The sequence below is a fragment of the Narcine bancroftii genome, chromosome 8 (assembly GCF_036971445.1).
Source record: "Narcine bancroftii isolate sNarBan1 chromosome 8, sNarBan1.hap1, whole genome shotgun sequence".
In the NCBI taxonomy this organism is placed as follows: Eukaryota; Metazoa; Chordata; class Chondrichthyes; order Torpediniformes; family Narcinidae; genus Narcine; species Narcine bancroftii.
Window position 1 is genome coordinate 87,876,491 of NC_091476.1, and position 130,595 is coordinate 88,007,085.

General features: G+C 44.6%; 1 protein-coding gene across 6 annotated transcripts; it reads right to left on the reverse strand.

The window, feature by feature from the left end:
• Positions 1-33,851: 33,851 nt before the first annotated feature.
• On the reverse strand, positions 33,852-115,091 carry LOC138740998 (uncharacterized). Of its 6 annotated transcripts, none has more exons than XM_069894419.1 (4): positions 79,362-79,433; positions 78,184-78,283; positions 44,659-44,852; positions 33,852-34,083 (listed from the first exon to the last, which is right to left on the reverse strand). In XM_069894419.1, the coding sequence occupies exons 2-4, from the start codon at positions 78,273-78,275 to the stop codon at positions 33,902-33,904; spliced, it is 468 nt and encodes a 155-aa protein (XP_069750520.1). In that variant the 5' UTR covers positions 78,276-78,283; positions 79,362-79,433; the 3' UTR covers positions 33,852-33,901. The 6 variants fall into 6 exon arrangements, 3 of the variants coding, with proteins under 3 accessions (XP_069750520.1, XP_069750522.1, XP_069750521.1); XM_069894421.1 differs by having other exon boundaries at positions 79,329-79,409; XM_069894420.1 differs by lacking the exon at positions 79,362-79,433 and adding an exon at positions 79,259-79,339.
• Between the last annotated feature and the right edge of the window lie 15,504 nt (positions 115,092-130,595).

Sequence of the window (130,595 nt, forward strand, 5' to 3'; positions counted from 1 at the left end):
CACATATGCAGGCACATGAATAAGGTTGGAATCCCTGAAAGCATGATTACTACTTGGAGACTGATGTGTTGAACAATAAGAGAAGGCAAGGTGGGAGGCATTATAATTACACGCTAGCAAATGGAGGGGAAAAGAGGAGAGGCAAGGTGGAGATCTCAAATTCATTTTAGTTAATGGTGACTATTGCAAAGAGTTTACAGTGGGCTTTCCATGCGATCTTGGCTGTGTTAGTGGTGATGAAAGGGAAAAAGGCAGATCAGTGGATGAGTGACCGGATCAGGCTCGCAAGATCTCCAACAGCTGCTCTCTTCCTCCAGCAATAATACTTCCTCTAATCCACTAATCCCTGTCTCTAATCCACTAATCCCTGCAATCTGCTTCTCTCAGATTCACAGTGCCTCATCCCACTGCAGACTTGCCTTGCCTTGGGCTAAAACTTGTTCCTCCAGAGGATCCCACACTATTTTACATGTCAGTTTGAATTAGTCCGAGACCTCGTAATGAAATATTTATAACTGTCTCATCAGAATCCACACAAATTTTAATCAAATCTTCTGCAATGTTCCATAAAAGCGATTTGAGGCATGTCATCATGAGAATATAAAAGTAAAACTATACCATTATAAAATAGTAGACGTATTAAGGACAATTTTGAATTTTAATCAAATCTATAATACATGGGACATGTTTATATTCATTGATAAAGAATTACAAAGAATTCTCTGCCCTCTTTGAGCTGTCTTCTTTTATAGCCCCTCGAGTGTCATAATATTAGATAGAGTAATGAATAAAACTTGCTCTCTGTTACCTCATTCTTCTAATCGTCTTTCAATAAAACAAAATGCAGGAAGTGAATGAACATCATGGGCCATTGTCTAACACAATGGTTTTCAAACTGCCCCCCTAAACTGACATCCCACCTTAAGCAATCCCTATGCCTTAAGTGCTCTGTGATTAGTAAGGGGTTGCTTAAGGTGGGATGTGAGTGGGAAGGGAAGGTTGAGAATCATTGCTCTAGACCCAATTGTTACTGAAATATTTTGCTTAAGAAAAATTGTCATTGGTCCATTTCCTTTGGAGTTGTGAAACCATGCACATAACGAGTTAATGAGGTATGATTAAAACAGTGGTTTTCAAACTTTTTATTTCCACTCACATGCCCCCTCAAGCAATCCCTTATGAATCACAGAGCAGCCATGGCATTGCTTAATGTGGAATGTGAGTTTCGGGGGCAGTTTGAAAACCATTGGTCTCATGTGAGGAGAATTGAGTTCTTCAGCAAATTTTTGGAGATTTTGTTTTGAAAATCATTGATATTTAATTTCCTGCAGTTCTCTCCAATCCAATCAAATATTCTTGACGTTTCTCACCCGCAGAATGCCATGATCGCCGTTTTATTACCAGCACATCTTAAAGGGCGAGTTGATGAGAACTCGTTCAGAATACAGAGTTGACACTCCCTTCAGGTTACAAAGATTAGAATGAATGAACTTATTCAAGGGTTTTAAGTTGCATAAAATAGATATAGAAAGATTGTATGTCTACTGAAGGAATCTAGGACAAGAGAAGCACATTTTCAATCAGACCATTTAGAAATCAAACAAAACTAAGATATTTTTTTCCCCAATGGAAATATGGAATACACAAAACAAACAGTTGTTGAGTCGATTGAAATTTTCAGATTGATTTGAAGGGATTGTTGTTAAGTAAGAGGACTGAAAGATAATGGAGTCACATGGTTAAGCACAGAAGGTGCATGGAGCAGCCACAATCTAATTTAAAAAAAAGTCTGCATAGCTTTCTCTATTCCTGATAAGCCCATCAATAAGCTCCATCCACCTCCATGGTTCTGTCAAGGGTTGATGATCTTCCTCATAGAATACCACGGTTTGTGACAGATACAGTAAGGAGGTATTTGCTGAGGGACATGCCAATTATCAATTCGTCCTCACTTCAGTGAGGTAGCACTGCATTTGAAGGTTTATTATTTCCCTTGCTGGTTACCCTACAAATGATGTGGAGTAGTGTGTACTTTTTTTATGTGCTCATCGGACATGGACTAATGTTATTCTGATCGTACACAAACTACTCTATTCTGTTACCTTCTTTTTTTTAAAGTTTTAATGTAAATGCAACGATATACAGTGCCTTAATTTCATTCTCTGCAAATTAATTTCAGGTCTCATTAAAGTGTGCTAATCATAAATTGATTTGAGTTTTGAAGATTGTAGAATGATAAAGCTTAATTGAGTTTGACTTAGCAGTTCACTTGAGTACATGTTTCTAAACTGATTTATATCAAAAAGAGATGACAGCTTGATCCAATGTGCTAGAAAAATGTACTTAAAAGGTGACACATCAAATGGGCAACAAATCTGAAAATGCAACTGATCCATTCATTTTTTTTGGAGCATATTCATTGACTTTCTGCAGGCAGAAATTATAGCACAGTGCAAGTCTCATGAATCAGCAAGTATGATCAGATATTCTGGCTGAGGTCATTTTTTGCTCAGGACCCTGCTCTGATGTTCACCTGAGCAGCAGGGAAAAAAAAACAGATGTCAGATCTAGTGATCCCTCACTCCCTCTCAAGTCTGGAGGTAGGGTTTTGTAGGGCTTAAGTCCCTAGTGGATGGCTTCAAGCTCCAGAAAGAAGTGAGTGCAGCTCAGAACATAACACAAACTTCCCTCTCCCTCCGTGGACTCGTAATTACGTCTCTCACTGCCCAGGAAAGGCAGCCAGCATGCTGATGGGCCAATCACCCCCTGGACACACTCTCTTCTCTCTCCTCCCATCGCTGGCTCAAGAATGTGAAAGGCTTAAAGATGGTTTATTCCCCACAGTCAACAAATGATCCCCACAACAGTGTTCTCCTGCTGCCCTTGACTGGTGCTCATTTCTTTTCATTGTAACTATTCTCTGTAAATAGTGTCCTTTACACCGCTGAATGTATGTTACAGGCAATCTGTTTGGCAGCTCGCAGAAGGTCCCTTCTCACTCTGTTGACTATAAAGTAAACTCTAACATGGGTGCAAAAATGACAACAAGTCTTGTCACAGAGACAAGAAAAATATTAACGGGCAGAAACATCCAGGAAGTGTATTTGGAGAGAGAGACACACACAGACAGTTAAAATTTCACCAAAACTAGCGTTAGGAATGAAACATACTTTACATTGGAAAGAAGAGTGAGAGGTGGAAAGGGGTAGGAGCAGTAGTTTATTTATATAGCGCATTTAACACAACACATGTTGATCCAAAATGCTGAACGTTCAATTAGGAATAAATTGGTCACTATCTAAATGATGGCAGGCAGCCAAAATACACCAGTGCTGCCATCCTTTCACAGAGACTATCCCACTTGGAACATTAATTATTTAAACCCTAGTCCATTCCTCCCGATCACAGCAATGAACCACTTCCCAATTTCAAATGAACAACAGTACTACTAACACCAGACTTCAAAGAACAAGCGGTGGACACAAATTAGCTTGGTTGCAATTCCATGTGGATGCTACAAACAGTCCACCTGTGCTACAGGGAAAACCAAGGGAAACTGTATGGTATGGCTGGTGGTGACGGCTTGTTAATGTGTAGCTGATCTAGCTGGCCATTAAAGGAGATGAACAAGAGCAGAGGTGGGAGCAAAGCTAATTGCAACTAGGAACCAGGATTGACAACACAATAGTCCTCAGTCACAAGCATAAATGATGGAATTATGCCTGGATCCAGGATCTCTATGAGTTTGAAGTCAGGTGAGGTTTAAGATTCATCTGTAACACTCACTCTTTTGAATGGCACGCCAACATTCAATGTCCAAGTTCACTTGAAAACAAAGGTCTGGAGTATCACGAGTGAGTGTTATATATCTATCTATGTATTTGTGAAAGGCTTGATGGAGTCTAGAGCCGCTGAAATGTACTGGTCATATTTTATAGGTTTCTGACAGGAAAGGAAACCAACCTTCCTTCAAATGAGAAGGGGAAAAGACAGACAATAAAACAGGTATTCAAACACTGCCAATTCCTTCTGGAGAGTGAGCCAGATAGTCACACTAAGACAAGCACAAACCATTTCGATTCACCAAAAAAACATCTATTCTAAGATATCTGTCAGTGACCTCCTTCAGCAATGACAATACAGGATCTGAACCTCATTTTTTTTTTAATCTCTGGAGGAAATAATATTGAATTCTCTGACTTCTGGCAACTCTGTGCGTCTGCATCAGAAATGGCCATTTCTTCCTGTCATTGTATTGTGATTTATTTATTTGTGTGCTCCTTGTGGAATCGCCCATCTATCCCTGTCTGCCCTTGAGAAGGTGGTGGGGAGGTTCCTTCAAGAACAGCATGGGTGACCCCACAATGCTGTTAGGGAGGGAGTTCCAGGAATTTTACCCAGTGATGGTGAAGGAATGGTGCACCTTGTAGGGAAATTTTTGGGTAGTGGTATTCCCCATGGAGTTAAATGTTTAAAATTTTAATTTGGGAAACTGCATGGTAATAGATCATTCCTGCCCACAAGCTCACACCCGGGTGTCCAATTAATCTACTAATCCCATACATCTTTGCAACATGGAACTTGAGCACCCACACAGGCACGAAAAGAATGTGCAAACTCCTCACAGACAGGTTCGAACCGGGGCCGCCGGTGTGTTTTTCTTTATTTACAACATGGCAACTCCAGCTATTTAAGCCCGTGCCGCCCAATTTCACCCAAATTAACCAACAACCCTGTGTGTTTTTTTGGACAGTGGGAGGAAACTGGAGCACTCAGAGGAAACCCAGGCAGACATGGGGAGATTGTACTAACTCAACTTCAGGTTGCTGGCGCTGCAATAGCATTGTTGCACTAACCGCTATGCTAACCATGCCCCCCCCCCCCAATCTGATGTTAGTAATTCTGTCATTTTGTATGGTTCATATACAGAGACGCACGGATCTAGAACATCACAACCCTTGCCTCATCAACTCTTCACCCACAAACATAAGGACATTTCCTTCTAACTAAGGAAAATAGATCAAGCAGTTAAGACCGTTCTGGCATTAACTGAGGCAGACAGTCACCTAACTGCATATACTTTCCTCTACCTTTGGTAATCAAATTTCTATTCAGCCCAGCTTTATAATTAATAACTGGCCTTTCATCAATTACTATTTGCAGGTGGAATTATGCAAAATTTCTATATTCTTGTGTTTCTTTTCCTCACTCCCTAAACATCTGGTTCTACTTTAATCCTAAACTCATCAAGCAACATAAAACATTATTTCCATTCACCACTTCAATTTTTAAATTCCACATTCTTGAATACAAGTCTAATCTCCCCTAATATTCTTCTGGTAAGTGTATGCTGCATTGCCTCACATCACTTCTGCAATTAAGTCCTAAACAGAGTTCATTCTAGCCACAGCAGAACTTACAACCTTTTTTTATTCTAGTTCTCAGGATAGAAGAGTGTAGCGGTGCTATCGCGACACTAAACTCCCAGGAGGCATCAAACCACCAGGTCACGTCGGTGCATGATGCTGTCAGCACGTGTCGAGCGTATGATCCTACCTTTTAGAAAGTTGCACAGGTGATGAAGAGTAAATGGTTTGTTTCACTTGGGAAATGCCTTATGTGGTTATTTCATTGTGTCCATGCGATTCCAGTGGCTACAATTAGTGTCCTATTTTTGAACAAACATGGATTGGGAAGTCACTATTGACAGGCTTAAACCAGCTCATGTGGACGTCTTCCCCACTGCAGCAGCCAACAGTCCATCGCAGAGGTCGACAGCCTCAAAGACAGACAAACCCTTCTGCCAGTTCTGGAGTGGGGTGGGATGCAGCGGCACTACGGCGGCACTACAACCCCCAGGAACCATCGAACCGGCCAGGTGATGTCAGTGCGTGATGACATCAGTGTGTGTCGAGTGAGTGATTTTGGCTTTTAAAAGGTGATGACGAGTAAATCCGTTTGATTCAGTCTAAAAACATCTTGTGTGGTTATTTCATCATGTCCATTGCAATTCCAGTGACCACAAGGGACCCTCATTATGTACTTTCTATGCCTGCCCTTCCTACATTAATGATGTATGGATATGCGCCCAAATATCTTTTGGGAACTCCAGCGTCAACATTTGAAAGTTTCCTTCCTCAGCTTCTAGTTTTAAATTAGCTGACCTCCTTTGTCTATTTGAAATCCATTTGTCATCATTTTGCCCTTTCACCCAATTTGCAAACACACTGTCGAACTATTTCTCTTTTCTTCTTTTCTTCTTTGGCTTGGCTTCGCGGACGAAGACTTATGGAGGGGGTAAAAAGTCCACGTCAGCTGCAGGCTCGTTTGTGGCTGACAAGTCCGATGCGGGACAGGCAGACACGATTGCAGCGGTTGCAGGGGAAAATTGGTTGGTTGGGGTTGGGTGTTGGGTTTTTCCTCCTTTGCCTTTTGTCAGTGAGGTGGGCTCTGCGGTCTTCTTCAAAGGAGGTTGCTGCCCGCCAAACTGTGAGGCGCCAAGATACACGGTGCATTTCTCTTTTATGCTGCTGTTAAATTGCCTACATCTTTCAAACCATCATCAAAACCATTTATAGCAAGCTGCAGCCCCAACACAGATTCTTGCAGGACCCTCCAGTTGCACATCTTGCCAATTTGAGGATTATCATGTTCATTCACACACCCAGCAAGAATTGGCAGAATATCCTTGTTAATGCCAGTTGAAGATTGATGTTTGATTACCACCAAGTAACCTCTGGACTGAGGATCAGAATAAAAGACAGAATGTATCGTCATGAACATGAGTCATGACATTTGTTGTTTTGTGGCAGCGTTACAGGTGCCACATTGCTATAAATTACATTTGGATAAATAAATAAATTAGTGCCGAAGAAGAGTGATGTGAGGTAGTGTCTGTGGTTCATTGTCAATGGAGAGATCTGATTACAGAGGGCAAGAAGTTGTTTTTTTAACCATTGGGTGCTTGTCTTCAGGCTCCTCTATCTCCTTACTGATAGTAGCAGTGAGAAGAGGGCATGGCCTGGGTGGGGAGGATTGAGGCTACTTCTTTGAGACACTGTCTCTTTGTAATGGACAGGCAGCATCCACCATTGGTGGGCGCTGCTGCGCTCCTGTTCAGAGGACACGTTGCCTGCCAATCAAGATCAAAAACTCACCCCGAGCCATCCAGTTGACTCTTGCGATTGGCCCACCTAAATTACCAGGTGCTGCAGTCTAGGAAGCCGTGCCCAGACTCAGCCCTGACCCAATTGGCCCAGGTGAATTACCTCGGCTGACCCGAGCTGAGCCCCTGCACTTCACTTCGAGCCATTGGGCACAGCAGCCAACGGGGCCCAGACTGCCCCGAGGGATTGGCCCTCCCAGCACTGCCTGTAGAACTATAAAGGACCATGTGCCCCTTTGTTCTGCTTCTTTGGATTGGTCGTGGCACATAAGTAATACCTTTCACACTGGGTTGGGGGTGAGTCTCGAGGTTAGGTAGCAAGAGCCATGTCCGTACCAGTCAAGAGGTGGGGGCATGTAATTTCCCCCCAGTCTTCGGTCAGTTCCTCCCTCGTTATCTGGTGTACATTTAACCCCTTGCGTATTGTGTGTGTATGTGTGTAAAGGCTTGCCTAGCATATTGACCCTGTTGTCCTGTTTGCATCCCCAAAATAAACCTGTGCTTTGTATCTTAACTTTGGTCTGGTTCTTAACCTGTGGGATCCACACGAACCTGAACATCTTAAAGATGTCTTCAATGAAGTGAAGGCTAATGTCCATGATGGTGCTGGTCTGATGACCTTTCCAAGTCCTGTGCATTGGCACCTCTGTACCAGACAGTGATGCAGCCAGTCAGAATGCTCTCCACATATAAAAATTTGCAAGGGTCCTTGGTGACATGCCAAATGTCCTCAAACTCCTCATGAAGTATAGCCCGACTGACTAAGTGTGTTGTTTTGGTACCCCCATGATCTGCATATCCATGGAGGAATTTGCAATGTGACGTATTGATTGAACTTCATCACCATTGCAGGTTGACAAATCTGTGTTGCCTTTTTTGTTCCAAAACCACGTCGATCTTGTCCCATGCAAATGTGATTTGGTGCAGTCTAATAGATAAATTCAGGCAGAAACTGAGAAAGATAATGGTTGGATTTTTGTAAAAAACCTTAGCAGGGGACATGGTTTCACAATACTGGCTCTCAGCATTTCAATTATTTGGCAAAAAGTGGAGAGGGCATCTTGCTGGAAAGCTTTCCTTACTTCTAAGTTGAGTTGGTGAAGAGGTTGCTGAATGTAAGGCACAGTGTTCAAGAGTTCAGGGTCAGCGATAATCTACTAGTATTCCATTCCCCTGTGTCTTCTGCCCTCAGCCTCTTTCCCAGCCAGACCCTCTACAAACTAGCATTTTTCGCATTTAAAAATATTTTATTAATTTTAATAAAGAACTTATACAAACAAAAAGGGTACAATTCAATAAGATAGAATGGACAGTAACATAAACTAAATAAGATAACTCTAATATACATAACTAACATTTTTAGCTGTCTATCATGAAAGAGTTAATCGGGTGCCTTTTAGAAGTTCATGTAGGTAACTTCTGGAAACAATAGATTTCTCTCTCAAATCTCATATCACAGTTGTTTTACAAACCCTGCTAGCCCTCTTAAGTTAAAAAATTCAAGGTGTTTAATCATTCTATCCCCAACTGTAGACCATGAGTTTCCAAATTGCCGAACAGGTTTATAATCCTTTGCCTTGCCTCTCTCTCTTTCTCCATTCTTGAATGAACGTGCACCCTTTCCAAATGAAGGGAGATCGTTTCTAAATTAGAAGACTTTGGAAACAGTTTCTTTGTTTACATTTCCCTCTTTTGTATATGTATCTTTCTTCTCATGTACACTTTGTACTTGCTGATAAGTGGAAATTTTGCCTGGCCCACAGGAAAACAGAATCTCAGCGGTGTATGTCATGTCCTATGTCTACTCCAACAATAAATTTGCATTTTGACGTATGGGCCTCTTGCATTGTTCTCGATTGCTTCCTGTAATTCAAGGGACAAAGCTAAATGATTGATGGGGGTTTATTTTAAATCCTGTCCCGGCAGGGTCTAGGCCCAAGAAGGCGACGCCTATGTTCGGCAGCAGCCTTGAGGAGTTGGAGATTCTAGAGAAGCAAAGTACTGGCTCAGGGCACCACAAAACGGGGAGACTACACCCAACCCCCCCAACCCATTTAAGCAGGCAGAAGAGATGACCCACGGGACAGTGACCATGGTGGCAGACCAGCAAGGGGCTCTAAGGCTGAAGACCACAATGGCGATGGACTATTATAGCAAGCAACACAAAACAAATTGAGTGCATAAAGACAAAACCTACTGCAGTCGTCGTGAGTCTGACAGAGACAATTCACAGAGAAAGTGGTAGATTGAAGAGTACCAAAAGAGAAGAAACCACTGAGCCTATGATGGATCTCAGCAGAACAACCCCACCACTCCAATTCTTCCTCTCTGTTACGTCTCTGTGTTACTTGGGAGGCTTCTTCAATAATTTAGAGATACAAGATTCAAATAACAAAAGAGACTTTACTTACTGATGTCTTCGACCATGTCAGGAAACTGTTCACACACACTCATTTACACTTACATATGCCACACAGTGGTGCACTACAGTTACTACAGTGAGAAGGGTGTATTCTTTCACAGTTACAAAATAGTTCACATTTATCCTGACTATATAATATCCCTCCTTCTCATGATGAAGAAAAACTTAGTGTTCTTTATCACTTTCTTTCCGGTGCAACTTGAGTAACTGAACTTGTACACTAGTTTATTTACATAACTATTTTTAAATAGATCTCATCGATATCACACTGGCGGCAGTATGTCCCTTCGCCATCTTGTGGATTTGACTGTGACCGTTGGGCTCTGTGTTGCTGGTCCACGTGTAGGTGATGTAGCTTGTTGTGCTTCACCTGACAACTGCTGTGTTGATGTTTCGGGATTAGTGATTGTGGTCTCTTCACCTGATACCTCACTTGATATTGGTGTTTCGGGCTTTGCTGGTATTAAAGCTTTCTACTTCATCACATCTTGTGTCGCCCGGATGTGAATTCTGTTCCTCCTCAGCTGATTGCCAGAGTCTGTCTCAACAATGTATGATCTTGGTGTCTCAGCTTCTCTGATGACCTTTGTTGGGATCCATGTTTTCAACATCGGCTCTTGAATATGCACATGCTGTCCTCTGAAGAGTTCTGGCAATGTTTGTTATAATGCTGGCATCCTTCTTCTTGTGTGTCAGCCAGTCTTCTTCCTGGTCTTCTGGAGGGTGTATTTTGCTTGGCAGAGTTGTTTTATATCTCTTGCCATTTAGATGTTCTGCCGGGGACTTCATGTCAGCCCTTAAAGGTGTTGCTCGTAGTGATAGAAGAGCGAGGGATGGGTCTTCTTTTGTTTCACGACACTTAACTAGTGTGCGTTTCACAGCTTGCACTTATCTTTCAATGAACTGATGACCTTTGGGGTAGTATGGGGATGATGTAGTGATAACAAACCCATACTCTGCAGCCAGCTTTCTGAATTCTTGTGACATGAACTGTGTTCCATTGTCACATATTACTTGCTCGGGTATACCTTGTTCAACAAAGAGTGCTCTCATTTTTGAGGTGATAGTTGACACTCTCAGGTCTTTCACCCTTTTGATGAATGGAAACTTAGAGTAGTAACAGGCTACTATTAAATACCACTCTAGATTCTCAGTCAACAAATCTGCTTCCACTGTGGGCCATGGCCTGGCAGGTACTTCTTTGGAAATCATTTCCTCTTTTTGTTGCGTGTTCCTGTACTTTTGGCATATTTTCTTTGTCTGGATCTCATAATTGATAGAGATCAACTACAACTCCTGGCAGCTCTCCAGACCTAGAATTGTTGGTCTATCTGCATCTACCACGTAGAACATACAGAGGATGTTCTTTCTCTTCTGGCAGCCATTGATCTCAGCTCTCCCTCTCCCCCTTATAGCTCCACCATAAGCCATTAATGTGACATTTGTTATTTCCAATGCCCCGTCATTTGGATTCCCTTTTATTATGTTCTCTGGAACATTTGGATCTTTGTTTGCAACTCACTTCCTTCTTTCATCTCACCCAACATCTCGTGAAGGTGTATGGATTCTATTGTCTGGGTGTCGGAGTCCTCACTGTTGTTTCCTTTTATGTGGTGAATCTTCTCTTTGTCTTTTTTCTTCACTGGTATTACAGTTTTCTTCATACCAGACTTGCACATCTTCATCCAGTGGTTTGCTTTATCATAGGCTCTACATTTGGAACTCTATGCAGAGCATTTGTTTCGGTCATCGAAGGGGTGTTGTCTGCCACACTTCCTGCAGGTCTTGGGGGTTTGCACTTTTCTGATTGGGTTCTTTATAGAATCAACCCTTCCTTCCCTTTGCTGTGGGTGGGTCTGCATAAATAGGGATTTCATTTGCATCCTGTGGCTTTAAAGGCTCTGGCTGTGTCTATATCTTCAGCCAGCTTCAAACTATCCTTCCCTATAAGAGACTTTTGGGGGATGGGCACTCCCTCACATTAGTTGATCAACTAATCTTTCCTCTATATCCTTAAATCAGCATTTTGCAGCAACAATTTTTAGTCTAGTGAGGAAGTGATCAACAGTTTCTTCAGTCTCTTGCATTAAGCCTTGAAATTCATAGCATTTAATTCTATGATTAGGAGAGAAGCAAACTTTGCAAATATCTGCTCTGGATCATTTTTCTCCAGCTCTGTAAGCTCCCAGCTATTAAATAAGTCAAGACCTCACTCTCCTGTCCAGAGAAGTATGCAACTGACCTTCCCCTCTGCTGTTGGATTTTTAAAAGAGCTTTTGAATGCTAAATTGCACTTCTACTGAAACTTTTTAACCGATTCAACAATGTCTTCAGCCTCCCCGTCGATCACTGCTGTTACTCCAGCCATTTTTTTCCAGTAATCTTTTTTCTCTTCTTCCCCTTCATATTTCAGTGACTTGCATTCAATTGTATTGCTTTATTCTTGCTCTCTTATACAGCTGCCACCATATTATGTCTCTGTGTTACTTGGGAGGCTTCTTAAATAACTTAGAGATGCAAGATTCAAATAACAAAAGAGACTTTACTTACTGATGTCTTCCACCATCTCAGGAAACTGTTCACACATGCACACATATACATATACATACGCCCCACAGTGGTGCACTACAGTGAGAAGGGTGTATTCTTACACAGTTACAAAATAGTTCACATTATCGTGACTATATAACACTCTCTCTATTTATTTGTCTTACTTGCCACCCCATCCCTCCTGCAGGCTCATCATCTCCCCTCCAGTTCTTTTGTCATCTACCTATGCCAGCAGCCTACCAGGAATGCAGCGGGAAACTGGACCCCCACACATTCACGGAGAGAACATGCAAACTCCACACAAAATGTGTTTGAGGTGAGGGTTAATCCCAGGCTCCTGGGTCTGTGACACAGTGTCATTACCTGCTGCAACGCTGAGGAATCTGACAGAGAGGGGCAATGAATATCAAAATCAAGCCAAAAGAGATTACAATAATGTAAGGAGCAAGAGTCACTACAAGCTTTGTCAGTCCCAAAACAAAGAACATGAATAATGTAAATTAAAATAAGAAATTGGCAGACCTGGCTTCACATTTCAATTTGCTGAAGTACACTGATACTAAGTCAGAGACCTAAAATTACTAGTTTGACATCAACAAAAATAATAGGAGTGAAAAATGACAAGGACCAAGATTCAAGATTCTTTTATCATCATGTAATAAAACAGAAAATGCAATATTACATGAAATTTTCTTTAGTCCACCACAAGGCAAAGATTCGCCATCAGCAAAAATTCCCCAGTGCCCCTTAGAGTCAGAGAAAGAGAAGTAAAGGAGTCTCCCCGGAGTCACTGAGTCTTCGTGGATTTGCCTCCGGCGCTCCTGCAGCCTCCACAACCACACTGAGTCCTGCTCAAACCATCGGCAACCTGGGTGCCAGATCCAAATGATCAGGGAGCCCTCAGCGCCTCTCGTATCCCGATTCCGTTACCTGGTGCTCCTTCAGCCAGTCTCCAGCCCGTCCGCAGCCTGGAGCGAGTCCCCTTGTCCAGCCGTCACCAGCAGCCCACGGCCTGCATTCCTGGCAGGTTGCTGCCGTTGGTAGATGACAGGGACTGGAGGGGAGCCTGCGGGAGAGATGGAGTGACAAGTAAGAGAAACAACTAGAGAGAGGAGGAATGGGACTGGTGGGGTTGCTCTCCTGAGTCCAGTAGGCTCAGTGGCTTCTTTTCAGTCTTTTCTCTGTGAATTTACTTTGTCAGATTCACCACACTGCAGTAGATTTTATCTTGATGTACTTGATTTGTTTTGTGTTGCTCCTTTATCTCTTTAATTGTCCTCAGCTCTTTATTTTCACAAGTAACACTCTTGCTTCTTGTAGGAAGTGATTGCGTGGCCCTGCGTACTGAACACCCTCCAGTATTCACTGCAGTTTTACCTGTTGCCATATTTAGCCCTTGTATTCGGGGCAGGCTGCCTCATTTTGGAGAAAGGAGCTTCAGCCAAATCTAGAAGCCATTCAATGTTTTCCCTTTCAAACGCAACATTAAACTCAATTATGATTATTATCTGATAAATGTTCATGCATCATTTGACTGTTAAGTGAAATCTGCTCATTACTCAACACCCAGACTAATATGAGCTGTTCTTTTGTGAGTTCATGGGCAGAAAGCTACAGAGTGCACTCTCCAGAAATGCAGCTAGCCTGCTTATCCCTATAGATATGAAAATTAAAATTCCCTATTAAAGCCACACAATCCTCACAATGTGCTTATCTAAATTCTACATTTCTGCAATCTTGCATTTTGCACCTGTTACCAGGGGTCAGGAGGGAGCTTACCCACAACCCCAATAGATTTGTACATTATGGCTTTTTCCACTGAAGTTAGGTGAAACAAGAACCAGAGGACAGGGGTTAAGGGTGGATGATTAAATGTTTAAATGGAACAATCATGGAGAGCGTCTTCAGGTAGAGAGTGGTGGATTGAGCTGCCCACTTAAGTGTTGAATGTTGGCTCGACTTTGATACTTAGTAAAAATTTGGAGAGGTACATAGATGGGAGTGGTATGGAGGATGATGGTCCAGGTGCATGCAATGGGACTAGGCGGAATAATAGTTCAGCACAGGCTAGATGGGCCAAAAGACCTGGTTCTCCACTGTAGAGTTCTTTGATTCCATAGAGGGTACAGATACATATATTCAGGCATATGTTTATTTCTTAATTTGGCTCATGAAGTTTCTTTTTTTTTAAGAGTCGCAGCACGATAACAGATCTTTCAGGCCATAAGCCTGCACTGCCCAAATGCACCCATGTGGCCAATTGACCTACCAAACCTTTTGGAACGCGAGAGGAAGCCAGAGCACCAGAAGATATCCCATGCTTTCTTTCGCCTACTTTCCGCTCCCAGTGATTGTCCAGTTGAATCTCCCAGCTCCATTTTGTCCAGACCATGCAGCAGCCACGTCTCCAAACTGACTGCCAGGACACAACTTGCTTCTGCCATCCATTCAGTTCCTTTCTCGCATTGAATATGCTTTCATAAAGGAACTTTATTTTGGAGTGCATACTGGCCTTGCTCTTGTGTCCCTTATTAAATTGCTGTTCACTTTCCCTTCATTGTAATGCAGCAGCGCAAATTTTGGCTGAGCACATTCTCCTCCCCTTCGTTTGTTTGACAACCAAAACATGTCCTCTCTTCTACACCTTCTCAAAGCCTGACATTTTAGCCGCTTTTAGGTGTTCCCAGGAAGTTGTGGCTAGGGGAGTTCAGCTGGCACCTTTAGGTGCCCACGGAGTGGACGCCTTTCTGGCACTTGGATGTGCCAGCTGACTGATAGCCATCTAGCAGCGAAAGCCGTCTACTCGGGTCAGTGGCCTAGTTCCGCCCATGCTGCCTTGATGTTATTTACAGTGCATCAAGGCATGACTAACAAACAACTCAGGCATGACTCCCGCTGCCAGTCTCCCGCCTGCCTGACTCCTGCTGCCAGTCTCTCCCCCCTCGCTCACCCAACTCCCGCTGCCGGTGCCTTCCCCTCGCTCCCGTTGCTGGTGCCTCCCCCCTCGCTCACCCGACTCCCGCTACTGGTGCCTCCTCCTCGCTCGCCCGACTCCCGCTGCCAGTGCCTCCCCCCTCGCTCGCCTGACTGCCACTGCCGGTGCCTCCCTGATGCACTATTCGAACCAAGAGTCAATGGTTGACGACATCGCCATGACGTCATCAGCCCACCCCCTGGCAGACCGGCTGCTTTCAGTTGCAACAGAGCAGGATATTATACCTCCTGGAGAAGGGTTAGGCGAGTAGACCTCCTGACCGGCTTCTCCCATTTCAAATGCAGCACAGGAGTATAATGTGCGGCCTTACAGTCGAGTATTGTGGCCATCTGAAAGTACCTTTTCTAACAATGAGAGGTCAAGTCACTTCTCCTTGACATGAAAAGGGTTGTAATCTTGTGACCAGCAGCATCCTAGAGATCATCACAGGCGAGAAACTGACCTGGGTAGATGTTTAATTAGTATGGTAGTAAGAACCCACCATGGGCTACAACACAAGACTAAACTCCTGACCACCTAAGAATGTTCCTTAGTTTACATCAGTGGTTCTTGACCTTTTTCTTCCCACTCCCAAACCATTTTAAGTAATCCCTATGCCATCGGTGCTATGTGATTAGTAAGGGATTGCTTAAGGTGGGATATGAGTGGCAAGGAATGGTTGAGAATCACTGCTCTAGACTGCTCTGAAATATTTTGCTTGAGAATAATTGTCTTTGGTCCATTTCCTTTGGAAACTATGCACATAACGAGTCAATTAGGGACGATTAAAACAGTGGTTTTCAACCTTTTTCTTTCCACCCACAGACCACCAATGGCATAAGGATTACTTAAGGTGGTCTATGAGTAGAAAGAAAAAGGTTAAAAACCACTGATTTAAACAAAACCAACGAAGGTTTAGGCAACAGGGATACAGGGTAGAAAGGGGGGAAAAGATGTACAAACTACAGCTGTCAGTTCAAGAATAGGAAGTCATAGAATTTTGGTTCAAAGGCTGGTTTAGAATGTCAACTCACCAAGTGTAGTAAATGAGGATGGTGACTGCAGCCTCAAACAGCAGTGTGGGAATATGATGGGGTGTTACAGTTAGTATATGGATAGTGCAACATTATTACAGCACCAGAGACCCAGGTTCGAATCTAGTGATGCCTGTAAGGAGTTTGCACATTCTCTCTGTGACCGCATGGGTTATCTCTGGTTGTTTGACTTTCCTGCCACGTTCAAAAGACCTAGAGTTATCTCTGGTTGTTTGACTTTCCTGCCACGTTCAAAAGACCTAGCTGGTTGCTAGGTTAATTAGTCACAAGGGTGTATTTCGGCAGCGCAGGCTCAGGACCAGTTACTGTGCCATATCTCAAGTAGGGATCAGGCGCTTCCTTAGTCTTTAATTTGTGCAATCGTTCGGGCCGCTGACACGCCTGGTTTTGTTGTGAGTCGGCCAAGTAAATTTCCGAAGCTTTTAAAAACAAAATGCATGGAAAGCTATGTGAGACAATGCTGGCTTTGGGTCAGATGTGTGGAGGATAGCTGTCCCTATTAGTAGATGGTTCAAGCATCAGGGATGCAGATGAGAAGCAGGTCCACAAACAAGATGGCGCAGGTGGTTGAAGGAGATTCAACATCGATTTATTCAAGGGTTTATCTATTTGGTGAAGATTGAGAAAAGGTTTTATTTATTTTGAAAGCGGTGGAAGCCAATTCCATTCATTGGAATCCGTGCCACTCAATTACACCAAAATAACCTACCAACCCTGTACATTTTTGGAAGGTGGGATGAAACAAGAGTACCCTCACAGGACATGGGTAGATGGTACAAACTCCTTATATACAGTGGTGGATTCGAACCTGGGTCTCTAGCGCCGTAATAGTTTTGTGTTAACAGCCACACTAACCATGTCACCCCAATGAATAGAATATAGTGTACTGCATCTTTTATTAGCTTTTCAGAACCTGCTTGACACCATCCCATATAATAGGCTGCTTGAAAAATTGAGGCTCCCACAATAATGAGATCAATGGACAAAAATATGGCTTCACCGTGGGAAGCAGTTTGAATTGAAATGCCTTGAATTTGAATTGAATTATTTCTTGTCCCATGTGCCATGATGCAGTGCAAAATGTTGATTTGCACGCCGTCCAGGCAAGTCAACCTGCCCTGAAGTACAGCAGATAGTGTGAAGAATAAAATAATAGTGCAGAATCTAGCATTACAGGGATAAATAGATAAAAAGCAGTCAAGGGCCACGATGAGATAGGTTTGCAGATCAAGAACTCATCCTTTGGATAGGTAAGGTGTGCTCAAGTGCCTGATAACAGCTGGAAAGAAACAGTGAAACACAAAAGTGTGCAGACACTGTGATTGTACTAAAATGGCACCAAAAAGATGGAGGAACTTAGTCGATCTTTTCAACCTCTATAGGATTTGTCAAAGATATATTGCCGATGTTGTGGGCCTGAGTCCTTTTTCAAGGAATAAGCAGAGTGAGGCAGAAGCAGAAAGTCTCAGAATTCGGACGGTGCCGGCTGGGGGAGGAATCCAGACCAACAAAAGGAGTTAATTGGATGTGATAAGGGGAGAGGTGAGAATTTATCACGTCTGTGTGAACGGAGATGGGGAAGGGAGAGACAGACCGAGGGGGAAGGTGATGGAGAAGAAAGGGAGAGAGAGTTAACAAAAGTTGATATTAGTACCATCTAGTTGGAGGGGGGTGCCCAGTCAGAAGATGAGGTGCTGTTCCTCCAGTCGGGTAGTGTGTGAGACCATGGACAGACATGTCAACAAGGGAATAGGGTGGAGAAAGATACAGCCCTTGAATCTGCTGGGGTGTGTCTTCATACTCATGTATCTTCTGCCTGGTGGAAGAGGGGAGTGTGACCAGGGTGGGAGGGGTCCTTTCATATATTGGCTTTCTCAAAGCAGCTGGAAGTTGGGGGAGATCTGTTTGGGCAATGCCCTGCAATGCTATTCCTCAGGGACAGTTGCTGGGGCTTCTCTTATATTGATATATCAATAAAAGATCATTTTCAATTAAAAATTAAAATATTACAGATGATGCAAAGTCTGGAGGATGGCATATAGTCAGGGATCCAACAAGGCCCAACCTCAAAGGATGTGAAGAGGAGGAAGTGCGGTATGGTACATTTTGGTGAAAGAGGAGGGAGAAGGCTAGCAAAATGTCACAGGCCTATGGGCCTGGCTGGGCATGGGCATAAATCCTTCTCATTACCAGGGCATGGATTATAGAAACAGAGAGGCCCTTGATAAAACTCTGGTTGTTGCCATTTCATTTTCTGGCCAATTCTGGATATTCCACTCTGGGAAGAAATAGAGAGGAGGTAGATAGGCAATGGAAAAGATGGCAAAGGGATAGACATGATGGTTGGATGACCTGCACTATACTGCAACAGCTCCAATGTTTCTACGGTTACAGTTTAGGAGATGGACCCATCATGTGTTTCAGGACAGGTCAGTTTCACTGATGAATGGGGCTTCTGAAAATGCCTACAGCTGCTCCACACTGAGGTGAGGAAGGCCACTCTTTGTACATCTTATCTGCACAAATCCTTTCATTTGGCAGTGAGCACAAACCATCTGTGTGTGAGAGGGAATGGAAAAGCCCTACTGCAGCACCCTGAACAGGAATATTTGAGCAAAAGCTTTTGTCAGTGAATGAACCAAGGCCAATAGCTTCAACGATTGATGTTCTTCGCCTCTCTTGAAGAATTCCTTTACTTAAATCCATTAATTCTCCACCTTAGCCATGTCAGCCATTACTTAGTTGGACGCAGCCTTCTGAGTGAAAGGGTTATAGATTTAAACCTCTCTCCAAAGAGATGAACACAAAGATCTCGCCTCCTATGCGAAAAGAGTGTGACGTTTTCTTACCTAATTTAGGGCTCAGGCCCAAAATGTTGGTTACCCATTACTCCCCATAGATACTGTGAGACCTGGTGACATTCTCCGGCACTCGACCCAAGCATCTGCAGACTTTCTTGTTAACTTGATATTTTCAAAACCGCCATCTTTTTGATGTGGTCTTTGTGGTGAAACCACTATTGTACATATTTGTCATATGTAAATGTCATGACCTTTCCTGGTTGACCCTGCCCTCACTGGCTGGCTCGTGACTCCTCCCCTTTCTCTCCCATAAAGGCTCTTATGCACAAGTCTGCCCCCAGTTCAAGTCCAGGTCAATGTGAGGGGCCAACACGTCTCTTACAAATAAAAGCCTTCAGTTTCGGCAACCCCAGTCTTTGTACAATTGATCATGCATCAGTCTTTCAATTTTAAATTAAATTTTTTAGAATTTACGCATACAGCATGATAACAGGCCATTTTGGGCCAAAAGACAATGCCATCTAATTTACACCCCATTAAACTACAACCACCTTGGTACATTTTGAAGGGTGGGAGGAAACCAGAGCCCCCGGGGGAAAACCAATGCAGACACAGGGAGAACGTACACACTCCTTACAGACAGCACGGGATTTGAACCGCAATCCCTGACCCTGTAGAGGTGTTGCCCTAACCACTATGCCAACTGTGCAGCCCTCGATGAGGCCCTCTGAAGTGTTTTTAAAAAATTACGATATTAAAGTAGAGCTGTCCCTGATGTCTGGGCCAGAATGGGTCATTCAGTTTTCTTTCATGGACAGATGATGGGCCTCCTGCTGCATGTTGGATAGCATCTGGCATCTGTGTGTGGATTGGTAGCTACAGTATGCCTTCCTCATTATAACCCTGGCTATAATACAAGAAAAGAAGAATGTTATCGCAGATGTTACTGCTTTAACATCAAACCTACAGAACACCCCAGGAGTCAGAAAATGAGTGCAAGAACCGGCCTCCATCTATTTTACACATGAGTGGCCAAGAAACTGATTTACTGATGAAGGGCCCTCGCCCCATTTACATGCAATCAATGAGCTGGAAACACTTACTGACCTTTGTAGGCAGCTCATCAACAAAGAGGATTGAATATTGGGCACCTGCTTTGTTGCCTTCACACCTGGGTGAGGGTTGGGGTGAACTAGAAGGCTGGAAAGGGACACTTCTTCCTGACAGCATGCATGGGAAAATAAATGTTTAAAATCGATGTTTTTTTGCAGCCTTCAATGCAAGTGCAAGATTGCTGGTCAGGCCAAATTGGATGCGATTTTGTGAACATTACTTGATATATTTACGAAAATAATTTTTTGTAATGAGCCTCAAAAAACACTTTATTTGCATGATCAATTTGTTTCTTGTTTCAGAACACCAGCTTTCGTAAGCAAGGCAGTAACTGCAGACATTACCAAACTGTTCTCCGTGTAATCTTTAGTGCCTGTTTTCTCACAGAATAGAAGCAATGCATTTCTAATTTCTGCGAAGCCTAGCAGTATTCCTTATGGAAAAGATACATAACCAATATTTCAGGCCTGAGCCTTTATCAAGGTACAAGCAAAAAGCAGGCAGGTGCCTGAATTAAATGGTGGGGGTTGGGCAGATGGAGGAGCACTGGCCCACAGGCAAGAGGTGGATATGAGGTGGGAGGGTAGAAGAGATCAAAACTGGGAAGTGATGGGGAGGGAAATTCTCTCTGAATGGTAACAGGCCCTTACGGCCCACAAGCCTGTGCCGCCCAATTAACCTACACCCCCAGTATGTTTTGAACGGTGGGAGGAAACCGGAGCCCTTGGGGAAAACCAACCCAGGTACAGGGAGAACTCCTTATAGAAGGTGCAGGATTTGAACCCAGGTCCCGATCGCTGGTGCTGTAAAGGCATTGCACTAGCCCGCTGACCATGCCACCCTGAGGGATGGGGAAAGAGAGAGACTCGAAGGAGGGCAAAACAAAAACTGGAGAAGTCAACCTTAGTGTCATTTACTTGGAGAGTGCCCTGAAAGAATATTAGGTGTTCTTTCTCCAATCTGCGGGTGGCCTCATCTGGCCTTTTGAGTTTCTCCAGCACTTTTGTGTATTGAACGGAAATCACAGGCATCTGCAGAATTTCTTATTTAACTCTTAATGTCCAGGCGTTTTGTTACAATACAGAAACATTTGAAGCAGTGAAGGGGCATCGATCCAGAAATTCCATGACAAACTTTAATATTTTTAAATGCTTCACAAAACAATTCAGTAAATTAATCTGAAACACATGTGTTAAGTGGTTCATAGGCTGCCAATCTAGTTCCTGTTCCTCTCTGCATATGAAAGGAGGAAGGAACATCCAAATGTCCATTACACAAATGAGCTGGAGAAACTCAGCAGGTCACGCAGCATTTCAATATATTATTCTGAGTATCTGGTTGTGGCAGAGGGGTCAAAGGCAATGGACTAAAAGGCTTCCATCTCTAGGGATGTGGGTTTAATTCCTGCTGCTGCCATCATTGTTCAACCTTTACTTCCAATGGATGATGTGGGATATCTGGTTATTCATTCAGTGATATTATTCATATAGAATTTATTTGCACAGACATGGCCCTCAAATGATATGGGGACTTGCGGAGAAGGAAGAGGTTGGTGAGCAAACAGGGCATGGAGTTGGAGGTGATGTACTTGTGTGTGTTTCTGAATGAAAGGCTTTTAATTTATTTGTCACGATATACTTGCCACACTGAGGTGGTGTCTTCAGCAAGCCAGTCTAACAAGTTAACTCTAACATGCACACAACTGGAGAAAGTCAAAGGGAAAGAGTACAATTACAGAGTATAGCATTGCAATGGATCAAAAATCAAAAGAGAATTACCAAGGACAGCATGAGAGCACTGTTGTGGGGCTCATTCAAGAGCCTGATGGCTGTGGGAAAGCCATGATTTCACTCTTTTGAGCCTTCTCCCCATTGAGGAGAGGGAGAGGGTGTGATGGGCCTTCTGGTATGTCCGAGGCAGCGGGAGATGTGGATGGAGTCCATGGAGGAGATATTCTGAGCTGCATCACTTTCTGCAGTTCCTTTCGAATTTGAGCAGGGCAATATCCCTGTTAAACTTTGATGCATCCAGCCTGTATTCTTTTAGTGGGCTACCTGGATAAAAGCTTTAAAAACTTTTGAAATCAAAAATTCAGATGGAAATCCAAAAGTAGAAATAATGGATCCTCCAGTTTATTTAACCAAAATCAACAACACCTTATTTTTCCACATTGTGCCCTATTGTAGCCCACTTCCGAGCTGGTTGAAATCTCCTTGTAGCCTCTTTCCATCCTCATTAACACTCCCCCTCGCATTGAGTTTAACAAAAACCCTTTACACAAGGTTCATTGATCGTCATCGCGGCCATCCCTCGAGTTGAGGATGATGGCCCACCGAGCGACGACGCCTGTGCATGTATTTGTTTAATGCGTACTTGATGTTGCTCTCCATGAAGTACACAATACTCCACAAATCAGCCAACTGGTTCTAATGGCACGAAAACCATAACGATTGGAGCTGATGGATTTGATGCAGGTTTCATCCGCCGTAACAGCCGTTGAGTTCAGAGTGACTTTGTCTGCCTACTCCACTGCTGAGGCCTGGGTTGGATTTTTCTTTGTTAGGGTCCTCACCTTTGATCTTACCGCCATTGGTGGCCCTACGGGGACCATAGCTCCGGATGGCATCACTCTCGAGATCTCAGGACCACACGAGCTTCTCCACCACGACAAGGTGGCAACTCACAGAGAAGGCAAGGTACATTAATCATAACATAAATCAAATCATATCATACCTCATGTATAAATTGTAAATTAAAAGCATAACCATCATTATTACATAGCTTATTTCGTTCAGGACATTCATTTCTATAATTATAGTAATTAACCAATTAAATCACAACTTGTACTATATCCAAAATAATACTGAATATAAAAATTACACAAATATTACACACAAAATTCTCTTATATAAGATATTTTATAATTTGATGTGATTGGTGGTCTGTGATGCGACCCATAATCTTTCCTTAATAATAAAAATGAAAAAAAATATCCACACTAATCTACCCCTCCCTCATTTGTAACATTATTAAACAAATATAACATTTTCAAGTTTAATGTGTAACATTATTAAACTTGAAAATGTTACATTTGTCCCTTTCAGTCGAATCATTGATATAGATTGTTGTAAATTGTTAACAGGCTCTGATTAATGAGACACTGGACAGGGATTGGTTACCGGACCCAACTATTTACCACGATCTATAGCAACGATTTGGCTGAGGGGAACAAATGTAATGGTTTCAAGTTTACCTCATGATACAAATCCAAGTTAGAAGGAGTGTCAAGAAGGCTGGAGACATGGACCAGCTGAAGAAGTGGCCAGATTCTGTTCAAAATGGAAACGTGAAGTTATTGACTTTGGTCGAAAAAAAAATTTTTGATTTTCCTTTAAATGATGAGAGATTTGAAAATGTTAATGTTTGAAGGCACCCTGTGTTTCTCTGTAAATGCATCTCTGAAATCCAGCATGCTCATTAAGTTTTAGTAGTTAAGAGGCATTGTGACCAAGAGTGCTACATCGAACTTTGGTGCGAATATGTTTTAAATATGGTACAATTTTGGACTCCTTACCGACTTATATTTGGAGAATTTCAATGACGATTTATCAGACTGGCATCTGGGATGATGAGTCTAAGATCGCAATGAGTAGATGCGACCTCCTTAGAAGAATGAGAAATAACCCCGCTGAGAAATAACACAAACTCCTTGGAGCAATCGTTAGAGTAGCCACAGGGAGAGCATTTCTCTGGCTGACGAGTCTCAAGTTAGGAGTCACAATCTCAAAATAAGGGGGATGTTGGGTAAAAATGCTGAGAAATGCCGTGATTCAGCGAAGAATAGATCCTTGGAATTCTGTCACTTGGAGGGAGTGGAAAGGTTTGTTCACTGCTTTGGAAACACAGATGGATAGATTTCTGAATGTTGCAGGGATCAGCAACAATGGGAGAGCATGAAAAAATGGCAGAAGAACCCATTGAATAGGGTTGAGTGACAAACAACCTCGTCTTTTTCACATTTCTAATTTACCCATGCTGGTGGGTGACTCAGGCGGATAGCAAGAGACATTTGCATCTTCTTTGTACACAAGGTTGAATCCATCGTACACAGCAGGAGATTGCGTGGAAGCCTGCGGAAGAGATTATTGCAGAAGAAGGCTTGCACACAAAATGGGCTCTGGCACTCTGTACATTTCGGATTTGAGGCACAGAGCATCTCTCAGCCATGACATTTGAAAGCGCATCAATATGAGTGCCTGCATCTCCATTATTGACAGGTGTCTCATTAATAAATGTTCCTGTCGACTGCTCTTATTAGCAGGCAAGAAAAAACTCACATCTAAGTGTGAAAGGAACACTGCAATCTTTCAGATAACAAGAACAACCCTCTATCTATTTTGCAGGCAAATGATATCCAACGAGTGAATTACAGATTGCAATGAATCAAGATGAAATGTAATCACTATTTTTTTTAAATATTTTGAGATAAAGCGCCAGCAGTGAGAGAGATAACCCCCATGACATTGAACTGTCTCATTCCGTTTACCAAGAACTGTGAAAGAATGTTGATGAGGCTGAGATCCACTTACTGCAGAGGGGTGGATTGCAACACTTTTGTTCTTTTGAGTAGATCTGAGAGTGAGAACTTTTCTGAAGCTGAGTTCCTGAGTTCTCATTATATCTGTGTTAAGTTGTTCCAGTCCTTTGCTGAGGGAATACTTCAGAAGAAACAAAGAAGAATACAGCAGCTTACTATTCTTTAGCTTTTTCGACTAATAGGACCATATAACATGGGGGTACCTAGTGTCGCTGAGAATATTCTCCCAGAATCACAGTGCGGCTTTCGCGCAAACAGAGGAACCACTGACATGGTCTTTGCCCTCAGACAGCTCCAAGAAAAGTGCAGAGAACAAAACAAAGGACTCTACATCACCTTTGTTGACCTCACCAAAGCCTTCGACACCGTGAGCAGGAAAGGGCTTTGGCAAATACTAGAGCGCATCGGATGTCCCCCAAAGTTCCTCAACATGATTATCCAACTGCACGAAAACCAACAAGGTCGGGTCAGATACAGCAATGAGCTCTCTGAACCCTTCTCCATTAACAATGGCGTGAAGCAAGGCTGTGTTCTCGCACCAACCCTCTTTTCAATCTTCTTCAGCATGATGCTGAACCAAGCCATGAAAGACCCCAACAATGAAGACGCTGTTTACATCCGGTACCGCACGGATGGCAGTCTCTTCAATCTGAGGCGCCTGCAAGCTCACACCAAGACACAAGAGAAACTTGTCCGTGAACTACTCTTTGCAGATGATGCCGCTTTAGTTGCCCATTCAGAGCCAGCTCTTCAGCGCTTGACGTCCTGCTTTGCGGAAACTGCCAAAATGTTTGGCCTGGAAGTCAGCCTGAAGAAAACTGAGGTCCTCCATCAGCCAGCTCCCCACCATGACTACCAGCCCCCCCACATCTCCATCGGGCACACAAAACTCAAAACGGTCAACCAGTTTACCTATCTCGGCTGCACCATTTCAACAGATGCAAGGATCGACAATGAGATAGACAACAGACTCGCCAAGGCAAATAGCGCCTTTGGAAGACTACACAAAAGAGTCTGGAAAAACAACCAACTGAAAAACCTCACAAAGATAAGCGTATACAGAGCCGTTGTCATACCCACACTCCTGTTCGGCTCCGAATCATGGGTCCTCTACCGGCACCACCTACGGCTCCTAGAACGCTTCCACCAGCGTTGTCTCCGCTCCATCCTCAACATCCATTGGAGCGCTCACACCCCTAACGTCGAGGTACTCGAGATGGCAGAGGTCGACAGCATCGAGTCCACGCTGCTGAAGATCCAGCTGCGCTGGATGGGTCACGTCTCCAGAATGGAGGACCATCGCCTTCCCAAGATCGTATTATATGGCGAGCTCTCCACTGGCCACCGTGACAGAGGTGCACCAAAGAAAAGGTACAAGGACTGCCTAAAGAAATCTCTTGGTGCCTGCCACATTGACCACCGCCAGTGGGCTGATAACGCCTCAAACCGTGCATCTTGGCGCCTCACAGTTTGGCGGGCAGCAGCCTCCTTTGAAGAAGACCGCAGAGCCCACCTCTCTGACAAAAGGCAAAGGAGGAAAAACCCAACACCCAACCCCAACCAACCAATTTTCCCTTGCAACCGCTGCAATCGTGTCTGCCTGTCCCGCATCGGACTGGTCAGCCACAAACGAGCCTGCAGCTGACGTGGACTTTTTACCCCCTCCATAAATCTTCGTCCGCGAAGCCAAGCCAAAGAAAAGAATTGGACCTCTCTCCATTTCATCACGGCCGATTTACTATCTATTTCCTCCCCATCTTCTCCTCTTAATCCTTGATTCCCTTCAAGAACCTATCCACCTCTCTCTTAAATATACCAACGACTTGGTCTCCGGAGCCATCCATGACAACGAATTCTATAGATTTATCACCCTCTGGGTAAAGAAATTTCTTTTTATCTCAGCTCTATATTTTGAGATTGTATCCTCTGGTCCCACACACCACAGGAATACTACTTTCCACATCTTTCTTTATTCAATAGGTTTCAGTGCAACTCCCCTCTTTCTTCCAAACTCCAGCAAGTACAGTCCCACAGCCATCAAAGGCTCCTCATATGATAACCCTTTTATTCCAGGGATCATCCAGTGAACCTCTCCTTTCTTCGATAGAGAGCCAAAAACTGCTCACAATACTCCCAGTGCCATCTTAACAACTCCTCATGAAGCCTTAACATTATATCCCTCTTTATAAATTCCACCCTTCTCGAAACAAATGCTAGCGTTGCATTTGCATTCGCTACTACTGGCTCTACCTGCAAGCTAACATTTAGGGAATCTTGTATAGGAACTTCAAAGTTCCTCTGCACCTCTGACCTCTGCACTCATAGCCTGTTTAGAAAAGAGTATACTCTATGCATGGTTGACGTAGTGCTCAGCGCAAAGCTGTTACTGCACCAGTGATCGGGATTGGGGCTTGAGTCCCACACTCTCTGTAAGGAGTTTGTATGTTATCCTTGTGCCTGTGTTGGTTTTCCCTGGGGGGCTCTGGTTTCCTCCCACCCTTCAAAGCATACAGGGGGTTGCAGATCAATCAGGTATAATTGGGTGGCACGGGCTCGTGGTCCATGCTATATGACTAAATTGAAATTTAAAAATTATTCCTTCTTCAAAAGTGCAGGACCAGACACTACTCCGTACTCCATCTAACAAAAATCATGTCCCTTCATTGGTGAGCAAGAAGGCTGGAGCTGCTAAGGGTGCAGCAGTGCCGGAGCAGCCCAACAGGTTACGCAGCCTCCAATGCATGATGCTTCCTGACCTGTTAAGTTTTTCCAGCACCTTTATATACCTCATACATCCCTGTTGCCGATGTCTATCAGAGCGCCTTCTTCCTTTCCCCACGCCTCACCTTGTGGCCATTCTAAGAGGCTGTAGATTTGAGAGTAAGGCTAACTAAACTTTGGCAGCTTGTCGGTGTTAAACAAGAAAGTCGGCAGATGCCGGGGTGGATGCAAAAAAAATAATTATATTGCTGGGGAAGAGATGAGGAGTCTCGTCTGTGCAGGCTTGTAGCATGGATTGCTCCACATAGCCAACAAAAAGACAGGCATAGCTGGGGGCCCACGTGGGCATCTTTGATGGAGAAAATGGGATGAGCTAAAGAGATGTGATTGAGGGTGAGAACAAGTTCTGCCAGGTGGAGAAAGACTGGTTAGGTCTGTTATTAAGGAAGAAATGGAAAACTTTGAGGCCATCTTTATGGGTGATGGAGGTGTGTAGGGATTGGATGTCCATAGTGAGGTAATCAAGCCTAGGAAACTGGACATTGTCAAAGTGATGACGGGCGATGAGTTATCAGGGATATATGTGGGAAGGGACTAGTTGGGGGGGGGGGAATAAAATGGAGTCAAGGTAAGTTGATACCAGTTCAGTGGGGCAGGAGCACACAGAGGCAATGGGTCCACTGGGACAACTGAGTTTGTGTGTCTTGGGTGGGAGGAAGAACTAGGCACTGCAGGGTGGGGATGACCAGAAGGGACAAGGTCAGTGATGGTGTGGGTGATTGCTGACCTGATGTTTCTTAATGGGGTCCTGTTCAATTAGAGGAGACACCCAAGACCTGTCATCTGGCCTTGGCAAGGTAGAGGTTATGCACCAAACCACAACAGCTTGCCACAATTCACCTCTTGGATTGTTCACACTGCATGGCAGGTGGAGAGAGGGAATATCTAAAACATTGATTGGTGTGGAATAGGGTCACTGCTCTGATTTTCACAGCAACCATTCATCTAGACATGGAGAGAGAAGATGTGGTGCACTCATGACATATTTCTCGCAATTGATTAATATCTGCTCCAAAGGTGACATTTCTAATATGGTGGTTATGTTGGGGTCAGTGATGAGGCTATCAGGGATACTTAGTGACAAACATTTGGATAGCACGAACATTACTCACAACTTGTTCACCTAAGTTTGGATATGGTCCAGATTTTGCTGCATGCATGCAAGTAATCATGGCAATTATTAATGGAGCTAACCTTTGCACAAACACATTGACATGCTTCCATGTCTACAACCAGTTTACCCCAAACATGAGCCAAGCCCCTCAACAGTAGAGAACCAACCCAAGTGGATGTCTAACTGCATTCCTTACTTTTCAAACAACTTAGAAAACCACTGGCTTCAGGAAATGGGAGCAACATATCACAGCCTTGACTCGTGCATTGTATTCACTCATTAGCAAACAATTCAACCTTTCAAAGGGGTAGATATTGGCAAAATAACTGAAGCCACGTGGACCTCAGAAGATTTCCTGCAGTAAACTCCTGGGGGTCAGGTGAGGAGATATTCATTAATGCAACCACTGCCACTACCCTGAGGAACTCCTACAGCAATGTCTGGCTTCTAGATTGGCCTCCTGTAATCAAAATGATTGTTTCAGTAAAGGAAGAATATTCCTGCTCTTCTGGATTGCCTATACACTTCGTTCCATGCCTCTATCTACATTTACCCAATGAGCAAAATCCAGTTTTCTTTTGACAGAAGCTCATCACCATTGTGTATAAAATTATTCTTGATTGTTTTTTTCCGTCATTTGTGTGAATTCTAATGTGTGAACTTGTACCTCTTCTTTGGTGCACCTCTGTCACGGTGGCCAGTGGAGAGCTCGCCATATAACACGATCTTGGGAAGGCGATGGTCCTCCATTCTGGAGACGTGATCCACCCAGCGCAGCTGGATCTTCAGCAGCGTGGACTCGATGCTGTCGGCCTCTGCCATCTCGAGTACTTCGATGTTAGGGATGAAGGTGCTCCAATGAATGTTGAGGATGGAGCGGAGACAACGCTGGTGGAAGCGTTCTAGGAGCCGTAGGTGATGCCGGTAGAGGACCCATGATTCATTCCCTTGCAACCGCTGCAACCATGCCTGCCTGTCCCGCATCGGACTTGTCAGCCACAAACGAGCCTGCAGCTGACGTGGACATTTACCCCCTCCATAAATCTTCATCCGCGAAGCCAAGCAAAGAATGTGTGAACTGTTGATAACAGTACAGGGAATGCGAGGGTTGTTTCATTGGGATGGGTTCTGCTTAAATCGGAATAGGGCAACTTTTCTCTTAGAGAATGGAACAACCAGATCAATCTCAAAACTAACAGCTATTTATGGGGAGGTTCATGTGAAGAGAAAGTTCCAAAGCGAAGTCAAAGGTGTGCAAAATCATTGAGGACCCCTGCACACAGCATCTTTCAGCTGCTCCTGTCGGGGGAGATATACAGGAGAATCAGTACCAGGCTGAGGAACAGCTTCTTCCCACGGGCAGTGAGAATGCTGAACGACCAAAGGAACAGCTCATGCTAACCATCTGAGACTCTCGTATTCATGAATCAATATTTATTTATGTGTAAAAATGAAATACTTGCCCTGCTCTGTTAGTGCAGCACCTTTACAGCTCCAGCAATCAGGAGCGGGGTTTGAATTCTATGCTGTCTGTAAGGAGTTTGTACGTTCTTGCCATGTCTGTGTGGGTTTTCCCCGGGGGTGGGGGGGGGTGCTCTGGTTTCCTCCCACCATTCAAAAACATACCGGGTGTTGTAGGTCGATTGGGTGTGATAGGGCAGCACGGGTTTATGGGCCAAAAGGACTTGTTAATGTACTGTATGTCTAAATATAAAATTTAAATTTATGTATTGTTTATTTGTATCTGTGTTATATCTGGTTGTGTGTCTTCATGTTTTGCCCCGAGGGCGAGAGAACATTATTTCGTCAGGATGACAGTAAACTTGACTTGATATTTATTAAATCAAAGTTGCAATCTGCACACTTGTAACCCAGCCTTGAAAAGCTGGAAAGATTGACAAGAATCAACCTTTCTCTGATAGGCTAAATAGATGGGCTTTTCTCCCTGGAGCACGAGTGGCTGAGGGGGCCATTATAAAAGTTTACAAAATCATGAAGGACATAAATAAATAAATAATCATTGTCTTTTTCCCAGGGTCTAAGACTAGAAAGCATAAATTATAGCTGACAGAGCAAGGATTTAAAAGGGAACCTCAGGAGTCCATTTTTAATTCAGAGGATGGTGGGTGAGCTAACCAGAGGCGGTAGCAGAGGAAATTGCAAATGTAATATAGAGAAGACATTTAAATCATGGGTCGGAAAGGTTTAGAGAAAAATGGGTGAACGGAGGCAAATGGGGCCAGCTGGAGTCAACTCTTAGTTTGCTGATTGATTTCTGAGCTGTAACACTCCTTGTCTTTACTGATAATCAGCCAAGGGATTCCATGTTTCACAGTATTTGTCCATCACTAAATAAAGGTCAGATCAATTTTAAAAATGGTTAACATGAAACCTACTTTATTTGAGCTACATTTTGTTCTGAAATGGTGAGATTAAACCCATTTATTAAATCGAGATAAATGGGTTTGGTCTCATGGCCACTACGGAAATATTGTCGTGCCTTGACTAAGATTGAAAATGGAAGATTCATGTGTTTTTGATGTTTAGAAAGGGAGGCAAATGGAAGAAGGGGAACCCTGGTGATAATCTGCTCCAATAAGGGATGTCTTTTGTTGAAAGATCAAGAAGTAAAATCAGTCCAGAGGTATTGCACGTAGATTGGAACAGCAGCTGTGCTACTGGGGAAACAAAAATAAAAATAAATATAAGAAAAGCTTGGCTCAAAGGTAAAATCAAATTGTAAGGGAGTTTAGTCTTCATTGAGACTGGAAAATTAAATATATTAATGGAGTTTGGAGAAATTCATTAAATGAGTTGAGTGCAAAATGTTATCAAACCAAATAGGGAACAAGCTTTTACCGATTTTAAATTAAGCACTGAGGGTTGGGTCATAACGTGATAGGATTTCATATTGACCTGGAGAGTGATTTACTTAAAATGGAAACAAGAGATTTGAACTTAAATGAAACTAATTAACTAGGTACGAACGAGTTGGTCCATTTTCTGAGGTAGATTGGAATCTGGTCGATGAATAGCGACTGTTTCCTGATATATTTAATAAATTTAATAAGCTTCCATGAACGTACATTGTATTTGGTCACATATTAGAGTAAGGGCTTACAGATGAAATAGTAAAATTGTGGATTGAAAGAGTTACAGAAAACAGCCATGACCAAGTCAATTAACAATGAGGGAAGAAGAAAATATTCTATGAAAGTCAATTACCAGATGTACGAATTTCTCCAAGTATATATAAAAAAATAAATATACATCACCTGGAGGCAGAGGCAGGAAAAATGACAATTAGAAAATGGGAAATGGCCGAGGCATTAAACGGATAGGCTGTGTTCGGCTTCAGTAAGAGGCATAAAGAATTTTTTTTTAAAAACAAGGGTTCCAGAGAAAGTGTGAAACGCGAGGTAAGTTATGATAAATGGAAATAAATAACATTTCAACCATCCATGCATCCTCCAGATTCTGCAACTATCCCAGTAGACTTGGAGGCAGCAAATGTAACACACTTTTCAAAAGAAGCCAAGAAAAAAAGCAATTTAACCGCCTTTCGAGAACCCAGAGTGTTGTATTATTAAGGGGGCTGCAGTAAGAAACTTTGGTATGGTAGTTTCTATGCAATTGAAATCCTTCCTGCAAATCAGATGGTCTTTTTGTTTTCCTTGATGTAACTGGTAGAGTGGATGCGGAGAAGCAGAGGACGTGCCACATATGGGCGATCTGTTAGCACTACACTATTACAGCGCCATCGACCCGGGTTCGAATCCTGTGCTGTCTATGAGGTGTTTATACCTTTTCCCATGACTTGCGTGGTTTTTCCCCATGTGCTCCCCTCCTCCAAAATGTGTAGGGGTTGGTAGGTTAATTGGATGTAATTGGGCATAAAACATTTCAATGGACAGAATCGGCTTTCTACCATGTTGTCAATAAAATTTCATTTAATTTGATATGGATTTTCTAAGTGATTTTGAAGTGGTAAGGATTTGCAGGGCCAAGAAGCTTGTTAACCTGGCTTGAAGATGGGTTTATCAGAGAAAGGGGTGGAAGGAATAAATATGTTTATTTTCAGGTTGACAGGAATGCTACAAAGACCAGTTTTGGGACCAATTGCAGCCAAATTTCAAAAATTACTTCTTGATCTTTCAACAAAAGACATTCCTAATTGGAGCAGATTATCACCAGGGTTGTCCATCTTCCATTTGCCTCCCTTTCTAAACGTCAAAAACACAGGAATCTTCCATTTTCAATCTTAGTCAATGTGCAACAATGTTTCTGTAATGGCCATGAGGTGAAACCCATTTTATCTCGATGTGATAAATGGGTTTGATCTAACCAAACTTGGAGTGAGTTGATAAAGAAATCCCAAAACATCTGATGGTATTGAAGGGTGTCGCTGAGAGATTTTTGGGCATGAAGAGGAATTGTGGCTCTGGGGACCACACAAGAGAGTGGACAAAATAAACGCAGAAAGTATCAGCTGAGACCTTAATGAATGGCTGAGCTTACACGAGGTATTGTATGACCAATATGTACTCATGCTCACTGTTTATCTGAATGCTCCAGTTCATTACATTTTTAATTCCCTTTTACTTTAAATTTAAAATTTAGACATAACAGGTCTTTTCAGCCCACAAACCCATGCCACCCAATTACATCAAATTGACCCAGTAAGTTTTGAAGAGTGGGAGGGAACCAGAGCCCCCAAGGAAAACCCACACAGACACGGGAAGAAGGAACAAACTCCTTACAGACAGCGCGAGATTCGAATTCCGGTCCTGATCGCTGGTGCTGTAAAAGCGTTGCGCTGACTGCTACACCAACCATGCCGCCTAAATTTAATGCCAAATTTTGGAAATTCATGATTAATTTAAATTGGAAAGTCATGTTTCCACATTTTACCTCTTGTTTCGGATTCCCAAGTAAATGATTTCTTCTCTGGTCTCCCACTCTCAATGAGCCACCCTCTGTCCTCTCGCCTATCATTTCTCAGCTTTTTTCTTCTATCCTCTCACCTGTAACCTCCCCTTCCCCTTCTGCCCTTCTTTCCTCTCCTCCTTCCTCCTCCCCCATCATTTTATTCAGCCTTTCTCTGCATATACCTGATGAAGAGCCCAGGCCCAAAACGTTGGTAACCCTTTACTTCCTATGAATGTTGCGTGTCCTGCTGAGTTTCTCCAACACTTTTGTAAGCCATGCAACTGCAGACTGCGTTGTTTAACTCAATTAGATCACATCCTTTTCAACAAAATTGTGTATTTTTTTTTTAAACAAGCCTCTCAGACCATTGCAATTCTGCTGAACCAGTGCCCAAAAGAGGTCAGTCCTGATCTCCATCCAGATCCAGATGTGGCGGAGGTTTCCAGCACCTGGAACTAAAGTTCCTCTCTGCATTTTTGCCTGCACTTGAATGAGAGGTTAACTGTCCATTGAATAAAAACAAATGACGCAGATGCTGAAAATCCAAAATAAAAGTGGAAAACTCCGCAGGCCAGGCAGCATCTATGGAAAGAGAATCAGCATCCTAATGAAGAGTTCAGGCATGTAATGTTAACAATTTCTTTCTCCCACTGATGTTGCTTGACTGTGTGAGTTCCTTTGTGCGTTACACAGATTTTATGCTTCAGGATGAAGACCCTTTTATCAGCTTTTGGAGAGACTAAAAATGAGTTATTTTTTAGTGGAAGAGGGATGGATTGGGCTAAGTGAATAGCTGTAATAGGACAAGGGTGAGGATAGGGTTCCTGTGGGGATAATCTACAGAGGATAGGTTGAAATCTAATATGACCGTGAGAGAGAGGAAATGAACATACAGGTATGGTCTGTAATAAGGCCAGATAGGGTGTGACAACACAGAGTAAGTGTGTAGAAAGTTGTACATCCAATCTGTGTCAATGGTGAGAGGAAAAACTGAACCAATGTCTCAAAGTGAAAATGGCAAGTTCTAATTCAGACAGTTCATCAACAAGACTAGAAAACTGAAGCTCACACAAAGTTCTGGAGGAACTCAGCAGGTTAGACAGCATCCATGGAAGGCAATAGAACAGTGGCTCTCAACCCTTTCTCTTCCCACTCACATGCTATCAGTGGATTGCTTAAGGTGATATATGAGTGGGAAGGGAAGGTTGAGAATCACTGCTCGAGACCCAATTCTTACTGAAATATTTCAATTGTCATTGGCCCATTTCCTTAGGAGTTAGGAAACCATGCACATAACAAGTCAATTGGGGACGATTAAAACAGTAGTTTTAAAACTTTTTCTTTCCACCCACGTACCACCTTAAGCAATCCCTTACTAATCACAGAGCACCGATGGCATAGGGAATACTTAAAGTTGTATTGTGAGTGGAAAGAAAAAGGTTGAGAACCATTGGATTAGACAACAGTTCAGGCCAGAAACCCGAGGACTGGATGGACATCCAAATAGAAAGGTGGGGTTGGGGAAGGGGGAGGAACACAGACAGGCAGGTGATAGGTGTTTACAGGTGGGATGAGGAAGAACATAAAGGAGTTGAGGTGCTAGGCAGATAGGGAAAGGGGCTGAGAAAGATGCACTCTGGTAGGAGGAAGCAAGTGAAGGAGGTGGGAGCTGGAAGGTGTGGGAGATGGTCAGGTAAGAAGGGTGGGGGAGGGGAAAGAAGAAGAATGGGGCAAGATAGTTATGGGAAATCTGGGGGTGGGGAGGGCAGGAAGTGGGTTGCCAGAAATTGCAAGAGAAAGTGAGTTATTTGAAGATGTAGAATTTGATATTGAGGCCAGAGGCCTGAAATATGCTAGGTTGAAAAATGAGCTGTGGTTCTTCAAGTTGTTATTGGGCCTCATTATAGCCACTAAAACAGAGGTCACAACAGGCGTAGGGCAGGGAAGTTAAGTGACAGGCTCTCAGCCAGCTCTTCATTCCCGCTGCCACATCTGACTGTTCTGACTGAGGCCTTGTGCCCTGTTATACTAAGTTCAAATATAAGCCTATGAACAACATCAGACCTCTGTCTGGCAAGTTGCGCTCTGGATCAGACTGGCCAATTCTGCTGTAAGTCATCAATCTCAGTTCTTCATTTCCTGTTGGGACAGTCTTGCCATATCTTCGCATTCATGTGGGACATAGAAATCTACAGCACAGTCCAGGCCCTTCAACCCACAGTGTTGTGCTGACCTAATAGCCTACACTAACAACTGCCTAGAATTTCACTACTGCATAACCCTCCATTTTTCTCAGTTCCATTTACCTATTTAAATGTCTCCAAAAATCCTATTGAACCTGCCTCGACACTGTTGTCAGCAGTGCTTTCCATGCACCCACCAGCCTCTGTGTGAAAAAAACTACCACTTACATCCTCCCTGTACTTACACCTAAGCATCTTAAAACGTTTCTCCTGCTCCCAATTCCCAAGCTCCTGCCTAATAACTTCAAAAGGTTACCTTACCCCTTATCCCTTACAATACTTCACATTCCATTCTTGGTATCCAGCCTCTCTAATTTCTCTCTGTCTCTCTCTCTCTCTGTCTCTCACTTTCTCTCTGTCTATCTCTCACTCTCTTTCTCTGTCTCCCTCTCTCTCCCCCCTATTCCCCTTCTCCCTCTCTCTCCCCGTCACCCCCCTCTCCCCTCTCCCACTCTCTGCCTCCCTTATTAATCTGATGCCTCCCACAGTTTGTCACATGACTTCACCCTATCGCAAGTGTTTTCTTGCCAGATTCATTCCCTCCCATCCTTCTTCCAACGAACAACAAACCTGCTTTTTTGATCGCCCAGATCTGGCAGTCTTCAAGCATTAGTTCAGTTTCTCTCTGCGCCAGAGCTGATTGACCTGTTGAATGTTTCAGCATTTGCTTTTTTTTCAATCACAACCCATTAATTCTACTTCCGATTTTTGTCCCTGTGAACTACCTCACAAAAGATTTGCATCCTGGATCCCCAACCCTCTCCACTTCACCTCAAAGTCTTCCATTTCAATACTTAGGAAATGCTCTCACCTATTTTTCGATGATCTAAACAGTGAGCAACCTTATATTTAAAACTCACATCCCACTTTAAGTAAATCCCTATGCCATCGGTGCTCTATAAGGGGTGGATTAAGGTGGTATACGAGTGGGAAGGGAAGGTTGAGAATCACTGCTCTAGACCCAATTGGTACTGAAATATTTTGCTTGAGAAAAATGGTCATGGCCCATTACCTTTGGAGTTATGAAACCTTGCACATAACAAGCCCATGAGGGGCAATTAAAACAATGGCTTTCAAACTTTTTCTTTCCATCTATATCCCACCTTCAGCAATCCCTGACTAATCACAGAGCCCCGACGGCGTAGGGATTGCTTAAGGTTGAATGTGAGTTTTAAGAGAGGGGTTGTCTGCCCCTGAAAAGCAATTTGCCTGCATTCCTGGGCAATGTCCTAGTATCAGGTTAATGATATTGTAGAACACTCTCCTCAGGCCAGAATGGGTAGTTCTGAATGCAGGTCTTTAACGTTACATCCAAGATATCACATGGCCTTGATCTTTGCTGGACCCAATGATGGCACATGACATGCTGAGTATTCCAGGCCTTAATGCAACAGGTCAGGTACCAGTGTTGCAACCACTGTATGTATGTACTGTGTGAGCCGCCCCACCCCCTTGAACATGTGACTCCTCCCTCCCGAAAATCCCCATAAAGGCTGTTAAATCCAAACACCTCTCTCATCACCTGCCTTGGAACCAGGCCAGCAACATGTGAGATGTGTTGATGTCTTAAGGTGATTAAAGCTTATTAATCACTATTCTCTGTCTAATGTGGTTGGTCAATAGCACTGCAATTCAATCATTATTAAATTTGATCGATGGTTGCCTGCCTCAACACTTTCATGATACATAACGGCGTGCAAAGTGAGGAAGACAAATGATATCTACTCTTCACTCAGGTCAGCCACTGCATTTTCCAGATGATCAGGGACTGCACTACTTACTCGCAATGGAGCTCCTGCAGAAATAGTACTGGACCCTGACGAACATCATCCAGGCCAGTTTCCTCCTGGCCAGTCATAGACAAGTGCTTGGTGAGCCAGTCGATGAGCAGATGTGGGTTCTGTGGGAGCTGGGGCAAGCCTGCAGCTGCAGAGAAATCTCCGTTGCTGCCCATCTAGAAGGCCTGATACGTGGTGCATGTGTGGCTGGATTCAAGTCTGATCGCATCAGACAGAGACTCCTGGAAAAGGGCGATCAAAGCCTGCAAGAAGTAGTCAACCTGACTAAAGCGCTTGACTCAGCGCAGCTGAATGCAGAGGTCTTCTCCTCAGGGAACGCAGCCACCACGTGGGGAGCTTGGACACTACCATTGAGCACCTGAAGTGCTACTTCTGTGGCTAAGCAAAACATCCCCGAAAGAACTGCCCAGCCCAAAACTCTACATGCTCCGCCTTGCGGGAAGAATGGACACTACAGGACGATTTTTAGGTCCCAAACCCCTGACAGCAGACACCTCTTCTGATTTCACCTCCAGCATTATTTCCCGTCATGGGAAATGGCTCGGTGGGACCATGGGGGCAGAAAAATGGGACGGCGCCACTTCCGGCATAATTTCCAGCGGCGAGGAGCAACACCGCATGCACGACATGGGAGCAGCCATCATGGTGGGCACCCTCGAACTAATTCTACAGCAGTGACTCAGAGAGCGACCAGACCCTGACTTCAATTACCATGGATCAGGACAGCCTACATCAACTGGCCAGGCCCATGAAGAACATCTAGGTAGACGGTCGCGTCACTAACTGCTTATTTGATACAGGGAGCATGGAGAGCTTCATTCATCTGGTCACAAAGCAGTGCTACTGCCTCATGGTAAACACTGCAAAGTCTTGCTGGCCTCAAAATCCACTCACCTGAGATCCATGGCTGCTGCACTGTGACACTGACTATGCGGGGCACAGAGAATAAGAACTTTAAACTCCTTATCATGCCACAGCTCTGGACACCAATCATAATGGGACTAGACTTCCAGTGCCAGCTCAAGAGCATCCAAATGCAGTTTGATGGCCCACACCTGCCCCTCTCAACCTGCAACTGCAAATTCTTAAACCATTTGATCCCCCCTCTGAACACGACCTGTGGTTTCTCTACCCTCTGGGACCCTCCACTGCCACGTTCAAGAACCTCACCACCGACTGCAAGCTGCTCACCACCAAGAGTAAGCGATACAGCCCCAGGGACAGATCCTTTGTCAAAGCAGGTCAAACGGCTTCTGGCAGAAGGGATCATAGAACCCAGCACCAGCCCCTGGAGGGCACAGGTGGTGGTTGTTAAGAGTGGAGAGAAACACCGCATGGTCGTCGACTACAGCTAGACCACAAATTGTTTCACCCAGCCTACCCACTCCCCCGATTCGCCGACATGGTGAACGAGATCGTCCAGTTCCAGGTCTTCTCAACCATTGACCTCAAGTCAGCCTACAACCAACTCCTGATCCATCCGGAGGACAGCCTGTACACTGTCTTCAAGGCAGATGGACACCTCTACCACTTCCTCCAGGTCCCTTTTGGGTCACCAATAGGGTCTCTGTCTTCCAGAGGAAGATGGACTGAATAGTAGATGATACAGGCTAAAGGCCATATTTCCCTCCCTGGACAATGTGTCCATCTACAGCCATGACCAGCTGGATCATGGTGCTAACAGGCAGAAAATTCTCCAGACAGCCAAAAACATCAACTTAACATACAACCAAAAGAAGTGCCTATTCAATACTTCACGGCTGGCCATCCTGGTTGAGTGGTGAAGCTTGGTGACATTGGGCCTGACCCTGATCGCATGCGTCCCCCCTGTTGGAACTCCAATGCCCATACCTTCAACTACCTGAAAAGGTGCTGGACTTCTTTTCATATTAGACCCAGTGGGTCCCGAATTACGTGAACAAAGCCTGCCCCCTGGTGAAATCTACCACCTTTCCCCCATCGGCAGAAGCCCAAGCAGCATTCACCCACATCGAGGGCGACATCACCAAGGTGGTGATGCACTCTGTGGATGAATCCATCCTCTTCCAGATGGAGAGTGATGCATCCGACTTTGCCCTGGATGCCACACTCAACCAGGTGGGCAGGCCTGTGGCTTTCTTTACCCAAACCTTCCAGGACCCCATCCTTTGGCACTCAGCCATTGAAAAGGAGGCCCAGGCCATAGTGGAATCTGTGCATCACTGGAGGCACTACCTGGCTGGAAAACTGTTCACCCTGCTGACTTACCAACGAACAGTTGCCTTTATATTCAATATCAAACAGTGGGGAAAATTTGAGAATGACAAGATCCTGAGGTGGAGAATTCAACTATCCGCCTACAACTATGAGATCCAGGAAGCTCAGCGAGCCTCCGTCCCAGGGGACATGCGCCAACACGCAGTTGGACCACCTCCAAGTCCTCCACAACAACCTCTGCCTTCCCGGGGTCACCAGGCTCTACCACTTTGTTAGAGCCCATAACCTCTCTCACTCAGTTGAAGACATCAGGGAGCTGAGCTGGAGCTGCCCAGTCTGTACCGAGTGTAAACCCCAATTTTATCAGCCATATAAAACCCACCTCATCAAAGCTGCTTGCCCCTTCAACCGGCTGAGTATGGACTTCAAGGGCCCCCTCCAGTCCACCACAGGAACGCATACTTCCTAAATATCATTGACAAATACTTCCACTTCCCCTTCGCCATCCTCTGCCCGGACATGACATTGGCCTCAGTCATAAAGGCACCGCGTATCATATTCACTCTGTTCGGATACCCCTAGAATATACATAGCAGCTGGCGATACTCATTTATGATTGAGGAGCTGAGTCAGTACCTGCTGGCCAAGGGCATGGCCATGAGCAGGACCATGGGTTATAACCCATGGGGAACAGCCAGATGGAAAGGGAGAATGCTACCATCTGGAAGGCAGTCCTCCTATGCTCAAAAGGTCTACCCATTCCCAGTGGTAAGGACCTCTCTGAGGCGTTCCACACCACCTGACCCCTCCGCTGTACTGTTACTAATGCAGCACCACAAGAAAGGCTCTTTTCCTTCCCCAGGAAGTCGGTGTTGGGAACCACACTGCCATCCTTGCTGATGACCACTGGGCCCATACTGCTCCAGAGACATATCAGATGCCATAAGACTGGTCGAGAAGGTCCACCTCCTCCACACAAACCCCCAATATGCTTATGTGGAGTACCAGGATAGGCGGCAGGACACGGTTTCCATCCAAGACCTTGCACATGCAGGGAACCCGTCAACCAACCATTCAACATCCCCTCATGGTAACCCTGGCCAACCGGGCCCACTAATTACACCTGGCGCAGTGCCCTAGCTCCAGGCCGAGCAACTCCATGGTCCTACTAACCAACCCACCACCCCCCCCCCCCCCACCACCCCCAGCCACCAGAGGCACATCTTGTTGTGCAAGACACCGCCTAGGAACCATCAGCTGAACCACAGCAAACCTCATGACGGTCGCAGCGACAGATGAGACTACCGGATAGGCTGAACCTGCAGCGTGCATTGAATCACTTCACCCTGTCAGACTTTGTTTCAAAAGAAGGGGTGAATGTGGTCCAAGCGCTGTATTGTTTTTATTGTATGGCCTGGCCCTCCCCCGGAACCTATGACTCCTCCCTCCCTGATATCCCTATAAAGGCTGTTATACGCCCAAATTCCTCCCTCAGTACCTGCCTTGGGAACTAGGCCAGCAACATGTGAGATATGTTGATGGAGATCATGTAGGTAGTTATGAAAGAAAACCTGCAGATGCTGGGGTCAGGGGCAATGCACAAACATTCTGGAGAAACTCAGCATGTCAGGCAGCATCATGGGAAGCAAATGATTTGGGCCTGAGTTATTTGTCAATGTACTTGGCCACAATTTTACTTTTTTTTAATTTAAAATTTAATTTTTAGATGTACAGCATGGTAACAAGCCCTTTCAACCCATGACTTTGTGTCACCCAATTAACCTACAACCCTCCCTTACGTTTTTGGAAGGTAGGAGGAAACCCATGCAGACATGGGTAGAACGTATAAAGTCCTGACAGACAGCGCTGGATCTGAACCCACATCACTGGCACTGTAAGAGCGCTAACTGCTACATTAACCTTGCTACCTTATTTTCCAGGATCATTATTTTCCCACTTGATGAGAAGGAACCTCAGAACCTCAAAATATCATGCATCTCCCACTGCCATAAATTGCTGTTCTCACTACAAATCCGTACTAAATCTTCACTCCTTGTTCTTGTACCACACCACCAGATGCCGGGCAAAAGCAGCATTTGGGTCATGAGTGTCCTCTCACGTTCAGTCATATGTTGTCCACTCACTCAAGGAAGAGCCGTAAAAAACATCAATACTTGCTCACCTTCCTTAGTGTCACAAATATTCAAGGCTCCTGCCTGAGACAAGTAAACACCCAATCTTGCCCATCAGCCTTTGGCTGCTCCTCCTGTGTTTATGGCCCTCTATCCACAACACAGCGGCAATTACTCTGAGCGATTATCTTTCGATGGTTCCTTTAAGAGTGCAATAAAATGCACAAGTTAATGAGCCTTTGAGGCAGTAATCTCAACATCTGCAGGATCAATCAATATGCCCAGCTGGTACTGAGCAAGACGAGGCATTAGGAATTCCCATGAACTCTCTTTTGAAATCAAAGCTAACTCTCATCATTATAATAGGAGCATGGCCAGCCCACATAATTGACTAATATATACGGTGATTCACTGTCAGCGATCAACTTCATTCAAAAGCAATAGAGTTACAGGTAGGAGAATAACATCCCTCAATTTAAAAATTGCCTTTCAGAATGGCTGCAGCTGATATCCCGATAATGAGCGTCTGTGAGGGAATGAGAAGCATTACCCTCATCTTCCCAAAGGTGGTGTCCATACAGGACAACAGTCAAAGATGAAGATATAATCGTGCATCACTCTCAATTCCGGCTCCAAATTCTCCGGTGATAAAGACTGGAATGAAGTGTTGGGAAAGAAAACCATTGAAGTTAGCAACAAATAGAAGAGGAAAACAATTAACATTTTTCACTCCTTTTCCAACCTTGCTCAATGACATAGTGAAGCCAATAAATGAGAAGGCCAACATGGAATCATTGAATTCTCCAGCACAGAAACGACCCTCCTCATCCATGCTGACCCTGATGTCTATCAGCACTAATCCATATACCCATATTTGGTTTGTATTCCTCGCTTTTTAAATATCTTTAAAAATTGACATTGTAGCTGTCTGAGTATTCTACCTTTGGTAACTGATTCCCTATGTTCACCACTGCCTCTGTGAAAAACTCCACGCAGATATCTTTTAAATATGTCTCCTCTCACCTTAAATCTGTGTGCTCTAGTTCAAAACTCCCCTGCCCTGGGAAAAGAAATTGTCCTATCTATCCAATTAGTGCCCTTCATAATTTTCTCAACCTTTATAAGATCACCCCTTTCAGTGAGAATAAACCCACCTATCCAATCTCCTCTCTTAAATACACCCCTCAATTCCAGACAATTTCCTGGTGAATCTCTTCTGCAATCTCTCTACTGCTACCACATCCCTTCTGTTGTGTGGTGATGAGAACTGTACCCAATATTCTAAGTGCTGTCAAAGCAATGTTTGGTACAATTGCTACATGAATTGTACTCTTGTACTCAATGCCTTGGCCTTTGAAGTTAAGCTTACCAAATGCTTTTATTATTATCCTATCCTCCTGTGTTACTACTTTGAGAAAGCTATGAGCATGCAGCCCAAGATTTCTCTGTATATCCATGTTCCAGAGATCCCTGCAATTTACTCTATACGTCCTACCGGAACTTCCCAAAATGAATTACCCCATGCTTGTCTGGACTAAATTTCATCTGTCACAGGTCCACTTAATTCTCCAGCTAATCTATATCCCACTATGTCCTTAGACATCCTTAAACAAGGCCTTATCTTCCATCTGGGAACAGTTCAGACTTCCTGAATGAATATTGGATTCTCCAAGCAAATAACTCAGCAGTTAATGGATAGAATTGGTCGGAATCCATATTTGAATTTCAATAAAGGATCTCAACTCAAAATATTGATGGACTATGGATACTTCTTGACCCATTAAATTCCTCAAGCAACTCATTGTTGGCTCAAGAACCCAACATCTGTAGTCTTTGTGTTTCTCTATTGAATCCTCCAACTTCAGAAAATCTGCTCTCTTATCAATTCCCATCTTTGTGTTTATGTCCCTTTCTTACTTTTCCCTTTAGAATGCATTGTTAACGGTTAGTAGTCATGCTTTATGTCACCTGATCTGTCTAACCTATCTCCATATAGTCTATTGTCTTATTCCTCATGCCTTCCCTTAACTGTGTATTGAAAATTGTAAGACTTCCCCCTTTCTCCCACCTCCCTCTGAGGAACAGTCGCTAATCTGAAACAATGACTGTTACCTTTTTGAATCAATGCTGCTTAACTAACCTAAACCTTCCAGCATTTCTTTTTTTGAGCAACTGAAGGTTTCTTTCCTTCATCCCATTTTTATGGGTGGCACGGTTAACCTAACGCTATTACAGTGCCAGTGACCTGGTTCAAATCCACTGCTGTCTACGTTCTCCCCGTGTCTGAGTGGATTTCCTCAGGATGCTGAGGTTTCATCCCAGCCTTCAAAAACCTACGGGGATTGTAGGTTAATTGATGTATTTGGGGGGCATCGGCTTGTGGGTAGGAAGGGCCCATTATTGTGCTGTATGTCTGAAAAAGATATCTTCGTCAATGAAACAACTATTGCAGATGGAATCTTAGAAATCCTGGCACAGCCATAAACACACCATTCCTTGGAGAGAAACGCTGGAGAAACTCAGCACGTCAAACAGCGCCTTTATGTACCAAAGGTAAAGATACATCACCGACATTTCAGGCTTGAGCCCTTCATCACACCTTGATGATGTATCGTTACCTTTGCTGCATAAGGGCACCAATTGACCTGCTGAGTTTCTCCAGCATTTGTGTGTATTTTCACTTAACTATGGTGTCAACAGAATCCTGTCTTTTACCCCCATTTCTTGGAGGGATAGCTGCAGGATGGTGAACTTTCATTGGCCTTGGTGTAACTTTATTTCTCAAACCTGATGAAGGGTTGCAGAACCAAAACCTTGATTGTTTTTCCTTCTGCAGATGCTGTCTGATGCTGAGTTTATTTTTAATTCTCCAGCATTTCCTGTGTGCGGTGTTTTTCAGCATCTGTAGATTTTTGGTTTTCCTTTCCTTTGTCCTGTAAATCAATGGAAATTCATTGCCAAGTTTCCATCCAGGGTTCTCACTGAAGAAAGGAAAGAGTCAGGTCAGATTAGAAACAAGAGCTTCCATACACTGCAAAATAACTCATGAACAGATTATGTCCTCAATCCCTTACAGAGTCTAAACGATGGACAAGATTTTTCTATGATTCAAGTGAATGGAATTGCCTCACTACCCATTCCTTAGTGATTTCCTTGTTGCTTCAATGTTATCAACACTGAATGATTGCAGTGAAAGTGAGAGATGGAAGTTTGCAATACATGACAATATTGAATCTTCAGGCCTTTATTTACCGTGTAGCACCAATAGCAAACCCGCAGAGGAAACAGAACTAGCAATTTCACAGCAGTAATAGAAGATTCCCAGGTACATAGAACATGCAACACATGAGAGAAATAAAATGAGAGAGGGAAAAGTTAATCCCAGAAGACTTACATTTATCTGGAACTGAAGGTTGTCTTTCAGGGAGAGATTGATAGGTTCTTGATTAGCTGGGGTTATGGGGAGAAGATTGGGCACTGGGGTTGATAGGAACATTGGTCAGCTCATGATTGAATGGCGGGGCAAGCTTGATGGGGTGAATAGGAGTAAAACACAAAACTCTGTAGACACTGTGGTTGAAGTGAAAACACAATTCTGGAGAAACTCAGCAGGTCAAACAGCATCCTTTATATAGCAAAGGTAAAAATACAGAACCGATGTTTCGGGCTTGAGCCCTTCATCATGGTATGGAATAATATTGGCAGGCATCCAAACAAAAGAGTAGGGGGTGAGGTGTAGTCGCAAAGTCATGAGGTGATAGGTGAAGAGAGGGAGCAGTCAGCCATGATCAAGGGGAAGAAAGATGGCTGGCTGAATAGAGGAGAAAGGGAGGGAGGAGAACTGGAAAGGGGAAGGGAAGGAGGTGGGGGGAACTGGAAAAGTCAATGTACTGAATAGCTTATATCTGGTTTTATGTCTCATGTAATCTCCCTGATCATCACAGTGAGTGATTTGCTTTGAGCAGTGATTTGCTCTCTCAGTGACACAAGACATAGCCACCTGCACGATTCATTGGAGCAATCCCACAATTTGAAGTCCAAAACAAAATCAAACTTTAGTGGATGATTGCTTCTCAGACTGGAGGCCTGTGATTAGTGGTGTGTCTCAGGGATCGGTGCTGGGGCCATTGTTGTTTGTTATCTATATCAGTGATCTAGATGATAATGTGGGAAATTGGATCAGCAAGTCTGCAGATGACACAAAGACTGGAGGTGTTGTGGACAGAGAGGAAGGTTTTCAAAGCTTGCAGAAGGACCTGGACCAGGTGGAAAACTGGCAAATGGAATTTAATGCAGACAATGTGAGGTGTTTCATTTGGGGAAGGACAAATGGAGCAAATGGTAGGGCACAGAGGAATGCAATAGAAGCGAGGGATCTGGCAATGCAAATACTACATAATTCCTTGAAAGTGGCGTCACTGTTGGATAGGGTTGTAAAGAGACTTTGGGCATATTGGACTTCAAACATCAAAGTATTGAGCACAAGGGTTGGGATATTATGGTAAAGTTGTATCATGCATTGGTGAGGCCTAATTTGGAGTATTGTGTGTAGTTTTAGTCACTTAACTATAGAAAAGATATCAATAAGATTGAAAGAGGGCAGAGCAGTTGCACGAACTACAGAAATTGACTTACAGGGAAAAGCTAAACAGGTTAGGACTTTATTCCCTGAAGCATAGAAGAATGAGGGGAGATATGATAGAAATAAGCAAAATTATGAGGGGCATAGATAGATGTAAATGCAAGCCGGCTGTTTCCACTGAGGGTGGGTGAGATACAAACCGGAGGACATGGGTTAATGAGGTAAGGGGAAAAGTTTAGGGGAAAATGAGGGAGAACTTCTTCACACAGAGAGTGGTGGGAGTGTGGAAAAATCTGCCAGTTGAAGTGCAGAAAACAGGCTCAATTTTTAACATTTAAGAGGAATTTGGACAGGTACAGGATGGGAGGGGTATGGACGGCTATGGATTGGGTCCAGGTCAGTGGGACTTGGCAGAATAATAATAAGAACACAAAATGCTGGAGAAACACAGCAGGTCAAACAGTGTCGTTTATGTAGCAAAAGTAAAAATACCTTGAGCCCTACATCAAGGTCTGGTCAAAATGTTGGCAGGCATCTGAACAAAAGGATTGGGGAGTGGGGGAAAGGAGGTACAAAGGCAGGAGATGATAGGTGGAGAAGGGAGGGAGGGGACAGCAATGATTAGGGGCAGGAGGGATGGCTGGGTGGGTGAAGAGGAAGGGAGGGGAGAACGGGAAAAATTGCAAAGTGGAGGGGTGGGGAAGGGTGAGCAGGTTAGCGGAGAAGTCAATGTTAATGCCATCTGGCTGGAGAAGGCCCATACAAAAAATCAGGTGTTGTTCCTTCAATCTGCAGGTGGTTTGGGTGGCATAGAGCATAAAGCCATGGTCAGACATGCGAGTGTGGGACTGTGACTTAGAATGGAAATGGTTGGCTACTGGGTGTTCTCTGTTACTGTAGCAGATGGAGAGGAGCTGCTCAGTGAAGCAATCTCCCAACTTGCGTCCAGTCTCTCCGATGTAGAGAAGGTCACAAAGAGAGCACCAGATGCAGGAAATTAGTCCTGTGGATATAGAAGTGAAGTGTTGTTTCACTTGAAAGACTTGTTTGGGGCCTCGGACCATGGTGAGGGTGGAGGTGTGGGCTCAAGAGTTGTACCTCATCCGGGCACAGGGGAAGGTGCCAGGTGGAGGTGATAGATGGGGATGGATGAGTTCACGAGGGAATCACAGACGGAGAGGTCCCTATGGAAGGCAAATAAGGGAGGAGAAGGAAAGTTGTGTCTGGTGGTGGGATCCTGTAGTAAGTTCGGGAAATTCTGGTGAATGGTGTGTTGGATGTGGATAGGGTGGTAGTTGAGGATGAGGGGTATTCTATGTTTGTTGTGTCTGGGGGAAGAAGGGGCCAGGGCAGCTGAGCGGGAAATTGAGGAGATGCTGGTAAGGTCTGAGTTGATGGTGATGGAGAGGAAGCCACGTTTGTGGAAGAAAGCGGACATTTCAGAAGCTCTGGACTGGAAGACCTCATCTTAGGAACAGATGTGGTGGAGACAGTGAAATTGAGAGAAGGGGATGGAATCCTTGCAGGGGGAAGGGTGTGAGGAAGTGTTGTCCAAGTAGTTGTGGGAGATGGAGGGTTTGCCACATATGTCAGTGAAAAGCTTGCCTCCCGACATGGAGACAGAGAGAACCAGAAAGGGGAAAGTGTTGTTGGAGATGGACCAAGTGAGTTTTAAATCATCTTTGTGATCTTCTCTACAATGGAGAGACCAGTCACAAATTGGGAGATCACTTAGCTCAGCACCTCTGCTCCCTCCATGACAGTAACAGCAACCTCCCAGTAGCCATTCAATTCTAAGTCACAGTCCTGTGCTCACATGTTTGTCCATGGCCTTATGTTCTATCCCACCCTGACCACCCACAGATTGGAGGAACCAAACCTTATTTTCTGTCTGAGCACTTTCCAGCCAGATGGCATTAACATCGACCTCTGCTTTATCCTAACCTGCTTGCCCTTTTTTGCCCTTTCCAGTTTTTCTATTTCTCCCCCTTCGCTTCCACCTCCACCCACCCAGCCATCCCTCTTCCCCCTGATCACTGCTGTCCCCTCCCTCCCTTTTCCATCCATCATCTCCTGCTTTTGCCACTCTTCCCACCCCTGTCCTTTTATTTGGATGCCTGCCGATATTTTTCCATACCTTGTTGAAGGGCTCCAGCCCGAAACGTCGGTTATGTATTTTTACATTTTCTACATACAGGACACTGTTTGACCAGCTGAGTTTCTCCAGCATTTTGTGTTTTTACTTCAACCACGGTGTCTACTGATTTTCGTGATTTACTTTGGCAGAATAACAGTTCGAGACAGCCTAGAAGGGCCAAATGGTCTTTTTTGCTGTACTGTTCTATGGCTCTATGGGCCAATAGTTGGGGAAGCATGGAAGTGAGACAGAGAGAAGGACCCATTTCTTATATTTGGGGATGTCCAAGTCACTGGCTTCTCATAATAAACCCTGGCTTCTTGAATGTCTGCAAGGGAATTATCTAAGTATTTCTGTGGTGCATTTGCATGGTGAATTCCAGAAATCTGACTCAGTGGTCTTCAAGGAAAGATGATTTTGCACGCAATCCATTACAGAGGATAACATCATTGCTCACATGCTGCTTTCAATAGATCCAGGTCTCTTCTGTTACAGTGGGAATGGAGATAGCTTTATTGAGGTTGCGTACAGCACTGTTCAGAATCACAATCCTCTGTTTATGAAATCTATAGTCATTGAATTTCAAAGTAAAACAGTTCAGACATATTGAGCTTCAAGATCTCACAGACATCTTCCTCAATCTTTCAGGAAGTGAGGCCAGTTTCATCTTCTAAAGGACAGATTTCTCCTATTCTGATTTTCATAAACACTTAACAAGACAGAGTACTTTCTCGACATGGAGGTATATCAGCTCCCTGGAGTATATTATGGAGCCTTCCCAATGCAGAAAAGAAGGGGCTGAGCTTGAAAATCTCTGCATCAATATAATTTTTATTTTAAATTAATCTAATTACCACTTACCTAAGATCTGTAAAAAAAAATTTGACGAGGAGTGTCTGATCAAATCATTTGATTTTATTCCTTGGATAGCAGGAGGGTGGGGGAATCATCTCATGGAGGTGTACAAAATCAAGAGAGGATGGATGGGATGAAAGCAGAGTCTTTTGCTCAAGGTAGGGGAATCAGTAACCAGAAGACATAGGTTTAAGTTCAGTGGGGGAGAGGGTTAGAGATTTAACCTAAGGAATAATATTTTTTTCCACAGATGGTGCTGAACGAATGGAATGGAGCTGCTGGAGGAGATGGTTTAGGCTGGTACTATTACAATATTTAAGAATATTTATTTTAAACGGGATGAGTTGAGAGGGATATTGGCCAGATGCAGCAGGTGGGACGGAAGTGGATGAGACATTTACATCTGTGTTGAGCCAAAGGGCCTGTTTCATTACACCATGTAACAGGGCCTTTGGCCCATGATATTGAGTCAACCTATATAAACCTACTCCACAACAAGATTCAAGATTCCATATTCCAGATTCAATTTGTTGTCATAGTAATAAAACAGTCATATTGCATGAAATTTCTTTTACCTGCTGCAAGGCAGACAGATTCGTCACCAGCAGGAATTTCCCAGGCGCCTCTTACAGACTTACAGTCAGAGAGAGAGCAGCAAAAGAGAGTGTCCCCCCCCCCACCCCCGAGAGACACTGAGTGGCCATAGATTCGCCTCCAGCACTTCCACAACTCCGCAGCCTTAAAGAGTCTAGTCCAAACCATTGGCGACCCGAGCTCCAGATATGAACCTCCGACACGGTCAAGGACCCTCCAGCACCCTCGACACTCCTCACATCCCAGTTCTGCTTCCTGGAATCCCTCCCACCAGTTTGAGCCAGTCTCCAGCTGTCTGTGGCCCAGGGCGAGTCTCCTGACTGCAGTCTCCAGCGGACTGTGGGTTCCTTGCCTTGGGTCGCCAGCAGCCCGCCGCATGCACTGGTCCCTCAGCTGCAGAGCCCCCTCACTGGTTCGCTGTCATGGTCACCAGATCCCGGCATGCAAGATTTGAAAATAAAACACGATCGGCTCCTTGAGCAGTACTGTACGGTGCTGTCAGTAGCTGCTCTGAGTGGTAGAACCCTGCAGAGGAGCCCTGCGTCTCATCTCCCCGCTCTCCGTGGGTCTGCACTGACAGGATCACTCCTGTGCTTTTCTCTCTCAGACAGTGGCCTACTCCACACTCCACTGTTTCCCCAGAGTCTGCAGCCCCTTGTGGCAGCTGCTGATTAATAGGCGCCGCCATCTTGGGTGCAGACCCGTTGGTCACGTTGGTCAACTGAAACTACCATTGGCTCCCTAAACAAGCCATTTAAAGCCTATGTGGAGCCGACGGCAGTCTACTGTATGGCTGGACCCTGCGGGGGTGCTGTATCTCCACTCCCTCATTCCCTGCGGGTCCACATCAGTGGCACCACAGCCAGTACAGCGGGTCTAGCAGTGCCACCATCCAACCTTTCCATACCATGTACCCATAACCCTTTATTTCTCTTATATCCAGGTGACTACCTAAGATCCTTTTAAATGTCTCAATGAATCAATGACTTAACTTGCAAATGCACATCATAGCACTCTGTGTTATCACAAGGTGCACTTCAGCCAGTCACTAGACCTCTGCAACAGCCCCTAAGCCTATTGTGCTAGCAATGGCCTAACACCGGTCTCTGCCTTCAGGAGGCTGTGGATTTCACTGTGTAGAAACTCAACCACGTAACAGGATAGTCATGTGTGCTATCTGACTCAGCTTTGAGACAAAGCTTTCTTTAATGGAAATTGGGAACGTACAGAATGGATCACAATCAGTGATTTAACACTCGGTGTTGCTTGGACTTTCCAAACAGACTCTGATGGTAGGACACATTTGAACGCCTGTTCAGTGCTCTGTCCTTGCGTCCTTGCACAATCTGATTCATTTTGGGAGCTTTTGCTTTGTGTGATTTAATGGAAATCTCACCTGAGTTACCTCACCTCAGAAAGGCAAAGCGTGGATACACACATATCCAGAAACACCCATGTGACACCAGCAGCACATGTGGAAGGGTATTCAAACCATAACTGATTATTAGTCACCCTGCAGGCCAGCGACAGTGATGTTTCCCTTGCTGTCAGGCTGAATACCTTCGACACACAGTTCGATGAGAAAATCACTAAAAAAAAGCCTCCTCTCCCTCTGAAGATCAGGGACCCTGCATCGCTGTGGTTGAGGTGAGGAGGATCCATTCCAGGGTGAGCCCACACAGACCAAAAGATCTAGATAACATATCTGGTCTGCTGCTGTAGGACTGTGCGACCAAGCTGCTGGCAGTCCTAATTAAGATTTTTTTTTATTGTCGTGTAATAACATGAAAATATTGCACAAAATTACATTTAGTCTCCTGCAATTTCTGCCATCAGTAGAAGTTGCCCGGCATCCCTTTCAGTCACAGAAGCCAAAGAGAGCCCATTCAGGGTCACTGAGCACCCATGGATTGATTTCCAGTGCTCCCGTAGTCCCTGTAGCCACACAACCTTCAGTCAGCAACCTGAGTTCCAGATCCAAACCTCCAACACAATCAAGAAGCCTTCAGCGCCCTTGGCTCCCCAGGAGCCCTGCTCATCCTTGGCACCCTCTCACATCCCATTTCTGATACCTGGAACCACTTTAGCCAGTTTCAAGCAAGTCTCCAGCAGACTACAGCCTGGTGTGAGTCTTTTGACCACACGTTGCCAGCAGCCTGGGTTTCTCGCCTTGAGTCGCCAATAGCGCGCTGCCTGTGTGCGCTTCACCCTTAGGGTGCCTTATTGGTCCGCTGCTGTGGTCACCATCCTGTAAGGTCCTCCCTTCTCTCCTTCTCATGTTCTCCCTGTTTTCTGATGCTCAGCATCAGTCCTCTGCTTCCCCAGGCTCTGCAACCCCTTGAGGCCACCTCGAGCTCCATCACTATCATCTTGGGACCAGATCCAAGGGTGCAAGATTTGAAAATAAAACACGATCGGCTCCTTGAGCAGTACTGTACGGTGCTGTCAGTAGCTGCTCTGAGAGGTAGAACCCTGCAGAGGAGCCCTGCGTCTCATCTCCCCGCTCTCCGTGGGTCTGCACTGATGGGATCACTACTGTTGCAGCAGCTCTGGCAGAATCGCCATCTTTTTTTTCAACATCTCAGTCCTGCAGTCCACTGTCCACAGGCACTGGAGGACAGCAAAGCTACCGGTCTTCATTTCACAACATTTTACAGGACCACACTTGAGACGGTCTTGCCTGACTGCATCACTGGTAGCTTCAAAGCATCAGACAATACACAGGATCATCAAAATGGCCAAAGGGCTCTCCCTTTCTTCTATTGGCCACATTCATCAGGAGCTCAAAGTATTATTGAGGATCCCTACCATCCATCACACAGTATTTTTGACCCACTACCATCGGATAAGAGGTAAAGATGCCTCGCAATTAGGACTGCCAGTATGCAGAAAACTTCCTTCCCACAGGCATGTGATATATGAGCAGCATACTGTAACCTTTATTAAAATGAAATCAAAGAAATTATTCAAGAATATTTATACATATTTATTTTATGTATGCATGTGATTATGTGTGAGAAATGTTTTATGTGTGTATGTGTTGTGCACTATGGTCCAGTCAGATGAAGATAACCCTGAACTTGAAATACCTGCCTACCCACATCCTCGGTGCACCACAAAACCCTACAGAGGTGTAAGTTTGAATCCCTCTCTCCTGATCTTCCAACCCCAGCCACCTCATCCTGACCAGATGCCCAAGCTCTCTCACATGAAGCCACCATTTTGTTGTTTCCTTTCGGATGAGGAAATAACCTCTTGCCTTTCAGACAAAGGTGGCCCAATAAAGACCCTGGACAAGAGAGAGAACTCTTGTGCTCAGAGCTTGACCGGGCGAAAGCAGAGCCCCAAAGAGTGTCAGAGAGACAAGACCCAAGCAAAGGAAGTGAACAAACTCAGTGCAGCCAAGTATAATAGGTGTCTTCATCTTTCATCACTCAGTGCCAGATTGGACCCATTTTATATGGTTAGCAGTTTCAGTAACCCAGGTTCGAATCTGGTGCTGTCTGAAAGGAGTTTTACATTCTCCCCGTGTCTCCACACAGTTCAAAGATGTACAGGCATTATCAGTTCATTGGTATATTTGGGGGGGACACAAGTTTGTGGGCTGAAGGGATCTGTTACCATGCTATACTTTTAAATTTAAATTCAAACGTGTGTGTGTGTGTGTGTGTGTGTGTGTGTGTGTGTGTGTGTGTGTGTGTGTGTGTGTGTGTGTGTGTGTGTGTGTGTGGGTATATGCGCATATGCCCTGCAAAAATACGAGAAAGCTAATATTAGTTTTCTTAGTTTTCCAGTCAACATCAGGCTGGTGCATTTTGACAGGACTGATTGACATTTGAATCAACCCACTGTTGCTTCATTATGTGAGAGGGAACAGGGTGAACACTTGATTAATCACTCCCATTTCTCTGTGTCCTCTCATGAGGCTAGTGTATGCTCAGTCAAATTACAAAGGGCCATTAACTATCTAATTCATCATCTGAGGAACAATTCTTCACAAACCAAGCCACTTGGTAACTCTTCAGCAGTGGAAGGCATTTGTACTGCAGAACTAATTGCCTCAGTTGCATCAGCAAAAATTCAAACATTTGATCTCATTTGGAAATACTGCTGCACTCAGGTCTAAGTGATTTCATGTATTAAGTTCTATGTCGCATCCTATAAAGTTATCAAGCTGACAGTGAAATGTATAGACTTTTATTTTAACGCATCCTTTAATTCTTTAAATGTTTCCATAAAATGTTTAATTGTCTATATTTCAAAGCTGCCTGTTCTCTAACACAATTCATTCATTGCCTGGAAGGCACCAGCACTGATTGATCAGGAACAAGCACATTATGGATCTTTGACCCCAAACACTTGCTCCCGTGAACGAACCTTGAGAAGCTGGAGACACTCAGCGAGTCCAGCAGTATCTATGCAGAGAACTGGACAGTCAACAGTCTGCGCCATGAAAAAGCATTCAAACCTGAAACATTGACTCTTCATGCGCCTGAGAGGCTGAATTCCTCTAGCTTCTTAGTTCATGCTCAAGCTTCCAGCATTTCCTACGTTTCTCGACTTTGCTTCCATGACGGGCTGAGATCGATTAACTCAGTCCAGCCTGAACACACAACGCAGGGATCAGAGGGCAAGGGCAAGAGACCATGGGATGCCTGCGATGTCTTTCACTTCTCCAGATCTCTGCACTGTATGACACTACTATGGAAAATAATGACTCACAAAGTACCCGATTTCCTATTTCTCGGGAAACACTTCTTAGCAAAGGTTGATGCTTAAATCCACTGCCACGTTGAATTTAGCAGCATGGTATTTGATCAATTTAGGATTGGAGGTGCTGACCCATAGACCACTGGACCTTGGTCCTTGGACTTGAGGACCTGAACTAGGTATTTCAAGGCTCTGGAAAATTGCCATCAATGCTCTTGCAGCAAAATCCTCCAAATTGAATGCAAGAATAAGCAAATCAACATTGGTATCCTTTCCATGGCCAAAATCCCCACTATTGACGCCCCAGTTACAATCAGTACATTCAGTTGGGCAGGCTATATTATTTAGACATCAGATCCAGTCTCTGTGGTGGGAAGAAACTTGTCTCAGAAGAGGCCCACCCAATCAGCTGCAAGGCACATCTTGTCCAAACTTTAAAGGGATTTGGATTCCCACATCAACAACCTCAAGAACACACAAAGCAAGGCAGTAAAACAATACCTGATGAAGAGCCCCGGACTGAAATGTTGGATGCCCCTTAACTTCCTTTGGGTGTTGCGTTACCTGCTGAGTTTCTCTAGCACGTTTGTGCACTGCGTGTGAAAACAAGGCATCCGTGATCCCAAGGTGCAGCCTAAGCAGAAGCCATTCAATGTGCTGAGTGAACCTTTTTATAATTTGGAGACTTTAACAGGAGAGTTTTGGATTTTACTGTGCAAATTAACTGATGGTGTGAAGATGAAGAGATGCTGATGAACATTAACCACAACATACTTCCGAACTGTACCCCCTCCCCAAATAATCCACCCGAGCGCAAGAATGATCGCATCACCTTTACCAGTTTATTTATGTGCGCCTGCGTTGATTACAAAATAAAATTCTGTTTGAACAGAGGCAATAACAACCTGCTCCTGGTTTTGCATCCAGTCAGTGAAATTTGGAGTGCACACCAGTGTTTTAAAGGCTCACTTGGCGTGAAATCACTGGTGGTTTTAGAGTCAAATGCTGTTTTTATCTTGTGCAGATCAAGATCCCAGGTATGGCAGCTGGATAAATGGTACTTCATCTTGAGTTGTTGGGGAACAGATGCTGGTGTGATACCAAGAATATTTGAAGAGATCAAAGTTCCCTGAGGCTTCCCTTGGTCTCCTGTGGCAAGACTTCAGGTGAACGTCCAGTGAAAAGCTGGCACATCTCCATTGCCTTGAATCTTTGGCTTTGATGACCACTGGAGACTTCAACAAGCACTTTCAAATGGCATTAGTTTAAAACCAACTTTATCCATTACCGTGTGCTCAGCCAAGTTGACAGTCTAATTTTTTTCTTGTCTATCTCTCAGGAGCAAAGCCAAACAATTTATACACAGCTTCTTCAACTGTTCAGTAATGGGTTGCAAAATTAGTGTTTATTCAAGCTCAGGTTAATTCAGAGGTGCATGGTTAATATATAACCCTGCACGATTCAGTATTCCACTCTGGAAGTTCATGGAGGCAAGTCAGTCGACATTATGATAGGAAAGGAAGCACAAGTTAAACACGGAAAGAAAATAACCTTTTGTCTTCTGGCTGCCCATCCTGTAGGATGATGATTGTTCCTTTCAGTCAGGTTGTGTCCTGGAATGGCCAATTCTTGACAGGTGCCACTTGCCACATACTTGGCAGGTGAGGCCTGGAGGGGCAGCAGGGGCAGAGGCCCTGTGGTGACGCTTCCTTTCTTTTCCTCTGTTGCCTCTTTGAGCTTGTTCTCAGCAGCGTCCACACCTTTTCTGATGGTGTCCCTCCTCTGCAAGCGACCTTGAACCAGATCCTTCCATGCTGATGGTGCAATGTCAGCTTTCTTGAGGCTCTTGTGCAGAACATCCTTGTACTGTGGTCACTAGCCATACAAGAGGTCCTTGAGCAGTCTTCCATCAGGCATTCTGACAACATATCCTGCTCAGCGCAGTTGGCCTGATATCACCAAGGGTGAAACTGTGGGGATTCCGGCTCAAGAAAGGACCTTGGTATTGGAGACCGTGTCTCGCCAGATGATCTTCATCGGAGAACGTAGGCGACGCTGCTATAGTTAGTCAAGCTAATGTAAGTGACTCTGATATGGGCACCACATCTCACATCCATATAGTGAGGCTGATATGACAACAGCCCTGTACACCTTGCACTTGGTGGCCAAACTGATGTTCTGTGACCAAACCCGATCTTTCAGCTGCCAAAAGGCAAAGCAGGCCTTTCTGGTTCTTGACTCAATCATTACATCTAGAGAAGCTGAGGATGTTATTGTGCTGCCCCAGGTAGCAAAACTTGTTGGCAGAAAGAAAATAATATAGCGATGGAGAATGATTTGTCACATCCTTATGTCCTCACAGAAAATATACTTATTTACTGGATGTTTGCATCCGGTGACAGGCCCCTGGATATAATAGGTCTAAGGAGGTTTAGGCCAAATGGAGGCAAATGGGACCAGCTTGAGTCAACAGTTTGGTCAGCAAGGACGTTGGGCTGAATGGCCACTATCCATGCTGTAAAACTCTGTAATGCTATTTATCTCAGCCTTTATTTCCCATCCCTAATTTCCTGCAAAGATGTGGGGAGCTCCTTTTTTGAGTAGCTGTTCTTTGTACAGTGAATCACAAGTATAGAAAATTGGCATGGGGGAGGGGTACAATGAGTCTGCCTCTAGTTCTTTTACACCCCTGTGAGTTTCAGCTAAATTGAGATTACCTCTCCTCATACATAAGTCATGCCATCCCAGGACCTCTCTGAAGTAAATCTTTCTTTCTCCCCCTCCCTGGCAGGAACACATTTCCTCAGATAATGAATCCCAAATTACACATAAAACTCCAGAGGACGTCTCGTGAAGGTCCTGCAAGGCAATCTTTCTCCTGGACTCAAATCTTCTTGTAAAGAATGGCATCATGAAATTTGCCTTCCAAACTGTTGCTGTATCTGAGTTCTTGCTTTCAGCAACTGATATTCAAGGATACACAGACTTCAATGCACCTTCCCTTCTCCCAATCTGTCAACACTGAGATAATGATCTTTCTTTCTGTTTTTAGAAATACAGGTACATGAATGTGAGGGGTATGGAGGACTATTGTCTGGTTGCAAGGGCAATGGGACAAGCAGAATAATAGTTTGACACAGTTTAGATGGGCAGAAGGGCCTATTTCTGGGCTGTAGTGCTCTATGGATGACCTCATATTTATCCATATCAAATTGCAACTGCAATACACTCAATGTGTCTGAATTACACTGAACCCTCTTTCCATTCCTCCTCCCATCTCACCCTCCCTACCTACCTCCACCATGACACAAAGCTTTGTGTTATTTCTAAACTTGGAGATGATATATTCATTTCACTCATCCAAATTATTGAGGATACATGGCTGGATCCAACCACGGATCCCTGGGGCAACCCGCCACTCACTGCTTGTTCACTGGCCGACCTCTTGCTTTCTGTCTTGCCAACCAATTCTCAACGTATGACACTATTCACAAAGCACTTGCTTTTGTGGGAGCTCATCAGAAACCTTCAAAAAGTCCACGTGCACTACATCCACAGGTTCATCCATCCTGCAAGTTAACATTCTCAAAACCTCTGATGGAGTTGTAAAACAAGACCCTCCTTTCCTAAAGCCATTCTGATTTTCTCCATGCCCATTAATCTTTTCCTGGTGTTCTGTAGTTCTTGGCATTTTCCATACTACTGACGCTTGGTTAATTTGTCTGTTGCGCCCTATACATCGTTTCAACCTTTTATTAATTGTTGGATTACAGCTGTCATGTTTTTGAACCTCCCTTCACTATCCTTGACCATTAACTACTCAACGCCACGAGTTGGCAACACTGAAAAGCCATATTTTTATTGCACTACTAAAACTGTGAGTATTTATTATCTGCCTTCTGAACGTATTAACTCTTTCAGTATAGTAATTTAATGTAAACCATTGGAGTTTTTCTTTCACAGAGAGCCGATTTGGCTCCAACAAGTAAGAATTTTTGTGTATCAATGGACTTAAACTCATCATCATTACATTCTGTTTGTTACACACTCCAAAATCCGGGAAGTGCCTCAAAGTTGGAAAAATGGTGAAAGATGACCACCAGGGCCAATTCCTTTTGTGCCTTGGAATCCCTGGGACTAGATTACCAAGCTTTGAAGAGTTGCTCTCCTTTGTATTCATTAATTTCTTGACTATTGTTTCTTTTATCATGTTGATTTCTTTCCAATTCTCCCCATAGCACTCTAATCTGTCTAAAATATTATCCCTGGCCCCCTTTATGGAAGTTGAATCAAAGGATGTGTTTGTTGTTCCAATTTCATATCTATTTTTGCTCTTAATTATAAGACCTTACGTTGTTGAATGTCAGTCTTGGCAAGATGCTTTGGGGCATTGATGTTCAGACGGATTTAGGGGTGCAAGTCTATAGCTCTCCAAAAGTGGCAGCACAAGAAGAGAGGGTGGCGAAGAGAGCATCGCTGGTTGGGGTGTTGATTACAAAAGTGGGAAAGACATGTTGCAGCTGCATAATGCGTTGATGATGCCACATTTCGATTATTGTGTGCAGTTCTGGCCAATGAATTATAGGAAGGATGTGGAGACTTTGCAGAGGGGCCTGGATTATGGAATATAGAACCTCAAACAGCACAGCACAAGAATTGTACAGCACAGTTCAGGCCCTTCAGCCCAGGATGTTCGGCCAACCTCTCTAAACGTACTCCACAACAATCGCTTTTTTTCCTACCTCTCACCCATAATCCTCTATTTTTCTTACATCCATGTGCTGATCTAAGAATCTTTTGACTGTCCCCATGGTCCCTCCACCACCACCCCAGCAATGCATTCCAGGCACTTTGTGTAAACATTTGCCTCTGACATCTCCCCTAAGGCGACACAGTTAGATAGTGGGCCCCTTACAACGTCAGCAATCAGGACTGGGGTTCAAATCCCATGCTGTCTGTAAGGAGTTTGTATGTTCTCCTTATGTCTTTGAGGGTCTTCCCCAGGGGCTCTGATTTCCTCCCACCTTCCAAAACGTACCGGGGGTTGGGTGTGATTGGGTGGCGCAGGCTTGTGGGCTGAAAGGGCCTGTTAAAATTTAATTTTAAATTCAAACTTTCCTCTATTCGCTTTAAACAGATGTCTGATATTTGCTATTGTCATCCCAGGAAAAAGGTGCTGGCTGTGTAGCCTCTCTATTCCCACACAATCTTATTTACATCTATTAAGTCACCTCTCACCCTAGCTCTATCAACTTCGCTTCACCTGACATGCTCTGCACCATTGCTGAAGTATCTATATCCTTCCTGTAATGAGGTGACCAGAATTAGCGACTCATGCAACATCAACACTTTTCATTACCATCCCCAACCTACAGTAGCTTATTTGCACTTGTCCCCTCATTCTGTCATTTGTTCGGAGTCAGGACCCCAGGTTTCTGATTCAGTTGTTTCACCCTCGATCAGATGAAGAGTGCCCTTATCACTCTTACTCCCGGAACGCACACAACACAATAGTTCATTAATCCTTTCTCATTGGTCTTGCATAGCCCGTTCTTTAGGGCAGCATGGTTGGCATAAGGGTTAGCGCAAAGCCTTTACAATGCCAGTGATCGGGACCCAAGGTTCGAATCCCGCGTTGTCTGTAAGGAGTTTGTACATTCTTTCCGTGTTTGCGAGGGTTTTCCTCGAGTGCTCTGGTTTCCTCCCACCATTCAAAGCGTACCTGGAGTGTAGGTTTATTGGGTGTAAATTGGGTGGCATGGGCTCGTGGGCTGAAATGGCCTGTAACTGAGCTGTATGTCTAAATTTAAAAATGTAAAAATTTATTTAGTTTTTCAACATATTATTCAGAAAATCCATCAAGTGCACATTTCAGAAATTCCTCTCCCACAGTTTTACTACTGAGTTTGATTAGTCTATATGCCACCTTAGTTTACAATTGGATCCCTTGCTGATAGTGGTCTTGGGAAACAAGTTTCAGGATGGAAGGTGACTTGAAAAATCTCCAGATGGCTGAGTTCCAATGGCTTATCCATTTTCTCCTTCTTGTTGGAAGAGGTTGCGATTTCAGAGAAACTTTCAAAGTGGCCTGCGTGAGGTTAGAGTGCATTTGTAAGCAGCACAAAGTGCAGTCAAGGAGAGTGGGCAGTGGAGCAGAGGAATGTTTAAGAATATTATCGATGAAACTAGTTCTTTCCCTTAAAAAGGCTTTCAATTAGAAAAAAAAAGTGTTGTTTGGTATTCCATATTTGTTCCTCAAATGCTCAAATATTTTTCATACCCTTATTGGACCAAGTAATTAAAAATAAATTGTCTTTTGAAAAAGATACAAGTTGATTTTGCATCAAATGCGATCTAGGCGATCTACTTCCTCTCATTCCAATTCCATAATTTATCTTATTCCACCTGGTAAGCAAATGTTTCAACAATTGTGTCTCTTTATGCCCAATTAATAATTATGAATCCCATTTGTATATGAATTGCTCTGGTGACCTCTCTCCTATTTTATCTAATTCTATTTTAACCCATGTTGGCTTTTCTACTTTTTCAAAGAAAGATTTAAGAAATCTCATTTGAACCGCTTAGTAATAATTCTTAAAGTTAGACTTGGTCATATTCAAAGGTTAAAACCCTTTTGGGTGGACTTAGGGAAAAGTTTAGAACAATAAGCCCTATTTATTCTTATTGGGGAATATGGAAGGAACAAGACCGAAGTTGAAATTATCAATTTATCAAATGAAATTTGTTAAAATAGTCTTAGCAACAACAACAATGTATTGCAGAGACTTGGAAATCGGATTTGCATTTAGAAATGAGAAGATGGAATGCAGAAATTTAAAGCTGTATCCCTTTAAAGAAAAATTACATATTATTTGAGAAATAAATATTTTATATTTTGCACATTTGGAGCCCGTATATGCAAATATTAGGTATAAATATGTAGAAATGTTCTTCCAGCCTCTTGAGTCCTGCATTAACCCTGTTCATTAACATGAAAAGACTAATTGTTTAATTCCAATGTAGAGGAATGTGATGCCCCAGGCAATCCGAGATATTATACTATTTTCTTTCTTTTTTTTCTTATTACTTTCTTCTTCTTTTTACTATATATAAATTTTTGCATTTACCGGGTATATACATTCTTCTTTCTATAAGGGTGGTCTGCTTTGGGTAAGGGAAGGCAGGGGACTGGATAAAACCATCACGTAATGAATGAAACACTCTTCAATTTAAACACTCATTGTATCGTAAAATGATTTGTTAATTATATGCATGGAAAACTTTTAAATAAAATATTTAAAAAAACAATGTTATCAAGGGTTGAGAATCAAGTTGGCAATTTTGTCGTGAATATTGTTGATCTTCTTGCCTTTTCTCAGATCAAGGCAAGAGGGACATGTTGCTGATATGTTGAAGAGAGAAGGGTGAGAGGTTTTGATCTGCTCTTGCAGTCACTGTATTTTTATTCAATCGTAAGTCCCAAGGCATGGATGGTGGAGGAATTTGGATGTATAATGCCATTGAATGGCAAGATTCTTCCTTCACACTGTGATTGTGGCTTGAAATTGTAGGGGATGGTGCTTGCCATATATAACTCCAAATTTGAATGCTAACCTGCAATTGTTGCATCTATGTCCGAACTACCTCATTGAATGCGGGGCAGGCTCAAGGGGCTGAATAGCTTATTTGTGCTCCAATGTCTTATGGATCTTCCCTGAAAACTTGCAAAAGGAAATGATATTGTGAGATCATCAGTGACCATTCTCATACAGAATTTTTGATGGAAGCAAGTCAATGAGGAAACAACAGGAGATGGTTTGGATTTGGACTCTGGTTTCAGGACTTTGACAGAATTATTATCTGGAAATTACTGCTATCTGTATCACTGTGAACTAGAGCCAGTATAAAATCTGTCCCATTCACTTTGCATTCAATGCAACTAGGGCTGCTTGATGCCATAATTGAGCTAAAGACTGTTATTTGACTGCAACACTGTCCATGGTTGTTGACGATTGGCCCCTGTTTGCAATGTGGTTTGGAGCTTGGTAATTCTGGCAGTATCTAATATTTGCCTGGGAACAGATTATAGGCTGATAAATGACACGTCATCTGCTATTGGAGATGGTTCTCTGCAGGCACTCGAGGGCTGTGAATGCTAGTTGTCACATCAGCATGAATGTGACTGTTGCCCAGGTCTTGATATTTGTGGGGATGCACTGTTTCATAACTGACTATTGTACAATCAATGGCAAGCATGATGTTTGAGAGATGGGAGATCACTGCCCTCTAGCAGCGATGGTCTAGGGCTGAGGTGATGAGGTGGCCAAAGAGCACCAGCTTCGCACTTTGTGTTGAGCATGAATCTGTCATGTACGATTTCCTCTCTGGCTATTGGTCCATTAGTCACTGCGTCTGTAAAGCAACTAAATCTGCATTTTTTAGATATATTTTATTTACAACACAGTAGAAGCCGATTCAGGCCATTGAAACATATGCCACCCAATTAACCTAAATTCCCATACGTTTTGGAGAGTGGGTATAAACAAGAACACCTGTAAAAAATGCACTGAGGTCACCGGGGTAGCGTACATACTCCTTATGGACACCACTGATGTGAACCTTGGTCGCTGGCTCTGTAGTAGCGTTGACCCAATCGCTATGCTAGCTGTACTACTGAGCTAACTGTGCCAAAATGGTTTGTGGCTTAGTAGTCTGCTCTCTCAGGTGATACATTATCAAATCAGTGCCCCATTGAGTCAAGCAGCACAGAACAGATTAGAGATTAGATCGGATGCTCTTTATTGTCATGTAATAACACAGAAATGTAATATTACACAAATTTGCCTTTTGTCTGCCATAAGCAGACAATGATTTGCCATTAGTATTGCCAGGTGCCCATTACAGTCAGGGAAAGAGAAGCAAAAGAGAGTCTCCCAGCGTCACCAAGTGTCCATGGATTCACCTCCAGCGATCCTGCAACGGCACGCAATCTGAGCCCAGATCCAAATCCCCGACACAATGAGGAAGCCTTTAGCGGCCGAGGCCCTGCGGGACCCCTTCTTTCTCTCAGCACCCTCTTGAGTCTTGATTCTGATACCTGGTTCTCATGAGCCAGTCTCCAGAAGACCAAAACTTGGTATGGGTCTTGTGGTCTCGGATCACCAACAGCCCGCGGTCTGTGTAGGTTCCTTGGCCACACATCAGCAACAGATCAACTCCAGTCTGTGACTTTCAGCCATAGAGGACCCCGCTGGTCCATCAACTGGTCCTTCGGCACAACTTGTTCATGCTATTCTGGTCTGGTCCGATTTGCCTGCATTTGATCAATATATTTCTCAGCCTTTTTTCTTCATATTGTTACAAGGTCAAAGGACCCCAAAACCAGTAGCAATAGATATTTACCACAACAAAGGGTCACTTAAACAAAAGTTGTTTTTAATTATCTTTAAACATGAAAACAGAATCACACTTTAACTTATCACTATTAACTTAACTAACCCAACTTAACCCCCTTCTAATTCTAAGCGTACATGTATGTAATGTGTGTGTAAATTTAAGAAAAGTTCTTTGGTTCACAGTTCAATCTCACTTCTCATTCTTCCAAGTTCACTGGTTGCAGGCAATTCTTATACTGTGCACAGAATTTAGCATGTATAAAGTTCACCAGGCTTTGGTGTTCAAAAGGTAAATGTTTAGCACTCAGGAAGGTTCTTTGGAGGTTTGCAGAGAGAGATTTGTTGTTCCAGGATTTCCACAACTGAAGTACTGTAGCGGCAGCTACACTGCTACTGAAAGAACACACAACCAGACGGGTTGAGCTCAGTGAGCAGAACTGATTTATTGCAGGCTGCTGGGCTGGACTTATACTCCCAGCCCAGACCAGCTGAGAAACGCGCTGAGGGGTGCTGGCGTCACCCGGGCGGCATGTGCTCCCCCAGCGTGAAGCGGGGCCGGTTAGCCTGCCTAGTGGTGTGCCGCCACACCGCACCCCCTCAGAACTGGCACCAATGTCCTTTTTAGCTTGGCAGCCTCATTTCTTGGGCCACAATCACTGGTTCAGTGGGGTTGAGGTGCGCTGGCTTTAGCCTGTTCACAGTAAATGGTTCCCGCCTTCCACCGATATCCAGCATGAACGTAGACCCAAAACGCTGGACAACCTTGTACGGCGCCTCATAAGGTCTCTGCAGAGGTGCCGTGGGTGGGCCCTGCTGAATAAAAACGTACTCTGCGGAAAGCAGCTCACTAGGGATGTGAGATGGCCGTGTACCGTGTCTGGGCGGCGGTGGGGCTGTGAAGGAATCCAAATGGGCCCGGAGTTGGGGAAGCTACTCGGGCGGCGACCGCTGAGGGGTTGTGAGGCACATTGATGAACTCACAAGGAAGTGCCAGCAGTACGCCATAGACCAGCTCAGCTGATGACGCCTGCAGATCCTCCTTGGGCATGGAGCGGATGCCCAGGAGCACCCAAAGCAGTTTGTCCACCCAGTCGGGACTGGGAAGGCGGGCCATAAGTACCGACTTAAGGTGGTGGTGCAGACACTCGAACAGGCCATTGGCCTGCGGGTGATAGGCCATGGTACGGTGTAGCTTGATCCCCAACCTGTTGATGAGCTGTGCCCAGAGTGCAGAGGTGAACTGGGTACCCTGATCGCTGGTGAGGTGATTCAGAATCCCGAACTGGGTGAGCCAACCATGCAACAGCGCTCGGAAGCAGGATTCCATGGAGGCGTCCGGCATCGGGATCGCCTCGCGCAAACAAGTGGTGAGGTTGCCCCGGGAAATGTGTAAGGGCCCGACTATGTCCATATGAATGTGGCTGAACCGTTCCCGGATGTGCTTGAACTCTTGCAAGGGGACCTTGGTGTGCCTTTTTTACCTTGGACTTCTGGCAATGGGTGCATTTTCTGGCCTAGCCTGTGATCTACTTCCGCAGCCCATGCCAAATGTACCACTCTGCCACCATCCGGACTGTGGACCTAATGGACGGGTCGAAAGGTCATGGATGTGATGGAAGACTTGCCTGCATCACTGCTGGGGAACCACTGGCTGCGAAGTGCCCATGGAGACATCGCACAGGACGGTGCTTCTGCCGCTCGGAGTCGGGAGGTCCCAGAACCGCAGGCCCATGATGGCAGTCCTGAAGGCTCACGTCTCCTCATCAGATTTCTGGTCCCGGGTGAGCTGGTCAAAGTCGAGGCCAGGCGTCAGTGCGCAGATGGTCGGTTGCAAGAGTGCATCATCGACCACATTGTCCTTCCCCACTTTGTGCCGAATGTCAGCGGACACGAAGGAGAGGTGAGGCTGCTGGCAAGCCAAACAGGGGTCTTTTGCCATCGCAAGTGCCTGGGTGAGGGGTTTGTGGTCAGTGAAGATGGTAAAAATCCTCCCCTCCAAGAAAAAGCGGAAATGCCGCACTGCCAGGTACATGCCCAGTAACTCACGGTCAAAAGCGCTATACTTGCCCTCTGGTGGGTGGAGAAGCAGGCTGAAGAATGCCAGCGGCTTCCATTGTCCTTTAACCTGCTGTTCCAGGATGACACTGATGGCTGTGGCAGAGGCATCGACGGAGAGCACTATATGCATGTCGGTGTGCGTGTGGGCGAGCAATGGTAGCCTTCGTGAGGGCATCTTTGGTGGCCTCAAAGGTACTGCAGGCCTCTGGCGTCCAGGTGAGCGTTTTGTGCTTGGCTGCGATGAGGGCGAATAGTGGCTGCATGATGCCCGCAGCTTCCAGGATGAATCGGTTGTAGAAGTTGACCATACCCACGAACTCCTGCAGCGCCTTGAGATTGTCTGGACATGGGAACTCCTTGATAGTGGCGACCTTCGTAGTGGCAGGCTTGGCTCCCTCAGCCGTGATGGTATGGCCCAGGAACTGCATGGACCCTTTCCCAAACTGGCACTTGGCTGGGTTAATGGTGAGGCCGAAGTCAGCCAGCCGGGAGAAGAGGGTACGCAGGTGCACCTTGCATTGTGCCCGATCCCTGCTAGCAACAAGAATGTCGTCTAAGTAAATGAAGATGAAATCCAGGTCCCTGCCCACTGAGTCCATGAGGTGCTGGAATGTCTGAGTGGCATTCTTAAGCCTGAACGGCATGCGAAGGAATTCGAACAAGCCGAATGGGGTGATGATGGCCGTCTTGGGTATGTCCTCAGGGTGCTCTGGGATTTGGTGATGCCTGCGCACCAGGTCAACCTTGGAGAAAACCCTCACACCATGCAGGTTGGCCGTAAAGTCCTGGATGTGAGGGATGGGGTAACAGTCAGGAACTGTTGCCTCATTGAGACGTTGATAATCTCCACAGGGGTGCCAGCCGCTGGAGGCTTTTGATACCAGGTGGAGTGGCGAGGCCCATGGGCTGTCAGACCACCAAATGATCCCCAGCTCCAACAGATGCAAAAACTCCTCCTTCGCCACCTGGAGTTTGTCAGGCGGGAGCCGGTGTGCCTTGACGTGAACCAGTGGGCCCTGGGTGGGGATGTGGTGGAACACGCCATGGCGCAGCAAGGCAGCAGAAAACTGTGGCTTGAGGAGGGTCGGAAATTCATCCAGGATTCGCTGGAACTCATCTCTGGGCGTGCTGATCATGGCCATCTGTGGCTGCTCTGTGCGGGAAGCGTCGATGCGAATGGCCTGTAAAGTACGGGCATCCACCAGGTGCCTACCCCAAATGTCCACCAGAAGCCCGTGGGCGAAGAGGAAGTTGGCACCCAGGATGGCGGTCAGAAGGGACAAGACGGTGAACTTCCACAAGAACTTTTGTCAGCCGACCTGGAAGTGAACTGACTTGACTCCATACGTCCAGATCTCTGTTGCATTGGCCGCACGGAGGGGAGGACCTCGAGGTCGGTTCTTGGACTCGATGGCCGTGGTCAGGATGATGCTGATCTGGGCCCAAGTGTCGACGAGGCACCGCTGGCCGCTGACTGAGTCCCGCAGTTAGAGGAGGCTGCCATCACAGCCATTAACAGTGGCAGGCCTGCTCATTTCCCTGGAACGACATTTTCATGCCTTGGATCCCCAGTGCTGGTGGTAGAAACAGAGGCCTGGAGTGGATGCCATGCCCCTGGTTATGCTCTTTGTGGCACCTGCAGGGGCCGGATGCTCTACTGCAGTGCTAGGGGTGGGCTTGTCATGGTCATGCCCGTGCCTCGTGACCTGCTGCACCGCCGAGCCCTCTGGGAATTGCTCGAGCCATCGCTCTTGGGGCTTCTGAGTGACCTTCCTCGAGTCCGTAAAGCTCTCTTGGGCCAGTATCAGCCAGATGTTCTCGGGCAGATGGTCGAGGAAAATGTGCTCAAAGAGTGGGCAGTTCGTGTGATCACCCATGAGCGTGAGCATCTCATCCATCAGCTCCATTGGGGACCTGTCCCTCAGGATGTTGAGGTGCAGAATCTGAGCAGCACGCTGGTGCCTGGATAGTCCGAGGTATCCAGTAAGCAGTCTCTTGATGGTCTCATATTTGTCTTCAGAGGATGGGTGCTGAACGAGGTGCAGCATGCGTTTCGTGGTGGCCTGGTCCAGGGCAGCGACCACATGGTAGAATTTGGTCATGTCGGATGAAATCTGGTGGAGATGAAACTGAGCCTCCACATGGCTGAACCAGGTCTCTGGCTCCTGAACCCAGAATTCAGGCAGCTTGATGGCTATAGTACTGATTCCAGGTTCTCTCATGATGGGTTCAAAGACGTTTGAACCAGTCGGGGTCACCAATTGTAGCGGCAGCTACACTGCTACTGAAAGAACACACATCCAGAAGAGTTGAGCTCAGTGAGCAGAACTGATTTATTACAGGCAGGTGGGCTGGACTTATACTCCCAGCCCAGACCTGACTGAGAACCGAGCTGATGGGCACTGACATCACCTGGGCATCACATGGTCCCCCAGCGCAGGCTTCTGAGCCCTGTGCTGAGAAGAAGGGGAAGCCCCCCAATGGCACCATTTTGACCAGCTGCCCTGCCGCGTGGATTACAAGTGGGGCCGGTTCACCTGCCTAGTAGTGTGCCACCACAGAACCACCATTATTCACCTCAGTGTCTTGCTGATGAAACTTGCCCCATCAGGGTTCTCCAGATGATAACCTCTTTCTTTCAGGCTATCACAGAGTTCATTTCTGTTCCCCTTATTCCAAGAGAAATATCCAACAGATTGTACTTCCAGCCATCCACCACTCTGAAGCTTCTGTTTCAGTTCCAACAAGCTTCTCTTGGCTTGTTACAACTATCTCTCTATCTCAGGTTCCAAACTGCCAGCACCATGTCCTTCTCTCTCTCACTCGCAAAACCCACCCCCCCCCCCACCCCAACCTTTTCCAGCAAACAATAAGAGTTAGTCTTCGGCTCCATCTGTTGTTTTAGGTAAACAAACCTCTCAATGATCTCTGAGTGAGCACTTTGCAGAGAGGTCAAAAGCCTTGCAAAAAGTTCCAAAACAGACAACCTGGCTCTTCCAAGGCTATTCATTTCATGACATTATTTCAATGAGCACCTACTTGTAAAATGTGCATAGCATTCTCCATTGTTTCTGTAAAGTCACTGAATATGAATTCTTCATTATTTCAAATAAGATCTGTTTTAAAGTGTGTGTATGTAAACTACTCTAATTTTACCAATTTTTCTCCCAAAAACATTCCCAAATATTCCATCACAATATACCTGTCCAAAAGTCCTTTGCACATCAAAATGTCCCTCCCTTTGCAGTTTCCTCTAGTAGTTTGTTGTAAATACAAACTGCACTCTTGGGTCCTTCTTAAATCTCTCCCCTCTCACCTTAATCTACACCAGTGGTTCTGAACCTTTTTCTTTCAACTCACATGCCACCTTAAGTAATCACTTACTAACCACAGAGCATCTATGGCCTCCAGTTGTGAACCACTGACCTACACCTTCTAGTTCTATTATCATTTAACATGGAAAAATATTATGAGCATTCAGTTGGTCTTCTCCGTCCTCCCCTCTCGGGAATAAAGACCCAGCCAATCCAATCTCTCGCTATAACTCAACCATTCCAGTCCCAGAAACATCCTGGTAAATCTTCTCTGTATTCCTTCCAATGTATCCTTATTCTCCTATACCTGGGCATTTAGAACTGCACAAAAATGCATCAGATGTAGTCTCACCAAGGCCTTGTACAGCTTTATCATGATGTCCCACAGTCAGTACCAATTGGAAACAACATCTATTCCTCACTGAATATCAAGAATGTGCACTTAGCCCACTGCTCTATTCATTATACACCCATGACTGTGTGGCCAGGCATAATTCTAACTCTATCCACAAATCTGCCAGTGACACCACCATTATCTGCAGACTCGTAAACAGCAAAGAGGAAGAGTACAGAAGGGAGGTAGATCAACTCGCACTAACAACCTTGGACTCAACATTAGCAACACCAAGGAGATGATTTTGGACTTCAGGTTAAAGTCAGGAGAACACGATCTGGTCTTCATCAATGACTCAGTAATGGAAAGGGTCAAGAACTTAAAATTCCTGGGTGTCAACATCAGTGAGGATCTGTCCTAGATACCCCCTCCCACCCATGTTGATGTAGTCATGAAGAAACCTCATTTGAGATGTTTGAGGACATTCAGTATATCATTCTCAAAAACTTCTACAGGTATACTCTGGAAGTCATTCTGACTGGTTGAATCATTGTCTGGTACAGAAGTGTCAATCCTCAGGACAAGAAGAAAAGCCATAGGTTATGTTAACTCAACCAGTAACGTCATGGGCTCCAGACTTCACTCCATTAAGAAGTAAAACACAAAAACCTGTTGACACCGTGGTTGACGTAAAACACACACAATGCCGGGCAAATTCTTTTGGTTTCTGCTAACCTCTCTTCCCTCTCCCTCCATCACTTCCCCTTTCCAGTTCTCCTCCCCCGCTTCTCCCTCTATTCACCCAACCATCCCTCCTCCCCTTGATTGCTGCTCTCCACTCCCTCCCTTCTCCACCTATCACCTCCTGTCTTAGCGACCATACCTCACTCTCCCCTTCCCCCCCCCACTTTACTCTTTTGCTCAGACAACTGCTGACCTTTTTCCATACCTTGATGAAGGGCTTCACTTTGTGGCCTTCTCTACATCGGAGAGACAGGGCGCAGTTTGGGAGATCGCTTTGTTGAGCACCTTTGCTCTGTCTACGCTAATGACAGAGATCTTCCAGTCGCCAAACACTTCAGTTCTGTGTTACACTCCCATACTCACATGTCTGTCCATGGCCTTGTGTACTATCCCCCCAAGATCACCCACAAATTGGAAGAACACCATCTGATTTTCTGTCTGGGCACTCTCCACCCCGATGGCATCCACATCAACTTTTCCAATTTCTGATAATCTTTCCCTTCTCCCTCCTTTTCCTTTATAGTTCTCCTCCCACCCTTCCCCCTCCTTTCGCCCAGCCATCCCTCCTCACATTGATCAGTGTTGTCCCCTCCCTCTCTTCTCCACCTATCACCTCCCTCCATTGCTACCACACCTTCACCCTTTACTCTTTTTCTTGGACGCCTGCCAACATTTTTCCATACCTCAAACCCAAAATGTTGGTTATCTCCAGCATTGTCTGTCATTACTTCACTCCATCAAGGACATCGACAAGAGATGGTGTCTTAAGAAAACAGCTTCTATTCTCAAGGACCCACCCAGGCCATGCCCTCTTCACTCTGCTACCATTGAATAAAAGGTACAGGAGCCTAAAGATGAGCACTCAACAGCACAAGGGCAGCTTCTTCCCCGCTGCTGTCAGATTCCTGAATATTCAATGAACCAAAGACACTGCCTCACTTTGACTTTTCATGCACTTTTAAAATTTATTTTTGTAAAGTGGTTTAGGCTGCAAAACAACAAATTGCGTGACTGGTTCTTGACAATCATTTCTGACTCTGAACTTCTGCATTTAATGCCCTGTCAAATGAAGGCAAACATACCAAACGGCTTCTATTCCCCATATCTACCTGTGCCCAAAGATTATTCTGTCCCACAGCATTCTCTCGGACCCTGGTATTTGCAGTATAATTCCTACCGTGGTTTGACTGAACAAAGTGTAACCCCTCACACTTGACAGAGGTAAATTCCATTTGCCACTCGTTGGTTCACCTTCCTGGCTAAGACATCCTTCCTCATTGTCCACTGCCTCACCAATTTTGGTGTTATCCACAATTTTACTACTCATGTTCCACTGATTCATATAGACAACAAACAGCGCCGATCCCTGTGGCACACCACTAGTCAATGGCCTATAAACAAAGCATCACTCCACTCCAACTCTCTGACTGGTTCTTGATTAGCCAGGGCATCAAAGGGCGAAGGACAGGGAGTGGGCCTAAGTGAGAAAATTGATCAGCTCAAGACTGAATGGTGGAACGAACTCAATGGGTTGAAGAGCCTACTTCTTCTCCTATATCTCATGGTCTTATGGACTCCTTCCAAAAGCGCATTTTGAATTGAATAGGCCAGCTCCCCTTGAATGCTATGTGATCTGCCCTGCCATGTGGGTCCTTGTCAAAAGACAAGATACTCGCTGACTCTGATTTAGGTATGAAAGCCAAATTAAGAATGGCTGAAGCAAAAAATCTAACTGTGGCAGATTCCTTGCATATGATTTCCTCAGTTCTTCAATGGATAGCCATCTTGCCTTCTGAGATTAACTGGGCATGACTTCACAACCTAACTGTGAAATGAGAGTCTGGGCAACACACTCAAGAAGCTAGTAAACTGCTGCCTCATAGCTCCAGGGACTCTGGTTCAATCCTGGCATCCAATGCTGTCTCTGTGGAGTTTGCATGTTCTCCCAGTGACTGGGAGGGTTTCTTTAAGGTGGTCCCTTTTCCTTCTACATCCAAAAATCATGTGGTTAAGCAGGTTAACTGGCCACTACAGAATGCCTTCAGTGATAGAATCAGTAGTAAGTTGGTGAGAGTTTGGGGTTATAAAATACATTCATGCAGGATGAGTGGAAATGGGTGTTTGATGGCCATTGGTGACTCAAAGGGCCAAAGGGAGTTGGCTTGAATTTGTTAATTTGCATTAACATCTGGCCTAAAGTAGCATTGACAGATTTTGCTTCAATAAAAATTTGAATGAACAGCATAATTTGTGATTTCTGACCTGATGTGACCAAGCAGATCCCACCTGAGCTCACAAAGCCTCTCTCTCTCTCTCTCTCTCTTTCTCTCTCTCTCTCTCTCTCTCTCTCTCTCTCTCTCTATCTCTATCTCTGTCTGTCTATCTGACTCTCTCTCTTTTTCTCTCTCTCTCTCTCATTCTCTACCCCCTCTCTCTCTGACATATGGAAGCTGGCAGCCGTGCAAATGTTTTCAAAGCTCATCCATACACACTTGAACATCACAGGCGAATTCACTAAACCTGAGATCTAATGCAGTGTCTGTTAATGGCCTTCACCCTTACTCTAAGCACATTGGGGAGTCCAAGCACCAATCCCTAACCTGCCATTACCTTTCAACTTCTGACCCCTCCCCAACCAGTGCCCAGCACGGACTGTAACATCACCTCTCGATGAAACATCACCCCACTGGACCTTGCCTGAGTGGTTGTCTGACTGTCGAGGTGTCTTTCAACACCAAGGTCTAAAACTGGGTTTGGCCATCCCACCCACTGGACGGCTAATGGTCTGGATGCCCCAGTCCTCCAACTTGTGACACTCATAATGCTCAATAATCTACTCTTCTGACACCCTGGATCTTCAACCTCCAAACACTTAATTCCCAAGACACCCATGTCCAGACCCTTAATACTCCAGATCTCTATTAGTTGATGCTTCTGATATTCAAGTTTACTCATGGGCCAATACCCAATAGATCTGGTCATATGGGATTAATGGATTCCAGACCCCCAATTCATTTTTTTAAATTTATAAGCAATTATTAGTTCCATTTTGATACATTTCTTTTTTGCAATTTCTTCTCTGAAAACATGCAATTACGGTGACTTTAATGTAACAAAACTTCCTGAGATTGTTCAGATGTGGTAGGTTGAGGGAGAAGAAAGGTGGGAGTTGCAGAGATAGAGCATCTGCATTTAGAAGTTCCTTCTTTATATTTTTCATAGCAAAAACCATCAGGAACCATTTCTTTTCTGTTATTTTCCAATTCCTGAATGACCTTTACAATAGTAAAATGATGTTGCTTTTGCTTTGTACCCACTGAAACTCTCTGTAACTCTGCACTCCTGCAATGTGCCTTACCTGGCGTACGATGTATGAGATGTCCAGCTAGACTGCTGAAGGCAAACTTTATCTCAACTTGTGACAATAAATACAAACTTCATTCATGATCCTGATGTATAAGCTCATCTTGAATGTGACAGAATGCACAGCACACAAATAAATGAGACTAAGTGTGGGATCTGGGGAACTTGGAGGAGAGTGGCTGCTTGTGAAGATAGGGTTAGGGTTAAGGTTCGTGTGAGGGTTAGTTAGGCTAGGGTGAGGGTGAGTGTTGGGCTAGGGTGAGGTTTAAGGGTAGGGAGAGGGTGAGAGTTAGGGTTAGGGTAAGAGTGAGGGTTGGGGTTCAGGTGTGAGTTAGGGTTAGGACTAGGGTTGAGGTGAGGTTTGGGATTGAGGTGATGGTTTGGGTTGGGGTGAGGGTTGAGGTGAGGGTTGGGGTTGGGGTTAGGGTGATGGTTGGGGTTGGGGTGAGGGTTGGGGTTGGGCTGAGGTTTGGGGTTGGGGTGAGGGTTGGGTAAGGGTGAGGGTTGGGATTGGGGTTAGGGTGAGTGTTGGGGTTGGGGTTGGGGTTAGGGTGAGGGTTGACATTAGGGTGAGGGATGGGGTGAGGGTGAGGGTTGGGGTTGAGGATGGGGTGAGAGTTTGGGTTAGGGTTTGGGTAAGATTTGGGGTTGGGGTGAGGGTTGGGTTTAGGGTGAGGGTGAGGGTGAGGGTTAGGGTGAGGTTGAGGTGAGGGTTGGGGTTGGAGTTTGGGTGAGGGTTGAGGTTAGGGTGAGGGTTGGCATTAGGGTGAGGGTTGGGGTTGGGGTGAGGGTGAGGGTTAGGGTGAGGGTTGGGGTGAGGGTTGGGGTGAGGGTTTGGGTGAGGGTTGGGATTGGTGTGAGGGTTGGGGTTGGTGTGAGGGTTTGTTTGAGGGATTGGGTGAGGGTTGAGGTTGGGTTTGGGTGAGGGTTGAGGTTAGGGTGAGGGTTGGGATTAGGGTGAGGGTTGGAGTTGGGGTGAGGGTGAGGGTTGGGGTGAGAGTTGGGATGAGGGTTTGGGTGAGGGTTGGGATTGGTGTGAGGGTTGAGGTTGATGTGAGGGTTTGTGTGAGGGATTGGGTGAGGGTTGGGGTTGGGTTTGGGTGAGGGTTGAGGTTAGGGTGAGGGTTGGCATTAGGGTGAGGGTTGGAGTTGGAGTGAGGGTGAGGGTTAGGGTGAGGGTTAGGGTGAGGGTTGGGGTGAGGGTTGGGGTGAGGGTTTGGGTGAGGGTTGGGATTGGTGTGAGGGTTGAGGTTGATGTGAGGGTTTGTGTGAGGGATTGGGTGAGGGTTGAGGTTGGGTTTGGGTGAGGGTTGAGGTTAGGGTGAGGGTTGGCATTAGGGTGAGGGTTGGAGTTGGGGTGAGGGTGAGGGTTGGGTGAGGGTTTGTGTGAGGGTTGGAGTTGGTGTGAGGTTTGGGGTGAGGGTTGGGGTTGGTGTGAGGTTTGGGGTGAGGGTTGGGGTTGAGGTAAGTGTTATGATGAGGTTTGGTGTGAGGTTGAGGGTTAGGGTTAGGGTGAGGGTGTGGGTTGGTGAGGGTTGGGTTTAGGGTGAGGGTAGGGGTTAAGGTGAGGGTTGGAGTTAAGGTTAGGGTTGGGGTTGGGTGAGGCTGAGGTTTTGAGTGAGAGTTGGGATTGGGCTGAGGGTGAAGGTTGGGGTTGGTGTTGGGCTGAAGTTTTAGGTTAGGGTGAAGGATGGGGTTAGGGTGAGGGTGAGCATTGGTGTGAGGCTGAGTGTTGGGGTTGGGATGAGGGTAAAGGTGAGTGTTAGTGTGAGGGTGAGGGTTGGGTTTATGGTTAGGGTTGGGGTTAGCTTAAGGGTGAGGGTGATGGTTCAGATGTGAGTTAGGGTTAGGACTCAGGTTAGGGTGAGGTTTGCGGTGAGGGTTGGGCTGAGGGTGAGGTTTAGAGTTGGGGGTTAAGGTAAGGGTTAGTGTTAGGGTGAGGGTTGGGGTGAAACTTGGGGTGAGGGTGATTGTGAGGGTTGGGGTGAGGGTGAGGGTTGGTGTTAGGAGGAGGGTTGGTGTGAAACTTGGGGTGAGGGTGATTGTGAGGTTTGGGCTGAGAGTTGGGCTGAGGGTTGGGTGAGGGTAGGTGTAAGGGTGGGGGTTATGTTTGGGGTGAGTTTGGTCTTTGAGTGAGGTTTGAGTCAAGGGTGAGGCTGAGGGTTGGTGTTTGGGTGAGGGTGAGGATTGTGGTGAGGGTGAAGGTTGGGTTTATGGTGAGGGTGAGTTTTGGTGTTAAGGTGAGGGTTGGGATGAGGGTTGGGGTTGGTGTTGGTTTGAGGGTTGTGGTTAGGGTGAGTGTGAGAGTTGGAGTGAGGGTGAGGGTTGGGGTTATGGATAGGGTTGGGTGAGTGTGAGGGTTGGGTTTAGGGTGAGGGTTGGGGTTGGGGTTAAGGTGAGAGTTGGGGTGTGGGTGAGTGTGAGGGTTGGAGTGAGGGTGAGAGTGAGTGTTGGGGTGAGCTGTGGGTTAGGTTGAGGGTTGGGGTTGGGATGAGAGTTGGGGTTGGGGTGCGGGTGCGGTTGGCGTTGGGGTTGGGCTGAAGGTTGGTGTTTGGGTGTGGTTGGGCATTGGTGTGAGGCTTAGTGTTGGGGTTGGGGTGAGGATTGCAGTGAGGGTTGGGCTGAGGGTGAGGGTTGGGCTGAGGGTTGTGGTGAGGGTTGGTTTAAGGGTGAGGGTTGTGGTTGGGGTGAGTTTGAGGGCTGGGGTTAGGGTGATTGTGAGAGGGAATGAGGGTGAGGGTTGGGGTTGGGGTTAAGGTGAGGGTTGGGGTTGGTGTGAGTGTGAGGTTATGGGTTGGTTTGAGGACAAAGGTTGGGGTTCGATTGAGGGTGAGGGTTGGAATTAGGGTTAGGGTTAGTGTTGGGGTTAGGGTGAGGGTGAGGGTTGCGATTGGGGTTAGATTGACTGTTGGGGTTGGGGTGAGGGTTGGAGTTAAGATGAGGGTTGACATTAGGGTGAGGGATGGGGTGAGGCAGAGGGTTGGGGTTGAGGATAGGGTGTGAGTTGGGGTTAGGGTGAGTGTGAGTGTGAGAGTGAGGGTTGGGCTGAGGGATAGGGTGAGTGTTGGTGGGGTTAGGGTGTGGTTTGGCATTAGGGTGAGGGTTGGGGAGTGGATGAGCATGAGGTTTGGGGTGAAGGTTGGGGTGAGAGTGATGGTGAGGGTTAGGGTGAGGGTGTGGGTTGGAATTAGGGCTGGGGTGAGGGTTGGGGTTAAGGTGAGGGTTGGGATGATCATTGTGTTTGGGGTTAGTTTAAGGGTTGGGTTAGGGTGAGTGTGAGAGTTGGAGAGGGTGAGGGTTGGGGTTAAGTTGAAGGTTTGGGTTAATGTGAGGGTTAGGGCAAGGTTTTGGGTTGGTTTGAGGGTGAGGGTTGGAATTTGGGTTGGGGTGAGGGTTGGAGTGATGGTGTGGGTGAGGGTTGGGGTGAGGGTGAGGATTGGTGTTAGGATAAGGGTTGGGGTTTGGTTGAGGGTGAGTGTTGGGGTGAGGGTGAGGTTTGGGTTTGAGGTTAAGGTGAGAGTTGAGGTTTGGTTGAGGGTGAGTGTTGGGGTGAGGGTGAGGTTTGGGTTTGAGGTTAAGGTGAGAGTTGGGGTGTGGGTGAGGGTTGGGGTTGGGGTGAGGGTTGTGGTTAAGTAGAGGGTTGGTATGAGGGTGAGGGTTGGTGTTGGGTTAGGGTGAGGGTGAGGGTTGGGGTTGGGCTGAGGTTTGAGGTTATGGTGAGGGTGAGGGTTGGGGTTGGGCTGAGGTTTGACGTTATGGTGAGGGTGAGGGTTGGGGTTGGGATGAGGTTTGGGGTTAGGGTGAGGGTTGCGGTTGGGGTAATGCTTGGTGTTAGGGTGAGGGTTGGGTTGAGGGTTGGGGTTAGGGTGAGGGTTTGTGATGAAGGTGAGGGTGAGGGTTGGTGTTAAGGTGAGGGTTGGGGTTAGGGTGAATGTTGGGCTTTGGTTGAGGGTTTTCTCCCCCTGGGAGACAATTGCCAATACCAGAGGACCATCTGCTTTGAAGAATGTTCCTGGGAGATGTCAGAGTTTTATTTCTTTTACACACAGAGTGATAGGTGCATTGAATGCATTGATGCGGGTGGTGGTGGAGACTGCTACATGAGGTGTGGTGGAACACAGTACTCCGGGCAATCCTTCACTGGGCTGGGCAGGCTGACCCGCCTTCTATACCTGTAGCTCCTCCCCATAAAGGCCGAGAGCCCTCGTCTCCTCCCTCATACCTACCTCGGACGTGAGCATGCAGCATGTAGAGGCACATCTGGGTCTTCTGGTTGATAAAGCCTTTGAATCTTCGCTTCGTGCTTGCGAGTGGTCATTGATCGTGCTATAATAGGCACATTCAAAAGAATCTTAAATGGATGTTTAAGAAGAAAAAAGGTAATTATCAGAGAGTGAGGGAAGGATTCAATTGCTGTGGAGTGGGTTTACATAGGTCAGCATATCACCATGGGCTGAAGGGTTTACACTGTGTTGTAATGTTCTTTGTTCTAAAAAGCAGTAAAAGCATTGGAAACACAATGATTCAGTGATGAGAGATCTTATCTCTCAGCTCCGGTGGCCTGGGTTCGAACCGGACCTCCGGTGCTGCCTGTGAGGTCTATCCATTCTCCCTGTATGATCAGATGGATTCAGTGTGGCAAAGGGCCTGTTTCCATGCTCCATTTTGTCCTGTATTAAACCCTCAGAGAATTTTAATCACCAAGGTTTACAGCTCAGAAACAAGCCATTTGAACCATCCCATTTACGCTCATTAATTTCTCTTCCTGACCTGGATCCATTTGCTTGCGTTTTTACCCACATTCCTCTTATCTACGATTCTCAAGTGAGCAGTGGAAAGATCCAAGGGGGGGGGGGGGTGCGGTGAGGAATAAGGGAATGTTCTGAACCTTCAGTCCTTTAATTATTCAATCTGCTGAAAAGTTTAATGAAGAAGCCAGTTCAGTAATTTTCTGGCCAGACTCTGGGTGGCTGGTGCGAGCAACATAAATGCCGACGAGGCACCCTCGTGAGAGCTGGTCTCGGTGGCCACCACATTGTACTGGCGTCACTAACCTGCTCCCCCCCCACCCCGCTCAGCTCTGCCACCGCCACGACTCCCTGAACCCACTCAGCGCTGCCACAAACCCTCCCTAGTGCCATTGTATGGGGTCGGGGGGGGACGGTCAGGATGTGGCCTGGAGGCTAAGTGGGCGGCAGCCCCACAAAATTTAGGAACCACTGCTCTAACCCTTTACAATCCTTGTACTTGTCTAAATGGCCTTTAAATGTAGCCCTTCCTCTGGCAGCCCATTCGACGTACCCAAGTATCCTCAGCGCTCAGTTGAAACCATGTGACAGACAAGGTGCCCGAAGAATAAACAGATGCTCACAAGCTGTGATGGTGTGGAATGTGCCTCATGTACCTGCCTGTCTCCAAGGTGTCACTTGTCAGTGTCCCCATGTCCCATCCATGGCTTTTGCTTGACACACGAGCAGGTTGCATTGTGACCAGCAGAGCAGACAATGGGAAGGGAGGAAGGGGGATGGTTAGCACTACCCAGGCATTGTGCCTGCTGCTGGATATTCTGTCTGTGCCCCCAGCATTTGGCTCCTTCTACTCGTCAATTAGCGCCTGAATGAACATCTGCCGAGAGCACGCTTTGCAAGGTGCCTTGGCTCCGATTCTTTAGCCACTCCAACAGCCAGCAAGCTCCAAAAATCTTTGTTTCAAGAACAGAGAGCAGGAGAATTCCTTGCCGAGTGCAGGTCTACTTTCACCCCAATCTATCTATCCACTGCCTGCGGAGCCCAGCAAAGGCTCTCTCCCAAACGGCAGCTGGCAAGATCAGTTGTGGAGCCAGCTGCCTATCAAGGCATGAGCTCAACCTTCTGGTTGCCTGGAGTCTGCTGACAAGACCTGTGAGCCAATTCCTATTGATCTCTGGCTTCTCAGTTAAGGCAGTGCCATTTGCCGTCTCTCATCCTCTCCATCTTATTACTCTCCTACAATGTATTGCACTGGGTATTTGCTGACCTGAAACTCCTTCATTTATTCTCCTTTAACAGCATAAACACCATCCTACACACTGATCCTGTCAAGCTTCTCACTGAAATTCAGAAACACTTCAAGTTACTTTGCTTACATTTATGAATATTTATGGCTGTTCAACTAAGCCACCATGTGCTCTTAATGAGATTAATGCATTGTTATAGTCTCCGGGTGTTTCACTAGCCTTTTTATACCTTTTGATGTGATTTTTGATGCAGTATTTATAATAAGATATGAGACAAAGCAAGGCTTTGTTTAATTTGTCTGTACTGCTAAGTGCAGCCCCTGTTATCTCAGACATTCAACTTCTCAGTCGCTGCATTCGTGCTTTTTCACTCAAATCCTCAAAGCGATTATAAACAGCTAACTGGCTAAAATGACAGACATAAGTCCTCCCCCTCTCATTTCTTCTCTGTCTCTATATAAATAAGTTTCTCACTGTCACTGCCTCTCGCTCCCACTGTCTCTGTATTACTCTCTCTCCCTCACTCTCTCTCTCTCTTTCAATGCTTGTGTATTATATATAATGCACGACATATCCACATACTCTCTCACACATATATGTGTCTGAGAGAGAGTGTGTGAGTGTATTTTTGTCCGCATGTGTATCTGTGCATGTGTGATTTTGTGTGTGAATGTGTGTGTGTGTGTGTGTGTGTGTGTGTGTGAGCGCGCGAGAACATGTGTCACTATTTCTGTGTCTGTTTCCCTCTCCATGCCTTTCTTCCTGACCCTCTCCTGTTTCATTGGTCCACAAGAAGCAGGGGTCAGTTTTGACTATCCAAATACCAAATTCATTCCATGAAGGTCACCTTGTCGGTAGCCAGGAAGTATAAGCCGGTTTCATAGAAGTTCGACTCCCCACTAAATACCACACAACGGAATGGGGAAATGCAGATTGTATCCCCCTGGAGAAAATCAAGTACAATCTAAGGAGGAAATATGACACATTCATTAGAATGTGGCAACGTTGTATGAAATACATGGTCACTCAGATTTGACGAGCTCCCCTTTCTTTGAAGTTTGGGTTCTGCAACAATCTGATCCAGCAGGGAAATGAGTGGGATTAAGAAAGTGGGACATGGTGCAGATGACGGGCTTTCTTAGTTTTGTTTTTAGTTCTTTTTTTCTTTTTATTCCTTATCTTTTGTCATTTAGTTACCCTGTTGTTTTTCCCAGCATGTGTTGGGGTGGGGGGGGATGTGAGAAGATGGGAGGAGGGGAATAAATACAGACTCTGTGTTATATGAAGGGGATTGTGTTGGTTGTTTGAATTTTTAATGAGTCCATGAAAATCGAAATTAAAATATTCAAAAACAAAACAAGGAGCAGGGGTCGAGATTGCGAATCCTGCCCAGATAATGTAAGGACACAAAAGAAACAGAAAATATGATCAAGGATCTTCTGTCAGAAGCAGACATTGGGGATGATAATAATGCAGCAAGCAAGTGGTTAGAGCACTGGTCTTGTAAACCAGGGGTCGCGAGTTCGTTTCTCGCTGGACCCTCATTTCTGTGAAGGGTACTTGACTTTCTGTCTTCCTTACGGTAGAGAATTTCATGTATGTTACTTTCTAAGTGTAGTATTACGAGATAATAATGGAACAAAAAGTGATGGTGTGGAATGTGCCCATTCAGCAAAGGTGGGAAATGTAAGTGGGACATGGATCAAAGGTTCTGTTGCAGCTTTTCAAAGACTTCAAAGGGAGAGAAAGCAGCTTGGATATCAATTATATTCGCAGCTTTGCACTCTCGTCTCCATACTCACCTTCACTGAAATGTGGTGAGTTCCACATGTGGCTGATACCAACACACGCATTCAGTGCTGGTGAGCAAGCAGTGTTCCCCACCCCCCACCTCCACCAGTGTCTACCAGGTTGAATTAATGAGGAAGATTCCGTTGGGCACATTCCACATGACATCAAATAGTGGGAAGGAAATGAAGGAGCGAACCTGAGGAACCTCAGAATAAAAACAACAGGGAGTTGAATTCCTCCATAAAGGCAGAGAGAGAGAAATAAGGAGGAAAGGTGAGGAAGTCCTGAAATGTGTTCTGATGAACGGAGGCATGATAAGGTGAACAAACGCTTACTGAATCAGGAGAGCTCCTCTTTAACTGGCTAATTGGAAAACGTTACCCCACAGCAGCCAACAAATTGTGCTCAGCTTGATGGGTGTAATCACTCAGTGGACCGTGGCTTAATTGGCAAACTCTAATCTGAGAGGCTGTGTTTGCCGAGATGAAACCATCCAATTGTGTCGGACAATTATTAGATTTATTTAGCATCTATCACCTGCAAGAGTTACAATGGGAAGTTCTCGATAAAATCAGCGCTATTAAAAATTAAATTAATTAATAATCATTCAAGAGCAAGAATGGTGAGTCACACAAATGGTTTATTTCTGGGCGCAAACAGCAGGACATCCAATTCAGAGTCACTGAGTGTGAGAGCAGTCAGGTACATAATTAATCTGCACACCTACCATTTGCTGTGGGAGTGCTGCAATCACAAGAAAACAGAGTCCAGGGTCCAGAGACCTGGGCTACCTTGGATACCCTGTGCTGAACAGCAACCTTGAGGCTAAGGCGGCATGGGTAACATTATGGTTAGCACAATGCCGTCTCAACGCCAGCTGGATCAAAGCCCATTGTAAATGCATTGTCCATCTGCTGGTAATGCAACAGCTGGGAGCTGGATTGGTTCTATTGCCAAGGTGGAGGACCACTACATTGCACACTTGTAAGTAGTTTGGAAAGAAGCAGGAAACATGGCTCACCAACAACTCACAAAAGGTAACAGGCTATACTTAAAGTGAATACAGTTTATTGAGGCAGTGTATTACAATGGGGACGTGGTTTGAATGCGTTACATCAACTCTAAGTGTAGTTTCCCCAGGAACAATGCATAAAAATGCTACACGGTCACTCTAAGGAAAAAAACATGCGCATGGCAAGATTTGAAAGAGACAGATTTTGGCTTAGCTGCCATAATTGGGCATGGAATCCTTTGTATGTAAAACAAGGCAGCAAGGTTGGTGTAGCGGTTAGCACAACACCTTTACAACACCAAAGATCGGGAGCGGGGTTTGAGAACTGTCTGTAAGGAGTTTCTACATTCTCTCCGTGTCTGCATGGGTTTTCTCCTGGGACTCCACTGTTCAAAATGTACCAGGGGTGAAGGTTAATTGGGTATAAATTGGGTGGCACAGACACGTGGGCTGAAATGGTGTTGTACGTCTAAAATTTGTTTAAAAATTAACATTTAATTTTAAAATAAATTAAACAAGGTCTCCAAATACTGCGGTCTAGTGTGGTATATAAAGGTCCTGGAGAAACCCAGTCCTGCAGCATCCACTGGAAGCAAGGGGCAGTCTCTTGCTTTCTGTGGAAGGCTTTGTGACTGGAAATTACAAGCTTATAAGTAACTAAACATAGCAGAGTTGTTTCCTGCCAGAGGATCTCATTACTGGAGTTGGTGGAGGGAGAAGATAGATCAGTCGCATGAGCTCAACATTGAGGTGAATAACTTGACAAATAATTGGATGCAACTGAGGAAAAACCTTTTTCTCTTTATGGACAATGGATAATTAAAAGAACGCACAGAGACTTTTGCCTACAGGTCAGGAACCGAGAAGTATAGGTTAGAGGTGAGAGGGGAATCATTTTTACACAGAGGGTAGTGGGTATATGGAAGAAGCTTTCAGAGTTGATCGTTGAGGCAGATACTATTGCAATGTTTAAGAAACATTTGGATGGGTAAGCTTTGAGGGATATGGGCCAAATGCAGGAAGCTAGGATGAGTGTGGGTGGGACATTTTTGCTTAGCGTGGACAAGTTGGGCTGATGGGTCCATTTCCAAGCTGTATTATTCTGTGACTTCTGTGAAATATAGGTGATATTTGGATGTTGGCCACCAAGGTGGAGGTCTCCTCTTGACAGTCAGATGGTTGAAGAGGTTCTCAAAGCCTTTGGGAATCTGTAGAACTCTCCTTGCCTTGAGACAGTGAAGAGATTCAGATTATTTAGGTCTATTGGGAAACTTTCAGGCAAATTAGGGCCGCACGTTTAGCATGGCAGTTAGCATAAAGTTATTACAGTACAGAAACCTGGTTTTAAACCTGGTGCTGCCTTTAAGGAGCTTGTACGTTCTCTTTGTGACCATTCAGTTTTCCTCTGGTCCTCCTGTTTCTGTCCACATTCCAACAGCATGCAGGGTTTGTAGGTGAATTGGTCACATATGTGTATTTGGGTAGCGTGGACTCATGGGCCATAAGGATCTGTTACCATGCTGTATCTCTAAATTAAGTTAGAAAAACTAAAACTTTCAACATGCTCTTCATTGACTTAAAGCTACAGCAATCTGAGGACTCACTATTTCACTGAGGCGTGTGTGTGAGATTCATGAGGGTTACAGCCGCTTCAGAGAAAGCCAGATGGGCAGCAGTCAAGAAGGGTCAAGTCCTGTCAAACCATGGAATTGTTCACAGCTGGAGACAACGTGGTTAATAGTGAACAACATTCTGTATCCATGCAGCATAACAAAAGCACAAAAAAACAGAAACACACAAAATATGGAAATATTGTGGTGTACAGCAAGTATTCTCTGCTGTACAGGTAGTCTACATCTCAGCCCAGGCTGACGTGAGGTTAGCACAACATTAACAATGTGGTCTATAGCATTAAGATGACATGCAGAGGCTTTGTACATCAAAGCTGAAGACTATTAACAAGATCGACTTCAAGAGTTGCCAAAAAAACTATCAAAATGTCTCCTGTTCCAGCTGAAGCCCAAACATCATGGACCACTGCTGCACATCCATCACAGACTACTACCCTTCCCTCCTGGGGGATAGCTGACAACCAAACTGGGCTCCTCTTCCCTACCTACCAGTAGAAACTGAAGTATGAGGATCCGGTGAAGACAATCTGATGAAGAGCTAGTCTAAGGGCACAGATAACCCACCATGTAACTGCTTTGAATTGGTAGATTAGTCCACGTTTAAGAACTCAGCAGCTAATCAAAGTAAATATGTCACCGCTGTCGAGGATTTATCACCAAATGCGTGCCAAAGAAAACAACCTGAACCTTTCCCAACCAGGAGCCATAAGAACTGAGTGATTCACTCCTTATTAAACTCTAGAACTGAGGTGATGAAGTCGGGTAACCATGATCGAAGTGAGAAACCTAGTTATGATCGTCACAAGGTCACAAAGGATGCTAAGAGGCCAGGCCAGACCAAGTCAGAAGCTCGGACAGAACTTATAGACACCCCATCGATTGTGGATAGATGTGAATTCTATCACAAGCTAGAAAATTAAGTCAAGAAGAATTGTAAACAACCATACTGGCCTTCAGAAATCAGAGTATTGAGTCCAGGAGTTGGGATGTTACGTTAAAGTTGTGTAAGACATTGGTGAGGCCAAATTTGGATTATTCTGTGCAGTTTTGATGGCCTAACAACAGGAAAGATATCAATAGATAGAGAATGTGCAGAAAAGATTTACTTGGATGTTGGCCAGACTGCAGGGACTGAGTTACAGTGAAAGGTTAAACAGGTTAGGACTTTATTCCCCAGAGCATAGAAGAATGAGGGGAGATTTGATCAAGGTATTTAAACTTATGAGGGGGATCGAAAGAGTAAATGTAGATAGGCTTTTTTCCATTGAGGGTGGGTGAGATTCAAACAAGAGGACATGGGTTATGAATGAAAGGGGTAAGGTTTAGGGAGTACATGATGGAGAACTTCTTCACTCAGTGAGTGGTAAGAATGTGGAACGAGTATCCAGCTGAAATGGTAAATGTGGGCTCAATTTTACAATTTAAGGGAAATTTGGACAGGTACATGGATGGGACAGGGATGGAGGGTTATGGACTCAGTGAAGCTAGGCAAGAGAAAGTGGTTCGGCACAGACTAGAGGAGCTGAAGTGGCCTGTTTCTATGCTGTAATTATTCTATACGCCCCTCCCCGTTGAGCACAATTAATTCAACAGCAGTTTTGAATAGTTCACCTTCGACAACCTCATGCTTTCTGTATCTGCATGCAAGGTTACTGCTGTAGAAGTCAGCACGGCCTTCCTCAGAGTGTTTGGACTGAATTCAAATAAAAATAAAGTGAAAATACAAAGCTAGAGAAACTCAGCTGGTCAAACAGTGTCCTTTATACAGCACCAATCTCAAGCCTAAAATGTCACTTCTGTATCCTTATCTTTGCTGTTTGACCTGCTGAGTATCTCCAATGTGTTTTCACTTCAACCACGATAAATGCAGATTTTAGTGTTTTACTTCTGTCTGGTCTGGATGGAGACTCTGGCCACGTCCTGAGAACCTGTGCAGACCAGCTGGTGGGAGCATGCACTGACATCTTCAACCCCTCTCCCTGCTACAAGCTGAAGGCCCCATCTGCTTTAAGAAGTCCTCTATCGTCCTAAGCATGCTTCGGGGATTATTGCCCAGTGGCTCTGATATCCATCATCATGATGTGTTTCTAAAGTTTTGTCAGGCCTCACATTAACATCAGTCTCCCAGACAGCCTCGTTCCACTACAATTTCAAGATCAAGTTTATTTATCGTCTGATTGTACCAGAACAATCTGACAGAACAGTGTTCTTCAGTCCACAGTGCAAACACACATACAGAAATAGCACAGATAGAGATAGGGACAGTACATATTCTAATAAATATTATTAAATAAGTAGTGGAGTCTCAGAGAGTTGCTTAGCAGTTGATCAGTCATTCAACAGCAACTTGCCTACTGTGGCAGCAGATTCACGTGGATGCCATCCTCCTGCCCCTGTATTGTATGTTGGAACATCTGAACAGTAAGGACATTTACATCCAACTTTTATTTATTAACTGCACCTCTGCCTTCAATACCATAGTCCCAAACAAATCCATCCCAAAATTCCATCATGTTGAGTAAACAAGAACATCTGCTGGGGTCCAGTGCAGTACACAGAAGTGCTGGGGAACTCAGCAGGTCACACAGTATCTGTAGGATGCAAAAGGCAGTTGATGTTTCAGGACTTCGAGAAACGGATGTCAGAACTCTCTTTCGGGGTCGGCCTAAAGGGGGTGCATTTGCAGGCATTCCCCCCCTCCCCCCACAGCAAGCAAGGTGCTGGGCTCCTCCTTACACTCATGGACATTGCTCGCCGTCAGACCCGTCCCTCCCTGCGTCACTAGCATCTAGCTTCATACTTGCTAATGACTCTCCACACAATAAAAGCAGTGCTTACGCCTGCTACGACGGAGAGGCGGAGGATGTTAATGTTGGGTAGGTAGGTTCCAGAACCCCCACCCCCCCACCACTGAGCGAGTTTACAAGTGTTGGACTGTGCCTCTCCTGGTTACCCTAATACCCCCCTCTAATGCTCATTCTTGCGCTGACCCTGCTCTCTCTGCAACTAAATCCTCGGCTTCGTGACGTGTTGTGTTGCGAAGAGTATCAGATTCAGTGGGTTCACAGAGAGATGAGTCAGGGCATAAGAGTTACAATCACATGTAACTTTTATTAACACACAGGAAACAAACAAAACTAATTCACATAAGCGACGATACAGACATTCAATTTAGATGTCAGTTGGACGCCGACGACGGTAAACCTATATCTGACCCTGCTCACACACTATAAAGAGGGACTCTTACATATGTTCCTGGTACTCTTATCAACAGGGGTGTGGCTCAACTGCAAGTATTGATCTATCACAGTACTAGAGCTCAGCTTCGGTGTAGGGCACACTTTATCCCCAACCCTTTCAGCAATGTCCATAATAGTGACATGGCCTGGAGTGGTGTCCAGGGCTTGGATTATGAGGCAGAGAGAGTGAACGTGCTCTGTGTTGGTGCTAAATAAAGTGCTTATCTGTGCTTCTAGCCAATAATGACCCTAGGTGATTTAAATTAGCCAACGTCAAGGTGTGCACTAATTAGTGGCCAGAATCCAACCTTGATTGACAGGTGATATCACTTCCAAATAAATTTCAGACAGGGAGGACAGATGATCACCTGCAATACACACATTCCAGACAGGCAGGGAGGCCATGCTTTCTCCACACACAGCATTTGTAGACTGTAAGTAATGTGGACTGATGACATTGTATCTTCCACCATAAACCTGAACACTGGTAACCCACAAGCACATATTCAGTCCCTTAGTATGCTCCTTACACACACGTGGCTGTGTGGCCAATCATCACAAGTCTGTAGATGACCCCTTTGCCGCAGTGCAGATTTTAGAAGACAGAGTGGAGCAAAGGAAAGAGATAGAGAACTGGTGACATGTTGTCAAGGTAACAACCATCCCTCAATGTCAGCAAATAGAATGAGCTGGTCACATCCCTGTACATACCAGTGGTGCTGAGATGCAGTTAGTAGAAGTACAACCTGCCCAGGTCCAATGTCACCACAGGAGAGTCTACTTTCTTGACATGAGGAACTTTGGCTCATCCCTTCAGCCAACTTTTATTGGTGAACCATGGGAAGTATCCTGTCTGGATTACAAAGCACTGACTAAGACCCCAAGAAACTGGATAGAGTGGTAAACCAAGTTCAGGCCTTTACAAAAACCAACCTCCAGAAAATAAACATGCCTGACAACAATAACCTCCAGACCCAAACACAGTTTCCTCCCACCCCCCCCACCCCACCCCCACCAATCAGACTCTTAGAAGGATCTCTTGTTGTCAAAAGATGGTCCCTTGCATTGCTTTAACTGTAATTTTCTCTAAAATCTGCACTCTTTGACTTAACTGTGGGAGCGTGGAACGAGCTGCCAGCTGAAGTGGTGAGAATACGGGCTTAATTTTAACATTTAAGAAGAATTTGGACAGGTTCATGGATGAGTGGTGTACGGAGGGCTATGGACTGGGGGCAGGTCAGTGGGACTAGGCAAAAAAGTGGTTCGGCACAGTATAGAAGGGCTGAAGAGGTTGAAATATTCAATGGTTCTATGATTCCCTGCATTTTATTTATTTGCATGTGATTATTCCTATCAGAGTTGACTTGCTGGATCGCATATAAAACAAAGACTTTTACTGTTTCTGAGTGTATGTGTTAATAAAACAACTCAATGTCAGGAGGAGTCCGGTGTCTAGGAAGCAATTTGACAGAAACGTTCTGGCAATTCACTTTTTTAGTCCAGATCAGAGTGAGTGAGAATCAGAGTGGGAGATAAAGGGGACAGACCAGTTCACCAAGTAAGGTGATCCTGTGGGACATTTGAGAGAAAGAAAGACAAGGTGGTGAGAGTGCAGAGAAGATTCACTAGTAAGTTACAGGGTCAACATTACAGGGAAAGGTTAAGTAAATTAGGTCTTTGGAGTGTAGAAGGTTGAGAGGGGATTTGATTGAGGTGTGTATTAGGGGTGTTGGTAGAGTTAACATGGAGAAAAAGAAAATAAAAGATAATAAGATAAGGATAAAAACCCCCAGTGAGTGTGGTCTGTTGGTGAGGAGTTGCATTAACATGGAGTGCCATTTACATGAGCGATTTGTAAAGACAGGTTTCCTCTGCCTTTAAGATGCTACACTTCCCGCCATAAAATGTCCAAAGGAAGATTGGCTGGTCCAACTTGCTCCACGTCCCCTCTGCCGAGGTGGGGTTACTGCCAGAGGTGGAGTGACTTCACTCCGTCTCCTGTACGAAAGCAGCTGCAAACAGGAAGATCGGGTGATTGATGTTCCGCTGAAAGCCCATTGTCCCGCTGTGCTGTCACAGATCAGCCGGTGGAGCTGTCAGGCTGCACTCGCTCGCTCCACCCGCTCCCTCACTCCGCTATGCTCGCTCACTCTGCCACACTCCCTCACAATGCCCACTCCCTCACTCCACCCGCTGCCTCATGCTGCCATGCTCCTCACTCCACCCGCTCCTTCACGCTGTCACATCCTCGCTCCCTCACACCACCACATTCCCTCACTCCACCTGCTCTCTCACTTCGTCCAGCTCCCTCACTCAGCCCGCTCCCTCACAGCCCACTCCCTCACTTCGCCCCGCTCCCTCACTGCGCTATGCTCGCTCACTCTGCCACACTCCCTCACAATGCCCACTCCCTCACTCTGCCCGCTCCCTCACACTGCCCCGTTCCTCACTCCACCACACTCCCTCACTCCTCCTGTTCCCTCACGCTGCCACTCTCCCTCACTCCGCCCCCTCTCTCACTCCTCCTGCTTCCTCATGATGCCCACTCCCTCATGCTGCCATGCTCCTTGCTGCCTCACACCACCACACTTGCTCACAATGCCTGCTCCCTCACTCCGCCATGCTCCCTCATGCTGCCACATTCCCTCATTCCACCCCACTCCCTCACTCTGCCACGCTCATTCTGCCACGCTTCCTCACTCTGCCCTGCTCCTTCACTCTACCCAGCTCCCTCACTCTGCCTACTCCCTCACTCAGCCCACTCCCTCGCCCTGCTCCCACATGCCACTCGCTCCCTCACTCCACCCATTCCCTCAAACTACCCCTTGGACCAAATGGCCAGGACCCTGCATACTCCTGGTGGAAGCACCATTTCATTCAACGCTAGGTGTGTAGGGGGGGGAAATTGCAGATTGCGTGAACTGCACATTGGAGTGATGGGGCTGTCGGGGTGGAGCGGACTGGTGGGATCAGTGTGGGGCTGATAGGGGAGAGATCAGGGAATGGAAGAGAGAGGGAGGGAATGGACAGGGAGGGGAATGGAGAAAGGAAGTGGGGTGGTGGGGCTGTCAGGCAGTGGGGCAGGGAACTATCAGGCAGTAGGGCTCAGGCAGTGGGGCAGAGGGCTGTCAGGCAGTGGGGATCAGGCAGTGCGACAGGGGGCTGTGAAGCAGTAGGGCTCAAGCAGCAGGGCTGTGGGCTCTGGGGCAACAGGATGGAGGGGACTGTCAGGCAGCAGGATGATGGGCCTGTTGCAGGGTGGCAGCTGCTGTGCTCACATCCCACCCCCTTTTGCCCAGGGAAGCCGGCACACTGCTCTGGGCTGCATAAAAGGACTGCACGATCTGCCTTTTCCGTCCTCTGCATAAAAGATAAATTTGCTTTTTTTAAAAAAAAAGCATGAGCAAGTGATAATGCTGCTTTTGTGCACAAAAAATATTTATTTACTCACTTGCTTTGCCATTGATGTGAGCATTGGCTAAAAGGACATGTCGTTGTTTGGATTCATAGTTAACAATTCCTATGCATGTGCATTTTTGGTTTGATGTCACCAGTGAAGGAACCTACAGGAACCAGATGGGAACAAACCAGAAAGTGAAATGCAGATGCAAATTTGCTTTGAGTAATTTGCAGTTTTCCTCTACCTCCTCTTCAATGACTGTAACCTCAATTCCGCCTTCCGGTTAACTACACCCTCATTTCATCTCGCTCTTCCTTCTTGGTCAAGTATCTCTTTACTTGTGCCTCAAGAACTCTGCATCTGCTGCCCATTGAGACTGGCAGTTCCAAAGACTCCGACCTCTGGGAGAAGTGTGGACCACAATGATCTCATAGCTCAGCATGTCCCTCGCATAGTCATTACAAACAAGCAATCCTGATTCCATGAGGGGCACAGAAGAGAATGGTGGGAGGCAGCAGTGAAGACTCCAAAGACGAGACAGCAGCTTTCATCTACTGCCATCTTGAGTACATGGAAGTAGGAACAGATGGAACTCGGTATTCTCAAATGTAATGGATCCTATCAGACCTTCCACAACTACTTGCTGAAGCTGATGGATAACAGCAGAAGGAGTCCTTTCTCTCTCAACCATCTTGGAGCCCAGCACATGAATATCAAAGATGAGTTTTTTAACCAGTGCATGATGCTTCCCAGTTTCCTCTTAAGACCCTAGCCTTCACAGAAGTCACTCTTCAGCCAACTTTCTCCCCGCATCAGCTGATAGGGGATGTCTGAGTACATTGAATGCAGATTCCCTGAGTAAAAAGGGAAATTACAGCAGAACTTGGACCCCACAAGGTACTAACATTGGGTGAACCAACAAGTTAATGGGAACCCCATACTGGAGACTCACCATGTTGAACTGTCCACATGTATCATCCACTCGTGGTCATTATAAGTGGTACGTACCAACCAACCAGATTTTATGGAGCTACTGATCTCTGACTTTGACCCTGCTGTTTCTTTGATTCCACAGAGCCAAGCTTCTGGAAAATATTTTAATCTATCTTTCCTAGAACCAAACAGGCTGCCTTTACACTTTCCAAAGAATAAGCTTCAACCTGTCCCATTTTTCTTTTCAGCCTGTTGTCGACCTTCACATTTCAGATTTATTGTTAGAGTACATCACACACCTCTGAGATTCCTTTTTCTTGTGGGCGAGGCAGAATTACCACTAATTGGATGTGCAAAAAAAACTGCACATGATGTACTCATATAAACAAAGAAAGTTTAAGGTAAAAAAACTGACTGTGCAATTCAGAGAGGAAAAAAAAACCCAATAAAGTCCTTAAATGAGTCTCTGATTGAGTTTGTTGTTGAGGAGTCTGATGGTGGAGGGGGAGAGGCTGTTCCTGAACCTGGTGGTGTGAGTCTTGTGGCACCGATACCTCTTTCCTGATGAGTGCAGCGTGAGCAAAGCATATGGAGTGGATCCTTGATGATTGCTGCTGCCTTCTGATGGCAGTTTCCCTATAAATGTTCTCAATGGTGGGGAGGGTTTTACCTTTAATGTCCTGGACTGTGTCCACTATCTTTTGGAGGGCTTTACGCTCAAGGGTATTGGTGTTCCCATAACAGACCCTGATGGAGCCAGTCAGCACACTTTCCTCCATATCTCTGGAGAAATTTGCCAGGGTTTCTGTTGTCATACCAAACCTCTGCAAACTCATGAGGAAGTAGAGGTGCTGACCTGCTTTCTTCATGATGCCATTGGTGCGTTGGGTCCAGAAAAGATCCTTCAAAATATTGACTCCAAAGAACTTAAATTTGCTCACCCACTCCACCTCTGATCTCCCAGTGATTACTGAATCGTACACCTCTAGTTTTCCCTTCCTAAAGTCAAAAATCATCTCTTTGGTTTTGGTGACATTGTATGTGAGGTTGTTGGTGCTTCATTCAGTCAAGTTTTCAATTTCCCTCCTGTATCACCCATTTTATACAACCCACTACTGTGGTATCTTCACCAAATTTGTAGATGGTGTTATTGTCGTACCAAGCCACACAGTCCTAAGTGTATAACGAGTAGAGCATGGGGGCTAAGAACACAGCCCTGTGGTGATCCAGTACTAATGAAGGTTGTGGAAGAGATGTTCTTACCGATCCTCACTGATTGTAGTCTGGAGGTGAGGAAATTCATGATCCAATTACACAGTGGGGTGTTGAGACCCAGGTCTTGGAGTTTGCTGATCAATTTTGAGGGGATGATGGTAATGGATAATATTTGTCTTATGGCAGTCAAAAATTAAGTATGTCATATATATTTATGTATAATTACATGACAATAAAAGGAAGCTTTAACCTTGTACATTGTACAATGCCTATAACAATCCAGTTTGAAGCCTTTTGTAAATAGAGATATTGGGAACAAAAGCTCAAAAGGCTTGCTAAGCTTTTATAATTCAACTGGAAATTTCAGTTCAGTTTTAGGAATCAGATGCAACAAAGTTCAAGAGAGGGAAGGTGTGTTGTTTTGGGAAGAGGATCAGGTTTGGTGGGTTCACAGAGAGACGAGTCTGGACACAATTACATGTAACCTTAATTAACACACAGGAGACAAACAGGGGAGAACATCAAATGGTACTCGATTACTATATTACTTAAACAATGATATAGCCATTCACATCAGGCCTAGTTTGGACTCTGATACCAGTGGCCGCCTATACTTTTACATGGTTACACACATGAATACACACTCTACAGACAGGAACTTTCATACACACACCCAGTTCTCTGTACCAATGGGGTTACAGCACTTTGCAAGTACTGATCTATCTCAGTACTATGGTTCAGCTTCAGTGTAGTGCATGCCTTACCCACGACACTTACAGCGATATGCACAGAAGCAACCTGGCATGGAGCAATGTTCGGGGCTTGGACCACTATGCATCAATATTTTATACCGTTCTGAGCTAGGTGTCTAACCAATGATGACCCTAAGTAATTTAAATGAGCCAATGGCAAGGTGTGCTCTAATGGGTGGTCAGAGTCCAACTTTGATTGACAGGTGATGCAACTTTCAAATAGGTTTCAGTCAGGGGGGGACACGTGACCACCAGAGTATTCCAGACAGGCAGGGAAGCCACGTTTTCCATCACATATAACAAGGTGAGACTCCACTTATCCTGGACGATCACAGTTCGAGCGATGAAGTTGCATGCGAAGAGTACAGAGAGTTGGCTTATTCCTTGGGGCAGAGAAGGTTAAGGGAAGATTTAAAAGATGTCTGAAAGGATTTCAAGGAGGGTCAACTTTTTGAAAGGCTGATAGCTAGATTTAAAACATTTGTCAAAGTAGAGAGAAAGAGGGAAGACAAAAATGTAAGGGGTTACTTGTTCTGAACAGGACTGTTGGGTGTAAAAGTGTGCTGGAAACATGTTAAAAAAAACTCGAAAGGGAACTATAGAAACGTGAAAATGCAACATACCCCATAATTTTGCGATTTTAACATCTGTCTGATAGATATATATCCTGTTGGTCTAATTGCAGAAGAATACTTATCACAGTACCAGGTATTTTGTGCGAAGTAATGTTAAAAATAAAGCAGAAAAGGGCAGCAGGAATAAGGAAAAACAGAGAAGTCAGATGAACTGCAAAGTTGTCTCAGTAAAAAAACCCAGTGCCATGGACAGTGGAGCTTCTACTTTCCATGATTGTTATAAAGACCAATGTTTTCTGCGGGTGACCTGTCTTTTAAACGAGACAGTGCTAATCATTCTGTATTATTACGCTGTAAAGATTGTGGCGAGCTGTCTCTTTGGTGATTCAATGAAACCTCATCTGGACAAGATGAACAGGAAAATGTGTCAGCTGGGAATTGTGACCACAATCCTGCAAGGAAAACCCACAGAAATGCTGGAGTAGCTCAACAAACTTCACAGCGTCCCTATGAGGGCTGTGGGATGGGCTGAGTTCCCCCAACATTTCCGGGTGTTTTTACTACAATCTGCAGACTTCCTTGTTTCGCTCCAGTTTATAATTGGCATGGTTTTATGAGAGTCACTCAGAATTCCAGGGCGGAATGCTGTTATTGGTCATCCTTTAGTTCGAGAAAGATGAGTTCATGCAGTTCATCTGTGGGCATGAAGGTGACTTCGCAATCCCAGTCTGGAAAGGCAGAGCCTGGCACAATGGTGGCACTGAACGTCCATTGTTGTAATAACCGTGGCTGCTGCTTTGTGATGCCGTTCATGGTTTGCCACCAGTTTTTGGCAGCGTCTGGTGAAGGTTTGATAGCACAGGGCTCGCCAATGGGATCTGTCAGCAGTTGCAGTTTCTCGCTCTCCTGGCTGGATGTCACAGTAGCATAGGGTTTCCTTCCCAGCATCTTTATAGTACTTGCATGAATGACCTTGAGGTCTCCTTCTGCTCTTCAGTTCACTATAGAGCAGCTGGCAAGGCACACAGTGGTCGTCCATTCTGATGATGTGTCCCACCCACCGCATCTGGGCTCTGATGATCAGGGACTCTTTGCTGGTTGACTTCACATGACCCAAGACCTCGAGGTTGGAGACACGGTCTTGCCAACGGATGCCAAGGATGAAACGGAGGGCGAGCATGTGGAATTTCTTGAGTTGTTTGATGTGACGTCGGTACAGAATCCAGGTCTCACATCCATATAGGAGAGAAGGGATGACCACAGTTCAGTAGACTTTCAGCTTTGTGGAGATGTGTTGATTGAGCACTCTAGTATGCAGCCTCCCCAGAGCCTGGCTGGCCTTGCTGATCCTGATGCTAAATAAGAATAAAATGATCAGGAAAACTTGGATGACAAAGGTTATTGAAGGTTTGATGAGTACAGAAGGAAGCCTGTGACAGGTATTGGCATCTGGAATGAAGCGAGTCCCTTGAGGAACATAAAAGGAGTCAAAGAGACCTTAACAGGGAGGGAAACATAAGGCCTTGAAATGTCTATATTAAAAGTGAGAAGCCATCTGGAGAAATGGTCTCCTCACAGAGACTGAAGGGTTAATCTAGGTGTGGAGACAGGCGAGGTTCTCATCTATACTTCTCATCTATACTCATCAAGAAGGAGAAGGAGGATGGTGAGCTCAGAGAGAGATACATTGATAATCTGGAGCAAATCAGAAGATGAATGTGCAAATGTCTTAGAATGTCAAAAATTGGATAAGTCCCAAAGGCCAAAAGAGATCTAACCCAGGTTTCCATGGGAACTAAGAGAGGAGATAACTTTCCTGATGAAGAGTTTTCAGTCTGAAACATCAACCATTTATTACTTTCCACAGATGCTCAAGTCAAGTTTATTGTCATCTGATTGTACAAGCACAACCCGATGAAATAGTGTTCTCTGGTCCTCGATGCAAAACCTGCAGACACACATATAGAGAAATGATACCTGCACAGGACAACTATTTATAATACAAATAAGTAAATATTGTTTCATGAATATGATAGTCTTGGATGGTTCATGTGAGCAGTTCCTTTGGCTGTTCATCTCACTGCCCGTGGGAAGAAGCTGTTCCTCAGCCTGGTGGTGCTGGTTCTGATAGTCCTGCGTCTCTTCCCCGACAGGAGCAGCTGAAAGATGCTGTGTGCGGAGTGGAAGGGGTCCTCAATGATTTTTCACTCCCTCTTCAGACAACGATCCTGGTAGATCTCATCAATGGAGGGGAGGTAGACTCCAGATATCCTTTCTACCATTCTTATGGTCCTATGGATTGACTTCCAATCCAGTTATCTGCAGCAACCATATCTGCCTGATGCTGTCTGACCTGCTGAGTTCCTCGAGTACTTTCTTTATCCCTGTTTTCCAGCATCTGCAGATTTTTTTGTTCACCTTCAGGAGGTAACTGGGGCTTAATGAAGATTTTCATATCTTTGTTGCTACAAGTGAAGTATCAGGAGGATAAAAAATGTTTATTTCAGAAGAGCAGCCTGGAATTAGAGGCCAATGAGTCCTAAGTAAATGGGAGGGCAATTATTGGGGAAATTTCTAAAGGACAGAATTTATGTTAATTTGGAAATTCAGGAACTAATCAGTGATAGTTTGCATGTCTTTGTGCTGATTAAATCCTGTCTCAGCCATCAGATTGAGTTTGATAAGACATTAAAAGAGATCAGTTAAGGCATGGCAGTAGATGTTGCCCATAAAGCATTTGCCAAGGACCCATATGGCAGGCTGGTCCATGGTACATATTATCCATTGTGAGCTGGCTAATTGGATCCAACATAGGCTCAGTGAGAGAAGATAATGGAGGAAGGATGATTCACTGAATCATGATGAATGGTACACCACAGCGATCAGTGGTCCAATGTATTGCTTGTGTTATATTTTAAAGAATTGAATGCAGGAGATCCAATTAGTCAATTTGGAAATGATATGAACATTGTAGGTTTTGAAGTAAAAACACAAAATGGTGGAGAGACACAGCACGTCAAACTGTGTCCTTTACGTAGCAAAAACAGAGATACAGAACCGACATTTCGGGCTCGAGCCCTTCATCAAAGTATGAGAAAATGCCAGTGAGCATTAGTATAACATAGTGGGAGGGGGAAGGTGGCAGGTGGCAGGGCAGGAGATGATTGGTGGAGAAGGGAGGGAGGGTACAGCAGCTGTGAGGATCAAGCCCAAAAAGTTGGCTCTGTATTTTTTACTATTCTACATAACGGACGCTGTTTGACCTGCTGAGCTTCTCTAGCATTTTGTGTTTTTACTTCGACCGTGGTGTCTACAGAATTTTGTGATTTACGTGTAGGTTTTGAAGATATTAAGGAAGGCCACTGCAGGATATAGATCAGATGGAAAGTTGAGCTAAGACATGGTAGATAGATCCAAACAAGTAAGGGAATGATGCATACAGTAAACGGTAGGGATGTTGATGAAAAGGGAGATCTTGGGGTTTAAGTCGATTGTTCCCTGAAAATAATAAGATAGGGAGTTAAAGAAAGCAAATATGGCATGTTGGCCTTCACAAGTTCCAGTACAGAAATTAAGAGTTTACATGTTATGATGCAACTATTACAAAACCTGGTTGGGCCACACTTTGAATATTTTATGGAGTTCTGATCACCGTACCATAGGAAGAAGATGATTGTGCTGGTGAGAGGGGATTCACTGGGATTCACTGGAATGGATTGGAGGACTGTTGGGAAGACATTGGACAGGCTGAGCTTATATTTCCTAAAGGTAATGAGGGTGGAGGGGTTGACTTAACATAAGTACATGTGATAATGAGAGGCAAATAAAGGGTAGATAGAACATTTTTTTTCCATAGTAAGAGGACATAGACTTAAGGTGAGAGGAAAGATTTCTTAAGCCTTTAGAACCATAGAACCATAAAACCATAGAACATTACAGCACAGACAAATACCCTCAGGCCCTGTTCCAAACCTTTTTTTTTGCCTAGTCCCACTGATCTGCATTCATTCCATTATCTTCCATACCTCTCCCATCCCTGTAACTGTCCAAATTCTTCTTAAATGTTAAAATTGAGCCTGCATTCTCTTTCTAATTTTTTTTAAATTTTTTGCCGTCATATCAATAACAACATCCACAAATGATCATCATCAATATATACATAGTTACATTATTTTTTCTTTTCACCCCCTTCCTCTCTCTCCCCCTTCCCCGCCACTTATCAAAAATCAATAAATGACAAAATACATAAAACGAAGAAATAACAAAAAAATAAAAAAAGTTGTATCATCTACTTCCGCACATTAATATCTCATCGCGCTTATAATTATGTTGTTTTAAGAGATGGAGGTTTGCTCAAATAATGTACACTTGTCTTTCAAATGGTATGCATTTTTTTCTAATGGAATACACTTGTTTATTTCTCTAAACCACTGTTGTATTTTAAGGTTTGTTTCCAATTTCCAGGTTGTCATAATACATTTTTTGGCGACTGCTAGCGCGATCATAATAAATTTTATTTGGGCTCTGTCTAATTTTAGTCTTAATTTTTTGTCTTTTATGTTATTTAACAGAATTTTTTTTTGGTATATTATTTTTTGTGATTTTGTTTAATATTAGGTTTGAATCTTCCCAGAAAGTTTTTACTTTTGACCATGTCCAAATTGCAACTAAAACATCTATCCGACTCTGTTGGGTCCCACTCTTTTGATTTTTGAGGAGTTATATAGAATCTGTGTAGCCAGTTATATTGAATCGTACATAATCTGCTATTTATCATGTTCCTCATTGCTCCTCTACATAACTTCTCCCATGTTTCATTCTTATTCTCTGTGTTTAAATCTTTTCCCAATTTTGTTTTGGTTTATACTTTATCTAATCTTCTTCTTTATATTGTAGTGTGATGTTCATGTTTGTCATAATTTTTTAAATTATCATTGTGTCTGTGATTCATAGTTGCTACTTTCTGGTATCTCAAACTATATCCCAATATATCTTTTAGATAAGTTTTCAATTAGCAATATGTAAATATTATACTTTTTGTTATTCTATATTTATATTTTAATTGCTCAAATATTAATACATTATTTCCCAAAAAGCAATCTTCTATTTTCTTGATTCCTTGAAAAATAAATTGTTTATTGTAAAGGGGATTAATGGGTTTTGTGTTAATATTATTTTTGGTATTTGATTATTTATCTTTTTTTCCTTCTAGGTGTATTTTTTTCTATAATTTTAGTATGTGATGTAGTACTGGTGAATTGTTATATTGCACCAATTTTTGATCCCATTTATAAAATAGGTGTTCTGGGATATTTTCTCCCAATTTGTCTAATTCTATCTGAGTCCATTCCGGTTTTTCTCCTCTCTGATAAAAATTTGATAAGGACCTTAACTGTGCCACCATGAGGTCATTTTTGTAGTTTGGTAGCTGTAACCCTCCTTGTTTGTAACTTCATGTTAATTTTTTTAGCGCTATTTTTGATTTCTTACCTTACCATAATAATGTCCTTACTATTTTCTTCAGTTTTGCAAAAAAATTCTCTGTCAGGGGAATTCGTAATGTTTGGAATAGATATTGCACTCATGGGAACACATTCATCTTAATACAGTTTACTCTTCCTATTAAAGTTATGGTAGTTCTTTCCAATTCTCTAAATCCTCCTGTATTTTTTAAATTAATTGTTCATAGTTCAATTAGTTTAAATGTTTTAGGTTGTTATCTATTTTGCTACCAAGTTAACATATCGCCTGTGATTGACATTTATTTTTTAAATTCTGAATAATTAATTTTGTTCATTGGCATCAATTCGCTTTTATTGGTATTAATCTTGTACCCTGATTTCTCTCCATATTCTTTCAGTTTCATATGTAGTTTTTTTTTATTGACTTATCTGGTTCTGTTAAATATACTATGATGTCATCTGCAAATAGGCTGATTTTATATTCTTTCTCTTTTATTTTTATTCCTTTTATCATAGTTTCCTTCCTTCCTTATCAACTCTGCTAGTGGTTCAATAACCAAAGTGAACAGTGAATGGGATAATGGGCATCCCTGTCTTATTGACCTGCTTAATTTAAAATGATCTGATACATATCCATTTATTACTACCTTTGCTAACATCCATTATATAATGCTCTAATGCAGTTAATAAATTTTTCCGTTAGTTTAAATTTCTGTAACTCATTAAACAAATAGTTCAACTCTACCCTATCGAAGGCTTTCTCTGCGTCTAACGTAACAGCTACCATTGGCATTTTATTTATTTATGCTGCATGAATTAAATTAATAAGTTTACAAACATTATTAGCTGCCCGTCTTTTTTTTAACAAATCCAGTTTGGTCTTGCCTTACTAGTTTCGGTACCCAGTCATTCAGTCTGCTTGCTTATAATTTTGCTATTAATTTATAATCTGTATTCAATAATGATATCGGTCTGTATGAAGATGGCAATAACGGGTCTTTTTCCTCTTTTGAGATTATTGTAATTATTGCTGTTTTACATGATTCTGGTAAGTTCTGGGTCTCCTGCTTGATTTATTACTTCTAGGAGGGGAGGGATTAATAGATCCTTCAAAACTTTATAAAACTCTATTGGAAATCCATCTTCGCCTATTTGGTAGTTTCATTAATATATCTTCTATTTCTTCAGTCTTAAAAGGTTCTGTCAATTTGTTTTGTTCTATTTGTAGATGTGGTAGTTCAATGTTAGATAAAAATTCATCAGTTTTGTCATTTTTTTCTATATTTTCAGTTTGGTATAATTGTTTATAGAATCTTTTTTAAATTTTCATTAATCTCCAATGGATTATATGTGATCTGGTTATTGTCTTTTCTTGTCGCTAGAACGGTTCTTTTAGGCTTGTTCTGTTTTAAGTTGCCAGGCCAATATTTTGTGTGTTTTCTCTCCCAGTTCTCTCTTTTTCTCTGTATCTTCTCTTTCCGCTAATTCCTTTTCTATGATTGTTATCTCTTTTTCCATCTGTTCTACTTCCCGATTATATTTCTTTTTAATTTTAGTTGTATAGCTAATTATTTGTCCTCTAATAAGGCCTCTAATTGTGTCCCATTAAATGAATTTAGCTTTTACTGATTCCATACTTATCTCGAAGTATATTTTAGATTGTTGTTCAATATATTCTGTGATATATTCTCTTTTTAACAGTATAGGATTTAGTCTCCTTCTATATGCCTTTGGTGGGGCATCCTCTAATTCAATTGTTAATAACAGGGGAGAGTGATCTGATAATAATATAACCATATAACCATTTACGGAGCGTAAACAGGCCATGTCTGGCCTTTCAAGTCCACACCAGTTCACTAGAACAACTCCATTAGCTCAAATCTCCCGCTCACCACCAATATCCCTCCAACCCCCTCGCCTCCATGTACACATCCAACATTCTCTTAAATGACAGAAGGGACACTGACACAACTATCTCATTCAGAAGTTCATTCCATTCTGCCACTACTCACTGAGTGAAAAAGCCACCTCTAATATTTCTCCTAAAGTGTTGCCCCCTTACCCTCTTGTTCCAACCTCCCCTGCCCTCAGGGGAAAGAGTCTGTTTATGTCTAGTCTATCTATTCCTTTCATAATTTTAAATACCTCTATCAAGTCCCCTCTCAGTCGTCTACATTCCAATGAATAAAGTCCCAGTCTCCTTAATCTTTCCCTGTAAACCAGATGCTGTAAGCCAGGCAACATCCTTGTAAACCTTCTCTGCACCCTCTCCACCCTATCAGTATCCTTTCTATAATTTGGAGACCAGAAGTGAGCATAGTACTCCAAATCTGGCCTCACCAATGCCTTAAACAGCTGCAGCATCACTTCCCAGCTCCTATACTTTAAACTATGATTTATGAAGGCCAGCATTCCATATGCCTTCTTAACCACCCTTCCTACATGGGAATCCACCTTTAGTGAACTCTGTACCATAACCCCCAGGTCCCTTTGCTCCTCTGCATGCCTCAATGCCCTGCCCTTAACTATATATGTCCTATTCTGGTTATTTTTACTGAAATGCAACACCTCACACTTGTCTACATTGAATCCTATCTGCCATCTTTCAGCCCACTCTTCCAAACAAACCAAATCCTTCTGTAATCCAAGAAAATCTACCTCACTATCCACCACTTCCCCAATTTCCATATCATCCGCATATTTGCTTACCCAGTTAACCACACCCTCCTCTAAATCATTAATATAAATGATAAACAACAAGGGACCCAGCACTGATCCCCGAGGCACCCACCTTGTCACAAGCTACCAACCTGACATACAATTGTCCACCATGACTCTCTGCTCTCTATCTCCCAGCCACCTCTGAACCCATGTCACAATCTCTCTACTAATTCCTAGTGACTGAACCTTCCTTATTAACCTTCCATGCAGAACCTTATTAAAAGCCTTATTAAAATCCAAATAGATCACATCACCTGCTCTACCTTCATTCAACTTTTTTTGTCACTTACTCAAAAAACTCAACAAGGTTCGTCAAACATGACTTTCCTTTTACAAACCCATGCTTGGTGCCCCTAATCAATCCCTATCTATCCAGATATGTGTATATACTATCTCAAAGAATACCCTCCATAACCTTCCCCACCACCGAAGTCAAACATACTGGCCAATAATTACTTGGTCTACACCTACTGCCTTTTTTGAACAATGGAATAACATTTGCAACCCTCCAATCCTGTGGTATCACCCCCTCCTCCAGTGATCTTTGAAAAATCACTGTCAGTCCCCCCACTATTTGTTCTCTGACCTCCCTTAAAGTCCTGGGAAAAATCCCATCAGGACCAAGAGACTTATCCACCTTAATTGACCGTAGAAGTCCAAAATTCTTGCTTTACTAATCCCTATCCTTTCCATAACTAAGCCCTTTGTCTCTCTTATCTCGCATAGCCCAATGTCCCTTTCCCTCGTGAATACGGACGAGAAAAAAATGTTCAATATTTCTCCCATCTCATTCGGTTCCTGACATAGTTCACCGGTCCCATCATCCAGTGGACCTATTCTATCCTTAACCCTCCTTTTACTGTTCACATATCTGTAAAAACCCTTAGGATTCACCTTTGCCTTATTAGCTATGGACTTCTCATACTTTTTTGCCTTTCTAATTTCCCTCAAAGGTTCTTCCTGCAATCTAAGTAATGACCTACATCTCCTCAATCCCTTGTTTTTTATATTTGGTATAGGACTCCATCTTGTCCCGAACCAACTTCTTAATTTCACCAGAAAACCACGGCACCCTTGAACCTTTAGTCTTCAGCCTGACTGAAACATAAAGATCCTGTACTCTCAAAATCTCACCCCTAAATAACCCCCAAATTTCCTCTACGTCCTTTCTGGCAAAAAGATCAGCTCACACAACACTCTGCAAATCCCTTCTCATTTCTCCAAATCTGGCCTTCCTCCACTTGAAGACCTTCAATCTCAGTCCCGACCTATCCCTTTCCATCATTAAGCTAAAGCTAATGGACCCATGATCACTGGATCCAAAGTTCTCTCCAACGCTTACCTCCATCACCTGCCCCATTACATTCCCAAACAACAGATCTAACATCGTTCCCCCTCTAGTTGGCGTCTCAACTCATTGCTACAAAAAGCAATCCTGAACACAATGCATAAATACTAAGCTATCCTGCCCTTTTACTGACTGTGTTTCCCAATCTATGTTTGGAAAATTGAAATCCCCACCAACACCACCCTATTTCTCCTGCACATCTCAACTATTTCCTTGCACATTTGCTCTTCTAGTTCCCTTTCCCCATTTGGAGGCCTATAATATACCCCCATAATAGTAACCTCACTCTTCTTATTTTTCACCTCTACCGACACTGCCTCCCTCAACGAGCCCGCCAGTCTTCCTTGCCTCAGCACTGCTGTAATATCCTCCCTGACAAGTAATGTCACACCTCCCCCTCTTAATCCACCAACTCTGTCACATCTAAAGCAGTGAAATCCTGGAACATTCAACCACCAGTCACAACCTTCCTTCAACCACGTCTCGCTAATGGCCACAACATCATAATGCCACATGTCAATCCACATCTTTGGCTCATCCAGCTTCTTTACTACGTTCCTCGCATTAAAATAAATACATCTCAGGGATCTCCTACATCCTATCTTCTGCATATCCTCCTCCCTTCCATTCTCACAATTTTCACTGCAACATCTTTTTACTACTTCCTGCTTTTCCTCCCTCAAATTATTCAAACTTGTCTCTTTCCTTAGCCTACAACCCTCACCCTGCTGAACTGCCTAACTTGAAACCCTGTCCCCAACTATACTAGTTTAAAACCCCCCTGACAGCCCTAGCAAATGCCCCCGCCAGGAGACTGGTCCTTCTGGGATTACGATGTAACCCATCATTACGGTATAGGTCTCATCTTCCCCAAAAAAGGTCCCAGTTGTCCAAGAACTTGAAATCCTGTCTCTTACTCCACCCCTTTAGCCATGTGTTTAACCTCCACCTAATCTTGCTTTATATTCTATTTTTTTTAACTCCTCCATGGATCTGTGCTGATAACAAAAACATGTCGATTCTTGAATAGGTCTTATGTCTATTTGAGTAGTGTGAATATTTTCCCTCTTATTGGTGTTGTTTCCTCCATATATCGATTAGTTTCATATCCTCCATTGCTTTTAGTGTAAATTTAGTTTATTTTTATTGTAAATTGTCTTCCCAGTTTTGTCCATCATTGGGTCTAAGTTGAAGTCCCCTCCAAGCAAGATATGTCCCTGTGTATCTGCTATCTTTAGGAAGATGTTTTGTATGAATAGCTGGTCTTCTTTGTTAGGTGTATAGATGTTTAGTACATTCCAAAATTCAGAATAAATCTGGCACTTTGTCATTACCTACTGGATCTGTTATTATTTCTTTTATGCTGATTGGTAGATTTTTGTTGACTAATATATCTACTCCCTGGATTTTGAATTGTATGATGATGTCACTACATGGCCAACCCAGTCTCTTTTCAATTTCTATGTTCTATCTCGGTTAAGTGTGTTTCTTGCACAAAAGCAATGTCAACTTTTTCTTTTTTAAGTAATGTCAGTAACCTCTTCCTTTTAATTTGATTGTGTATTCCATTAATATTTACAGTTATGAAATTTAATGTACCCATCTTATACCTTTTTTTTCAATTCTCTCTCATCTCCTCAACTCTTCCATCTATTTTTTTTTCAAATATTATTAAAAAAATTATTTTTGCACTTCAATACATGACATGGTTAAAAAACAAATTATCCTAGAAACCCCTACTAAAGTTAACACATAAAATATTTGTATCCAAAATAATGAAAATTCCCCTCTGTATTGGGTTGTCTTTGGCTCCTTGCCAGACAACCACAATTCCCTTATCTATTTGGGTTGTGGTAATAACCGCAAGCATCAACAGGTTTTGCAGTAGTAGTTCTTTTCCTCTCCCTAGACTCCCCCCCCCCCCGAGAAACACAATATATTTTAAAAAAATGTTACAAAGCTTTTATTTTTCCCCTTTTTTCTTATTTTCCCCCCTTATCTTTTTCAAACTTCAACTTTATATTTACATTATAATCTTTACAATTAATCTCTATACATTGTTATGATAGTCTTTCTTTAATACTTCTGGTTTCATTGTCTGTTCGGCAGTTGTTCAGCAAAGTGCTGGGCATCTTTCGGGTCTGAGAACAGTCTATTTCTTTCCCCTGGATAAATACTTTTAACATTGCTGGATGTCGTAGATTAAAATTATATCCTTTCTTCCATAGTATCTGCTTTGTCAAGTTAAATTCTTTCGGTTTCTTTAAGAGCTCGAAGCTGATGTCTGGAGAGAAAAATATTTTTTGTCCTTTATATTCCAGAGGATGTTTATTTTCTTTTACTTTATCCTTTGCCCACTCTAATATTTTTTCTCTTGTTGTGTGTCTTAGTAATTTTATTATGATGGAACGTGGTTTTTGGTTTGAATAAGGCTTTGGTGCCGATGTTCTATGTGCTCTTTCAATTTCTATTTTGTCTTGTAGTTCTTCTGCATCCAAGACTTGTGGGATCCATCTTTTTATGAATCCATTTATGTCTGATCCTTCTACGCCTTCTTGTACGCCTACTATTTTTATATGATTTTGTTTGTTATAATTCTCTAAGACATCAATTTTTTGAATTAATTGATCTTGTATCTCTTTAATTTCTTTGTTTCTATCTTTCAGATTTTCTTTTAGTTCATTCATTTCTAATTCTACAGCTTTCTGACTTTCTTCCACTTCATCTGTTCTTTTTCTTATATCTGCTATGGCCAGCTCAAGTTTTTGCATTATATCTTTGGCTATTTCCATTTTTATTTTTATTGTGTTAAATTCTGTTATTAAAATGTCTTTTAATGTCTTTATTTGCTCATCAAAGTATTCTATATCTATTAACTGTTAATCTTTTTTATTTGCCTCTTTTCTGTGTAAGTTTTTATCTTCTTTTTCTTCTCTCTCTAACACCTTTTCTTGTCTTCTGTTCACCTCTTCTTGCCACGTTTTTGTCTCGTCGGTGGGTCCCCCTCCCATCAGTGTCTTTTCTGTTTTGTGTATTGCGCATCTTTTGTGACTCAGTGAGCCATTTTTTTAGTTCGAATCGAGGAGGGCCATTGCCCATCTGGGCATCCAATGGCTTCGGGGATCGGACATTCTTTTTAAAGGTAAGGCCTCCCTCTTTTCTTGTCTTCTTCTTTATCTGTCTCTCTGGTCTTTTCCTTTTTTGTTGCCATCTCTTGGGTTTTCTTGGTTTCTTTATCTTTCAGGCCTTCTATGGTTTTTCTGTCCAGCTTTGTTTCTCCTTTTTTTATTTTCTCTGCAGAGGGCTATTCTGCTCCGGCCACTACTCCATCGGCATGATGTCATCCCAAGCCTGCATTCTCAACAGCTGGAAGCTCATTCCACACTCCCACTACTTTCTGTGTGAAGAAGTTCCTCCTTTTCCCCTTTCACCCTTAACCCATGTCCTCTGGTTTATATCTCACCTACTCTCAGTTGAAAAAGCCCAACTGCATTTACTCTGTCTACCCCCTTTATAATTTTAAATACATCTGTCAAATCTCCCCTCATTCTTCCCAGGGTTGAAATGGCTAACATGAGGGGGCACAGTTTTAAGGTGCTTGAGAGTAACGATAGGGGAGATACAAGAGGTAACTTCTTCTCTTGGAGAGTGGTGCCAGCAACAGTAGTACAATAGAATCCTTTAAGATACTATTAAATTGGATCTGAGAAATTCTACGCAGTTGTTCGAGTAGGTTTATAGATTCGCCCAACACTGTGGTCCAGAGGGCTTAAATTCTGCTGCACATTTCTATGCTTTATGTCTATTATGTTTAACAGGCAGTTCAACAGATACTTAAGTAGGCAAGGCATAGAGGATTCGGTCTTAATTTAGGAAAACGAGCTAAGAGTAAATGGACAAAAGGGTCAGCATGGAGACGATGGGCTGAAGGGCCTCATCATGTCTGGTACAGTTCTATGACTGAAAATGATCTGTATTTTACTTGTGAGATCCCATGTTGTGCCTGCACAGGTCGTGGCTGTATTCAAATGGGTGGGGCTGGCAGTTCCAAAGGGATTCCCTGGCACTCAGCATTGAACCCATCCCAGGCCTTCATGGCCCGGCCGCAGACTCTGCCAAGCTGCATCTGCCGATTCACTCTGGCTTCGGTCTCTGCATGGAGGCCCACAGCAGAGTAGAACCTTGTCAAAATTTCCCCAGCTATCCCTAGGGATCCCACCTCAACAACTCCACAGAAGTTGAATCTCGTGTAGCATGAGAATTGTTAAGTACTTGAACAGAAATTCCCAACCTGAAGGTCAGGAAGTGAAGTAGGGCATTATTTATTTATTTTATTTGTAATGGTATTTCGCTGCAACGTTTTCAATTATTTAATAGTGTTCTCATGGTATTTTAAGACAGATAATTCTCTTATTTTTGTTAAAAATGTAAAACTCTTTCTAATTTTAAAGAATTTTTTGATGTCTCGATATGTTAGAAATGTTTAAAAATGATTATCAAATCCTGGCAACTACAATCCGACAATCCAAGGTATCAGAGTATGCCGGGCAGAGCCTGACACCACATTGGAATCGGGGGTGAATGCTTCACCACTGATGGAAGGCTACCTTCACCAGTGATAGGAGCAGATGTTCATCAGCCAGAAAGGGCGACGCAGTTAGCGTAGCGGTTTTGCACGGCACTCCTGCAGAGCCAGTGACCCATGCTCGAATTTGGCGCTGCCTACAAGGAGTTCTCACCATGTCCCGTGTGGATTTTCCTTGGGTGCTCCAGTTTTAAGTCAAGTTTATTGTCATCTGATTGTACAAGTACAAACCGATGGAACACCGTTCTCCGGTCCTCAGTGCCAAATATGCAGACACACAGCCAGACATAGCACTCATACAGACAAATAATTCATATGCAGGACAAGCATTATATCTATAAAAATAAATAAATAAATGTTGCTTTGTACAAATTGGAGTCTCGAATGGTTAGCGGGAGCAGTTCCCGTAGTCGATCAGCATTCTCACTGCCCGTGGGAAAAAGCTGTTCCTCAGCCTGGTGGCGCTGGCTCTGATCCACCTGTATCTCTCCCCCGACAGGAGCAGCTAAAGATGCTGTGTGCGGGGTGGAAGGGGTCCTCAATGATTTTGCACTCCCTCATCAGGCAATGATCCCAGTAGATCACGTTGATGGAGGAAGACTCCAGTGATCTTCTCGGCCACTCTTATGGTCCTGTGGATTGAACATCTGATCCATTTCTCTTCAGAAACCATTCCACAGAGTGATGCAGCCGACCAGGATGGTCTCGAAAGAGCTCCTATAAAAGATATAATAGTGGCCGGTCGCCTTGCCCGTTTCAGTCTTCTCAGGAAGTGCAGTCGCTGTTGTGCCTTCCTGAAAAGTGCAGAAATGTAGAGTGTCTACGATAGGTCACTGGTTCAGTGAACTCCAAGGAACTTGGTGCTCTCTACTCTCTCCACCATGAAGTTGTTGATGTGGCTGTTCCTGGTCCTACTAAAGTCCATGGTTATCTCCTTCATTTTGTCCATGTTGAGACTCAGGTTGTTACTCTTGCACCACTTTATGATACTTTCCACCTCTTCTCTGCATTGTGACTCATCATTGCTGCTAATGGGGCCAACAACTGTTGTGTCTTCTGCAAATGTGATGACACTGTTGGAGCTGGATCTGGTCATGAAGTCGTGGGTCATTCACGTGAACAGGAGTGGGCTGAGCACACAGCCCTGATGTGCGGCAGTGCTCAGTGTGATGGTGCTCGACATTCTTTTACCAACCTGGACAGACTGTGGTCTTTTCATTAGGAAGTCCAGCATCCAGTTACAGAGAAGGGTGTTGAGTCGCAGCGAGGACAGCTTCTCCACCAGCCTCTGGGGAATGATCATATGTAACACCAAGCTGAAGTCAATGAACAGCAGCCTGGCAATATGAGGCATCATTCTCCAGGAGGATCAGGACAGAGTGAAGCGACAAAGCCGTAGTCTTTCCTCGCTCCCTCCAAAATGTATGGGGATGGTAGTTTAATTGGGTGTAATTTGGTGGCACAGGTTGTAATGGCTGGAATTGGCTTCTACTGTGTTGTAAATAAATAATTAATAAATAATTTCCTGTGTAAGGAGCCCGTGGTTGTCATTCAGGAGCTTGTATTAACTAACAAGAATCCAGTTATCTCCACTCTCATGACCCTGTTTTCCCTTGTGTCAGAAGGCAATGGTCAGTCTTGTTGGGAGGCCATGTTCACGCATGATGAGAACTTGTTAATTGTTGATAACTACAGTACAAACAGTAGGAGCAGATATTATCACATTCATTTGCATATCCACTAGCTCCTCCCATTCTACCTGTCCATCATTCACCACATCTCCCAGGTTTGCCAATCCCCTACTAGGCCCTGTCACATGCCACCTACCGTCTCCTCCTGCTTCTGGCCGCCTCTCAATCCACGATCATTCAATGAAGAGTTTCAACCCAAAATGTTGACAGTTCACTTCCTTCCCCACAGATGCTGCTTGACTGCTAAGCCAGTTCCTCCAGCAGACTGCTTTTATCTAGGTTCCATCACTTGCAATCGCTAAGTCGAGCTCTGTGTGTTAACTCTCCAACGAGGCAGCAATGAAGTTCTCCAGCCACTGAGTACACGATAGACTGGCCGTTGAGTCTTCACTCTAACATCTCACATTGCCCAGTGGATTTCTGCAGATGATTTATTTATTTTTCCTGAAAGATCCTCCTCAAAGTCAGCTGTCATGAATAACGAAAAGAGAAACAGAAAGACTTCAGATGCTAGAACCATGAGCGAATGAAGACAAGCGGGAGTGTCTTGAGGGTTCAGGCAGAAAGAAATGGTCAGTTAATATTTCAGGTCAGGACACTTTATCAAAAGGAAAGTGGGAAGGGGAGACTTTAAGAGGATAAGGTGCGGGGTGCAAAGAGGTGGGAGAGGGGTGGAGCGGGGGCAAAAGATTCAAGCTTCCAGATTCTGTTGATTTTGAACATAAAACACACAATTGTTTTCCTTTGTTTGCCTGCAAATACACACAGTGCCCTGAACAAATCGTTAACAAGCAAATTAGAGTCCCTTCAGAGATATCAAATATCCATGGATCCTGCAACCTCCTTCAAAGCCACCATACTTGTGCTCCCTTAACCTCAGTAGTTGGGTAGCTTTCTCTCCTTTCCAGTGGTGAAATCCAAGCTCCAGGTGCCTGACCCTCCCTCCTCAGCCTCTGGTTCCAAACCCTGAAGTGAGCAAGAAACTGTCAGCACCCAAGGCCCTTGGGGAGCCGGCCATTCAACCTCTCTTCCAGCCTCCATCTTGCTTTGAGCACACTTACAGAGCTCAGGTGATGTGCAGCCTTCCCTCTGAACCTGAGGTTCATAGAAACATAGAAAAACAGGTGCTGGAGTAGGCCATTTGGCCCTTCAAGTCTGCACTGCCATTCAATGTGATCATGGCTGATCAGTACCCGGTTCCTGCCCTCTCCCCATACCCCCTGGCTTGTGTTGTATGTGTGACAATGATTGGAGGTCGTGTGTGGGTTGGACCTACACAGTGAATGGTACGGATCTGGGTGAGTGATGTAGAGCAAAGGGATATTGGAGTACAGGTATATAATACCTTGACAGTGGAGATATAGAGAGATAGAGTGGTCAAAAAGGGTTTGGGCACACTGACCTTCATCAAACAGAGTACTGAGTCTGGAAGTTGGGAGATCACGTTGCAGCTCCATAAGACTTGGTAAGGCCCCATCTGGAGTATTGTGTTCAGTTTTGATCTTTCTTTTTTCTTTGGCTTGGCTTCGCGGATGAAGATTTATGGAGGGGTATGTCCACGTCTGCTGCAGGCTCGTTGGTGACTGACAAGTCCGATGCGGGACAGGCAGGCACAATTGCAGCGGTTGCAAGGGAAAATTGGTTGGTTGGGGTTGGGTGTTGGGTTTTTCCTCATTTGTCTTTTGTCAGTGAGGTGGGCTCTGCGGTCTTCTTCAAAGGAGGTTGCTGCCTGCCGAACTGTGAGGTGCCAAGATCCACGGTTGGAGGCGATATCAGCCCACTGGTGGTGGTCAATGTGGCAGGCACCAAGAGATTAATTTAAAAAGTCCTTGTACCTCTTCTTTGGTGCACCTCTGTCTCGGTGGTCAGTGGAGAGCTCGCCATATAACACGATCTTGGGAAGGTGATGGTCCTTCATTCTGGAGACGTGACCCACCCAGCGCAGTTGAGTCTTCAGCAGCGTGGATTCGATGCTTGCGAACTCTGCCAGCTCGAGTACTTCAATGTTGGTGATGAAGTCACTCCAATGAATGTTGAGGATGGAGCGGAGACAGCGCTGATGAAAGCGTTCTAGGAGCCGTAGGTGATGCCGGTAGAGAACCCATGATTCGGAGCCGAACAGGAGCATGGGTATGACAACGGCTCTGTACACGCTGATCTTTGTGTGTTTCTTCAGGTGGTTGTTTTTCCAGACTCTGTGTAGTCTTCCAAAGGCGCTATTTGCCTTGGCGAGTCTGTTGTCTATCTTGTTGCCGATCCTTGCATCAGATGAAATGGTTCAACCGAGGTAGGTAAACTGGTTGACCGTTTTGAGTTCTGAAAGCCTGATGGAGATGTGAGGGTGCTGGTAGTCATGGTGGGGAGCTGGCTGATGGAGGACCTCAGTTTTCTTTAGGCTGACGTCCAGGCCAAACATTTTGGCAGTTTCCGCAAAACAGGATGTCATGCGCTGGAGAGCTGGCTCTGAATGGTCAATTAGAGCAGCATCGTCTGCAAAGAGTAGTTCACGGACAAGTTGCTCTTGTGTCTTGGTGTCAGCTTGCAGGCGCCTCAGATTGAAGAGACTGCCATCCGTGTAGTACCGGATGTAAACACCGTCTTCATTGTTGAGGTCTTTCATGGCTTGTTTCAGCATCATGCTGAAGAAGATAGTAAGGAGGGTTGGTGCGAGGATGCAGCCTTGCTTTACGCCGTTGTCAATGGAGAAGAGTTTGGAGAGCTCATTGCTGTATCTGACCCGATCTTGTTGGTTTTCGTGCAGTTGGATAACCATGTTGAGGAACTTGGGGGGGCATCAGAGACGCTCTAGTATTTGCCAAAGCCCTTTCCTGCTCACGGTGTCGAAGGCTTTGGTGAGGTCAACAAAGGTGATGTAGAGTCCTTTGTTTTGTTCTCTGCACTTTTCTTGGAGCTGTCTGAGGGCAAAGACCATGTCAGTAGTTCCTCTGTTTGCGCGAAAGCCACACTGTGATTCTGGGAAGACATTTTCGGCGACACTAGGTATTAGTCTATTAAGGAGAATCCTAGCGAGAATTTTGCCTGCAATGGAGAGCAGCATGATTCCCCTGTAGTTTGAGCAGTCTGATTTCTCGCCTTTGTGTTTATACAGGGTGATGATGATGGCATCATGAAGGTCCTGAGGCAGCTTTCCTTGGTCCCAGCAGAACATGAAAACTCATGCAGTTTGGTGTGCAGTGTTTTGCCGCCAGCCTTCCAGACCTCTGGGGGGGGGATTCCATCCATACCTGCTGCTTTGCCACTTTTCAGTTGTTCAATTGCCTTATATGTCTCTTCCCGGGTAAGGACCTCATCCAGCTCTAGACTCAAGGGCTGTTGAGGGAGCTGGAGCAGGGCGGATTCTTGGACTGAGCGGTTGGCACTGAAAAGAGATTGGAAGTGTTCTGACCATCGATTGAGGATGGAGATCTTGTCGCTGAGGAGGACTTCACCGTCTGAGCTGCGCAGAGGGCTTTGGACTTGGGGTGAGGGGCCGTACACAGCCTTTAGTGTCTCATAAAAACCCTTGATGTCACTAATGTCAGCGCTAAGCTGGGTTCGTTTGGCGAGGCTAGTCCACCACTCATTTGGATCTCCTGGAGTTTGCGCTGAAGATGGCTGCATGCGAGATGGAAGGCTCGCTTTTTCTCTGGCCAGGAAGGCTTTGCAATGTGAGCCTGGTGGGCAGATCGCTTCTTTGCCAGCAGCTCCAGGATTTCCTGGTTGTTTTGATCAATGTGTCATAGAAAAGATGTCATCAGCCTGGAGAGGGTGCAGAGAATATTTATGAGGATTTTGCTAGGACTCGAGGGCCTAAGCTACAGGGAGGGATTGAGCAGGTGAGAGCTTTATTCAAGAGGTGTACAAAATCATGAGTGGAATAGATCAGATGAATGCAGAGATACTTTAGGGAAATCAGTAACCAGAGGGCATAGGCTTTAGGTAAGATTTAACAGGAAATGAAGGGATTAAGGATTCTCCTTAATAGACTTTTTACACAGAGTGTGGTAGGTGTATGGAATGGGTTGCCAGATAAGGTAGCTGAGGCTGGTATTGTTGGAACATTTAAGAAAAAAATGGACAGATGCATGGATAGGACGGGTTTAGAGCAGGGGCGGGCAATCTTTTACCATTTATGGGCCAGATAATGCATTAGTAGTTGAACAGTGGGTCGGTTGGGGGGGGGGGGCTTTGAGGGGTTGGAACCGGCGCTGGACAGGGTGTAAATTTGGATAGCAGGCCGCATCCGATTAATATTCTCCCATTAAAGTGTGAGGGGAAATCTTTCTGAGTTAGGGTTTAGAGATGCTGGATTTCACGACCAGATTGCTTTCCAGTCATGTAATTTTGGGGGGCTTATTGCAGGCTATGGTTTATCTCACTCTGCTCCCCAATATAAGGTCAATCGGACTATCAAGTGTCCTGGCATGAACAAGCTCCTAGTCATATCTAAAGGTTCATTCAAATAAATTAAAGCAATGACAAAGCTTTTCCTTTGTTGATTGGTGACTGCATTGGAGAGGCTGAGGAAGTTGGTGTCAAGTGGCCAAGTCTGTCCTTTGGTGATCCCAAGGTTATAAAGAGGGCTATATGGTTAATTGGGTGCTCTAGTCTTCTCCCATGCGACCAATGAACCATTTAAACCTGTACACCTTTGGAACAAGGGAGGAAACCAGAGCGCCCAGAGGAAACTCACGCAGAACATATAAACTCTCTACAGACAGTGGCAGATTCCAACCCGGGCTGCTAGCACTAATTGCTAACCACACCATCCCAATGAACCTGTGTTATTGTTGATCGAGGATAACAGTTACCATTAGTTTTTGTTTGGACCCTTCACTAATGGACCTTTGCAATGATTGCATCACCACAGTAATCGAATTTCAAATATTCTGTAGCCCCTGGTTCCCTTGCATTGATGATAATGACAGCGGAGTCATCAACTGGTTTTTATCGAGAAACTCTTAACTAATGTCAGGGATTCGAGAGGGTACTGAGGGCAAGAAAGTAATGTCAGGGATTCGAGAGGGTACTGAGGGCAAGAAAGTGCCCCTGAAGGGCCTTGGGCTATGATTGTATAGGAAGTTTGGATCTGGAGCTCGGACTGCCGACGATTTGAATGGCTGCCGAGGCTGCAGAAGCCTTGGAGGCAGATCCAGAGATCTGTTACTGAAGGGTGTCTCTTGGGCTTCTCTTCCTCTTATTGTTCAGGGCGCTGGGAAAGACTCACAGTGACTCTTTGTTTGCCTTATGGCAGACACAAATTGAAGTGGATCATGTATTTGAAGTGAATATTACATTTTCATGTATTAAAATAAAAGGAACCTTGGACAGGTTCAATACTGTGCCATCAGGATTCATCAGGCTCAGGCCCGAAACAATGGCGACCTTTTGGTTCCAGGGGATGCTGTGTGACCTGCTGAATTTTTCCAGCACGTTGGTGTATTGCACTGGACTGCAGCATCTGCAGATTATCCTGTTTAATTACAATCAGTTAACCCTCCAGTTGCAAATTCCCCCAGATATAAGTGTTCTGGTTCACTCGGGCTCGTGTCTTTGTTAATTGAACTCCTCTCAACAACTCCCATGTGACAACCCTGACGTGTCCACTGTCAGAACCAATGAATCCAGGGATCAAGTAAGCCTTGGCAAGGTTACCCTTTACTTCCTAGGAATGCTGCGTGGCCTGCTGAATTTCTCCAGCATGTTTGCATATTGCACTCGATCCCAGCATCTGCAGACTTTATTTAATTTATGTAATGAGAAGAAACTCGCCTCATCGTCATTATCGCTGTACCCAGAGAGTCTCATTGAATCGCTGTCCTGCCGCACTTTCAAGCAAAGAAAAGAGCAATGGAACATGCTTTATTGATGATTGTAAACATTCAGCTAAATATCAGTATTTGGTATGACAAGCATCAAAAAAGATGCCAAGTTATTTATTCAGTTTTTAAAAGTATACTTATACCTGACTACACTGTGGTGGACACTCTAGAAAGCAAGAGGTTATCAGCTGATAGATGGAATTCAAACTAGAAAGGTGACCAGCCATGTTAAAGAGATGTTTGCATCGTCAAAGGATTTAAGGGTTGCTTTATCAAGGCGAAACAAATCTGAAGGAGGTGGGCAGTGGCTGGAAGACAAAACTGGTCTCCTGTTAACCAAACCAAAATGAGGGAGGAAGGTGGCCAGCTACTTCATTCAATCATGAGTAGAATTCAATTCTACTTTCCCACCCTATTCCCAAATCCCCCAAAATAGATGAGTTGATTCTTCAGTTTATGGATCTTTATGGAAATTTCTACCTTGTTAGGCAATAGCTCATCGGAATCCAAGGGAAACAGATCCATAAACTGCTGGATGAATAATAACATGATTTCATTCCTAAACGATTGAACTTTATCCTGGATCAGTGATCAACAGTTCACATCTAACATTGGAGATAACATTTCTCAGGATTCATCCTGACCCTCAAACAACAAGAAATGTTTCAAAGGGACCTCATCTCATGCCTCTAAATTCCAGAGAACGTCAACACATTTCACTTAATCTCCCCTCTCCTGATGGGCTTCTCATCCTAAAAGTCAATCTGGGGGCACAGTTGGCAAAGAGGTTAGCGCAATGCCGTTACAGCGCCAGCGACCGGGACCAGGGTTCGAACCCCATGCTGTCTGAAAGGAGTTTGTACGTTCTTCCCATGTGTGTGGGTTTTTTTCACAGTGGATCCGGTTTCCTCCCACTGTTCAAAAGCGTAACGGGGTCGTAGGTCAATTGGGTGTAAATTGGATGGCACGGGTTGGGCTGAAATGACCTGTTACTGTGCTGTAGGTCTAAATTTAATTTTTTTAAATTCAAAATTTAGATTTAGAACCTTTGTTTCATTCTCAGGTAAGAACATGCATCTCTCCCCCTCAGTTAAAGAAACCAAAAAATGTACATATTTTTAAACCAAATTCCTGTTATTGTTTCTACATTATATTCCCACATGCCTGTTTGTGCATTTCAGTTTCCAACCTTAACAAATTTACTGACATGCATTATAAACCTGTAATGATTCCCCATCTGCTCCTATCTAATCCAACACCATTTCTTTCTCTGGTATGTTACATTGCTATTGCATCCTATTCCTGATGGAGAATCCTCAGTCTCTTTGTAATTTCACCATGGGTGTCTCCCAGTGATCCCTGCACTTCTCATCCACATGCTTCCCCTCAGGAACTTGACTTGCAAACTCTAAAATTAGATCCCTCGTGGTTTGACGCTTCTCGACACCCCACCCCAACCCCCTCACCCCTGCACTTCTGACATACTATGAGTATTGGGGAGACTAAAGCCATTGCTTCCAGTCCTCATTGCAACATCTGAATGCAAACCTTAAGCTCCACTCTTTCCTGAATAAGTGTCTGACATTGAACTTGACTCTATGAAGCCTTGGTTTCCAGATTTGCCCAAAAGACCTATACACAGAACACTAACAGGCCCTATCGGCCCCATGAGCCCATGCTGCCCAATTAACCAACAACCCTGGTACGTTTTTGAACGGTGAGAGGAAACAGAGCACCCGGAGGAATCCCTCGCAGACATGGGGGGAATGTACAAATACCTTATAGACAGGAGTTTATAAACTCCTTATTCGAAACTGGGTGGCCGGCGCCGTAATAGCGTTGTGCTAACCACTAGGCTAATCTTTTGTCAACTCCGGAGAGATACTGACACTGGCCTGTTCCTTTCATTAAAAATGTAACATACATGACATACTTTAACTTCCACCTGCTGTAAGGCAAGCAAATCATCCCCATTAGTGTCACGTGGCTCCCCTTAGGGTGCGAAAAGGAACCAATAGAGAGTCCCTTCAGAGTCACTGAGTCCTTCCAGCACTCCAGCAGCCCCTGCAGCCCCACAGCCTCCTGTTCGATTGATTGGCATCCCCAAGCTCCAGGTTCAAACCTCCAACACAATCAGGGCCCAAACCCCTACTTGCCCTCACCACCCTCTCGAATCCCTGCTCCAATATCTGGTTCTTAGGAGGCAGCTTCTAGCGACCCGCACACAGGCTGTGCAGCTCCGCCAACCATAAACTGGCCAGGGCTTGTGTGGGTCTCTTAGCCTCCGAGCCCCTCGCTAATCTGCTGCTGTGGTCACTGCCCCTTTAGGGTTCATCAGCCGCTGATCCACACCACCGTCATCACCGTCCTGCAGGGTCATCTCCTCTGCTGCTCTCTTTTAATTAAACTAAGGATGTTGTTTCTTTGCTGACGGGTTTTTCCCATCAACACTGCTTGCTACTAAAGAGAAGGGAGAAGCTTTGCCTGAGGAAGCAAGTGCGAGGAGATAAGCATTCCTCCCACACTCCTCTCATCTTCCAGAGTTCCTCTAAGGAATGCCTGCATTCATTCCACTCTTTCATCAATCAAAGGAACTAAGTGGATAGCGAAGGTGGGCAGAGTATGAAATAAAAGGCGCAATTGTCGATTTGGATATCTTGCAGTAATAAATGGATTGCGACAGATGATCTGGCTGCCAACGTGATATTTCAATGCAAATCTCTGCTCACTGACTCTTCTTAATAGCTAAAGAAAGATGCAAAAGAAATAAGCTACATGCTTGACAGGAACTGACTGTGATGGCAGATAGAATCAGCCAGAAATTAGTTCCAATTTCACAGCCCCTTGCATTAGTATAGCACAGCAGTCACCTCAGTTTACAGTCCCACCTTATTCATGTTGACACTGTACTCCCCTGTCTAATCTCGCTCTCAATGTTTAGCTCTGGAGGGCACCACAGCCCTTACATCACATCAAGTAACATTCAGAGTCAATGGGCTGGCCTGACTAGCTTTCATTTCATCTTCCATTCAGCTTCTCACGCATCACAGGCTGACAGCTCAGGCCAGTGGGAAATGTGCTGCGTTCACAACATAAAGTTGCACTTTAACTCTGGGTCTTTATTAAACCCGACACAAAACTATCGATGTATTTAAAGCAGCGACATTAGATAATGCAATAGTTCTAAATTAATCTGATCCAGAAACTATGTGAAAATATATTTTGCTTTGGAGAACTTGTGTCTGCAATCCTAATGCAATTGAGATGTTTTCTTGCAAACGACTGTCATCCACTGCCTTGAACTCTCATCTCACTCATTAAGTCAGGTTAGATCACTTGATAAAACTACATCATTGTTTAATTACCATAAACAATTTATACACTGGCCTGTACCACTTAACCTGTTAGCACCAGTTAATTGGAACTACCAAGACAGTTGTAGAATGAGAATCAAACCTAATCAGCTCTGTGCTCACAACAGGACACTGCTCCTTTCTCAGGGTAACTGGGCATGGAGTGGGTGAAATACAAGCCTCTTTTAAATAGCAGCACCTGGGCAGCCCACCTGGGACCCGGGTGCGATTACTGGAAGCACCTTCTAAATGGCAGGGGGATCTGCCCATTAAATCTCCAACCCGGCGATTTAAGGGGTATCCCGACCCCACAATGATGCCTCACGTACTCACTGGAAGTACCGCCGGGTGTTCGGATGCTGGCTGCCTGGTGACGCACGCACGCAAGCACTGACATCACCAGAAGGAGTGGGTCAGCCATTTTTGCTGTTCAAATCACCCGTGGATGTGACCTAAGTAAGTTTAACTGGGTTCCCTGACTACCTCTGAGGTAGTTGGATTCCGACAGGGTTGAACTTTTCTAACTGTCACGTAACTGGGCCGCTAACCCCATTTTCCATGGCAGTTTGAAAGTGCCTATAGATTCATCTGAATCATACTGGGACTTGGAGAGTTAAGGTGGGAGGAGGGGTGGAGGGAAATTGCTTTTGACAGTGGAAGGTTCATAAGTGATCTGCTCACTCCATTAAAATATTTGATGGATGCAATAGTGAAAGAGAAATTATTTCCTCTGCAGGGGAAGTTATGAACAAGTGAACATAATCTCTGAAGCATAAGTAGGCCGCTGGGAAAATGAATGTGAACGCATCCTCTGCACAGAAGATGGAATGGGAACTGCAATTTCCTCCTCAAATTTCAGAGGTTGGGAAGAGTGACCGTTTTCAAAGATTTTTATTAGTTTTGGTTCAATGGTTCCTTTTATTGCCACATGGTAATAAATTAAACATGTCACATACATGATATACCAGCTTTTGTCTGCTGTCAGGTAAACAAAGAGTCGCTATGACCACTGTCCAGAGTCTCTAACAATAAGAGATAAAGAACCAAAAGAGATTCCCTTCACTGAGTGTCCGTGGATTCACCCCCAGCGCTCCTAAAGCCCGGGATCAGTGCCAGAACGAGTCTTAGAGGAGAGCATTAGGGTAACCGGGTGGGAACAGTCCAACAGTCGTAAACTTGGTCAGCGTGGGGGGTTTACTGACAGCGGGCTACCTACCAGGTGGGCACAGTCTGACAGTTGTAAACTCGATCAGCATGGAGGGGGGAGGGATACTGGCAGCGGCCTACCTGCCCGGGAAGGACACAGTCTGACAGTCGTAAACTCTGTTAGTGGGGGAGTTGAGGGTACTGGCAGCGGTCTACCTACCCAGGTGGGGCACAGTATGACAGTCCTTAACTCGTTCAGCAGAGGAGGAGTGTACTGGCAGCGGCCTACCTACCCAGGTGGGCACAGTCTGACAGTCGTAACCTCGGTCAGCGGGGATGGAGGGGAACTGGTGGTGGCCTACCTGTCAAGCAGATGTAAACCTCCATCGTCCCTCTGAAGTAGCAGCCGAAAGTGCTGTGTCAAGCTGGGCGCTAGTGACATGGATGGGAGCGGGTCTGATGGCAAGCAATGGCCGTGAGAGTATGGGGGCACCACAGCTCGTGGGTTGGGGGGGGTGGTGGCCATGCCGCGTGAGCATATGGGGGACCGCAACACCTTCAAGGGAGGGCCAGCCCATGAATGCCCCCCCCCCCCTTGGTGCTGAGCGTGCCACAGCCTCTGAAGCCACACAGACTCCTGTCCCAACCATCCAAACTTCTGATATGATCAGGAAGCCTTCAGTGCCCAAGGCTCTTTGGTGTCCTTCTTACCCTCAGTTTTCCACTTCCGATACCTGGTTCCCAATACCCACTCTCCAGAAGACTGCATCCTGTGTGGGTCATTCAACTGCAAGTTGCCAACAGTTCCAGCCTGCGTGGGTCCTTCACCCACTGAGTCCTCACTGGTCTACTGCCATGGTCGTTGTCCTGTCAAACCTGTGCTGCTCCTCAACGGGGGATGTTCTCCCCTTTTCTGGTTCCCAGGATCTTCAATCCCTCGTGGTACACTGCCCAGCACAGGTGTTGCTATCTTGGCCACAGATCTCTGTGGTTGCAGGAATATTTAAAAAAAACAATATCAACTCCTTTAAGAGGCCCCTTAAAGCCTGCACAAGGCCATTGGCATTAGAACAGGGCAGTAGGACCCTGCACTGTGTCTCTTGTGACAGAGTATATAGAAATATTTTTGGGAGATAAATTGGAAAAGGTTAGAGTACAAACACTTTAAAACAGATCTTATTTGAAATGCCTATGGAGACTTCACATGTAGGTGTTAATTGGACTGATGTTGTGGAATAAATGAACTATTATCTTTTAAAGCAATAGAGGAGACATAGCGGTTTCTCACACCATTTTGCAGGAGCTTTGAAGAGGGCTCAGAGAGAGGTCACTGATGGATTCTTGTTTACCCAAAAGCAACAGATGAAAGAGCAGGCTGGTGCCCTATTGCCTAAAGAAGACTTGCTGTTGCAAGAGGGTCATGTGGTTTTGCAAGCAGAGAGAGTCAAACAGGCAGTCTCAGTCTCAGTGAGTGTGTGAGAGAGAAACAGCAGTGTCAAGCTTCAGGAGTTGCTGGAAATGAAACAGAAACTCCAGTGTGGAAGACAGACTAGTCACAGCCCTTGTGGTTCATGCAAGAGGAGATGACTGGCTGTCTAATGTTTCACTTGGAATAAGTGAAACAAAAAGGAACTTTGTGGTGACCTGAAAGAAAGAGGTTATCATCTGGCGAACCCAGATGAGGTAAGATTCGTCAGCAAGACACTCAGGTGACTGAGGGAACTACCTCAGTTGTGGATGTCCTGAAACAACACATCTCTCTCTACAAAACTTACAAGAACCTTCCTGAGTGGTAACCTTTCAAGCACCAAAGCCTGATGAATGTTATAAATGTTAAATTCTGTGCACAGTATAAGAATTGCCTGTAACCAATGAGGAATGAGAAGTGAGATTGGACTGTGAAGCAAAGAATGTTTCTGAACTTACACACCCATTACATACATGTTTGCTTAGAATTAGAAGGGGTTAACTTAGGTAAAGTAAGTTAATAGTGATAAGTTAAAGGGTGATTCTGTTTTCATGTTTAAAGATAATTAAAAGCAATTTTTGTTTCAATAACCCTTTGTCTTGATGAATATCTATTGCTGCTGAGTCTTGGGGTCCTCTGGGCTCGTAACTCTCTGCTCTCCTGGGTCCGCACCCAGGGGCAATGCTGCCATTACAGCCGTTCCAGCGGCACCACCATTTTTTGAGTAAGAAATAGAAACTGTGGGTGTTCATTTTCCCTTCACAACCTTTTACTCCTCCCCTTTCCCCTCCAAACCCCTTCCCCCAGTTTCTCCCCTACCTTCTTAATCAGCTGTCTGTCTCAATTTTGACACTCTTGGAGAAGGGCTCAGACCCGAACCATCTTTTGCTTCCTATGGATATTGTGTGGCCTGCTTAGTTTCTCCCACATATTCATGTATTGCACTATACCTCAGCGTCTGTGTGGGTTTTCCCCTGGGGGGGCTCCCACCATTTGAAATGTCCCAGGAGTGTTGGTTAATTGGGTGTAAACTGAGTGGCACAGGCTCATGGGGTGAAATGGCCTGTTTTACTTTTTAAAAAATTAAATTAAAATATATATTTTGAATTAATAAATTTAAATTTGAATTCCAGAGTGACCAATACCCTTGTTTTTAGCATTGATGAAGTTGGAGAGGTAAGAATTATGGGAGTTCTCAGACACTATTGAGAGTGGAGGAGAGTTTGGCATGGGATGTGGTCTTGGAATGATTTGTTAAGAATTGTACACTGGGGTCATTGCCTAACTGGGAACCAGTGAACACTAAGCACTCCATTCTGCCTCATCGCCATAACTCTGGGCCACAAACCAGAACCCTCACCTGTGACATCTTTCTTTGAGGGCACAGGGTGACTTCAGGTGTGGGAAGCCTGCTATAGGATAACCTTCAGTCTGTAGGCACTAGAACCAGGGGGTTCAGCCGATATTGCATTGAAATTGCATTGCATCCACTTACCTTAAACAGATGTCCTCTGATATTTTCCTTTGTCACCCTGGATAAAAGGTACTGGCTATCTGTCCATCCTAACTAAATCTCTCTCATATACCATGTATCTAAAAAACCTCCATTAAGTTTCCTCTCATCCTTTGTCACTCCAAAGAAAAAAGCCCTGTCAACTTTACATCATAAGGCATGTTCTCCAATCCAGACAACATCCTGGTAATTGCCCTCTGTGCCCCCTCCAAATTTGGTAAAAATGTTACATCCCCCTACTTACTGGGAAGGTGGAAGGTGAACCGCATGAAATTTTGCTCTTTTACTTGTTTCTGGGATTCGCGTGCGTTCTTCTGGGATCTCACGCTTATGTGAGAAATCCCAGAAAAAAAACCTGAGCATTCATACAGTTGTGAGAAAAGACTCTTTGATGTCAGCAAAAAAAATAACATAGCCGGGTAATTGAAAGTCTCCACTCTTCCCTCTCTCTCAGGAGAAAACATTTCCTCTGGCAAGAGCATCAGTAATCAAAGGAAGCCGATTTAAGATAGTTGCCAAAGAACTGGGCAAAGTTAAAAAGAGATTGCTTTATACATGATGAGTTGTGGCTGGAGTGCACTACTAGGAGAGTGGTTGTATGCTTAGTGGTAACTCTCAGAAGACAATGGGATAAATACTTGAAAACAAGATGTTTCAGGAAAAGGTAAGTGGAGTCAGTCTACAATGGACATAAAAGCAAAACACTGCAGATGCTGGAAATCAAAATTCAAGAGCTCAGATGGTAGGGTAGCAATGAGGGAGGGAAAGCATCCATCAGGCCAGTATTTGCAATGAATTGGAGTGGACACACCAGAGCAGCAATGTGTGTGGCTTGATCATTGTTGTTTATAGCAATACGATCATGTGAGTAATCTTCACCAAGGTGCAGAGCTGAGGCAGAACTTGTCCCTCTGTGAGGTGTGGGGTGGGGGGGGGGGGTGCATCATACTCACTTTATCCTTGGCCATTTACTTCTCCATCTTGCATGAGAAGTGAGGAACCAACAGGCTCTCGAGCTCAGGGTGTTGGTCAGGGTGTTTCTGCAATCCTGGATGATGTTCATTAATTGGTAAAGACACTTTTACATCAAAGAACGGAGCCCAGCATTTAACACCAGGATACCAGCAAAAACTGATAATCAAATTCAGGGAGGTGAGCGATGGTCCTCACTTTGGAACTGGATTTGTGACCTCCTTATTGGCAGACCCCAAACTAGTCTCATCCTCTGCTGACCATCGACACCTCCAGGCCGCATGCCTGTTCCTCTGCTCAGTTCCCTCCGGGCACAACTGTGTGTCCAAGTTCAGCTCCAACACAATATCTAAATTCACCAATGGCACCACAGTTGTTGGCCAGATAACAGGTTATGATGAGTCAGAATATAGGATGGAGATCGAGAACCTCGTATGGAAGCAATCACAACTGCCCTGATCACACTGTTAGCAAGACCAAGAAACTTGGCCGATGGACCAGGCACCTCTTTTCATCGACAGGAAGTGGAATCTTCAGCTTCCCGGATGCCCACGTTATTGGAGGACCTTACATGGGCCAAGCAGATCAGGGCAAAAGTTAATCATGGCGGCCTAATTATTACACAATTAGTGTAGTGGTTAGTGGAATGGTATTAGAGCACCAGTGACCCAGGTTCAAATCTGCTCCTGTCTGGAAGGTGTTTGCCCCGTGTCTGTGTGGGTTTCCTCCAGGTACTCTGGTTTCCTCCCATCCTTCAAAAACATATGGTTTGTAGGTGTTTTCTTCTCAGAAAACACAGAGCAGATATATTTGCAAATATCTTCGCACCACTGTACAGCCACCAAATCCCAAAAGAATAGGCACTACATGTTCCTCTCAACCGTGCTGAGTTGCAAATAGTGGAATGAGCTCCTATGTCGCCTCCCAGGATCTGATTAACAATTTTTGCCGCTATGATAGCGTTGAATGCCCAGCTCTGTTCCTTGATCTGAAGGTGTCTTTGCCAACTAATGAACATCAGCCAGGATTGCAGAAACACTCTGAACATTGGGTGGCACGGGTTCATGGGCCAGAAGGGCCCGTTACAATGTAGTTTGTGTAAATTTTTAAAAAATAGATAATCTGTGTTAATGTATTTTATGTAACAGGGAAGTTGCAGCAAGTAAACCTTTCATTGCATATTTACATTTATTTTTATTTAGAGAAGCAGCACAGCAACAGGTCCTTCTGGCCCATGAGCCTGTGCCACCCAAATACACCCATGAAACCAATTAACCAACAATCTATTTGGAATGTGGGAGAAAACTTGGGTACCCAGAGTTGTAATAGCGCACATTGCTCTTCCATATTTGACAAAAGCCCCTCATTTTAGTTCATTCATAAATCATAATGCTGGAAACACTCAGCAAATCAGACAGCAGCTGTGGAAAGAGAAGCTTCCAATCAAATGTCCTTCGACTCTTCTGATGAACGGTCTATGACTTGTATCGTTAAAGCGCTTCTTCTTCCAAGAATGCTGCCGAGCGTTTCCGGTTTCCACTTGGAGAGTGCTGCTTTCAGCTGGTGTGAAGAATGGAAGGATTTCCCCATTACAGTGACTTCTGTGACCTCACGACATCCCAAGTGTTTCTGAAGTAGAATCACTGCTGCAGTGTAGGAGCTCATTCCGGCAGTTACAACTCAGCATGGTTGAGAGGAACATGTAGTGTCTAATTCCATTGGGATTTGGTGGTGCAAAAATCTTTTCAAATATACCTCTTCCGTGTTTCCTGAGAAGAAAGTACGATTGACTGTAATTCTGGAATAATTTTGGATCGCAAGATAAAGGAACAGAAGTAGGCCATTCAGCCGATTGAGTCTCATGAACGAAACCATTCTCACATCTAGTTCCAATTTCTGGCCTTTTCCCCAGATCCCTTGATACCCTGACTAATTAGATACCTAACAATCTCCTCCTGAGACGCCCCCAATGCCTCCACAGCTGTATGTGACAATAAATTCCACAAATCCACACCCCACCCTGGCTAAAGACATTTCTCTTCATCTCTGTTTTACAAGGGTCCCTGCTAATTCTAAGACCGTGCAAGGATCAGAAGGTTTGACCTCAGGGAAACCTTGAGTAAAATTGGAGAAACCTGGTTTGTGTTCCTTTGGGTACAGATCAGGTTTTGATCATTGAATTTGATTTAACGTATTTGATTTCAGAAGGAAAGTGGACAGATACCAAACGGCACGCATTCTGTAAATTTGCCACAGGTTTGACGGCAGAAGTGGAAAAGAAAATGAGCATTTTTGAGGGTCCTAATTTTACCATGATGAAGGTTGCATGTTCCTATCTATTTCTCTGGAAGAAAAAAAAAAAGCAGGGGATAATAAGTAAAGGAATAATTCATTCTGCTTTTAAGTATGTATATTGAGTGCTTCATGCGACTGATTCCAGTCAGCAACTATTTCAACTCAAATCCATTGTAAATATCTTGGGGAAGTTTAGAGATAAATTGTGTCGATGGAATAGCGATACCACCACTGATGGGATGAAGACAAACTGGAGTGAAGAGCCGAGAGAGCAACTGATATGCGTTCGTTTCTCCAGTCAACCCTGTGACAGGATGTTTTTGCTGTTGCCGTGGCCTTAATTCTGATTCGCAGATAACTCCCACCTCCTCAAATTGATGAACTATTCTGCGACAGATCAATGGGTGATTATCCAAGGACTGATTGGAGTAGATCATGGCTGTGTTTCAGCTTGTATACGGGCTGACGGTGATTTGACAACCCACTTTGCGGCTCTCCCCCATATATGTTTGATTTGACTTGAAATGTGGAAGAGATTTTTTTTTAAAGCAGGCATGATATTTTCAATGATTGCAAACAAAAAGTAGCTTGTTGCTTTGGTGACATTTCCCCCACACTAACCTTGTGCCAACTTCCTCTCGATCTCTCTAATATTTATCTAATCTGTTTTGTACAGGCAGCATTCAGGAAGAGATCTGATTGATGCATTGCCTGTCAGGCCCACTGGAGGGCAAACTGATTTATTTATTGGTTATAACAGTTGAAGGAATCTGTGTACCACTCTGCAGTGAAATGATTGAAGCAAAGTGTGATTAGACCTCCAGCCAGTGTCCTTTCACACATGCAGCTCTGCTTTCACTCCTTCCCTTGACCCCAACAACTTTTTGGGATGTCATATCCAAGGCATTCCTTCAAACGATTATTGATTCTGAATATCCATGGAATTTATTGGATGTATAGTGATCCTTTCCTAAATTAAGGCCCAGTTGCCAATAGTATTGGAAAAAGTTTCAATTAAGGGTTTCAAGCCGGAACCCTGACTGACCATTTCTACCCATGGATGCAGTCTGACCTGCTGAGTTCCTCCAGCCATTATCTTATGTCCCAACAGCTGTTTGGGATCATCAGCGACACAGAGTGATGCAGCCTGCCCTGTTTCAAGGAACCTTGCACACACAGTCCTGTCTCTGCACCACTTCACACACCACCAGGATCAGAAATAGCTGCTACCCTCCACCATCAGACTCCTCAACAACAAACTCAATCAGGGACTCGTTTAAGGCTCTCCTTGTATTGCACAATTTGTTTACATTTGACATCTGGTGGCCGCGATATCAGAAGAGAATGCTTTGGTGCTTTGTGGTGTTATCTCCAGTGATTTAGCCGTCCACTACTTCCTGCAGGTTCCGATCGCTCTTTTCTAATAGCCTCTGTCTGATGTAGTCAGAACTGACCCCAGCCACGCATACGGCCCGTATTAGGCCTTCGAGGTGGGCAGCCGCAGAGACTTCTCATACATATAGAGGTAGCACCACACATTTGTCATCCGTTTACAATTCTTTTGATTGTTTACATGTTCACACTGTGTACAGTTTATTTTTTGCACAGGAAAAAGGAATCTCAGGGTTATATGTGATGTCATTGATGCCCCATCAATTACTTGAAAGACTGTTGTTGAGAAACCAATAGGCTTTTCTTCACTGAAGAACGAAGGTGAATCCATACTGTTCGACACTCCGGAACTGAGGAGGGGGCTGGGGAACAGTCACCTTTATCCAGATGGCTGTGGGAGGGGCCACAGGTACAGTCGGCCAATGGGAGTGCCTGACCAGACAATTATATGCAAACAGTGGTTTACCACAGACATGTATGTACTCTGACAATAAATTTGACAGACTGCTGAGTGGGTACAAACTCTGGTATAAAGGAGAAAGCATCATGGCTCATTTGGATTATGCCGCTCCTGCCAGTCTTCGTGTGGTGGTGCTGATGTAGTTCACACACACAGCATTTTCACTCTTTGTCCTATCCCTGTGCGTACTTTTTGAGTCAAAAGTCTTTATGAATAGAATTACATCAACTCCGTCTTAAAACCAGAATCAAATTCTTCAAAACATTAATAACAAGACAACTATATTAAAATATTGCCATCCCTGCCTGAGATACCGTGGCGCTCTATGCTCCCGGTGCACGTGGACAGCACTTCCTTGTGCTTGTGCTGCCTGACAAAACAAGGTCACCCATGACTCAGATGTAAGGCCAGTCCGTACCCTGACCCTACAATTCTCAGGCCAGTGGTTGCACTGGCAGAGGGCCCAGACATTGAGGCCCAACACACAAAACCGTTACAATCACAGCACCTGCAGGCTCTCCTGTATCCTGACATTGACTTCACCATCAGTTACTGGCAGTCTGTGTTTGAGAAGCCATTTTGTCACCTTGCTGTGCTCAGCAAGGAGGAGAGACAGGAAGGGGACAGGCTGACCCACATCCTCCGCAATCTCAGCAATCTTCACATCCTTTGGTCACCACTGCAGATAGTTTGTACACAGCAATGATTAAATTCTCCGCTCACCGAAGATCAAAGAATGGAATTTTTCAAAATATTTTCAAACACTACATAAGCCCACCATTTATTGCCCACCACCCAGCTGACCTTCAGGAGGTGGAAGAATGTTCTCTGTTTCCCTGCTGATGGAGGTGCTGGTGCAGAGGGAGGTCCAGCATTTAGATCCAGTGACAATGAAGAGCCTTACCAAGCCAGGATGGAGGGGAAATCTGCAGGTGGTGGTGCTCCCTGTATCCACATCTTTATCCACCTCAGAAACAGAGATTGTGGATTTGGGAGCCATTGTCAAGATTCCTCAGTGAGTAACTGTAATGAATTCTACAGATGGTGCACAACACAGCTACTGTGGTGCAGGGAGGAGATGTCTCAGGTGCAAATCAAGTGGGCCGTTTTGTCCTGGATGGTGTCGAGCCTTGCGAGGATGGCTTGAGTTGAAACTGCAGAGAATTCATTCGCCCTCCAGACTTCTGCTGTGATGATGGTTGAATTTGGGGAGCCAACAGCAGACTGTGGTGAGATATAGAGGTCCAGCCTCACAGTAATGTCAGATCTGATTGGGAAATATTGGGACCACAATGCAAATATGATTGGATGTAGAAAGCTTGGGTTCATGTGCATATAGTTCAGAGGCAGTGCAGAGCTCGGTGACAGACAATGGAACTACTACCTGACCTAAAGGAAAGTTCAAACAAATACGACCTGTAAAGACCCAAGGTTAGCAGATTGGTGTTGGCTAAAGTGCCTCCAATGAGGAAGGACTTCTTCACACCTGACCACCTGGAGACGATCAGCTAATTACCCTACAAAGCATGTCCTTGTGAAAGGAGAAGATAGTGAGAAAGAAGGGGCATGTGTTTCCTGGAAGGCACAAATGCACCTGAAGCCCTGTTGAGTTTCAAGAAGGGTCCAAACTACACCTGCAACTACAAGACCCCAAATGAGCAATTCACCGTGGCTAATTGACAGAGTCCCCCATGCTTTGCTTGGTGGAAGGTGAATTCACCAATTTTAATGACTCCTTCCAGAATTATCCCTTTGCCTTGTAGCTGGGTGATTAACAAACTCTGTGGTACTGTCAGTAACCTCAGCCCAATGGTCTTGAAACTGCAGTTGAACAGAAGCTGAAGTGTGCTAAGGATGATCACTTCTG

Excerpts from the sequence above, each read along its gene's own strand:
- LOC138740998 (XM_069894419.1), bottom strand. The coding sequence starts at position 78,275 with ATGACCACTCGCAAGCACGAAGCGAAGATTCAAAGGCTTTATCAACCA. Across the intron at positions 44,853-78,183 it reads GCTGCATGCTCACGTCCGAG|TGAGAACCCTGGATGGAAAC; the intron begins GTAGGTATGAGG and ends TCCTTTCTTCAG. Across the intron at positions 34,084-44,658 it reads GTTCTGCAACCCTTCATCAG|ATGCTGCCTGGCCTGCGGAG; the intron begins GTTTGAGAAATA and ends CTCTTTCCATAG.